The 144,179-nt window shown below is 42.1% G+C and overlaps 2 protein-coding genes and 1 pseudogene across 2 annotated transcripts; 1 reads left to right on the plus strand and 2 right to left on the minus strand.

The window, feature by feature from the left end:
• Positions 1-1,527: 1,527 nt before the first annotated feature.
• On the minus strand, positions 1,528-72,932 carry LOC148014781 (Transducin/WD40 repeat-like superfamily protein). Its single transcript, XM_087665441.1, has 14 exons — positions 72,610-72,932; positions 72,084-72,193; positions 71,939-71,968; positions 71,676-71,824; positions 43,239-43,430; positions 43,088-43,151; positions 42,880-42,984; positions 42,628-42,781; positions 42,437-42,526; positions 3,827-3,882; positions 3,644-3,734; positions 3,354-3,554; positions 3,132-3,271; positions 1,528-3,042 (listed from the first exon to the last, which is right to left on the minus strand). The coding sequence occupies exons 1-13, from the start codon at positions 72,689-72,691 to the stop codon at positions 3,135-3,137; spliced, it is 1,461 nt and encodes a 486-aa protein (XP_087521567.1). The 5' UTR covers positions 72,692-72,932; the 3' UTR covers positions 1,528-3,042; positions 3,132-3,134.
• Positions 19,674-20,198, minus strand: LOC148014782 (uncharacterized). Its single transcript, XM_087664995.1, has one exon. The coding sequence runs from the start codon at positions 20,181-20,183 to the stop codon at positions 19,674-19,676; it is 510 nt and encodes a 169-aa protein (XP_087521121.1). The 5' UTR covers positions 20,184-20,198.
• Positions 66,774-67,945, plus strand: LOC148014783 (uncharacterized; annotated as a pseudogene).
• Positions 72,933-144,179: the final 71,247 nt, after the last annotated feature.

Here is a 144,179-nt window from a genome sequence, read left to right on the forward strand (position 1 = left end):
AATGACATGTACTCACTGTTGCTTTGAAATCTATGCGTTAGCTATCAAAACTTTGACAAGTCTTGACTAGTCTCTAAACTTTGAATCCCAAAATGGTTGTCCTTCCTATTTCTGGTATCAAATGACACCTAAAATTTTGGGGAAATATATCAAATATAGCCAAAATATATAGTAAGGTATCAAAAGTACATAGGTTTATATAAATTCATTTTTTTTGTGAGTGAAAATTTACACATATATTATGGTGCTATATGTAGCATGCATAGCTAAGGCTATCCATGAAATATGAATCTTGCATATTATTTGGAATCTCAAAGTTCTTTATAATTTGTGCACACATATATATATGCATGAATGTGTCTACTGTTGCTTTGAAATCTATGCGTTAGCTATCAAAACTTTGACAAGTCTTGACTAGTGTCTAAACTTTGAATCCCAAAATGGTTGTCCTTCCTATTTCTGGTATCAAATGACACCGGTCATGCTACCCTCACATTTGCAAGTTTGGGTTGTAAGGTACCTCATGTGGCCACATGTTGGACCAATCATCATGCCCCATGGGTCATGCTACCCTCACATTTGCAAGTTTGGGTTGTAAGGCACCTCATGTGGCCACATGTTGGACCACAAGACCAACATGTGACTTATTGCTCTCAAACCTACCCTCACATGTTGGACCACAAGTCCACAAGACCAACATGTGACTTATTGCTCTCAAACCTACCCTCACATGTTGGACCACAAGTCCACAAGACCAACATGTGACTTATTGCTCTCAAACCTACCCTCCATGTTGGACCACAAGTCCACAAGACCAACATGTGACTTATTGCTCTCAAACCTACCCACTTGATCACTCAACACTTGAAGCACTCGAAATATTGCAAAAAGGGAGACAGAAGTAAGATGCAAAAAAAATCTACTCTATTCCACATGCAATTTTAAATATGTTGTACGCAACATACAATTTTGTCCATGGCCAAATATCATGAAAGTAGAGGTCAAACGAGATATTTGAATAGGTGAACTCTTAGTTTTGCCTCAATATCATGGTTGATCATATGATGGGCCAATTGATATGTGGACACTCACCTAGCAATGTCAAACACAACTCTACCACATATATTCATACATTCAAGTTCCAAATGTGTGCATTTCAAGGGTGACCCTTGTGTAAAGTGGTGGTCAAGAATAAAGCGCCTCCTAAATCCTACTAATAACGTCGATAGTCTCTCTTAGCAAATAAATTGATATCATCCTCTTAGACTACCAAACTTCACCAACTATGGCCAACTACAAGGTTGCAAATAGATGGTCGTACCATCAACAGAACTAAAGATGAGTATGGTAGTGTTAGACGGCAAGGGGAAGGCTTCGGTCAATGAAGAGATAAACATTGTTCTTTAAATAGGAGCAATGAGGGGCCATCATGAAATTTTTTACATGTGTTTCCTTATGCTCCGTAAATCAAAATACAAGTGAAGAGTGATTGTTAAGCATGATAAATGAGATGCTAGTGACAAGGCAACTTGGTGGCTACATGTATAAGGGTAAGTCAATATTTAACTTTACAAATCTTACATGGATGTTTGTACTTTATACATTCAAAGGTTGTGTCATGCACCCAATAATCAAGTCCACATAAAGAAAGAAAGCTGGCTCCACAATAATAGGTGGCTTTATGTCAACATAGTATACACATTTGAAACCTGAAAAGGTTCAACTTGAGATTCCATCAAAGTTATTATAAACCGTCTCTGCACGTAAACATATCTCAATGTCGCAGCATACGATATCAGAAGTATCACGTGACTAGGATGCCTTGTCCGAAGAAATTTCATTTCAATCCATGATCTTAATTCAGTCAAAAGTTTGGAGTTATCACCATAGCTAACAAAACCCATGCTAATATACACATCTGTAGTCTTCTTGAGCATTCCCATCAATCAATGTCAATCACCCCATCTTGAATGCTCTAAGTCTCCAGCTGAGCATCACCTAGACACACTAATGCCACACTACGGGAGGTAGCCAGGTTTAATGGAGGATGAGAAGGATCACAACTGGCCAAGATAGGCAAGCATTGTTACATGGCCCAAAGCCTGCAAAACCCTACCAATTCTTACCATCACACTGCATAATGCATGTTGTCTATCTATAGCCTTACACGATCTGTGTTGAGATTATACCCCATCCCGAAAGGGTACTTTTTTTGTTTGCAGATCAACAAGCACTGCCTGGTTCTCATCATGTTACAAAAAGAAGTACCTGCCCTTTAGTACCACAGAAGATTCTGGAGACCACAGTAATATACGTGTGAGTTGTTAATTGCCCACCTGTTTGCAAGGCTTCAAAGTTTGAGTGGAGTACTAAAGAGCTCCCAGAAAATCACACTTCCATTACTGTCAGATTTAAAATGCCATCCTCAGGATTAGATTTGTTCCCTTCGAGCTGAATAGTAAGTACTCAATATGGAGTACAGCCAACATAAAACCTGCAAATCTCAACCGCTTGCAGCACAAAAGGTTATGCTAGCAAACAGCCCAGGGGAGTGTCACATGTGTGTGTTGGCCCTGTCCAATCGACAGTTAACCCAAAAGCTGTGTACTGTGGTGTAGTGCACAGCCACACAAGCACAAATACTGGGAATACATACACTATCACATGATGTAGAACCATGGTAATACATACACTATCACATGATGTAGAACCATGGTAATGGTTTCAAAATCAACTCAAAATAGGATGGATGGTCACAAGGCTACATCAGCAAGTTGTCCAGCCAAAATAATTTGATTCCCCCCATTTCATGCTCGTGGAGAAAAGAAAAATGATCTTCAATTGTATGCTGAAAATGATATTGAGAATTTTGGAGTCAGCAGTATCTGTAATATGTCTCTTCCTTGTACTCTTTCATCAATACGTAATTTTGAGGACCATTGATCAAATTACAAAGTCTGCTCCACAACAGGCATAAATATGGGGCTAGCAAAGTTAGTGATCATGTACTGCCTTGCAGTTCAGCAGCTTTCACATGAAATCCTGCAACAGTTAATGCATTAGTCGCTTCTGTACTACCCAAAAAAAGACACAGCAAGTGATAAGAGTATACGAAGGTTGTCAAATATAACCTTCTAACCCTCAGAAGAGACCACAACTTTTTTCTTTTTCTTATGCTTGTGTATCTTCTCTTTTTCTTGTGCTTTCTTACAGACATCATCTCCAGATACTTGAGGATTGCACTCTCCATTAACTTCGAGGTCCCTTTTACCTGAAATTCAATCAGCATAACCAAAAAATAAGATCCCACACTCTTGTAGGATGAATTTTATAATGAAAAATGTCTAATAAACCTTTTTTCTTCCTTTTCCTCTCTTTCAACAGCTGGACATCTTTGCACTCTGCAGCATCAAGACTTTCTTCCTTCTCTTGCTTCTCAAAACTGCACTGAGCTTCCGCTAAAGCTTTAGCTCGTTTCTTTGACTTCTTACTCTTCCCCGACTTCGTATCTTGAAGGTTACATTCATCATCCTTCTCGGCAAGCTTAGCCTCACCTGAATATGTATAAAAATTTATTGAAAATGGTGTTTGCTATTGTAAGACACTTTAACAAAACTAATTATTTGGGACCTGCAATAGTTACCTTCTACATCCAAGGAACCTCTTACTGAAGGAGACACCGAAGGGTAATTTTCATCAAATACAACTGCAACCAACTGCTGCTTGAGAAACACCTGGAGAGAAGCAAAGAGAGATTAATATAAAGCCTACAAATAACCAAAACTTGAAAGTTACCGAGAGGTTTAAATACTGTGATAACTCTCACCCGAGTAAGCAACTGTCTCGTCTTGATATTGTATATCCTCAAATATCGATCCAAACCTGTTTGATTTAAACACCATTACAAGAAGAGCACTTCAACAACACACACGTCAAAACAAACCAACTTAATAAAAAGAAATGCCACTGTGTATGTGTGCATTATTTAGTGATCTTCTAAAAGAGCGTAAAGAGAATCAAAACAGAGACATTCAGCACAATCTTCAATAAACCAGTGTAAAGACTTGAACAGACAACTAACATGCAGCAGTTTCAGTTCCCCCTAAGCATCCTAGGTAGGAACACCCCTCTTGTTGAGGGTTCACTTGTGATTCTTGTGGCTTTGTAGTTGGTATGGCTAGACCCACCTTTGGTTGTTGCACTCTTTTACTCGGAACAAGAAGCTCAACATCAGCCTGTTGGAAATGGAGGAAGAGACAGAGAGTGAACATGCAAGTACTAGAATGATAGAATGGAAGTACAATAGGTCTTAATTAAGTTAGACCTATCCCTAACTCAACTAGAGTTAATTTAACTCTAGAGTCTAGTGTCATTACCTTTAAAGTCCTAGACACACTATCCTTTGACACTTAAAATAACTGTCTACACCACACAAGTACATCGGGCACTACCCATAATTGACCAATTCTAGCACCTGCCTGTAGTGCCAATGTGATCATGTACAAGGAGTGAATCAATCACGAAAAGGCAATAAGTTCAAGGATTTTCGAAATTCCTCAAACTTTTCACGTGATAGTACCTTGGTGAAAATATCTACAACATTCTCCTGTGTAGGGATATAGATCATGCTAATCTCCCTTACATGTGATCTCTCTCACACATAGTGATAATGTATCTCAATGTGTTTCGTACGAGTATGAAACACTGCATTCCATGCTACTGCAATAGCACTTTGACTATCAAAAAGAATAGGTGAAACCAACCTTCCTTCCTGGAAAGGGTGGTAATTCCCTAATCAAGCATTTTATTGTCATTTTATGGTCATATTTGGCATTTATTGCTGGCCGACCGGACTCGAGGTCAGTTCACCACCTCGAGGTCCCATGGAGAGAGAAGCCGGTGCAACAGGTCTATGACTAAAGTTACAAAATGAAATGTTCCAAAATACATAACCTCTAAACAGTTGGTTTTCATCTTTTCTAAGTAAATCCCAACTGCATAAGGACAGTACAGCATGACCAAAACAACATCCCTTTTAGGAAAGCATTTTCTATGCCCATAACTCAATGATTCATGTGCAGAATTGCAGTCTGCAGAACTCTGTATTTACTGTTTTTACTGTCCAACATATCCAAAACAACATCCTTTTTACCCTGGCATCATTCCAACAATAAAACAGTCCCACAAACAGTACTAAACCAGAGCTGAAAAACCTTGTTCCTGTCTGGCATGGTCATCACTTTCTTTAGTTCCTGCATTGGAGAAGCCAACAGCTACTCCTGAACCTGGACAGTGAAGCTCTTGGCTCAACAGAAGTGCAAAGAAAACACAAAACTATACCTTCAATGGAATCAGCCCATCATGCAGAGCATTTCTGTAACCGGCCTGTTCACTGGGAAGGGCGGTAGTGTACAACCAAAATATATATAAATGCTTTCACCCAATTCACAGTCGCCCACTTTACCTGAACTTAAAGACACTGAATCAAGAAGAAACACAGGAAGCTAGAATGCTCCTGTTGCCACACAGACACCCTGTTGGCCCCTAAGTTAGGCGCCCCTTGCAGTATTTCTTTATTTTTAAAAAGAGAGAAAGTACAATGGGCTGTCTTTCACCTATTCTGGGTGAAATTTAGCAGCATAACAGTACAATTACTGACCCAAAACAAGCTGACCAGGAGGGGAAACTCTGCCCCAATCTGAAACTTCTGGTTGGAGTGCAGAATTGACCATTTTCACCCTGCTCTAATTACTGGTTCAGACCTGTTCTGAAACCTGTTTTCAACTCATACTGGTCCCTGTACTGTTCAGCCCACTGTAATTACTGGTTCAGTCCTGTTCTGGAACCTGTTTTCAGCCCATATTGTTCCCTGCACTGTTCTGCATCATCTGTGCCAAGTGCCCCTTGATTATGACATCAATTGGGCTCTGAAATAACCTCTGAACAGTCCAGAATCTGTACTGATTTAGTGCTGTTTCAGACATCTGCTTAGTGAGATTACCACCCTCACCTATTCCTGCTTGTGGGCAGCAAACAACTGCTCCTGTTGCTGGAGAAAAAAAGGCTCTTGCCTCATGCAAAAACAGCATATTCCACACAGTTATACCTGAATCAGAAGAAAGGCCCTTGATTCTGCAGCATAACCATACTGTCAGGGAGAGAGAGAGAGAGAGAGAGTAGGAAGCAAGCTCAGCCCTCTGTGTATCATAGACAAGGTAGACCAGCTCTCAAGAGCTCTCCATCTGCAGCAATCCTTCTCCCCCTTTACAAAATGAGCCCCTTCCACCCAAAAACTGCACGCCAACCCCTTATTAAAGAGGTAAGTGCACCAATTTGTGCCAAGTGGCAGCACTGGAAGATATTTCCCGTTCCAGCCTTCCGGTCTAAAATTCCCCATGCTCGATGCAGAATTTGACCTCCGCACAGACCAGAGGATTGATCCTCGTGCAAAAATGAAGATAATGACGCGAACAGATTCTGGGGTCCAAAAATAGTAACTCCCTAAATTTTAGGAGTTGCTTCCATTGCATCCCACTAGTCTTCTGACCATCTTTGCAGACTATGGCTACATCCAAATTTACAATGTAGCTCAACTGAAAGTGAATTTCCACTGATGACCCCACATGGACTAATCTCTTGCAGATTTGTCCATCTTCACTTTGAACTAGTCTCTTCCAGGCCAATTCTTCAACACACTTGTCCATATACACTTTCACAAGTCTCTTCCAGGCTTGTCAATCTACAGTGCCATCAGCCTCTTCCAGACTTGTACTGGACCTTAACTATCCAGTCTTGACTCATTAGACATTCCTGTCCGTTTCACATACTGGCCATGCAACTCAGGCATTTAGATTTCAAGAGGGATCCTTCCAAAAAGGACGAAATAAAATATGTAATAAAGAAATCAACAAAAAGGTAATAGTTGTCACGGTCTTGTGATATACCTCCCTCTCGAAATCGCAAACGTCCTCGTTTGCATGAATGTCATACATGCTTCCAACTAACCCAGTGAACTTACACTTGGCAACACATGTACAACACATACATGCTATCAGTCAACATTGTGAACTAAACACACTGTTAACACATGTATGTTCTAACTGTGAAACATGGCAGACTATCATCATGTGACTCCACATCACTATTTCCAGATATAGTGGCCGGTACACCACAATGATATCCCCATAGTGGCAGATTCTCATTTGATGACTCCACATCACCCTGACTAGAGATCTAGTGGCTGGTACATCAAAATGATATCCCCACTGAGTCAATTCACAAAATACATGCCCGATCGAGTAACCATTGTTACAACATGTATTCAATTCAATAGAAGTAAAAACTGTATTCTTGCAAGCAATACTTACTTATTTAGCACTGAGAAAACCATATGGACACAATAAGTGTTAATCTGTACAAAATCTGTTTCTGTACATAATTTCTTTCTTGAGCAATTGTCACTTTGACAATCTATTTCAGCTTAGAGATACAAGGGGTCAAGGTAGATTGCAAGCGAAATGCTTCAAGGTAAAGTTCCAACACATTAGGTGACTCTGCAAGTTCACCTTCGTCCATCCTCTTAGCATCTATAGCTGGATAGTTCTTGAACTTAACCAAATACCTTCTAGCAACTTTGCCTTTCACTTTCCTTTCTTTGTGTAGCAATACCTATTCTGGAACAAGAATTTCATCAAGTTCCTCGACTTCAAGCTGTTCCTCATCTAGCATATCTTCTGGCACATCACCCACATAAGGTCTAAGAAGACTTACATGGAAAGCATTATGAATCTTCCAATTGTCAGGCAATTTCAGCCTATAGCTGACATCACTAATCTTCTCTATTACTTGAAAAGGCCCATAGTATCGCATACTAAGCTTAGTGAAAAGACTTTCCTTGCCCCCAATCACCAAGTGAAAATATCAATTCACAACGGTGATGATCAGCAGCTTTCTTTTGCTTTGCGTGAGTCCTTTCAAGGGCATGCTTAACTTTCTGATACATTTCCCCCATACTCGGCACATACTAATCTGCTTGAAAGATCTTATCCTTTGTATGCAAAATGGGAGGAACCTTTTTACCACCTTCAACAATTTCAAAAGGGGCTTTGCCTGTTGACGAATGCATGGTATTATTGTATGCATACTCGACCAAAGGCAAATACTGCTCCCACTTTGACTTGTGCTCTGACACATAGCACTTAAGCATATCCAAGACAGTAGAATTTGCCTCTTCTGACTGTTCATCAGTCTGTGGATGAAATGACGATGAGAACTTAAGCGTTGTGCCCATGTTCTCAAATATGCCTCTCCAAAATAGACTTGTCATCCGTGGATCACAGTCACAATAGACTGTGGCATACCATGATACTTGAAGACATTGCACATAAACAAACGTGCCATCTGATCTGGTTTTATCTTCTTCTTGACAGGAATGAAATGAGCCTGTTTGCTAAACCTGCAAATAATAGTCCATATCCCATCATTTCCTATCTGTGTCCTTGGAAGATCAAAGATAAAATCCATAGCTATGCTTTCCCATGGTTTGTCTGGAATAGGCAATGGCTGTAAAGCCCTGGTGCTTTTTGCCTATCAAACTTGACCTTCTGGCAAATCAAACACTGCCGCACAAAAGCATCCACGTCTCTTCTCAAAGTAGGCCAATAAAAGAATGTCTCTACTGCTTTGACTGTTGCATCAATACCACGATGCCCTGCATACGGTGTAGAATGACTCTCTGTCATAACTTTCTGTCTCAATGGCATAGTCACACATAGTCTACCATGCATCAACATGAAACCATCCTTGAGAAGATAATGCTCATGATGTTGTCCATTGACAAACTGATCAAAGATCCTTGCAAAATCTTCATCATCAATATACTGTTCCTTCATATCATCAAGCTCATGATGATAAGGAATTGACACAGCTGAAATTTGTGGCTTCCTTAACAAAGCATCAGCCACAACATTCTTTTTGCCTTCCACATGCATAATCTAAAAATGGAACATTGACAAAAAGTTTGCCCAACGCATATGCTTTTCTGACAGCTTAGTCTGAGTTAAGAAATAACGCAATGTCTAATGATCTGTCTGGACAACAAAATCAGCCCCAAGTAGGTAGTGTTTCCAATAAGAAAGCGCTTTCTCATAGACCTGCATAGTCTTCTATGGCCCTCGCAAGATTCTGCTTTCATAAGCCACTACCCGGCCATCTTGCATTAACACTGCACCAATGCTATTGCCGCAGGCATCACACTGGACAATAAATGACTTCCTAAGATCTGGCAGAATGATCACTGGACTAGAAGTCATCTTTTCTTTAAGAAGATTAAAAGCTGAAATCTCCTTCTGTGTCCACTGGAAAGAGACTCCTTTCTTCTGTAAAGCATGTAAAGGTGAAGCAATCTCTGCAAAATTGCGAATGAACCTCCTGTAGTAAGAACACAAACCCAAGAAGCTTCTAACATCATAGACAGTCTTCAAATCTGGCCATGTTCTAATTGCTTCAACTTTAGCAGGATCCATTCGGACACCATCCTTTGACACTATGTGCCCCAAGAACTGGATTTCTTCCAAGAAGAACTGGCTCTTCTTGCCATTGATAAGCAACCTATTATTGCAAAGCTCATCAAAGACTGCTTTCAAGTGTTCTCTATGCTCCTGTTTATTCTTTGAAAAGACAATCATGTCATCAAAGAATGTACCAACAAACTGCCTCTATGGACGAAAAATCCTATCCATCATTCGATTAAAAGTAGCAGGAGCATTAGTAAGTCCAAATGGCATTACCAAGAAAATTGACGCTCCTTCCAAACGGTCAAGGATGTCGTCAATTCTTGGAATGGGGAACCTGTTCTTGATGGTACTCTTGTTCAGCGCTCGATAATCTATGCACATGCGCCAAGAACCATCCTTCTTCTGCACTAAGAGCACTGGTGAGCAAAAGGGAGATGAACTTGGCTGAATCAGCCCTTTTTCCAACAGCTCATTCACCTGGCTCAATATCTCTTTCTGTTGGGCTGCACTAACCCTATACGGAGGTCTATTTGGTGGGCTACTGCCTGGCACCAAATCTATTGCATGATCCTCAGACCTCTCTCGTGGCAACTGTGATAGTAATGAGTCAAAAAAACAATCACTGAACTGAGACAAGAAAGCATATCTGTCTCTATCTAACATAGAAAAATTTCACTCATCATTATCCTTGACATCACGTGCAAAAATCAAGTACGCAGAAAGATGATTCTTTATTACAGATGTAATGGCAGAAGCCGATATAACAGGTACAGACTCTCCTTTAAGCTTCACATCAAGCACATGAGTCTTTCCCCTATGTTCCAAAGTCAGTGTCTTGTTAAAGGCATCCAACACACCATGCTTTCTGAACATCCATGGCATTCCCAACAAGACATAAGACTGTATATGAAGACGCAGCTTTCCAAGAATGGGTGTCACAGACTCTAAGTGGCCAGGACATGCCAACCCTGCCTCTGCTGTGTAGCCCATCTCATCTGCTCTAATGCCCAAAGTAGAAGCCAACTCTGGTGAGATAAAGTTTGCCTTAGCTCCAGGATCGAAGAAAATGAGTACATGTTGATCCCTAACTTTACCCCAAGCTCTACAAAACTCATTAGCATCCGAATGTGGCTTGCCCCCCAGCATATCTGGCACTAAACCCGTTGAAGGTTTGGGCTTCTTTCCTTTCCTGTCCTCTTTATCATCATCAGCTGGTCTCCTATTCTTGTCCGGACAGTTAGACGCAATATGACCAGTCTGCTCACAGATAAAGCACTTCCTCTCAGCCATTAAAGCCTTTCTCTCTTCAAGAGACTTGCGCACAAAAGATTTCTTCTGGTCCTTTGACTGCTGTCCAAAGGACTTGGCTGGTTTCTTCTTGAACTGCCAAGGTTTACCTGTGCTTTGAGAATTCTGATAAACATGTTTACCAAATGGCTTCTTTGCTGAAAATTTTTCAGATTTGTCCTGTTTAATGCTGCCCCCAAAACCACTTGACTGTCCCAACAATAATGCATTTCCTGTAGTGGCATTCTCAATTAACTGAGTCAAAGTGGTGACCTTTGTCTTTGTACAATAATTCCGGAGTTCCTTGGGCAGCCCGCAGCAATATTTCTCTATCTGCTCGGTCAATGGCACAACCTTGTAAGAAGTGACTGGAAGTAAAACCTCCCCAAACTTCTTGTTATAGTCTTCCGGATCCTTGTGTTTAGATGTATCCAAATTGTGCCAAGCTGACATAACATCAATCTCAAATTCATTGGTCAACCAAGCAGAAGTAAATACTTGCTTAAAGTAAGTCCAAGTGGCAGGAGCCTGTCCTTGCATCAACAGTGTACTCCACCACTGACTAGCATTGTCCTTAAGAAAAGTGGCAGCTTTCCGGACCTTAGAAGGCTCCGTAAAGTTCCCTCCTGCAAATGCGGCATCAAACTGCTGTAAGAAAGAGAGAGCCTTAGTCCTATCTTCAAATCCTCGAAAGATGTCAAACTACACGGCTGCACCACCTTCGTTGTATGGCTTTGGCTTCTCATGAGCCATCAAAGGATCCGTAGGATATGCCTGTAACATAGGAACACTAACAGGTGGCATAGGAGTTGCCGGACCACTGACTACATGGCTTGTAGGCACAATACTTGCTTGCTGATTTTGATAACCAACCATACCAAAAGTGCCCTGTGGCATGCCAAAACTGCCCTGAACACCCTGAAATCCAGGCTGCATGCCTATATTGCCATACATGGGGTTTGGCATAAAACCCTGTGTACCCCCAAACACTGTTCTTCGTACATAAATCTGGTTTCCAGACACATAACCAGCCATACTCTGAAATACAGATCCACCTCCAAAGTACCCAGGATGTACAGAGGTCGGTGGGAAAACCTGTGGTAAAGCCTGAAAACTGTTTCCCTGCCCATTTAAGCCAACATTTGGCTGCTGTAAAGTGGCGAGCTGAACTGGCAATGCCTGTGTAACTAGCGTTTCCGCCACCTGTTCCTGGACAGTCGGAACCAATCTTGGAGTCTCCATTGACTCCGCAAGCTGCCTTGGTGTTTCCACTGAATCTGCAGCATGCTTATCCCTATCCTGGACCTCTACTGGATCCGAAATCTTTGCAGATTGCCCAACTTGCTATAAAGGAAGGGAGGGCTGCAAAAATGCCAAAAACTTTGGATTCTGCATCACTTGAGTAAACATACTCACAGCAGCAACTAACTGAGTCTTGAAATTGTCTTCATCCATAGAAGAAGCCGTAAGAACTTGTGGCTCAACCATAACAGGAGGAGCAACAAACTGTGGAGGTCTAGAAGACTCTCCCACCTCATGAACAACAGGGATCTCCTGTGATGAAGATGCTTCCTCTCTGGTGTCTTCCTTTCTATTAGCCATAATGCACAATTCTATGTCTCGCACCCAAACAATCCCTGGCTCACTCTTTAGGGAAAAAATGTGATTCGGTCCCGGCAACGAAACCATGTAACCGGCCTGTTCACTAGGAAGGGCGGTAGTGTACAACCAAAATATATATAAATGCTTTCACCCAATTCACAGTCGCCCACTTTACCTAAACTTAAAGACACAGAATCAAGAAGAAATACAGGAAGCTAGAATGCTCCTGTTGCCACACAGACACCCTGTTGGCCCCTAAGTTAGGCGCCCCTTGCAGTATTTCTTTATTTTTAAAAAGAGAGACACTACAATGGGCTGTCTTTCACCTATTCTGGGTGAAATTTAGCAGCATAACAATACAATTACTGACCCAAAACAAGCTGACCAGGAGGGGAAACTCTGCCCCAATCTGAAACTTCTGGTTGGAATGCAGACTTGACCATTTTCAGCCTGCCCTAATTACTGGTTCAGACCTGTTCTGAAACCTGTTTTCAACTCATACTGGTCCCTGTACTGTTCAGCCCAGTGTAAATACTGGTTCAGTCCTGTTCTGGAACTTGTTTTCAGCCCATATTGTTCCCTGCACTGTTCTGCATCATCTGTGCCAAGTGCCCCTTGATTATGACATCAATTGGGCTCTGAAATAACCTCTGAACAGTCCAGAATCTGTACTGATTTACTGCTGTTTCAGACATCTGCTTAGTAAGATTACCACCCTCACCTATTCCTACTTGTGGGCAGCAAACAACTGCTCCTGTTCCTGGAGAAAAAAAGGCTCTTGCCTCATGCAAAAACAGCATATTCCACACAGCTATACCTGAATCAAAAGAAAGGCCCTTGATTCTGCAGCATAACCATACTGTCAAGGAGAGAGAGAGAGAGTAGGAAGCAAGCTCAGCCCTCTGTGCATCATAGACAAGGTAGACCAGCTCTCAAGAGCTCTCCATCTGCAGCAATCCTTCTCCCCCTTTACAAAATGAGCCCCTTCCACCCAAAAACTGCACGCCAGCCCCTTTTTAAAGAGGTAAGTGCACCAATTTGTGCCAAGTGGCAGCACTGGAAGATATTTCTTGTTCCAGCCTTCCAGTCTAAAATTCTCCATGCTCGGTGCAGAATTTGACCTCCGCACAGACCAGAGGATTGATCCTCGTGCAAAAACGAAGATAATGACGCGAACAGATTCTGGGGTCCAAAAATAGTAACTCCCTAAATTTTAGGAGTTGCTTCCATTGCATCCCACTAGTCTTCTGACCATCTTTGCAGACTATGGCTACATCCAAATTTACAATGTAGCTCAACTGAAAGTGAATTTCCACTGATGACCCCACATGGACTAATCTCTTGCAGATTTGTCCATCTTCACTTTGAACTAGTCTCTTCCAGGCCAGTTCTTCAACACACTTGTCCATATACACTTTCACAAGTCTCTTCCAGGCTTGTCAATCTACAGTGCCATCAGCCTCTTCCAGACTTGTACTGGACCTTAACTGTCCAGTCTTGACTCATTAGACATTCCTATCCGTTTCACATATTGGCCATGCAACTCAGGCGTTTAGATTTCAAGAGGGATCCTTCCAAAAAGAAAAACCAAATAAAATATGTAATAAAGAAATCAACAAAAAGGTAATAGTTGTCACAGTCTTGTGACAATTTCCTCTGAGAATAGAGAGAGAGTTGACCAGAGGGAGTAAGCTCTACCTCTGTACATGAGTCAGAGACGAAGAAGTACTCTCCATAGCTGATGAACTTGCAGCAATCTGCCCTCAGCTCCTCAAAACTTTATTCTCAGATCTTCCCCTCATGCCTATTACGTTATTTTTTTAAATGCTCTCTCTCTCTCTTTTGGGAATTTGTGCTACATGGCATACATGTAACAATTTTCCCATTTAAACCTTTCAGTCTAAAATTCTCCATGATGTGTGCAAAATTTGACCTCGGCACAAACCAGAGAATTATTGCACATGCAAAAACGAAGATAATGACATAAACACATTCTGGGGTCCAAAAATAGTAACCCCCTAAATTTTAGGGATCGTGAGCCTTGCATTCCTCAAGTTGTTCTAAGCAACTTTTATCATTGCAACCACATCAAAAAGTGTAATGTGGCTGAGTTACAATAACTTTTATTCCGTGAGCATTCTCACATGTGCATCTTCTGTCTTGGCCAAGCTCATTGTCCTACACCATCTCCAATAACTAAGCACATAGTCCCAAATCACTGGCATTCTATTCTTCAGTGCCCATTCAATATGGAACTGATCCTACGGCTCAAACAAACCATTACTCCAATTTGTCCCAATGGCTGCCTCTACTTGCCATGCAAAGATCCCGGCTTAATCCAAGAGAACTCTGGGGGTAAAAAGCACTAGCAACTAAAAAAAAGAAAAATAAAATATTTATATAAGTAAATAAGGAAAGCAACTGCAAAAAGTATCACCACCTAGTGACATACCCCCCTCTTGAAAGAACCAAGCAACCTCGATTGCATGCCACATATGCTAACGGATGGCACAAGATGATAACAAGATTCTCCATGTTATTAGTGCCATCGCATGTATCACTTGATAACAGATGGCATGGGGCGATTGTAGGAGTTTCCCCAATAGCATTTGTGCCATTGCAAGTTCAAGTCTCACATAGATGGAGGATCACATCATGTATCCAACTATGATTACTAGGAGTCTACATGTTTCCAGATGCAACACAAGGCGACAGCACGTATTCCCGAACTATTAGTGTCACAACATGTATAATCACTCAACTGAAGTGTAACAAATACAACTTCAAAGCACTGAGATTTCATTCAATGATACACATGTTAATGCTAAGTATAAACCATACATTGTGCAATATTCAATGAGATGCAGTATTCAACTGTAGAATAGAGAATGTACATTGCTTCAAAAAGCATTCTAAGTCACTGTAGATTCCGATAAGAAAGCTTCTCGGTAAAGCTGCAATAACTAAGGCGAATCTACCAATTCAACCTCTTCCAACCATTTGACATCCATTGGTGAATAGTTCTTGAACTTCACCAAAAATCTTCTTATAACTCTACCTTTCACTTTCCTATCCTTATGTTCTAGGATCTGCACAGGAGCTAGAATCTCATCTAATTCCTCTACTTCAAGCTGTTCCTCTTAAACCATATCTTTTGGCACTTCACCAATAAAAAGCCTCAATAGGCTCACATGGAAAGCATTATGAATTTTCCAATTCTCTGGCAATTTCAACCTATATGCCACGTCATTGATCTTCTCTGAGACCTGAAAAGGGCCATAGTAACACATACTGAGCTTTGGAAACAAACATTCCTTGCCCTTCTGTTTTCTCAAACGTGTCTATTAAAAACGCAATAAGACCTAAACATCCTTTTTGAACAAGAGTTCCCAACGATGACTATCAACAACTCTTTCATGTTTAGCTTGTGACTTTTCTAAGGCATACTTGACCTTCTTATATGCTTCTTCCCAATCTTTTACATAACGATCTGCTTCAAAAATGTTATCTTTTGTTTGCAAAATGGGAGACAATTTCTTTCCACCTTCCACAATCTCAAAAGATACTTGCCAGTAGATGAGTGCACTGTATTATTGTATGCATACTCAACCAATGGCAAGTAGTATTCCCAAGAAGTCTCATGATCTGAAACATAACACTTCAGTAGATCTAAAACAGTCGAAATTGCTTCTTCAGACTGTCCATCAGTTTGCGGATGGAAAGAAGATGAAAATTTCAGCATAGTGCCCATGTTTTCAAACAATGCTTTCCAAAACAAGCTAGTCATTCTTGGGTGGCATTCCATGGTACTTGCATAAATATCTTTACCATGTGTTCTGACTTAACCTTTTTCCTTACAGGAATGAAATGTGTTTGTTTGCTAAATCTGCAAATGATAGTCCAGATTCCATCATTCCCTGAAGAAGTTCTTGGAAGATCAAAAATGTAATCCATGGCAATACTTTCGCATGGCCTGTCTGTTTGCTGAATCTGCAAATGATAGTCCAGATTCCATCATTTTCTGAAGAAGTTCTTGGAAGATCAAAAATGAAATCCATGGCAATACTTTCCCATGGGTCTCTATCACTCACAATTGACCGTGGAATTCCATGGTACTTGAAGATATTATGCATAAATATCTTTACCATGTGTTCTGACTTAACCTTTTTCCTTACAAAAATGAAATGTGTCTGTTTGTTGAATCAGCAAATGATAGTCCAAATTCCATCATTCCCTGAAGAAGTTCTTGGAAGATCAAAAATGAAATCCATGGCAATACTTTCCCATGGCCTTTCTGGAATAGTCAGTGGTTGCAATAACCCTGGTGCCTTCTGTCCATCAAATTTGACCTTTTGGCATACAAGGCAAGATCTGAATATGCATCAACATTAGATCTCAAGGTTGGCCAATAGAAGAAAGTCTCTACCGCTTTGACTGTAGCATCAATACCACGATGTCCTGCATACAGTGGAGCATGACTTTCTAATAAAACTTTTGGCCTTAGCTGTTTTGTAACGCATAGTCTTCCATGCATCATGATAAAGCCTTCTTTGAACACATAATGATCGTCATGTTGGCCATTGATCAACTATTCATAGATTTCAAAGAAATCTTCGTCATCAACATACTGCTCTTTCATATCATCCAATTCATGGTGATAAGAAATTGAAACAGCTGAGACCTGTGGTTTGTGAGATAAAGCATCTGCAACTACATTCTTCTTGCCTTCCACATGCACTATCTGAAAATGAAACATAGATAGGAAATTTATCCAACGCATGTGTTTCTCTGACAATTTAGCCTGAGTGAGAAAGTATCTAAGTGTTTGATGATCCGTTTGCACTACAAAATCAGCACCAAGCAAATAGTGCTTCCAACTAGAGAGCGCATGGATCAAAGCCAATAACTCTTTCTCATAAATTTGGTAAGTCCTTTCAACGACAGAGAGTACTCTACTGTCGTATTTCACAACTTGCCCATTCTACATCAATACAGCACCAATGTTGTTTGCACATGTATCACACTGCACTATGAATGGCTTAGACAGATCTGGCAAAATAAGTATTGGATCTGTAGTCATTTTTCCCTTCAAACATCTAAATGCTAATTTCTTTTTGTCAGTCCATTGCCATTTGACATCCTTCTTTTCAAGCACATGTAAAAGACAAGCAATCTCTGCAAAGTGTCTTACAAATCTTCTATAGTAAGAGCATAGGCCAAGGAAACTACGGACATCATGAACGGTTTTCAAGTCTTGCCAGGAGACAATCGCTTCTATCTTCGTAGGATCCATCTTCACACCATCTTTAGAAACTATGTATCCAAGGAAGTGAATCTCTTCCAAAAATAATTCACTCTTTTTTCCATTAATGAGCAATCTGTTATGCTTAAGCTCATTACAAATTGTAACTAAATGTTTTCTATGCTCCTCTTCATTCTTTGAAAAGATAATCATATCATCAAAGAATGTGCCAACGAAACTTCGATAAGGGCGGAAAATTCTATCTATCATCCTGTTAAACGTAGCATGAGCATTGATCAATCCAAACGACATGAGTAAAATTTCATAGAGACCAAATGTCGTTCTAAAAGCACTCTTATGGATATCCTCTGGCCTGATTCTGATTTGATGGTACCCACTTTTCAAATATATCCTACTAAACATTCATACTCCCTATAATAATCGATCAAGAATGTCATCTATCCTCACAATCGGAAACCTATTCTTGATCATGTTCTTATTCAAGGCTCTATAGTCAGTACACATTCGCCAAGAGCCGTCCTTTTTCCAAACTAGTAACACAGGTGAGCAAAACGGAGAACCACTGGGATGAATTAGTCCCTTCTCTAAAAGCTCATTAACTTATGTCATAATCTCTTTCTGCTACGCTGCAATGACCCTGTACAGTGGCCTATTGGGCGGACTAGTCCCTGGAATAAGATCTATGGTATGATCTTCAGGCCTCTCAAGGGGTAACTCTCCTAGTAACGAATCTGAGAAACAGTCATTGAATTTATCCAAGAAAGACCTTCTACTTTCATCTAGTACAGACACATTACTGTCAACTTCATTAACTTGCTTTGCAAAAACCAAGTACGCAAAAATATGATTTTTCATTACAGAAGTAATTGCAGAAGCAGAAACAACTGGGACAAACTCTCCTTTAAGCTTCACATCTAACACGACTCTTGCCCCTATGTACAAGAGTAATCGTTCTATTGTAAGTATCCAAGATAGCATGCTTCCTGTGGCACCATGGAGTACCCAACAGAACATCATAACCCTCTAAAGGCATAATATGAAACTCCTCTGTGTCCACATAGCTCTGAATGTGCATACGACGTTTGCCAAGAATAGGGGTGATAGGTTTAGTATGTCATGGGCATACCAAATCAGCCTGTCCAATTGATCCCATTTCCTCGGGACATATACCCAGCTTAGCTGCCAATGCTGGTGAGATAAAGTTTGCACAAGCTCCAAGCTCAAAGAAAATAAGCATTGTGGAATCTCTGTGCATACGACGTTTGCCAAGAATAGGGGTGATAGGTTTAGTATGTCATGGGCATACCAAATCAGCCTGTCCAATTGATCCCATTTCCTCGGGACATATACCCAGCTTAGCTGCCAATGCTGGTGAGATAAAGTTTGCACAAGCTCCAAGCTCAAAGAAAATAAGCATTGTGGAATCTCTGATCTTTCCCCAAGCTTTGCACAATTCTGTAGCATCATCAACTGGTTAATCTCCCACCATATCAGGCACTAAGCCAATGCTGGGCTTCTTTTTACTTGGCATATCTTTATCCTCCGCATCTTTAGAAGATTGTGGACACTTAGAAGCACTATGGCCTTTTTGTTCACATATAAAGCATTTCCCAACCATCATTAATTAAAGCCTTTCTTTCTTCAAATGATTTGCTAAAAAGTGGCCTCTTCTGTCCTTTGCCCTGTTTAAAAGAAGTCTGAGATTGCTGTTGAAATCTTTTCTTCCAAAAAGACTTCTTTGTAAAGTTGCTCCTTTCTCGAAATTGCTTCTTCTTCTTGCTAGAATCCTGCTTAAACTGAGAATCCTTCTTTTCATTGCCTTTAAAGCTGTCAATTTTTTCTTTCAACAATGCATTTGCCACACCAGCATTTTCAATTAATTGTACCATATTTGTAACACTAGTCTTGGTACAATAATCCCTGATGGCTTCGAGCAAACCACAACAATACTTTTCAATTTGTTCTGACAAGGGCACTATCCTGTAAGAACTCAAGGGCAAAAATGCTCACCAAAATTTCTTATTGTACTCTTCTAAATCCGCACAATTTGCCGCGTCTAATTTATGCCATGTAGTCATGACATCTACTTCAAACGTGTTAGTTAACCATGAGGCTGCAAACAACTGTTTAAAATGGACCCAAGTGGCAGGTGTATATCCTTGCATTAACAATATGTTCCACCAGTACAAAGCATTACCCTTCAAAAAAGTTGCAGCCTTCCGCACCTTAGAAATCTCAGTAAAATTCCCTCCAATGTAAGCTGCATCAAACTGCTGTATAAATGTCAAAGCTTTCAGCTTATCTTGCATACCACTAAAGGTTTCAAACTTTAATGCCTGACCACCCTCTTTATAGTCTTTAGGTTTTACACTTTTTGGTGTCAAGTTGTCATAGACATGTGGCTGTAAAAAGGGGAGTCCGTTAAGCGCATTATCAGCATTCATTTCACCTGTCTTAGCTGCCATATGCCCACTAGGCTGAAAGAAAACAGCCACTGCATTTTGTACTCCATGCATCAAGTAAGGACTCTACAAAGTCTGATAACCGGGCTGTAGACCAATATTAGCATAAAGTGGGTTCACTGCCTCAGTAGGCATCATTCCTGGTGGCTCTCTAGGCAAGTAACCCTGATAACCTGTGGGTAATCCAGCCATTGCTTGAAAAACTGACCCACCACCAAAGTAACCACGATAAGTAGCAAACTGAGGAGGAATAGTCTGTTGTGCCACTTATGCATAATTGCCTTGACCATTCACTCCCTGATCCTGTGCTTGTGCTTCTTGTTGCACTCGATCTGTCTCCATGTTTGGTGTCTTTTCCACATGCTCACACGCACATTAGAGGTTTGCCTTTTTTAGCGCTCCATGGTATGATGTAATGACTTAGCCTAAGAATCGTCATTATGTGACTTCAAAATTTTTTGCATCCGAGTATTCTTTACAAGCTGTTGGAAAGAGCCAACCATACTGAGGAGTTGTGCCAAAAACAAGTCCTCTAGTTCTTCCTCCTCATCCTGTGGTTCAATGTCGGTTCTAAAAGGTACTGACACCTGTGCACCAATACTCTCTCTTCGGTGTATGAGCAGAATAAGAACTCTCTTCTTCATGAGGGAGTTTTCCTTTGCCTTTATCCATGTCTGCCATCTCTCTAGTCCTGTAATCTCTGTAAAACCTGTGTATGGCCTTTTCACCAAAAACTGTTAGAGCTTAAATTCTTACAGAAAAGAATTCCAATCCCGACAATGGAACCATGCAACCGGTCTATGACTCACATAAAGCGGTAGTTCCTTCAATCAACACCTGGTCTTTTCACACACACACGCATACAAACAGAGACTTCCAATCCCGACAATGGAACCATGCAACCGGTCTATGACTCACATAAAGCGGTAGTTCCTTCAATCAACACCTGGTCTTTTCACACACACACGCATACAAACAGAGACCTCACTCCCTTGCTCAACACCAGATTGGCCCCGAAGACCGGCGCTCCTCTCGGTATTTCATTATCAATTAAAAGATGGACAGTTACAAAAATGAAATGTTCCAAAATACATAACCTGTGAACAATTGGTTCTGTGATGAGCAGTTGGTTTTCATTTTTTCTGAGTAAATCCCAGCTGCATAAGGACAGTACAGCATGACCAAAACAACATCCCTTTTAGGAAAGCATTTTCCGTGACCATAACTCAATGATTCATATGCAGAATTGAAGTCTGCACAACTCTGTACTTATTGTTTTTACTGTCCAACATATCCAAAACAACATCCCTTTTACCCTGGTATCATTCCAACAGTAAAACAATCCCACAAACAGCACTTAATCAGAGCTGAAAAACCATGTTCCTATGTGGCATGGTCATCACTTTCTTTAGTTCCTACATTGGAGAAATCAACAGCTGCTCCTAAACCTAGACAATGAGGCTCTTGCCTCAGCAGAAGTATAAAGAAAACACAAATTTGTATCTTCGATGAAATTGGCTCATCATGCAGAGCATTTTCTCTAAGAATAGAGAGAGAGTTGACTAGAGGGAGCAAGCTCTACCTCCATACATGAGTCAAAGACGAAGAAGGACTCTCCATAGCTGATAAACTTACAGCAATTTGCCCTCAGCTCCTCAAAACTTCATTCTTAGATCTGCCCCTCATGCCTATTACGTTTTTTTTAATGCTCTCTCTCTCTCTCTCTTTTGGAAATTTGTGCCACATGGCATACATGTAACAATTTTTCCATTTAGACCTTCCAGTCTAAAATTCTCCACGATCGGTGCAAAATTTAACCTCGACACAGACCAAAGAATTAATCCTCGTGCAAAAATGAAGATAATGACGCGAACAGATTCTCGCATCTAAAAATAGTAACTCCCTAAATTTTAGGGATGGTGACCCCTACATTCCTCAAGTTGTTCTGAGCAAATTTTATCCTTGCAACCACACTAAAAAAGTGTAATGTGGCTCAGTTATGGTGACTTTTATTCCGTGAGCATTCTCACATGTGCATCTTCTGTCTTGGCCAGACTCATTATCCTGCACCATCTCCAATGGCTAAGCACACAGTCCCAAACCACTGGCATTCTATTCTTCAATGCCCATTCAATATGGAACCAGTCCTAAGGCTCAAACAAACCATTAGCCCAATTTTTCCCAATGACTGCCTCTTCTGGTCATGCAAAGATCCCGCTTTAATCCAAGAGAACTCTGAGGGTAAAAAGCAACAGTAACTAAAGAGAAGAAAAATAAAATCATTATATAAGTAAATAAGGAAAGCAACTGCAAAAAGGTATCACCATCTGGTGATAGCCGATACCAGTGCCCACGCCGCTAGTGACTCACTGCTGTATGTGACAACCTCGTGTCTGATATATGGATTCTATTTTCCGAGCATAAATCTGAGTTCTCATCTATATTGTGTTTCTTTCTTTCCCTTTCTCTTTTGTCTTGTATTTCAACAATTTATTATAGCTTATGTTTACGCTTCCATTGCTGCACTACTTCTGATATGGTATCAGAGCTCAGGATTTGTGCTCCTGCAATGTTTTCTTGCTGATTTCAGGACTGTTTTCACCCTTGTTGATCAGGTGACTACTGCTCCATACAAGCAACTTGTTTGACCTGCGTTTTCTACAGATTTGCCATCGCCTGTTGTCTACAACCCCTCTGTTGAATGCGTTTTCTGCAGATTTGTCATCACCTGCTGTCTACAGCCACTATATTGACTGCGTTTTCAATTTTCACACTACTGCGACAATTTTCCAGCCTATTTGTGGCAGTACTCAGCTTGCATTTTGGTATTTCTGACTCCTTCCAGGCTAGGCGACTATACTTTCAAACCATTTTTGCTGTTTTTTGCAGTTTTTGACTGATTTCTTGATTTTTTGCAACAACTCCTCAATCTCAAGCTGAATTTCAGCAAACATATCCTTTGGCACATCACCGCAAAAATGTCTCAACAAATTGACATGAAAAGCATTGTGTATCTGCCAATGTGGAGGTAATTTCAATTGATATGCCACATCGTTGATCTTTTCTAAAACTTGGAAGGGCCTGTGTATCTCATATTTAACTTTGGATACAATATCTCTCTTCCTTTCATCTTTTTCAGCCTTGCATTTTCAAGGCGCAACAATACATAGTCACCCTCTACAAACTCCATAGCATGTCTACAATGATCAATTGTCTTCTTTTGCTTTTCTTGTGATCTCTAAAGTGTATACTTTATTCCACATAATGATCCACCTCAAAGATCTTATCCTTAGTCTACAAGATAGGTGATACCTTCTTGCCACCCTCAACCACCTCAAAAGGAGCTTTGCTAGTTGAACTATGCATTGTATTATTATATGCAAACTCAACTAATGGCAAATAGTGCTACCACTGTGTCTTGTGGTCTGAAACATAGCACCTCAAAAGATCCAATATCATGGAATTGGCTTCCTTAAACTAACCATCTGTCTGCGGATGGAAGGATGATGAGAATTTCAGCATGGTACCCATATTCTCAAACAACCTCTTCCAAAATAAATTGGTCATCTAAGGGTCTCGATCACTAACAATTGACTCTGGCATACCATGGTACTTAAAGATGTGCTACAAAAATAATCAGACCATATGATCAACCTTTATTTTATTCGTCATCGGAATGAATGGACCTATTTGGTAAACCTGCAAATGTTCATATCCCATTATTCCCTGTAGGTGTCCTAGGAAGCTCCAAAATAAAATCCATTGCAATGCTCTGCCAAACTCTATCTAGAATAGGCAAGGGCTGCAACAAGTGTGATAAATAATGCTAACAGCTGAAATTTGTGGCTTACATAATTGTGCATCAGCCACCACATTCTTTTCACCATCAATATGTATAATCTAAAAATAAAACATAGAGAGAAAATTCGCCCATCTCATATGCTTCTCTAACAACTTTGTCTACGTCAAAAAGTACCTCAAAGTCTAATGATCTATTTGCACTGTAAAATAATGTTTTCATGTAGATAGTGTATGAATTACACCCAAGAGCTCTTTCTCATAGAACTTCAAATTCTTCTCTGCACCGTGGAGAATTTCGCTCTCATATGCCACAACACAGTCATTTTGCATAAGAGCAACCCCAGTGATATTACCACATGCATCACACTAAACAATGAATGACTTCCTTAAATCAAGCAACACAAGCACTGGATCTAAAGTTTTCTTTTCCTTTAATTTTTCAAATATTGAAATTTCCATTGTTGTCCATCTAAATGGCACATTCTTTTTCTGTAAAGCATGCGATGGAGATGCAATTTCAACAAACCCACATACATATTTCTTATAGTAAGAACATAAACCCAAGAAGTTGTGAATCTTATATACATTTCTCAAAGGTGGCCATGAACATATTGCCTCAACCTTTACAAGGTCCTGCGAATACCATCAGCCAATACAATATGCCTCGAAAAGTGGATTTCGTGCAAAAAGGAATTCACTTTTCTTGTCATTGATAACCAACCTATGCTTACACACTTCATTGAACACAATGTCCAAGTGTCTGTTATACTCTGCCTCATTCTTTTAATTGATAATCCTGTCATCAAAGAAAGTGCCCACAATCCATTTGGCTTGAAAATGCGATCCATCATCCAATTGAAAGTGACAGGAGTATTCATAAGCCCAAACTGTATGACAAAAAACTCATATAACCCAAAAGATGTTCTAAAAGCTATCTTAGGCACATCTTCTAGCCTAATGTATATCTAATGATATCAACATTTCAAACCTATATGGCTGAATATAATTGCCCCCTGCAATCTAGGCATAACATCATTAATCCAAGGGATCAAAAACCGATTCTTTAACATGATCTTATTCAAAGCACAATAGTCAATGCACATACGTTACAAGTCATCCTTTTTCTACACCAAAAGCACTGGAAAACAAAAATGAGACAAGCCGGCCCTTTTTTCAACAACTCATTCACCTGACTCATAATCTCCTCCTGCTAGGCTGCAATGACTCTGTAGGGTGGCTTATTAGGTGGGCTACTCCCAAGGATAAGATCTATGCCATGCCGTTCAAGTAATAGCTACCCTGGAAGTAACTGAGCGAAACAATCACCATACATTTCTAGAAATGACATGCGATCCTTCTCTAACTTAGAGATGTTCCCAACATTCTCACTATCATCTTTATCCTTAGTAAAAACCACGTACGCTGAAAGATTATTTTTCATTACTTTAGATGATGGGATCCTGTACCCAAAAGTGAGGGATCAGCAAAATATTCCCCTTACCCGTATCGGTGAAAATTCATCTTTTGATGAAATGGGAAAAAAACATATACAGCATGGACGGATTCCCCTTTTAACTTTACATCAAGTGTTAGTGTCTTTTCCTTATGCTAAATAGTAATCACTTTTGCATGAGAATAAATCACTCCATGCATACGGTGACACCATGCATTCCAAGCAATACATCACAACCCTCAAGTAGAGCAATGAAAAACTCTTTATTATTCACATATCCCTGTATATGCAACCGAAGCTTTCCAATGAGTGGTGTGATAGGCTCTACATGGCCTTTACATGCCATTCCAACTTTCCCCATGGGTCCCATCTCATTCTCTCTGATTCCGGGTAGTGGTTGGGGGGGGAAGGGGGTATGTGTGCGTGAATGTGTATGTGTGTGTGTTGCTCTACCGTGCATCAAAAGTTTGGACCGCCACTACAATGCATTCCCCTTCAAGAAAGTTGGCTGCCTTTTGAATCTTCAAGAACTCCATGAAGTTTCCCCCTAAATAGGCTACATCAAACTGCTGAATTAAAGTCAAAGCTTTCAGTATATCTTGTGCATCACTAAAGGCCTCAAACTTCCTGCTTTTTCACCCTCATCATAGTCCTTTGTTGCGCCTTTGGGTGTCAAGTTGTCATACACTGGTTGCTGCAAAAAGGGTGCATTTGCTTAATTTATTCACCAAATAGAGGATTCACATGACCAGCACTCGTTCCTTGAGCCCCATAAACATTCAAAAGTGCAAATGCATTACCAACATGCTACTTTGTGCCCCAGATATCAAGCGAATGCTGCGAGACATGGGGTTTTGCACATTTCCAACCATACCTGAATACATTGGGCCTTGCACACCATGCATTAGCCGCTGCATACCATAGGGATTTATGCCATACATTCCCGTATGCGATCCTTGTCCAACCATAGCATGAAAAATCGTGCTTCCACCAAAGCATCCTAGTTGCCCCAACATAGCATGCATGCCCGGCTGTCCAAAATCCATTGGATTGGGACTTCCATGATGGCCTTGCATTTGCATTCCTTGTCCCATAGGTACCAACTATTTGGCTTCGTTAGCATCTTTAAGAGCTTCAAGTGAAGGCTTTGGCATTACCTTCGGTGCACCTTGCTGTCCTGAAAATGTAGAAGATGACTTTTTCTTCTTGCCCTTGTTGTCCTTCTTCAGAGTATTCAAAAATTGTGTAAACTGAGGATCCTTTGTCAGTTCAGCAAAGAGATTTGTTGATGTCCTCATCGTTTAGTGATTTGGTCATCAAAATCCTCTTCAGTTTGCCGGTCATCAGCCTCATTATGCCTTGAAGGTCATGCATCTTACCCAACAACGATATTTTCAGCTTGTTGTCCACGGTCTAAGCCTTGTCCAAGATTAGGCATTGCATTTCCTTCTTCCTCATGTGAGTATCCATATTGAGAGGCATCATCACTGCTTGATTCCATCTCACCGTATGAAGATATATATTGCTGTAATTTCTCAACCAAGAGCAAAAATCAACACTAGCACAAAGATTTGGCTTACAATCAAGTGTCTCTAGCCCATCGACTCAAAGAATTGAGTGGTATCCCGACAATCGAACCATGGAACCAACCTTCCTTCTTGAAAAGAATAGTAATTCCTTGATCAAGCACTAAATTACAACAATCGGCAAATAAATTGGGCAATTTGCCATGGCTGGGTATCCAAAATCCCTAACAATACAACAAGTCGCACGTGTTGATTTCAATGTACGATGCCTTATCTTGTATGCATGGGTCTCGAGGTGACTGCTAAAACCTAATTTCAACAAAAATTTAGAGTTTACACTAAAGATCTCTCTATTGTCCACCAAATTCGGCTAAGATCTACTCCAAAATGGCTGAGAAATGCTGAGATCTCCTGAGAAGGGGTTGGAGAAGGTGAGAGAAAGCCAAGATGAGAGAGAATTCACGAGAAAACCCTAAAATCTGCCTGCTGTCTGCTTCAACCTACACTTAAGGCAGGCACCTACTACCAGGCACCTCCAAAATGTTGTCACCTAATCAGCAATGTTGTTGCTAGCCCCTAGAAGGTGTCTTTCTTCTCTCCCCTACCTGCTGAAACCTCCAAATGGCTGTCTTCTCTACAACAAATTGCTATTCTTCTGCACAATGCCAAACATTGAGTGTCGCCTTGGGATGCATATCCATAGCAACTAGCAACTCCATGGGACCTTCGGATGTGCATTGAACATGAGAATTAAAAAAGCCCCAAATTTTTCCCACCAATGTAGAAGAAATTATAAAATCTTGGCAATTTCGGTCAAGATTTACACATGAAAGCTTAAATCAAGCAAAAGCCCCAAATTTTCTTGAAGAAAATTCAAGAATTTTTAAAAAATTAAAATGTAAGTCCAAAACCCTCAAATTTCTTGGCACGGAGTGTGAGAAAGTGGAAATTTCTTTGAAATTGGGGATGAGACGAGTAAAATGAATGAGAATTTGCAAAATTTTTCGAAAACCCCCAAGTTCAAAAAATTAGAGTTTCTACGTATTTTTCCAAATTTGCAAAAAAAAGGAAAGCAAGAATGAGAAAATGGCAAGTAGGGCTGCGAATATCACGAGCCAAGCTAAGAGACGTTGTGTGTGCAAGGTTGCATACGAGACTACATGCACGCTGAAAAGAGCAACAGCAACTCCTCCAAAACAACAACTTCTTTCAAAATAGCAGCTCCTTCCTCTAAAACAACAAATCCTCTTCCTTTGTTGGCTAAGGGGACTTTACATGGGTGGCACTAGCCAAGAGGTGGAGAGACAAAACCCACATCTAGTTCTGATACCAACTATTGGAAACGGAGAAAGAAGAGTGTGAACAAAAGAACAAGAGTAGGCAGCAATTCCATACTCAAAAGATGCAAGTACTAAAATGATAGAATGAAAGTACAATAGGTCTTAAGTTAGACCTATCCCTAACTCAACTAGAGTTAATTTAAATCTAGAGTCTGGTATCAATACTTTTAAAGTCCTAGACACAATATACTTTTGACACTTTAACAATTTTCCACACCACACAAATTACATTGGGCACTACCCATAATTGACCAATTCTAACACAACTACTGTCACCATCCTTCTTCTTCCAAGAAGAGAATATTCCATTCATAACGCCTCTGAAATATCCCTATGATATAATTCAAAGTACAAAAGGCCTTGTGACAAATTGCTAACTACATCATAAATACATTGGTTGAGTGAACTATTAATGTAGTAGATTATGATGCCACACCATGTGGCACTAAGTGAAAGAAGGTGCCCAGTTCCATGTCTGCATCAAAGCATCTCCTCTTCTTGATTTGCTTAGTGTGGTGCCCTACACTCTCTCGTGTCTCTTATAAAGAGTTACAAAGTTTCAATTTATTTTGATTAAAATATTGATACTAATTTAGATGTGAGTAAACATTTGGATTTGATTCTATACGAATACACTAATGTCCCATCCAACTCAGATGGATGATCTTATAGATCAACTTTATGGAGCACCCTTTCACCAAGATCAAGATCTTAGGTCCGGATATTATCAAAGAATTATAGCTTCAAAGGATATTCCAAAAACTGTGTTTGATCCCAATGTGGACACTATCAATTTTTGGTCCTACCTTTTGGATTAACTAATGCTCCGACAACTTTTCAACAAACGATGAATGATTTGTTTCGTCTACATCTTGGAACTAGACAACTATTTTCCTAACATACTTATTTATAGCAAGAAATTGGAAAAGCATGCAAACCACTTCCATATCATCTTGTGTCTCTTAAGACAAGAACGATTATTTATAAAGCTATCCAAATACAAAAGTTTTTGCACAGATTTTTCATATCTCAAACATGTCGTCTCGATTGATGGCATTTACATTGACCTCCAAAAGGTTCAAGTAATACTCGATTGGCATATACAGAGCTAGTTACTATTCCATTGATGTTGCAAATAATCGATCCAAATAAACCTTTGGAGATTCATAGAAATGCAAGTCATTATGCTATAGGTGTTGTTCTTTGTCAAGACATCCAACCCATTGCATTTGAAAGTTGTAATGTCATAAACGCTTAGACACATTATACAACTTGAGAGAGCGAACTAATGGTGGTTATCGGGTTCATTATTTAAATTAACCATCATTTATTGAAATACATCTACAATCAGCCTAATCTCCATGGACATAAGGCAAGATGGGCAAAGCACATGCAAGACAATAACTTCGAGATCAATTACAAAAAGGGCGCAACCAATATGATTGCCAATGCCCTTAGTCGAATACACAAAGTTAATGCCTTGTCCTCCTCCAAAACTTCAATCGATTTCTTTCTCTCAAAGGGCATCGCCAAAATGATCCCCATTTTGAGGAGATCTAGCAATTAGTCCAAGATGGACCTATTAGTCCAAGAAGCTTTGGTAATCCGAATGCCTGAAAGCTGACTACTAAGAGAAAAATGATAGAAAAGTATTCTATTCATACTTGATTATTTTTTAAACAAGGCAAAGTGTGCACCCTAACGATATGGATATCCACAAGAAAATTTTGTACAAGTGTCCTGACGCGCTGAGCGCAGGACACCCTAGTGTACACCGGACCATAGCCTTAGTTACTCACTACTTTTATTGGCCTCGCAGAAAGATTTGGTCGAGTCTTAAGTCCATGAATGCCCGTAGCGTTAGCTTAATAAAGCTCAACGGCACAAAAAAGCAGAAATGCTATATCCTTTACAAATTCCCAACATGAAGTACAATAGCATTTCTATGGATTTTATAGTAGAATTATCCCATACAAATTGAGATCACGATATAATTTGGTTTATGATCAACCAAATCACAAGAATGGCTTGATTCATTCCCACAAAGACGTCAGTGAAAAGCCACGAGTTGGCTGGTCTTTTTGTTGAGTATCTTTATAAGGCATGCGAAGAGAGCGAGCTTTCTTGGTCTAAAGCTATCATCTATCTTCTCCAAAACTTTGTTAAGAAAGGTGCAAAGATGTCCTATTTGAGTTAATGTTGAGTGGCTACTAGCTCTCCTTTGATCCTAGTTATCTAAATCTTTCTCCTTGACTTTGTGGTTTAGCCAAAGAAAGCTACATCACAATCTATCAAGGAATGGGTCTCACCAAACTGGCCCTCCTAGATCCCATTGTAATCTCTATAGAGACCTCTTTTGGTACACACAATGTATCCCTCCATCAAGCAAGTACTCGAGTCCAATTCATTGTACCATATCGTATCACAATGTGTAGCTCCTCGAAAACTCTATTGGGACTCAAGAGCAACTCGTTAACTCTACTTAATCCAAGTCCTCTTTCAATAGTCGACCATCATTCTCCACCACAAACGATATAAGCCACACATTCACAAAAGAAGCTACCACTACTCTCCTAGCTAAAGAAAGTATCACGGTGTTCCACAAAAGGAACATCAACCCAATACTCCAAAAAGGCGCCAAATGTGTTGCTCTAAGGTGATATCAATCCCCACGACACCCAAGCTATCATCTCATAGTAGTCTTGTAAAGGGACCCAAGTGAAGTCATTGTTAGGTCTCCAATTTGACACTCTAGTGTTACATATGCAAAATTTGAACAAGTGAAATCCTCATTATTGTAGCAGAGTATGTCAACTCATGTGTGAGTCTGAGCATGTATTATGGTTGGGCACATTATGTAGTTATTTTAGGCATTTTTTGTGTAGCATTTTATGCTATTGTGGCATTTATTGCTGCCAATCAGCCAGCATTAAATGTTGGTCGACCTAACATATTTTATGTCATTATTCATGCCTATATATATTTTGGGCTCCTCCTCCTCAGTTCAGTTCACCACCTGGAGGTCCCATGGAGAGAGCAGCTAGTGCCACTGCCCACGCAGCCAGTGACTCACTCTTGTATGCGATAGTCTTGTGTCTCATATATGGATTCCATTTCCCGAGTATACATCTGAGTTCTCATCTGTATTGTGTTCTTTCTTTCCCTTTCTCTTTTGTCTTGTGTTTCAACAGTTTATTACAGCACATGTTTATGCTTCCATTGCTACTCCACTTCTGACATGGTATCAGATTTCAGGATTTGTGCTCTTGCTGTGTTTTCTTGCTAATTTCAAGACTGTTCTCACCCTTGCTAATCAAGTGATTGCTGCTCCATACAGGCGACTTGTTTTACTTGTGTTTTCTACAACTTTGCCATCACCTATTGTCTACTGCCCCTCTGTTACTACCTAGGTTTTCAGTTTTCAAGCTGCTGTGACAGTTTTTCAGCCTATTTGTGGCAGTACTCAGCTTGCATTTTGGTGTTCTTGACTCCTTCCTGGCTAGGCAACTATAGCTTTAGGCCGTTTTCGATGCTTTTGGCAATTTTTGACTGATTTGTTGATTTTTTGCAGCAGCTTTTGTCTTCCTTTGGCCAGATTTTGGGTTATACTATATGTGAACTCTTATTTTTTGCAATCTGCCCCTCTGCTCCCTGTGTTTTCAGTTTTCAGGCTGCTGCGACAGTTTTTCAGCCTATGTGTGGCAATACTCAGCTTGCGTTTTGGTGTTCTTAACTCCTTCCTAGGTGGGCGGTTGTACCTTTAGGCCATTTTCGCTGTTTTTGACAATTTTTGACTGATTTGTTGATTTTTTGCAACAGCTTTTGTCTTCATTTGGTTAGATTTTGGGTTATACTATATGTGATGTCACGAGGACGTGAAAATTTGATGCTTTGCTTATGTTTAACTGACATTTGATTAAAGGATTAATCAAATGTGCAATTAAAAGATGCACATGTGTTGCACATGTGAGGTGCAAGCTACTTTCTCACAGTTGAAGACCGAAGGACCCTATGAAAAAGATGGGTGTCAAAGGCAAAAGTTGTAACAAGTTACACTTGTTAGATTCTAGGTGAATTTTGGTGTTAGTTTGCCCCTAGGATCATTAATTGGCCATTAAGTGTCGGTGGTGACACTAGGGACTAGGCATTAATTAATAGATTAATACTTGTCCAAGGGTCAATTAATGCATGGGACCACTTTGGGTTGCAAATGGCCTAGCCAATTAATTTTTGGATGGGCAAGGTCAATTTTCTGAGTATGGATTAAGGGCTGAATTAATTTTCAGAATTAATTTAACCTTTCCCCCACTTGCGCGGGAAAGTTTTGCCAAGTGGCAGCTTTCTTAATCCATTTTCAGCAATTTCCAGCCATTTAATTAATTTTCAGAATTAATTTCTTAATCCATTTTCAGCAATTTCCAGCCATTTAATTAATTTTCAGAATTAATTAATTCTGAAAATTAATTAAATGGCTGGAAATTGCTGAAAATGGATTAAGAAAGCTGCCACTTGGCAAAACTTTCCCGCGCAAGTGGGGGAAAGGTTAATAGGGCTGAAGAGAGAGGGAAATCTCTTTGTTTCATTTGGGAGCTGTTGAAAAGAGAGGTTGGACTTTGTTTCATTTGGGAGCTGTTGAAAAGAGAGGTTGGACTGTTGCTGCCAACTTTTGGGGCCAATTCCCAGCCATTGGAGACCATTTTGGTGATGGAGATTGCATATTCTTGACCTTGGGAAGCTGACAATTGCTACTGATGCACTTTCTCTTGAAGATTACAGTCTCTGATGCTCCTATTGTTGTTGGTGCATCTGTTTGGGGCTGGTACAGCAGGGCAGCAACTGATTTTGATCAGTTCTTCGCGACAAATCTCAGAATTTTCTCTCTCTACAGCATTCTCTCTTCTCCTTCAGCCTATGCTCAGTCATTCTCAGCAATTCTCAGCCATTTGGAGGAGATTTCAGCCATTTTTGGTGGGCTGATCTGTAATTTCTGCAGTAAACCCTAATTTACAGCAGAAATTAGGATTTAGCAGTCGCCTTGGGATCCGTGCCAAAGATTGAAGGCTCAAGGGACTGAAATCAGCAGCTGATAATTGAAGATTATCAAGGGATTTCAAGAGCCAGCCCATCCCAAATTGATTTGGGGCAGCGTTTGGCTAGCCAAGGGTCAAATTGGAGAAGAAGTCCTGGGTGAATCAAGGGGCAACCGCCCCAAAAGGCTTGCTAGTCATTTATGATAGCAACAGCAATTGGTTAGTAGGAGGAGATTGAAGAATCTCAAGTTGTACTCCTTCCAATTGAATGAAAGCTAAAGAAATACCGCAAGGGGCGCCAATTTTGGGGCCAACAGGGTGTCTACTGTCCAAGAATGCTATGGTAAAGTGTGTATTCATTTTATGTGCATTTATTTATTGCTGTAATTAACTCTTAAATCAGGTTATTACCACCCATTCCAAGAAGGAAGGCTGGTTTCATGTGAACTCTTGTTTTTTGCAATCTGTGCTTGTGTTTTGGCTCTGTTCCCTCTCCAAATACCTTCTTTTCTCTACTCCTCTTCTAAATCCTCTCCAAATGGCTCCTCTATACACATCCACTGATGACAAGCTCCATGGACCTAATTATTACACGTGGAGTGCGGTGATGAAGGCCTGGTTTATACAGAAGCAATTATGGTACGTGGTTGGCGGAGCTATGGCACGCCCTCAACAATCTTCTCCTATTCCATCTAATTTTGATGAAGACAACCATGAGGAGGCCGTGCTTACATGGGATTCGGATGATCACGTGCTTACTCAGCCTTACTTCGGTGTATTTCCAAAGAAGTCCTACCAACGGTCACCTCCTACAGGACACCTTCAGACATATGGTCAAAGTTGCAGTTCATGCACGAGGCTCCTTCCACCATGAGGGCTGCTACTCTCTATGGCCAACTACAGCAACTAACGTTTAAAACCAAAGATACGATCCCATCATTCCTACTTTGAGTTACCCAAATCCAAGATAAGCTTCGCACTGTGTAGTCTACTCTATCACAGGCACAACTTGTTGGTACGGTACTCTACAAGCTTCCTCAAGAGTTTGATGGAGTGGCAAATGCTTTACGGGCACAAACATCTTTGACTCCTGTCAGTTTTCTTCATATGTCCTCGATGCTACTTGAGCATGAGGCGACTTTGTGACTACAAGGGCGGCTTCCGTCACATTATGCGGTTCCGATGAGACTCTTGCAGCCTCAAAGAGAGGTTCGAAAATGAAGAAGTCAAAAGCCCAATGTTACCACTGTGGCAAGAAGGGCCACTTGCGAAATGACTACAAAGAGTTAGCGGCTTCCAAGAAGAAAAAGAAGCAGAAGACGAAGCCGGATGCAAACTCTTCCGACGAGTCATCATGTGCCTCAGATTCTGACTCAAATCCTCTGGCCAGGGTAAAGTCCAAGGCACGAAAGGACTCCTCTTCTTCGGATCATGGGACAGGCTTGGTGGCCCCTTCCTCAGCTGCTTTCTAGTGGTGGTGATGAGGTTATCCCTCACAACTCTCTAATGCCAGAGAGGGAGTGTGAGAGGGTGGTGAGATGGGGTAGCTGTGTCTCATCTATATTTCTATACAGATGCACAAGATCCAAAGAGGGACATCCTTGACGCATCGACCGAAGTTTGGCAAGTACAAATCCTGAGGCTAAGATTGCCATCCAAGTTCATGATGGGCTGGTTCTTTGACAGAGAGCGGGTGGCTTTCGCCTGGAGCTCATATGAGGGGACACTTTGGCGGTCCGGCCAAAGGAGGGGAATGCATGGTCATTTATACGTTGCGGCATTGGTGACAGGCTGGTCACATGTGCTACATCAGTGGCATTGTTGATAGACATTGAGAGCTGTTATGATCTTCTCTATCTTCAAGAGCTGGTACAATTGACATCAACATCAAGTTCTCTCCGAGGCATCTTGGTGGTGGCTTGATCACCCACTACTTAGGTATCCATGGTTCTACTTGGTGGTTCTATGTTGTTTGGTTTCTGATTCATTCTCATTGTACCATTATATTGTATCAGATCACCCATGATCTAAGAGAGGGTATTGGCAGAGTATGTCAACTCATGTGTGAGTCTGAGAATGTATTATGGCTGGACACATTAGGTAGTTATTTCAAGCATTTTTATTGTGTAGCATTTTATGCTATTGTGGCATTATTGCTGCCAATCAATGGTGGCTGACTTGACATATTTTATGTCATTTTTCATGCCTATATATATTCTGGGCTCCTCCTCAGTTCAGTTCACCACCTGGAGGTCCCATGGAGAGAGGAGCCGGTGCCAGTGCCCTCGCAACCAGTGACTCACTATTGTATGTGATAGTCTCAAGTTTGAAGTGAGCAATACGCAGTGGCGATGGAATGTCCGGCGATGAATATGTCAGGTAGAGAGCAAAACGTGAGTAAGAGTAGCGAGTGAGAGTCAGAGATAGAGATGCACGATGTTCTTGGGTACAATTCTTGTGAGTACCTCTTAAGGTTTTAGATAGATATATATGAAAGTAGAAATGTGCTAAGGGTGTGTTCACATCTATGCACATATAAAAGGCACGATGGCCCTTTATTTCCAACAACCTCCCACCTAAAGGCAATGTGCCTTAAGAGGAGAAAAGAATCAGCTAAGTCTAGCTATGTACAAAGCTAAAATACATATATCTATCCAACTCCCATCATCTGTCAGCAATGAGCAAACCGCTCTGCTGGAAGACCCTTCGTGAGAAGATCTGTAGGATTATCATCTGTATACACTTTGACAAGCTCAATGCTCTTGCTGTCAAGTACATCTCTAATGAAGTGATACTTCACCTGTATCTACTTTATCTTTGCATGAAAGACAAGATTTCGTGCTAGCATGATAGCACTTCGACTATCACAATGGAGAACAGGTAACTATGTAATGCCAAGCTCTCGCACCAGACGTGAAAGCCATAAAACCTCCTTGCATGCCTTGATGGTAGCCACATACTCTGCCTCTGTAGTAGACAATGCAACACACTTTTGTAGCCTGGAGATCCAAGAGACTGCTCCTCTTGTGAAGGTAAACACATACCCAAAAGTGGACTTTCTACAATCCACATGACCAACATTCCCTGCATCCGTAAAGCCAATGACAGATGCCTTCTACTTTCCAAAGCAAATGCACAAATCCTTTGTGCCTTTGAGGTATCTCATAATACCTTTCACTGCTTCCCAATGCTTTTTACCACGGTTTTCCATGTATCTACTAACCACTCCCACTGCCAAGGCAATGTCAGGACGTGTAGCAACCATAGCATACATCGAACTGCCAACAGTTGAAGCATATGGTATCTTGGCCATTTCAGCCTTCTCATCATGAGATATAGGGCTGTCCTTTGCATTAAGTTTTACATATGGAGGCAATGGAATCCCAATTGTTTTTCCCCCTCTATATTGAAACGCTGCAAAACCTTGGAGATATACTCTTGCTGAGATAGATAGAGTAATCTTTTTAACCTATCTCTAAGTGTTCGCATGCCAAGAATGTGATTTGCATCACCAAGATCCTTCATGTCAAAGTTGCCATGAAGCTGCCATGAAGACTTTGCTTCAACGAGTCCAAGACATGATTATCCCTACCAACAATCACCATGTCATCAATATACAAAACCAAGATAATCAAGCTCCCATCTGCTGCTTTCTTAGTGTACAAGCAGTGATCCACTTGACTTCTATGAAAACCTTGAGATTGCATAAATGTATCAAACTTATGATACCATTCTCTTGATGCTTGTTTCAGCCCATACAAACTCCTTTTGAGTTTACATAAGATCTTCTCTTTCCCTTTTGCCACAAACCCTTCAGGCTGCTGTATATATATGTCTTCATGAAGATCACCATGTAAGAATGCAGTCTTTATATCCATCTATATGAGCTCCATATCTACAGCTACAACTAAGCCCAAAATGGTTCTCAATGTAGTCATCTTGACTACAGGAAAGAAGATCTCATCAAAGTCAACTCCATATTCCTGCTTATACCCCTTCGCAACCAATCTTGCTTTGTACTTTGGCGAGGAACCAAAAGTGAACTTCATCTTATAAACCCATTTGCATGGAAGGGTTTTCTGCCCTTTAGGAAACTGCACCAAGTCCCAAGTGTTATTTTTCTCAAGAGAGTCCATCTCTGACAACATGGCTTTATACCATTTCTTGCTGTCCTGTCTATCCATTGCTTCCTTGAAGCAAGACGGTTCACCACAATCTGTCAACATGACATAATCAACCACATTGTTGGCACCAAGAACGAATCTATCAAGTTGTCTAGTAGCCCTAGACGATCTCCTTACCCAATGATCATTGTTTGTTGGCTGCTGGACCTGCAAAATTCCATTTTCAGCTTGCTGTTCTGGCATTTCAGCCTGCAAATCAGCATTAACAGCTTGTTGTCCTAGCAGTTCCTGAACATCCAGTGGCTCATCATTATGGGCAATGGCTGGCTGATCATTTCCAATATTATTTTCTGCATTTGCAGGTTCATTTACAATAGGTATTTGCTGCTGTACAATGGGCACATTTTGCTGTCCAAAACATATTTCTTCCCAAAATACAACCCTACAGACCTCCTCAGTCTTTTTTGGCTATTTATGCATGAGATCTTCCCGTAAGATAATATCATTGCTATGTACTATTTTCCTTTTCTCGAGATCCCATAATCTATACCCCATTTCACCTTCATCACCATATCCTAGGAAAATATATTTACAGGACTTTGGCTCAAGTTTGTTGTGTTTTTCCTTACATATGTGCACAAATGCTTCGCAACCAAACACTTTCAAGTGTGCATACGAAGTTGGCTTGCCCCGACCACGCTTCTTGGGAAACTCCCCTCTCCCACAGACTTGTTCAGTGACTGATTAATCAAATGAACAGCTGTCATAACAGCCTCTGCCCAAAATCCATGGGGTAATGCAACATGAGACAGCATCGTACGGACCTTACCTTGTATGGTCCGATTCATACGCTCTGCAACTCCATTTTGGGTGGGATTATGAGGTGCAGTGAGCTCCCTCTTTATCCCTTTGCTATCACAAAATACCTAAAAGGCCTTGGACACATATTCCCCACCATTGTCAGAGCAAAGACACTTAAGTGTCTTCTCAGTCTGATTTTCAACCAATGCTAAGAATTTTTGAAACTTGTCAAGCACTTCGTCCTTGCTACGAATAGGGTAAACCCATACCTTCCGTGTAGCATCATCGATAAAGGTAACAAAGTATTTATTTCCCCCTAAAGATAACCCTGGCATCTCACATATATCAGAATATACTAACTCTAGAGGAGAAGACTTCAACGAAAGAGACTTCTTATGAGACGTCTGTGCATGTTTACCATCATAAATACAATGATCACAATGCTCAAAATTAGCATAACGAAGATAAGACAAGTAACCCAAACGAGAAAACACTTTCATTCCAATTTGACTCACGTGTCCCAACCAGCCATGCCACAAAGAAACACTTGGTTGCTCTGTCATGGCAACAACATGGTCTCGCACACTAGATACATGGAGAGGATATAAGATGTCAGTTTTACAACCTCTGGCAATCACTCCAGATCCCTTACAGATCTTCCATCTTCCATTTTCCATCACCAAAGGTGGTATGAAATTCATCGCCATCTAGCTACCCTGTGTGCTAATCAAGCTCTTCTTCAGCTGAGGTACATGTCATACATGCTGAAGTGTGAAAATAGAACCATGCTGAAACTGCAACTGCACACTATCAATACCTACAATGTCACATGCATAGTTGTCTCTAAGATGGACAACACCATGTCGACCCCCTATATAGTCAAAAAGCCACTCAGATAAGGGGTGACATGAAAGGAAGCACCTGGATCTAGAATCCAAGTGTGTATGTCATCATCCGTATCTGCAAGTAAAGCATGTGTACTAAAGTGTGAAGAGACAAAGAGTAAATCATTCCCACCATCGCTGTCATGAGTGCATGCCATCATCCATATTTGCAAGTAAAGCATGTGTACTAAAGTGTGAAGAGACAAAGAGTACGTCATTCCCACCGTCACTGTCATGAATTACTACATTCATGTCTTTAATTTTGACACTCCTCTTCTTAGCCCGACTCTCTTTCTTCTCTTCCTTGCTATCATCTATCTTCTTGCCCTTTCCTTTCTCTTTATTCTATTTCTAGCAATCACGTTTAAAGTGACCCTTATTGCCACAATGATGGCATTCAACATCCTTACCACGTGATTTATTGCGTCCCTTGCTATCAAATTTGCCTTTCTGCTGTGATCTACCCCTAGTATGCAAAGTACTGAAAGACTTACTGGATGCATTATTCTACCGATTCATTTCTTCCAAGAGTAGAGCACTCTCTACATTAGCATGCAAAATCATCGCAATAAGATTTTAAGTTAGCAATCCTGAATGTATCCCAACTCTCTGCAAGAGTGCAAAGCAAGAACGTAGCCTTAAATTCTTCATCAATCTTGAGCTCCAAGTCAACCAGCTGGCTGAAAATGAAGTTAAACTCACTCAAGTGAACAGACATTGCTGTACCCTCTTTCCTACGCAAATCCATAAGCTTTTTCAGCCAATAAACTTTGCTTGCGGCACTCTTCTGAGCATACAGTTCTTCCAGTCGAGTCCAAATAGTATAGGCAAAATCCAAACCTTCAATGTTAAACAACAAGGCATCAAAAATCGATGGCTCGATGGTTGAGCATGCAAGCTCATTTAACTCATCCCAATCTTCCTATTTCATATCTGCGGGCTTTGCCCCTTTGGTCTTAATCGGCCTTGCTTGTTTCTTCTGTAACAGGATATTATAGCATTGTTTTTGCCAAATTGCAAAGTTATGTGCTCCTTCAAGCTTCTTAATGTGCATGAGATGATTGCTGTCACTGTTCCCAGCCATGATTTTCAGCCCAAATGTGACCAACAAATTCAGCAAATGCAGGCCCAAATTGTCACACAAGTGACCAAGGTACAAACAAGTACCAACCAGCAATAAATAACCACGTAAAAGTAGAAATTTCAGATCTGCAAATAAATTTTCAGAAGGACTAAACCTTGTACTGCACTCCACAACTGATTACAGCTGTTCCAAGGACAAATACATCACATTACATGAGAAGTCCCAAATTTTAGCTGCAATTTCCGTTGTACATGCACCCACGGGCACAAAATTTGACATGCATGGTCAAAAGCCCCAAAATTTTTGTGGTCAAAGCATCAACCATACATCTACATTGTCTCTCACATGCATAGAATAGGCCAATTTTGCCAAAATAGAGCAATTTCAGCAAAACCCCCAAATTTTTCAAGTGCTAGATGTCCAAATTGCATGGAATTAAACCCGCATATACATAAAATGACCAAATGGCGCACAAATTTCGCCCAAACAGCAAAAGCCCCAAATTGCACGGGGTCCAATGTGCATCAATGTCGAGAAATTGGGTAAATTTCAGCCCAATTCTTGCATGTACATGAAAAGCCCCAAATGTCAGAGGCAAAATGTCACAAATTCCTGCAATTTCTAAGACAAATATCACTGCTGTGTCTTGCTCGCATCAAATGTGGACAAATCCCCAAATTTTTCACACAAATCTGCCCAAAATTCTGAATTATGCTTACACGCACGAACGCCCATTAGTGAGCAAAGGGCTTGCTTGCAAGGAAGCTTTGAAAATTAAAAATTTTGCAAAAGAAACGTGACGAATCTGCCCTATTTACAGCCGCCAGCCCATCACCTCCTCACATGACCTGCTTGTGACCTAGAAACGACGTTTTGACCTACGCCTGACTGCACAAGCGACATTTTGACGTTTTGACCTGCGCCTGACTGTACGAGTGACGTTTTGACCTGCTCGCGACCTTGAACTATCGCCTGACTGAAAACATGGAAGAACAATGACGAGATGACTTGCACGGACTCTGAGAAGCGCAAACACCTTAGCCGTAGCTCTAATACCACTTTGAAGTGAGCGATACACAGTGATGATGCAATGTCCGGCGATGAAAATGTGAGCAAGAGTAGCGAGTGAGAGTCAAAGATAGAGATGCACGATGTTCTTGGGTACAATTCTTGTGTGTAGCTCTTTAGGTTTTAGATAGATATATATGAAAGTACAAATATGCTAAGGGTGTGTTCACACTCGTGCACATATAAAAGGCACGATGGCCCTTTATTCCCAACAATCCCATGTCTAATATATGGATTCCATTTCCCGAGCATACATCTGAGTTCTCATCTGTATTGTGTTCTTTCTTTCCCTTTCTCTTTTGTCTTGCGTTTCAGTAGTTTATTACAGCATATGTTTACGCTTCCATTGCTGCTCCACTTCTAACACATTAGGTCTCCAATTTGGGGCTCTAGTGTCATGTACACAAAATTTAAATTATGTACGCCAATTGATGAAAACACCAAAATTTTCGTTGAAAATATCCATGGTTTTCATAAGCCTCAAAGTCGCCCTCATCCCATCTAGATATATTGCTATGTTATCCATAACTTCACCTCAAGGAGCTCATCGAACTCTATGATGACCAACATGATCCCTTTGATACCTGTACATTTGTCTATCACAAGAAGTTCATAGCCTTCGCTACAAATAGAAACAAGGAGGGTGCGCACAAGCATCCCTATCTTACTAAGCCTCCTTTAACCTATCAAAGCTACTCTTCAACAAAGATGGGCATGGATTGGTTGCTTTATTTGAACTTCAAAGGATGGACTTCTAGAGCAAAAGCTATGGCCATCATTGCTAACACAACCTATAAGTTCTATCGTTGGAAGTATTAGTGGTGACTAGTATTGTGAAAGGAGTTGATAGTGAAGAAAAAAGAAAATAATAAAGACATAAAATCACTTTCTATCAAAGAAATTGAATCATTTTCCTAGTAAAGGAAAGTTTGAGCAGTCTTTTTCACCATTCAAGATTCTTTTTGGAAGTGAGTGAGATCATTGTGGAGCCACAAGCAGTTGAAGTACAAAGATAGTGTCACGTGAAGATAATCGAGGATACACAAAAGGCTATACAAGCATAAACTATGAACATTCAACAACTATAATTCTAGATATTACTTACTGTGAGAGAAATGAAGGTATAAGTAGGGTGATGTTTTATGCAACAGTAATAAAAGACAGGTGGTATGACACCATCAAACCAATACACGCACCACATGAAGCAATGATATCCTGGGAAGAGTGCCTTGAGATGGACCGGATGCTTCCAGAGCATCTTCCCTTGAATGAGCCAAGCAGCTTTCCTGGGGAAAAAACAGAAAATTCCTTGAGAGATCTGATGATAGTTTCTTGTCAAAATATACTAGAAATTGTTTGAATTCTATTTGCAGTTTAAAATCCAAACCTGTTCGCATATCAAATGTAGCCATATCACCATTACCAGTCCCAACAAAAATGGTATAGTCATCTGTATCTGTTTCGACAACCTTAATTGGGGACTCCAAAAAGTCGACAGAAAGCACTGGCCTTCTTTGAGCAGATATATCGTATAACCGTATCTGTAAAGTATGAAGAAATTATATTAAATCCTAAAACAATCAAGATCATTCCAATGTAGAAAGAGGCTCTACAGAACTTCAATATTGCATAAACTTACCTGATGGTGACCTGTTCCAATAACTATCTTACGGTGGTCTTTTCCAAGAAATGCTGATGCTGTCACAAATGGGGGTGACATCAGTCCTAGACTGTCACGACGAGGCTGCAAGCTTTTGACAAAGCCACATTAAGCGCATGGATTTGTTAACAAAAGGGACTAGAGGCATGAGGTCAGCATCAACCATGTAAGTATGACAAGTGCATACCGCTTTTGCTTCCCAGATCTTGCTGCTCCTCTCAAGGTCCCACAAATTCAGATCAGCACCATCTCTTCAAAATATTAAAAACAGAAGACTATGTAAAGGTTGCTACACATGAGAAAGTTGAGATATTTAAGAGAAGACAGTGACCTCTTACCCTCCAAAAGCTGAATATCTTTCACTTCTATCAACCTTGAAGCATAAAATATTTCCTCCTTTGCATACAGTGAAAGTTTGTTGAACCTCAGCAAAGCCATCATCATGAGAGCCATCCAGCTCTGCTTCTTCCAAACATATCCTTTGTGAAGTTGCATAACCTTCTTCCGTGCATGTCAAAAGTGATCGTTTTCTAAGTAATAAAACATATCAATGTTAGGTCCACTGCAGCAGTTTCTATACAAGTTCAAAACACTTACACATAAAGACAAAACTTGAATACAGTATAGTAATATGTCCTCCCTCCTGCTTATTCTGATGGGATTCATGATCTTACGATACTTTTATTGTCTATGAGCTTACATACCATGGTATGAACGTTCTTGTGTACAACATGCATCATATGCAGATTAGATTGCTGGCAAAGGTTCAGCATAGTAAAGTAGAAGTTAGAACACCATGCACGACAACTGGTAGTTGCAATTTTTCAGTATCACAGGTTGCTTTTTGCAGCCTCCCAATCCGCACACACTATCCTTGCTAAGTGAAATCTTATGAGAAAAACTTCCAGTCATGTAATATATCTTCCAAGCATGTAGGCATCATATCCCTACAATTACACCTTAAGCAGTTTAACAACCTAAAGTTATCAGCTATTCCCAGCAAAGTGGTGTCACATTATGGCATAGGTGCCATCATCAACCCAAGCACGTTATCCACGACAGAAATCTGACAATCTGACTGACAAGGAAGAGGAGAGAGAGTGGAGACCAGAAACTGTGAACAGAAGATGAAGAGGATGACCACAACCAGAAAGAAGAAAGATTTTGATGGCATGATGATTCACACAAATAAGATGAGTCTATAAATAGCCTCAGTGCCTTGATCTGGCCAACCAGCATTTACTACTGGTTGGAATGCTGAAAAACAGCCCACTGCCAACAAAAAGTGCCACCTGCCATAAATGCTCCAGGCCTGATTGCCATAATATCCACCCTGCTCAGAAATGTGCAACCCAGCCAGTGAAGGGGGTGTACACCTGCTGAGAAAATGCCATGTGGCATAATGACAGCAGGATGGTAAGTGGGCAGGTCTGGACAGTCAATGGGCAGATCTAAAAGTACCAATGTCTCAATCTATTGTGCCTAGGGTGAATATGTTAGCAAATTAGTCAGTTCACATGTGAGTCTTGTCAGAAGTGGTGCAGCCATGGAAGCATAGACAAGTGCTGAAATAAAATGCTGAACACAAGACAAAAGAGAAAGGAAACAAAAGAACAAAAGAACAAAAGAACACTGCAAAGGAAGAGAACTCAGAGATGTACTCGGGAAATGGAATCCATATACCAAACACAAGAACGATGCATACAACAGTTAGTCACTAGCAATGTGGGCACCCGCATTGGCTCCTCTCTCCAATAGGAAGACCACCTGAAGAATGATGATAACTGCATGAGAGGAGGAGGAGCCGCTGAATAAATAGGCCCAAAATATGCCAAATATGGCAATTGGCCGGCTAGTAATAAATCCCTAAAGAATCAATAAAATGATCACTATAAAATGCCTAAATTACCCAGTAATATCAAGCATAGCCCAGACACACACATGAGCTGACTAGACTGCTAACACCCTCTCTCAGATCATGGGTGATCTAATACAATACAATGATACAAGGATAATCATATACAACAAAGAACCACCAAAGTAGAACCATGGTTACCCAAGTAGTGGGTGATCAAGCCACCACCAAGGTGCCTCGAAGAGAACCTGAGGTCAATATCGATCGTACCAACTCTTGAAAAATAGAGAAGAGTCATAATAGATCTATGTGTCTATCAACAATGTCTCGCACTAGCATACAAGACTATCCTGTCAAAAATGCCTTTGAACATATGTGACCATGGATTGCTCGCTTTGGCCAAGACCGCCAAAGTATCCCCTCATGTGAGCTCAAGACTAGGAGCCAATCCCGCTCTTTGTCAAAGAAATGACTCATCATGAACTTGGATGTCAATCCCAACTCCAAGATTTGAATCTACCAAACTTCAGTGGATGAGTCCAGCAGACAAAAAGTTAAAACTCAGACCTGGAATAGTGTAAAACAGCAATAGGAACAATGATCCTACAATCTGATACCATGTCAGAAGTGGATGCAATGATGGAAGTGTATGGAAAACTGTTGTAATAGACTGATGTTCACAAGAGACAAAGAAAAGAGAAAGAGAAGCACTGCAAAAGAAAAGAACACTGCACAAGGACCTCAAAAGCAAAGAGAAACTCAAGAAATGGAATCCATATACCAAGATATGAGACAGTACACAGAACCAATGTGAGTCACCGGCTGTGAAGGCACTGGCATCTGCTCCTTTCCCTCCACCAGAACCAATCAGGTGATGAATGATAATAATGTTGAGGAGAAGAGCAAGTGCCAATGCCTTCACAATCGGTGACTCATACTAGGTCTATATTGTCTCATATCTTGGTATATGGCTTCTAAGTTGCTTGTGCAGTGTTCTTTTCTTTTGCAATGTTTCTCTCTCTCTTTTCTTTGTCTCTTGTGTACAGCAGTTTTCCGCACGCTTCCATCACTGCATCCACTTCTGACATGGTATCAGATTGCAGGATCATTGTTCCTGTTACCGTTTTACACTGTTTCAGGTCTGAGTTCTGACTTTCCGTCTACTGATTGGACCTGTTCTGACTGCTGCAACTGATTTACAGCTTAGGCAACCATCTTCTGATCATTTTCAGCCTGTTTTCTCAACGTTTTGTACACTGCCATTTTCATTTTCATCTTTTAAAGCTTGGTTCAGGGCTGGGGACCTGTTACTGCCCCTTCCAAATCTGCGTTTTGGTGTCTACTGCCGGCATTTTACTGATCAGCACCTGCGTTTCAGCTGTTTGCTCTTGTGCAGGGCTGGGTGACAGTATTTTCAGGCTAGTTCTGGTTATTTTTGGTCTGTCTTCTCATTTGTGGTACATTGCTCAGCTTTAGAGAGGGTTCATGTGCATCCGGTTGTCATGTTCTCTTCTACACTCTGGCTTATCTATGTGCTTTCTTTACTCCTTGGAACTCATGCCAACCTTGTGAGTTTGTATTTATCTATGTGCTTTCTTTACTCCTTGGAACTCATGCCAACCTTGTGAGTTTTAAAGCTTGGTTCAGGGCTGGGGACCTGTTACTGCCCCTTCCAAATCTGCGTTTTGGTGTCTACTGCCGGCATTCTACTGATCAGCACCTGCGTTTCAGCCGTCTGCTCTTGTGCAGGGCTGGGTGACAGTATTTTCAGGCTAGTTCTGGTTATTTTTGGTCTGTCTTCTCATTTGTGGTACATTGCTCAGCTTTAGAGAGGGTTCATGTGCATCCGGTTGTCATGTTCTCTTCTACACTCTGGCTTATCTATGTGCTTTCTTTACTCCTTGGAACTCATGCCAACCTTGTGAGTTTGTATTTTTGGCATATTTTTCTCTTTGCAACTCCCTTCCCTTTCTTCATCTTCTTTGTATCTCCCTCATCATGCCTCCTCCGGCACTTCCTCTTGATGGTCAGCATGCAACTATTCTTTACTCATCTACAAGTGTTATGTTGGAGACTTGCTATATTCAGCTTCAGGTTTCTGTGAGGATGCTATCTCTTGGTACTTCAGAGGTTCGAGTTTCCGAGAGGAGTGCCATACATCAGAAACAAAAGTCTCAATGCTATTATTATGGCAAGAAGGGGATATCTCTGGAAGGACTACAAGACATTAGCAGCTTTACAACAGGAGCAAGTGCAGATGGTGATGACGGGTGACGCCTCTCGCGGCGCGTCTTCCTTTTCTCCAAAGTCCCAATTTAGGCTCCATCCATGTGGCCCTGACGATGGCTACGGGGGCAGCCCTTCCAAGCTGCTGGTACAGGTGATGGGGTCATCCCTCACAACTCTCCAATGCCAAAGAGGGAATGTGAGAGGGTGGTGAGATGGGGTAGGTGAACCTCATCTATACAGGTGCACAGGTTCCAAAGAGGGGTTTCCCCGACGCATCAACTAAAGTCTGGCAGGTTCAAATCCTGGAGCTGGGATTGCCATCCAGGTTCATGATGAGCTAGTTATTTGACTAAGAGCGGGATTGGCTCCTAGTCTGAGCTCACATGAGAGGACAGTTTGGCGGTCTGGCCAAAGGCGAGGAATCCATGGTTACATATGTTCAAAGGCATTTTTGACAGGTGGTTCTTGTATGCTACTACGAGACATTGTTGATAGATATTGAGAGCTGCTATGATTCTTCTCTATTTTCAAGTGCTCGTACAATCAACATCGACATCAGGTTCTCTTCGAGGCACCTTGGTGGTAGCTTACGCACCCACTACTTGGGTATCCATGGTTCTACTCTGGTGGTCCTTGTTGTATGTACTATGATGGGACATTATCACTGTATATTGTATTGTATCAAATCATCCATGATCTAAGAGAGGATGTTAGCAAATATGTCACTTCATGGCTGAGTCTCCACATCAATGGGCTAGGGCACCTAGATACTATCCTGATTATTTAGGCATTTTTCTTGGCATTTTATGATGGTCATTCTAGCATTTACTACTAGGTGACCTAACATGATTTATGGCATTATTTTTGTCTACTTATTTAGGCTTCTCCTCCAGATTATCATCATTCATCACCTAGCTAGTTTTGGTGGAGGGAGAGGTGGTGGAGCAATGGAAGCATAGACAAGTTCTGAAATAAACTACTAAACACAAGAAAGAAGGGAAAGGAAACAAAAGAACAAAAGAACACTGCAAAGGAAGAGAACTCAAAGATATGCTCAGGAAATGGAATCCATATACCAAACACGAGAATGATGCATACAATAGTGAGTCACTAGCTGTGTGAGCACCAGCACAGGCTCCTCTCTCCAACAAGAAGACCAACTGAAGAATGATGATGAGTAAATGAGAGGAGGAGCCACTAAATAAATAGGTTCAAAATATGCCAAATATGACAGCTGGTCGGCTAGCAATTAATGCTAGTCAGCCTGCAATAATGCATAAATAATCACTAAAATGACCACTATAAAATGCTTAAAATACCCAGTAATGTCAAGTATAGCCCAAACTCACACATGAGCTGTCTAGACTGATAACATCCTCTCTCAAATATGGGTGATCTGATACAATACAATGATACAATGATAAGCATATACAACAAAGAACCACCAAAATAGAACCATGGTTATCTAAGTAGTGGGTGATCGAGCCACCACCAAGGTGCCTCGGAGAGAACCTAAGGTCAATGTCGAGCGTACCAGCTCCTCAAAATAGAGAAGAGTCATAAGAGATCTCAGTGTCTGTCAACGATGTCTCGCAATAGCATACAAGACCATCCTGTCCAAAATGCATCCAAACATATGTGACCATGGATTCCCCGCCTTTGGCCAAGACTACCAAAGTGTCCCCTCATGTGAGCTTGGACTAGGAGCCAATTCCGCTCGCTATCAAATAAACAACCCATCATGAACCTAAATGTCAATCCCAACTCACACAATTTGAATTGCCAAACTTTGGTCGATGCGTCAAAAATGTCCCTCTGGAACCTATGTACTTGTATACTTGTATAAATGAGGCGTGATTGCCTCCTCTCACCACCCTCTTGCATCAGAGAGTTGTGAGGAATGACCGCATCACCTGGACTAGAAAGCAACACAGGAAGGAGCAATCAAGCCCTTCCCACAGTCTGAACAAGTGGATTCGTTCCGCGTTGTGGACTTCTCCTTGGCCGAAGAATCAAAGTCGAAGTCTAAGGAAGAGGATAACCCGTGAGAGGAGTTTGCATCCCGCTTCTTCTTCTTCTCCTTCTTATTCCCTGAGGTTGCTAACTCCTTGCAGTCCTTCTGCAAGTGACCATTTTTACCACAATAATAACATTGGGCCTTCGACTTCTTCCTGTCACCCCTCTCTGAAGTCGTAAAGGCCTCGTTGGAACCGCCATAAATGAGATGAGAGTCTCCCCTGTAAACGCACAGATATCTCATGCTAAAGCAGCATCGAGAACATGTGTAAAGCTCACAGGTGTAAAGGATGTCTGCGCCCTCAAAGCATTAGCCACTCCATCAAACTCTAGGGGGAGCTTGTAGAGTACCGTGCCCACTAGATGTGCCTCCAGAAGGGCAGACTGCATGTGTCCAAGCTAGTCATGTAGAGTAACACGGAGCAAAAATGACTACATGGTATTCTTGGACTCGAACTTCATCTATTGAAGCTGTCCATAAAGGGTCACAACACACATGGGGGAAGGTGCCTCGTACAACATCCTAGACAGCATGTTAGCAAATTAGTCAATTCACATGTGAGTCCACGTGTGTACTAGTGGGCTGAGCACAATATTTTCCTGTCATGATTTGGCATGTGTTTTAGGCACCAAATTTATTGGCATTTATTGATGACCAACTAACCTGGTTATTTTGTTATTTTCTAGGCTGGCCGACTTGTTCATGGTTATAGCCTATGTATAGATTGGGGCTTTCTCCTCAGTTGTCTTAATGCATACACCTACAACAAGTCCTATTGGAGAGAGAAAGCTAGTGCCAGTGCCTACAAAACCACCAACTCACTGTTGTATCTAATTGTCTCATGTCTTGGTATATGGATTCCATTTCCGGAGCATTCTTCTGAGTTTTCTTTTGCAAAGTTCTCTTTCCTTTTCAATCTCTTTCTTCCTTCTTGTGTTGTGCAATCTATTGTAGCAGTTCTCTTTTGCAATGTTCTTGTGTTTTCTTGGCTTTTGTCTTGTGTTCAGCAATCTATTTCAACAATCTTTCAACTTCTGACATGGTATCAGATTTCAAGATCTACACTTCTGCTGCTATTTTCTGCTGATTACAAGTCTTCCCTCACTCTTATCTGCTGATTGCTGGTCTCCTGTCTTTTGTTGACTGGGTGACTTGCTGCTGCTCCAAATTGGCTTGTTTTCAGCCATTTACTACCTACGTTTTGTCTCCAACAATCTGTGTTTGCATTTCCTACATTATGTTATTGTGGTACTGCTGCATTTAATGCCTGTTTTGTCTACATTTTGACTCCTACAAGCTCGGCAACTATATTTTCAAATTCTATTGGCTGTAATTTTCAACTTTTGGCTGTATTTGATCAAATTTTGTCCTTTTGCAACAGTTATTTTGTCATCAGCTTGTCTTACTGTCATGAGGATATGTATTTTTGAAACCTCACTTAAGGACATGTATTTTTGAAACCTCACTTAACATGTGGATTAATTTTTAATCACATGGTTAAGTAAATGTTGCATATGTGAGGTGTTACTGGGGTTAGAGTAAATTTACGAGCCCAAGACCCAAGGAAATCACGGGATGTCAAAGGCAAAAGTTGCTATAAGTTATGCCACACGTATACTTGGTGGTATCTGGTGCTAGTTGTCGGCCTAGGTCACTCATTTGGTCATAAGAAAAGTGGTGTTTAATGGTACCTAACACCAATCTGATGGTCAAAGATGGCGCACAGACACTCGGGAATGGAAGTTGCCTAGCCAATTTAATTATTGACCAAATCAAATTATTTTTTCAAGGCACCGAAATAATTATTAGATTAATTTTCAATAATTAAAGACTGAAATTTAATATATAATTATGAATAATGCTTAAAAAACCATTAAGGAAGGCTACCACTTGTCAAAAATGCCCATGCAAGACTGAAAAACGTCTTTAGAAGCTGGAGAGAGGCATTTTTAGTGTATTTAACCTGTAAGAGAGAGGGAGAAGATGTTGTTGGTCTGATTTGCAGCCATTGAAGAACCTTCTGAGGCAGCCATGGGCAAGAGAAGACCAATCAACAACAGGTGACAGCATCTGCAGGTTGTTGAGACAAGGCAATAGTAGTAAATGATTGATTTTCTTCACTTCTTTGCATCTACAAGCTATTCAGACAGGGCAGCAACAATAAATGACAGATTTTCTTCAATTTTTCGCGAAGAAATTTTGAATTTTCTCTCTCCTCATTCTCTCTCATCTCCTAGCCTTTCTATGGCCTTGCTCTAAAGATTGCAGCATTGAGATCACCAAAGGCTGAGAAATTTTAGATTTATCTATTGTAAACCCTAATCTACAGCAGAAATTAGGGTTTTGCAGCAGCCTCAAGAAGCGTGCTAAAAATTGGAAGCTCCAAGACTTGGATTCAACAGGGCTAAAGCTGTTTTTAGCCTATTCAAGTGGAGAGACCAGCAAATCATTGAATTTGGGGCATTTTCCATCTCTATCAAAGCGAGTGAAGACCAATTGATTGCCCGAATTAAAGGGCAAATCAAATTCAAGACTTGCTGGTCATTTTTAACAGCAAGGGGAGTTGGAATACCGAAAGAGATTAGAAGAATCCCATTGTACATAAACTTATTCTTCAATTAAGTTAAATAAATACCGAAAGGGGCACCAGTTTTGGGACCAATAGGGTGTCCAATGTCCAAGATTATATGGTAAAGCGTACTTTTCAGTTTTGTGAATTTGTTAATTGCTGTAAATAGTGCTTAATCATGTTATTTACCACCCCATCCGAGGAGGAAGGCTGATTACACTTACACTATATGTAAACTCCCATCGATACAGTCTATGTTGTGCTTTGGTTGTACTCTCTCTCTCTCCTCCTCTTCTTTCCTTTATTTTATCTTTTTATCCTCTCCAGATGGCTCCTCCTTGTTGTTCTACTGATGACAAACTACACGGCCCTAATTACTTTACATGGAGTGCTGTTATGAAAAGCATGGTTTTAGCAAAAGCAATTATGGTACATTGTTTCTAGAGCTTTTGAGCATCGTGAGCATCCCACTCCTCTTCCAACTAATTTCGACAAGGACAACTATGAAAAAGCTATGCTTACATGGGATGACGATAATGCCCATTGTCAAGATAATCTACGCGTATGCCGAGAAGACACCAAGTCTCTGGCTATGGGAGTGAATAAGAGTAGTAATGGATGGATAGATGTATATGATATTAAGCAAGGAGTAACGGTAGTAAGAGATTAATAGAGATTACATAGAATATTACATGTTTATGAATAAGAGATGCTGGTAATATTATCTATGGCAGCCATTTCAAGGTCAAAAGCAATCATTGTGTACTGAAATACTTCCTTTCACAACCAAATTTGTCTCCCAAGCAACGAAGATAGTTAGCTACTCTTCAAGGATATGACTTTGAGATATCTTATATGGCTGGAAAGACAATGTGGTGGCAGATGCCTTATCAAGAATGTGGGCGTGTTCTATCTCTACCATTTCAATCATGCATAAGGATTGGATAGAGACCAACGACAGATGAAACAACACACATGCAAGAGATCAAAGGCTCAAAGCATCCTTGATTGAGAAAACCTATTTACAATGAGTCTCCCCTTCACCGTATCCTGTTTCACCCTGTTATACCCAAAAACTCGCACCAAACACTAGCTTCTACTTTGTTGCTCTGACAACAAATTTCATGGTTCCCTTAGCTCCAATAGAAAGGTACACCCCAAGATATCTATTCAGAATTCTCTCGAATCACTCCTTCTCCCTTCTCACCATCCGGAGTGTTATTTGTTGCCAAAAAACTGCGTGCGCGACACGAACTCGGGAGCCCTTCTTTCTTCATGAGATCTCCCAAAACTGGCTAAAAAGCAACTTGCTTTATGCATAACACCCTATTCTAGAAGTTTTCTACACCTTTTTAGGATATTTACAAGAAATAATGTCCAAAATATCAAAAATAGGCTAAAATTTTCCAAAAATCTCATCATTTTGAACCACCCTTACTATGGATACTAACACTAATGACTAATGGGACATTGACTTTTCTAGATTAATAAGAAAGCCGGATGATCATGCACTCGAGGGTTTTTCACACTATGTCGACGTAGCGGCACGACACCGTGCATATTCTACTCTCCTTCACTGTAGCTCTAAAGAAGTTCTTCCGACAATCACCTCTTGTAGGACCTCTTTTGCAATATGGGTGAAGCTTCAGATGTACGAGACTCCTTTGACTATGCATGTAGTTACCCTTTATGGTCTACTCCACAAATAAAGTTTGAGCCAAAGGATAATTTCAATCATTCTTACTTCGTGTTACATAGGTACAAAACCAAATCCACCCTTCTAGAGACTCATCTTGTAGGGACCACCCTCCAGAGTTTGATGGAGTGACCAATGCTTTGCACGCCCACTCATCATCGACACCAATGAGACATGCAAAAGTCCTCAATGCTACTTGAGCATGAGGCGTCTCTGTGGTTACAAGGGAGGCTTCCATCTCAATATGGTGACTCTGATGAGGCATTTGTAGCTTCAGAGAGGGGTGACAAAAAGCTGAAGTAGAAGACCAAGTGTTTATCACTGTGGTAAGAAGGGACATTTGTGCAAGGATTGCAAACAATTAGCAGCTTGAGGAAAAAGGAGAAGAAGCAACAACAAGATACAAACTCCACCGAGTCATCTGCCTCCTCTAACTCTATCTCGGTTCCTTGGGCCAAGGATTGTTTTCTTGAGATCATGGGAAGGGCTTGGCCACCCCTACTTCTTCTGCTTTCTAATGCAGGGAATGCAGTCATCCCTCACAACTCTCCAATGCAAGGGAGAAAGTGTGAGAGGGTAGTGAGGTGGGGCCGGCTAGCCTCATCTATCCAACTATACAGGTCCACAAGTTCCAGAGAGCTCATGTGTGAGTATGGAAGGTATCAAGCATTACTAGACATTTTAGGTGTTTTTTAGTGTTCATCATGGTGCTTATTTTGGCATTTAATGCTCGCCAACCTAATGCCATTTTTGGAATTCTTTTGTCCTATATATTCAAGCTCCCTCCTCCACACACAATCATTCATCACTTGCAAATCTAGTGCATGCCCTATGGAGAGAAGGAGCCGGTGCCAATACCCATGCAGCCAATGACTCGCGATTGTATGTGACTGTTTCATGTTTGGTATATGGATTCCATTTCTCGAACACATCTCTAAGTTCTCTTTTGCAATATTATTGTGTTTTCTCTTCTCTCTCTCTTTTGTCTTGTGTTTGGCAATCTATTTCAGCATTCTTTCAAGCTTCCATTGTTGCATCCACTTTTGACAGCTATAACCCTCTACAGTCAACTCTAGCACATGAAGTTCTAGTCAAAAGATACTATTCAATCTTTTCTACTTCCTGTTACACAAGTGTAGAATCAGCTTCGACACATGCAATCTGTCCTTCCAAAGGCTCATCTCATGGGGACTGTGCTCTATAAACTTCCTCTGGAGTTTAATGGAGTAGCCAATGCTCTACATACCCGAACATCGTCGACACAGATGAGCTTTGCACATATGTCCTCTATACTACTTGAGCATGAGGCACCTTTGAGGTTACAAGGGAGGTTTCCATCTTAGTATGATGGCCATGCGGCAGCCTTTGCAACTTCAAAGATGGGTGACCAAAAGGAGAAGATAAAGGCCCAATGTTATCACTATGGAAAGAAGAGTCACCTATGTAAGGATTGCAAGAAGTTAGCGGCATCATGGAAGAAGGAGAAAAAGAAGAAGCAAGAAGATATGGACATATCCAATGACTCGTCATCCTCCTAACTTTTAATCCTTCGGCCAAAGCCAAGGCCAAGGCACGAAAGCACTCATCTGTTGCTGAGAAAGAGAAGGGCAAGACTATCCCTCCCTCTACTACTTTCTAGTACTGGTGATGCAATCATCCCTCATGACTCTCCAATGCTAGAGAAGGAATGCAAGAGGCCGGCGAGGTGGGGCAATTGAGCCTCATCTATAGAGTTATTAAGGTGCAAAGGACCCAAAGAGAGGCTTCCCTTCCACATCATCTGAAGTTTGGTAAGCTTTGGAATCCTAGAGCTAAGATTAACATCCAAGATCATGATTGATTGTTTCTTAGCAAAGAGCAAGATTGATTCCATGTTATCCTCTACACCACATGTCTACCCCTACCACAATGCTGCCTATGAGCCAATTGCTTGCTCAATAATGCCATCCTCTACATCATCATCTTCTATAACACCACCACCTTGTCGAACAACTTTCAACTGCACACATCATTCCATTGAGAGCCCTTTGCACAAAATGACATCCTCCATTGGCATATCGAACTTCTCAAGCATTGGCTTCTTGATCTCCAAGTCCAAAATCCAGCTATAAATGGAAGGTAATATCCACCAAAGTGTTAGAGATCATCCCTTGGACACAGGCATTTTCCTCTTTCAGGTAGTGTGTGGAGCAGTTCAGGGTCAATTTGACCGCCACATCAGCAGCAGTGTGTGCCACATCATCATTTCTGCCAGGTCAGCAGTCACACGTGTGGTGGCAGATGCTGTCACAAATGCCATGTGGCAGCATCTGCCACATGGCAGAGGACTGTGCAATCAAACAGTTTTTGGCATTTTTTATGCAGTCCTCTCATTCATTCACAAACACTCTCAGCAGTTCGTGGAGATCAGATCATGATCAGGCCTGGCTGTCCTCGAGGTGTGCGCATGTGGTGACATCATCGAGGAGGAGATACGCAAACATACGCACTGCTCCCATGTACAGATCTGCATTCCTTTGTATTCAGCATACTTCCTACAGCAGACCTTGTTCTACTGTCTCTTTCTCTCTCTCTCTTCTCTCTATGTTCACTCTCTCTCTCTGTCTTGGTCCCACGCTTCCACATCACTGCACTCTGACATGGTATCAAAGCGGTGAAGACGGATTGATTGAGCGACGAACCTACCTGAAGAGGAGATTTCAGCGCGACACAAGGCTGTGTTTCTAGCATTCTAGGGCGAGCGGGAGGGCTGCGCATCGGAACAAGGCTGAAGCGAGCGTGGGCGCATGGGAAAGGAGTCTAGATGGTGAATTTGCTGCTGTTTGTTGCTGTTTGAAGAGAAGGAAGGCTGCGTTTTCGGCCTTCAATTGCAGATTTTACCTTTTCATTGCCTCTAGCCGCTAAAGAAGGTTCGGGAAGCGGAGGAAAGAGCCCTAGCAAGCTGCGTCTTCACAATCAGAGGGGGCTACTTTTACGTTTATGCAAGCATTGCAGATGAAAATGTCTGCAGAGACCACCTTGGAGTTCCAGGCGATCATGGACCGGCTCCTCCATCAGATCAAAAGCTCGATGGTGAAAATTACCGCATCTGGTGCGTGATGATGTTGGCCATCCTGGAGTCTTACAATTTGGCGAAGCTCATGACAAAGGAGATCGAACAGCCCTTGGTGACACATGAGTCTAAACTCTCTTCAAATGCTCATGTGGAGTTGACCAAGGCCCAATCTCACTGGGACAAACTAAATGCCAAGTTTCGTTCTTTTTTTTTTCTATCTTGTACTACAGCCGTGATAGCTCACATCGAGCACTTGACGATGGCTCGAGAGATATGGCTGGAGCTCGACCAAATGTACAACCAGATGACCCTAATGAAAAGGGTTTCTTTGGAGGAGCAGATGCGGACCCTATCCATGAACAAGTCTTCTTCGCTGCGGGAGCACATCAACAAGCTGAGACAGATCAAATGCAGATTCATAATGTGGGGAAGCTGATTTTCTTCAAAGACATGGCGATCACTTTATTCCGCTCTTATTGCTTCAGAGTAGGAGTCGACTCTTCCCTGGGCAGAGTTAGTTCCTATGGTCTTTGACCAAGAGGAACAGTTGAAGGGACAGAATGCTTCCAAATCAGAGGCATTGACAGGTCAAGCCTCTCAGAAGAAGGGGAAGGACTAAAAGGAGGAGGAGGAGGACAATAAACCCGAGAGTGGATCGTTGATAGCAGTGCCTCACAACACACGACTCCTTCTACCGTTGGTGTTGCCTGTTTGCAACCTTCCCGTGGGCAAATTCTCATAGGAGATAGCTCTTCAATGTCCATTACTACACGGGGTGAGATGCAATTGATTCCAGATAGACGTGGTGGTACCCATACTTCCGAGGTGTTGCATGTTCCAAGTTTAGGGTATCATTTACTTTCGGTACATAAGATTTGTTCTCTAGACTCTTGGCCCTTTGGTGGAGTTTGACAGTGATATTATTCGAATCCTTGATCGTGGTACCCATACTTCCGAGGTGTTGCATGTTCCAGGTTTAGGGTATCATTTACTTTCGGTACATAAGATTTGTTCTCTAGACTCTTGGCCCTTTGGTGGAGTCTGACAGTGATATTGTTCGAATCCTTGATCGTGGATCGAGGAAGGTTCTCTCTTCAAGGTATGAGGAGAATGGCATTTACAAATTGAAGTCTTCTACAGCTCTTTCTTCTCTTCTTCTTACCTCTTAGACACAGTCCGAGCTGTGGCATACTCGGTTTGGCCAACTGAACTATGAGTATCTTCGAAAGGCGTCGCGAGGATCACTTGTTCGAGGTTTGCCTGACATAGTGGTGAGCCAACAACCATGTGTCTCCTACATTCGTGGAAAACAGCATAGGGATGCGATTCCCAACAAAGCTTCGAGACGGTCTACTTCACCTATGGAGCTTGTATCTACGGATCTTTGTGGCCCGATGAGAAATGGAGCTTGTATTTCATGTTGATCGTAGATGCCTATAGTAGGATGACATGGGCCTACCTTTTGACGTTGAAGTCGGAGGCTTTCTCCCACTTCAAGGATTGGCTTCTCTTCGAGGAGAACCAATCTGGCCGAAGACTAAAGATCTTGCGATCAGACAAGGGTGGTGAATTTATTTCTAATGAGCTTGCTCGTTTTTGTGCAGATAGGGGCATTCACCACAGCAGTTGGCTAACACCAACACTCCTCAAGAAAATGGCATCCTTGCACACAAGAACCACAGTGTGATCGAGATGGCACGCACCATGATGGAGCATCGAGACAGACACCTCAATTTCTGTGGGCTGAGGCTGTGACTACGGCAGTCCACATCCTAAATCGATCCCCCACTTCGGCCATTGACAAAATGACACCTTTTAAGGCTTGCTTTGGAACTAAGCCTGATGTTTCTTATTTCAAGGTTTTTGGGTGTGACGCATATGTGCACATCCCCCAAACTCAGCGAGAGAAATTCAAAGCGGCTTCCCGACGACAAGTATTAGTTGGCTACAGCTCCTAATCCCGTCGGAGGCTTTCTCCCACTTCAAGGATTGGCTTCTCTTCGAGGAGAACCAATCTGGCCGAAGACTAAAGATCTTGCGATCAGACAAGGGTGGTGAATTTATTTCTAATGAGCTTGCTCGTTTTTGTGCAGATAGGGGCATTCACCACAGCAGTTGGCTAACACCAACACTCCTCAAGAAAATGGCATCCTTGCACACAAGAACCACAGTGTGATCGAGATGGCACGCACCATGATGGAGCATCGAGACAGACACCTCAATTTCTGTGGGCTGAGGCTGTGACTACGGCAGTCCACATCCTAAATCGATCCCCCACTTCGGCCATTGACAGAATGACACCTTTTAAGGCTTGCTTTGGAACTAAGCCTGATGTTTCTTATTTCAAGGTTTTTGGGTATGACGCATATGTGCACATCCCCCAAACTCAGCGAGACAAATTCAAAGCGGCTTCCCGACGACAAGTATTAGTTGGCTACAGCTCCTAATCCCAAGGATATCGCCTGTATGATCTCGTGAACTGGGATGTCTACACGAGCCAAGATGTGCGGTTTGTGGAAGGTCCGGGCACAACAGGGGGTGGGGAGCACCCCGCACTTGGAGATCTAGGGGGGAGTTGGGCTCTCGAGACAGTTCCTTTGGAGCTAGAGCCTCTTGATGAAGATTCTACCTCAGATACAGAGTCTTCTCTTCCATCGGCCACCCGAGCCGAGATGTGCGGTTCGTGGAAGGTCCAGGCACAACAGGGGGTGAGGAGCACCCCGTACTTGGAGATCTAGAGGAGAGTTGGGCTCCCGAGACAGTTCCTTTCGAGCTAGAGCCTCTTGATGAAGATTCTGCCTCGGATACAAAGTCTTCTCTTCCATCGGCCACCCTAGTGGAGCTTCCGCTAGTGGATGTACCCGAGTCTTCAGCAGATAAAGAGCGACAAGGAGAGGTCCGGCCTCCTCCTCGTTGGGCCCGTGACACACTCCGAGATTCAGGGATCGAGGGGGTCCCTGAGGAGTGGAAACCGCAGGATGGACCGCGGAAGTCACAGAGACACCAGGAACATTCTATGGAGGAGTGGAAACCGCAGGATGGACCGCGGAAGTCACAGAGACACCAGGAACATTCTATGGAGCTTCTTTGCTCTAACTATAGTTTGATGACCCGTGTTATGCAAGATCAAGAGCCCACCTCCGTGAAGGAGGCTTTGCAATCTAACCATTGGCAAAAAGCTATGGAAGCCAAGTTGGAGCCTATTGAGAGGAATGACACTTGGTACTTCGTGCCTCGTCCCTCACAAAAAGGTGATTGGCGTCAAGTGGGTCTTCAAGACCAAGTACCTTAGAGATGGTTCTTTGGACAAGCACAAGGCCCGCCTTGTTGCTAAAGGTTCTGCTCAGTGCCCAGGCATTGACTTCCATGATACTTTTGCCCCCACTGCTCGAATGGCGACTATTTGAGTTGTTATTGCCTTGGCTGGCCATGGGAGATGGCATGTCTACCAATTGGATGTGAAGTCGGCCTTCCTCAATGGTGACTTGAAGGAGGAGATCTATGTGGAGCAACCTCCTAGCTTTGGATCCTCGGATGGGAAAGTATACAGGTTGTTGAAGGCCTTGTATGGCCTAAAGCAGCCTCCACGTGCATGGAACGAGAAGATTAACTCGTTCCTTCAATAAAAGTTGGGATATCGGCGCTCCCAAGCCGATCCACAACTTTATGTACACACTTTCGAGGCTGGTCGTGTGTTGTTTGTATTGTATATTGATGATTTGATTCTTACAAGTGACCATGCACAGAAGGTCAAGAGACAAAGACTGCTTTACATCAAACATTCGAGATGATGGACCTGGGGCTTCTTCATTTCTTCTTGGGTCACGAGATTTATCAGTCTCAGAGGAGGATTTTCATCTCTCAGCAAAGATACCTTCAGAAGCTCTTGGTGACTTTTGAGATGGAGACTTGTCGGACCATTTCCACTCCTATGGATCCAAACTGGAAGGCCACTTCACACTTAGATTCTCCCTTGACAAATACTTCCCGCTATCGTCAACTGATTGGATCATTGATTTGGCTCCTCAACACTCGTGTTGACCTTTGTTTTGCTGTAGGTCTCTTGGCAGGGTTCATGAGTGAACCAAAACAGGTGCATTGGCAGGCTACCCTAAGGATTCTTCAGTATTTGAGGGGAACCTCTAACTTAGGGATTTCTTATCCAGCAAGTATAGGTGCTTCAGATCTTGTTCTCTTGTAGGTTGGAGCGACTCGGATTGGGCTGGCGGTGTGGACCACCGACGGTCTACTACAGGCTATTGTTTTACCTTGGGTGTAGGTGTTATCTCATGGAGTAGTAAGAAGCAGCCCATAGTAGCCCTTTCTTCTACTGAGGTGGAGTATCGAGCCACGTCTTCCACCACATGTGAGGTTGTGTGGCTTCGAAGATTGTTGGAGGAGCTTGGCTGCCCCCAGACTCGTCCTACTCTTTTGCGATGCGACAACAAGAGTTGCATTGCCTTGGTACCACTTCATCAGGGAGAAGCTTTTGGATGTGATCATTGATGTGGAGTACTACTAGAAGAAGGATAATCTTGCAGATTTGTTTATGAAGGCGCAGCGCTTCCCCACGCTCTTCTTCAGAGACATGCCAAATCCCTCAACCTTATGCCTCGTCCAAGATCTGAGAGGGGGTGTTAGAGATCATCCCCTGGACACAGGCATTTTCCTCTTTCAAGCAGTGTGTGGAGCAGTTCAGGGTCAGTTTGAGTGCCACGTCAGCAACAGTGTGCCACATCATCATTTTTGCCAAATCAACAGTCACACATATGGTGGGAGATGCTGTCACAAATGCCACATGGCAAAGGACTGTGCAATAGGGGACAGAGAACTGTGCAGTCGGACAGTTTTTGGTATTTTTTATGCAGTCAGTTGCATTTAATGCAACCGACTTAATGCTGGACATTGTTCTTTTTTAGACTATATATAGCCAATCTTTTGGCACACCCTCATTCATTCACAAGCGCTCTCAGCAGTTCGTGGAGATCAAATCGTGATCAGGCCTTGCTGTCCTTGAGGCGTGCGCATGTGGTGACATCATCGAGGAGAAGATACGCAGACATACGCAATGCTCCCATGTACAGATCTGCATTCCTTTGTATTCAGCATACTTCCTACAACAGATCTCCTTGTTCTACTATCTCTCTCTCCGAGCAGCATTGACAAGGTGACAGACTACCACACAAGGAAAGGCATGGAGGCCCTCCGAGATGTATGCAAGGCGCATGACCAAGACATTAGCAACATCAAGGAAACCATGGCAGCAATGTGCGCGGAAACTGCACACCAAATCAAGGAGGAAATAAGCACGAAAGTGCAAGAATGGAAGAACGAAATCTACGCCGAGATCACATCACACTTCACCTCCTGGAAGGTGGACATTGAAACGTCCCTCCAGGAGAGAAACAGGGTGATCGAAGAACTGAGGCACGAGCTCGATGAATATAGAAACCAGTTGGACCTACTCAAGAAGGAGGAAGGAGAAATCACCAAAACAACGCCCACCAAGGTACAATCCGAGATCAACGAGCCAAAGACACAAGTAACAAAGGAGCTCAACACGTGGGCGAATATAGTGAAACAAGCACAAGCCGAAGTGGCCGAGAACTCCAAATGGATTGAGGTAGCCAAGAAGTCGCCAACAAAGAAGGAGGAGTTTGTGAATGCAGCACTGGAGGAGGAGAAAAGGAGAAAGCTTAGAGCGCTCCACATCCGGGTGGTCGGATGGAAGGAAGGGAATAGCCCCCTGGCAGATGCCCAACAGATATGTGGAAAGCTGGGAGTAGAGGACCCTCAAATAGTGGAGAATGCATGGCATGTAGGGAAAGACCTCACCAAGGGAAGGCCTCTTATCCTCAAATTTGCCAACTTAGAATCCAGAGGAGCCTTCCTCTCTAAAAGGACAGCTCTAAAAGGGGAAAAAGTCTACCTGGAGGATGACCTCACACCCGCACAGGTGGCACACCGTAAAGAATGCATGCCACAGATCCTGGAGGCTCGCAAAGCGGGAAAATGGGCAGTATACAGAGATGGTCGGGTCATCATCACAGATAAGCGCCAATGACGGGGTGCGGCCTATGAGACCCACCTGAGTTTTGCAGTGTGGAACTGCAACGGAGCTATGAAGACAGATGCAAGATTATTCCAGGAGACCTATCACTGGCAAGGACATCGTCCTCTACACAGAAACCCACCAAAGCCCAGGCACCTACTTACCAGAAGTGAGGGGATATAGATGGGAGACGGCATGCCGCCCTAGAGCCCGAACAAAAGGAGGGACCCGAGGGTCCGGAGGGGTGGCTGTGTTGTACAGGGAGGAGCTACAACCCATGGTGCAAGTCATGCGGAAAGATGAGGAAGCCCGGTTCATGTGGATTCGGATACACACAGATCGCCCCCGAGACATACATGGCGGTGTGCTATTTCCCACCAGCACACTCCCCATACGCACCACAGAAGGGCGAGTCATCATACCTACCACTGCACGAAGATATCATGCACTACTCCAGCTTGGGGGATGTCATGTTGGCTGGAGACTTCAACGCACGCACAGCACAAAGGCAGACCCCCTTCTTCGAGAGCGAAGACCACATGTACAAAGAGATTGCACCGGAGGAGATAGGACTCAACCGGGCGTCACAGGACACAGCTGAGTGCACCGAATATGGCGAACACCTACTGGCGTTAGGGGGGGCACACGGACTGGCCATCCTCAACGGCCTCGAGAGATGGCCCGGGTCTGATGCCCTCACATGCTTCCCACACAAGCATGCGGCCAACTGCATCGAACGGGGGGCACATGGAGCACCCACACAGAAACTGGGAGCAAGCACAGTGGACTATATCCTCGGCCCTCTATCACTTATCCCCGACGTCCAGTCCTTTAAAATATCACCTCGCCCACTCGCAGTGGCTGCCGACCATGCATACCTGCAATTTGACATAACCTACAGGTATGACCTAACCCCCCCCAGCAAACAACCCCCCAAAATTCTGTGAGAGTGCGCAACGGAAGAGGAAATACGAACACGGAGGGAGAGAGAGAGAGAAAGCAGAAAATAAGGAAGAGAAATCTGCACTGACTGAAATGAATGCTGAATACACTGAAATGGACTGATCAGTCCCTGCACGCAGCCCACAGCTTCAGTGAGGGCACCTGATCAGGCTGATAACGATGGCAGCACCACCACGGGGGGGAGGGAGTGTCGGAATCTGCAAGAAGACAACTGACCAAGTGGGGAGGGGGGCTGCCAATATATAGGCAACGGACAAACCCTAACCCTAACCCTAAAATGGGCGCAAACCCTAAAATGGGCGCAAACCCTAAAAGTGCCCTAAAATGGCCGCCCCACAACAGTGACCAAAAAGGTGGCCGGGCAGCCAGTGGCTGCCCACTAAAAGAGGCCAAAAAGAAATACACAACCTAAGACAGCCAGTCAAGAGTGACTAGCCTCCCCCATCATAACACATGACAGACACGTCAGAGCTCCTAATGTCCTCGTCTGACTCAGACTGAGGCTCACAGGCAGGAGATGACAAGGCATGACAAGCATGACTGCTAACACCCCCTCTCAGATCCTGGATGTGGCTGAAGGCCGAAGAAGAAATGGATCCGGGGATGGCAAGAGGAATGCCAATGTCGATGAAGTCCGTCGATGTAGACTGCCGCTGAAGGAGCTCCTCACGATCCTGGAAAGCCCCCTCTAAAACACTAGGGGCCAGGGAATCCACAGCCGCATCACCCAGATCGTCCCCCTCTAAAAGGGATGGGGGGTACGAGGGAACCACCGGAGGAGAAGGTGGGGGATGGGAAGAAACCTGTGGAATAGAAGGTGCACTAGCGGGAACGGGTGTAGCAATAGACTGCCTCGGAGGACCCTGCATCAAAGAAGGGGAATGGAGCCTGTAAAGCCCGCTCTCCTGCCAACCTGTAGCTAAGACAGCTCCTGTAAGAGAATCCTCAATAACAACGGCATGCTCGGTGAAGATCACTCGTGTGCCAAGCCTCGTAAGACCATAAACTGAGAGGAGGGGAAGGCCCAAATCCGGAACATGCAGGGCCTGTGAAAAGGAGCTCGAAGGTCGGTCTGTAAACAAAGGCAATGTGCCAACACCACTAATAGGCACCGATAAAATGTCACCAACAGTGACTGAACCCTCTGATGGACGGAGATCCTGTAACAAATCACCTCGGGGAGTCATATGACTCGAAGCACCACTGTCCACTAACCAAGGCTGCGCAGAAGACACTGCAGCCACGGAAGAAGGATCCTCCTCCAAAGCATGGATATGAAGGAACACTGACTCATGGGTAACAGTTGGTGTAGAGGTAGAAGAAGGCTCCGATGTAGATCCACCCTTCGCTCCCGGATGAAGGTGAGGGTACTTCTTCCAACATGTCTCCTCGGGATGTGTCCCTTTCCCACAGTGTGGGCACTTCGGTCTCTATGAATCTGTGTCAGAGCCTGAAGAACTGTCCTTCTTCTTAGCCTTTGACTTCGTCTTCTTCTTCTTCTGTCCTCCCGAACCTGCAACAAAGGCTCTAGTGGAGTCGGATCCACTAGCACTGACCTCTCTGAGTCGCTCGTCATGCTCCAAGACAAGCGGGGATAGCTCCTCCCATAGAAGCTTCTCACGGGTCCTCGATGTAAGAAGGCTGGTGTAGAAGACATCAAACCGAGGCGATGGCAGCTGAGTCAAGAGAATCATAGCCATGTCTTCAGAAGATATCGTCCGACCGAGGGATGCAAGCTCATCCCTCATATCCTGTAATCTGTTGATGTGGTCCTTCATGGAAGGACTATCATCAATAGCGAGCATCCGCAACTTCTTTTCAAGAGATATCCGGTGGGCAAACGTCTTTTGTTGATAGAGAGACGCGAGCTTTCTCCACACGTCCGCTGCAGTCTTCAACCTGTGAACATGAACAAGGACAGAATCCTGCAAACTCAGAAAGAGGAAAGATCGGGCTCTAGAATTGAGCCAATCCCATAAGGCTGCACGATCCATGGATGTCCCATCTGCGGGATCCACCTGAGGCCGGGGAATAGGAACAGAAACAAGCTCCCAAAGATCGAAGGAGTCCAAGATACACTCCACCTTGCAGGACCATAGAGAAAAGTTGGAGCCATCCAACCGGTCCTCTTTGGGCAGCTGAGGAAGTACGGGTACCTGTACAGGGGGTACCAAAGGCTGCATCTTCGGCTCACTGGAAGAGGCTCGCCGAGATACATGAATAGAAGGGGGACGGGAAAGAGGAATAGACTCCAGACGACGGTCCTCGTGATAGAAATCACGCCTCCGTTCAGATGAGTGTCGAGACAAAAGCTCATCATCTGAGTCATCAAAGCCCGTAAACTAATGAGAAGACATCTTCCAATCTGCAAAATACCAAACACCAAAGAAAACTGTGCCGATGCCGAAGAATGACCCCCAGAAGGGTCACCAACCACCAGAAGAACCACCAAACTCCAGGAAATCAGGTCGCCTATCACAGGAGGTGAAAACGCAGCTGTGTAGGGCACAAAATCCGGAGGGAAAGTTGCCAGGCACCAAAACGCAGCCAAGAAAAGAAGCGCCAGCTGGAGATGAGCCACCAGGAGGGAATACGACCACCTTGGATGCAAAACGCAGCCTGTAGTGGAGTCGCCCAGCTGAAGAGAAGGCCGCCCAGCTGAAAACGCAAGGAGACAGGGCTGGTTGATGACGTGGCAGCCTCTGGAAGGGGCTGATGCAGCAAACGCAAATATTCAGACCACCTATGCAGCAAACGCAAATATTCAGACCACCTGGAGGGGCCGCCTGGCTATTGGAGAGAAGGGGGGCAGCAACAGATAATAGGTGTGGTCTCTCTCCAGTCGATGAAGACCTCCGTGCTCTCAGTTTGGCGATGATACCATGTGAGAGTGCGCAACGGAAGAGGAAATACGAACACGGAGGGAGAGAGAGAGAGAAAGCAGAAAATAAGGAAGAGAAATCTGCACTGACTGAAATGAATGCTGAATACACTGAAATGGACTGATCAGTCCCTGCACGCAGCCCACAGCGTCAGTGAGGACACCAGATCAGGCTGATGATGATGGCAGCACCACCACGGGGGAGGAGTGTCGGAATCTGCAAGAAGACAACTGACCAAGTGGGGAGGGGGGCTGCCAATATATAGGCAACGGACAAACCCTAACCCTAACCCTAAAATGGGCGCAAACCCTAAAATGGGCACAAACCCTAAAAGTGCCCTAAAATGGGCGCCCCACAACAGTGACCAAAAAGGTGGCCGGGCAGCCAGTGGCTGCCCACTAAAAGAGGCCAAAAAGAAATACACAACCTAAGACAGCCAGTCAAGAGTGACTAGCCTCCCCCATCATTACACATGACAGACATGTCAGAGCTCCTAATGTCCTCGTCTGACTCAGACTGAGGCTCACAAGCAGGAGATGACAAGGCATGACAAACATGACTGCTAACAGATTCCCCAAGTACCACTTTACCAGGCTAACTGCGAGCGCATACTCCGACCATCTCTATTGGAGCCTGCAAGAAATGAACCCCCACGCACCCCTGGAGGAGGTCACAGCACAGTTGACGGGCACACTACACACCTCAGCTGCCGAATACTTCCCCCACACATCCCCCTCTCCCCACCCCACCCCTCCGAACAAGAATGTCCCACAGAATAGCTGGTACGACGCAGAGTGCAGGGAAACCCGGCTCCGTCTTCAACAGGACGAAGCAGGGGAGTATACACGCATAAACAGGCACGCTTGATCTTCCGTCGCCTAGTGCGACAGAAGAAACGAGCCTACCTCTCCAAAGTGGAACACGAATTCTACCAGCTATTCTTAGGACAGGACAGCAAAGAGGCATGGAAGGCGTTTCAGGAACCCCGAGCCCAGACGCCCATCACCTCCCCGGACACTTGGCACGCATATGCAACCTCACTATACCAAGTACCCAAGCAGCCCCAGCTACCCCGGCCCCCAAGGAGCAGACCCAGATCATCCACATTCTTCAGCATGGGGCGGATTCGGGACGCCATTGACAGACTCCAAAATGGCCGTGCCCAAGACCACGAAGGTTTGGTAGCAGAGCATTTGACCCATGCTAGAGACATACTGGCACCTCTCCTAGCACACATGTTCAACAGAGCCCTATGCGAAGGCTTCCCAGCCAGTTGGTCAGCCAACACCATAATACCTATCCTGAAGGCCGGAGACCCCATGGTTCCCACGAACTACCGAACAGTCATGGTTGGCCATGTACTAGCCAAGCTCTATGGATCCATACTGGACCACGAGCTGAGCAAGTGGGCAGAGCAACACCAACATCGAGCAGCAGGACAAGCAGGGTTTAGGAGGGGGTTCTGCACCCTTGACCATATCCTCACACTGAGAGCCATCATAGAGGAGGGCAGAGCACATGGAAGACGGGTGTACTGCTGCTTCGTGGACTTCCGCAAGGCCTTTGACACAGTCCCACGAGCGAGGCTCATGCAAAGACTACAGGAGCTGGAGGTACCAACCGAAATACGATGGGGGATACTGGCACTAAACGAATCGGTAACGGGCCGAGTTCGGGCACCGGGAGGGCTGTCAAAGGAGATCACCAGCACCATCGGAGTCAAGTAGGGATGCCCACTCTCGCCCACCCTATTTGGCCTCTACATTGATGAGATCTCAGAGTACATAGATAGATTGGGCGAGGAGGGATCGAGCCTGGGAGGGACACTGATACCTATCTTACTATATGCGGACGACATAGTCCTCATCTCCAACACACCCGAAGCGCTGCAACGCCAACTGGACGCACTACAGGCCTTCTGCCAAGACAAAGACCTAACTGTGAACCTGGGGAAAACCAAGGTCATGGTGTTCAACACGTCAACCCAATGGCTCCGACGGTCGGTACCCCCCTTCACATATGGTGGAGAAACCATGGACGTGGTCCAAAGATACGTCTATCTGGGGATTACATTCTCTGGACCGAGATTTACCCTGAGAAAAGCCGCGGAAGATAGACTAACCCGAGGCTATGTAGCCCTCGAGTCAATGGAGAACCAATGTGCCCGCATACAGTTCCAGGAACCCCGGACAAAGCTCTGGCTTTTTGACACCTTGGTCACACCAGCCCTCCTGTACGGGGCTCCCATATGGGGGTCCAATCTCTACCACACGCGGAGGGCCCCACAGGATCAGCCACTGCCTAAGGAGGAGGCCACCTATGAGGGATGGGACCAGATGGAGAGACCCCTAATACTTATGATCTCACGGATGATCCGAAGCAAGCCCTCCGTACCACACGAGATCATCCGCGCAAAGCTGGGGGCACCGCCCCTCGTGGCTGAGGCCCTCTTCCAGACCGTAACCTTGCGCCGAATATGGGACCTGCCCCGGCACCGGTACCCCAGACTCGCCCTGAAGTCATCCAAACAGCTAGCAACACAAGGGGACACTGAGTGCTGGTATGCCCGAACAGAGACCTGGCTACGGCTCCATGGCCTGCACATGGACCACCTCCCCCCACTACAATACAGCCTAGACTGCCCACACCTGGAGCTCAGCCGAGAGGAGGTAAATCGCATCACCAGAATGGATATCATCCAGACAGACACCGCCAGGATATGGGTGACCCCCACATCGGAACTAGGAACCAAGAAGGCTTTCTACCAAGAACACTTCCTGCATATCTCCCCGGACGGCTTCATCACCCGCCCAAGCTACATGGACACACACCTGTCTCACAGGGTCAGAAGTGCCATCGGACAGATCTGCACGTCCTCACACCAACTACGGGTCGAAACGGACAGATGCAGGGCCAACCCCCTTCCCCCAGAAGACCGAATCTGTCAGCTCTGCCATCTCGAGCCAAAGACAGAGGAACACTATATCTGTAGATGCCCAGTGTACTACGAAATCCGGGGACGCTTCCACTGCCTATTCAGCGAAGGATTCGGACCACTCTCCAAGGTGATGGAATTCAAAGACCAGAGATGCCTGGGGTTCTTTCTATTGGAAATACGACGCCACAGAGACCACCTCCTACGAACCACGGAGCAAAGACAAGGAGCCACTAACCAACGCACACTCAACAGACTTCTACCAAATACCAGCTACCCTCCCCACCACCGAGGCCCCACCAGCCCAACCGGCCTCCCGGCCCCCGAGGACCACCTTAGAAATAGCCACAGCGAGAGGTAAAGCCCGGTGACCACGCCCCGCCGGCCCCCGTCCCCGCAGAAGACACTGGTCGAAGATACAAGGGATACTACGCCGCCATTGGAGGGCCCTGCCCCGCCGCTTTAGCCTCTCCATGCTGGACCGACCCATGCGGGACATCTTAGGATGAACACCCTAGGAGCAGTTCCACACCGCACTGGGAGTATCTCTAGATTGTATCTAGTCCAAATATCATTTTTGTACCTACTCAATTTAGTTCAACATAGCATAAATGTTAGCTTCACTGGGACTTTTGAAATCTCCCAGACATTTGTATGCAACATTTTGGTCTCATAGGCCAACTTGGCCTGTTGTAGACATTAATATAACTTTCTTTCTTTCTTTCTTTCTCCTCTCTGTGTTCACTCTCTCTCTCAGTCTTGGTCCCACGCTTCCGCACCACTGCACTCTGACACAAAGAACCCAAAGTTGTTGGAGGCGCAATAAGTATATTACATATGGCACCTTATTCCACCTACTCTCAAGTAAAACAATGGTTGATTCCCATATGCTTCATTTTGTTTGACAATATTAGATTGTTAGCAAGTGCAATGGCACACAATAGGAGCCTCGCATCAAAAATAAAGCTTTGCCATCAAACCCCTCGCCCTATAGTCCCATCATATAAGGCTTGGTATCCAGCCCTGGCTAAAGATACAACAACTATCTCTCACTTTCAACATGACTAAGAAATGGGAAACTAAGTTAGTTATTTCCCTTTTGCAAGTGTGAAGGCCAATTTTACAACATGATGTGCTCATTTGATGTTGCATGAGGGAACCTAGAGGGCATGCTTATGTTCCAAAGGAGGAATCTAGGTGTCACAGCAAGCTATCCATGGAACTTGTGTGGCTACAAGAGGTGCATTGTAGATAGCTTGACTATTTCAAGTTCAAACAAGGATTGTGGCATTGGACTTCTTCTTCGAGGGGCTTTCTTACTGACATGCATCTAGCCTCAATCGCACTAGAATATCCATGGTTCATCTTGGGTGTTCTTGTTCCTTGCTTCTTCAACTATGCTCAAAGAGGGGGTATTAAGAGTGGTCATATCACAAGCTTACAAGTACCCAAACCCTTTTCATGGGCAGCCCTTTCTTGAGCATTGCATAACCTACTTCTCATAGGTTGTTCTTCCTTTTTGCCTATAAAAGGAGGTATGTGGCTAAATTTTTACTCTCATGCTTGTTGCTTCCTGGTGTGGAGAGGAGCTTATGGAGTGGGTGAAGTAGCTCTCGACCATTGTAATCTTTACTTATATGGTAGATTTCTATAATATATTCTCATTTACAATTCCTAAATTCTCTCTATCATTATTCCATTGTCATTTATTGCTCATTTTACCAATCTAAGCGCAAAAAAAAAACTCATATATGAAACGGCAATTGGCTTTATATAGGAGATTTAAAACAAGAAACAAAAATAGATTGAGAATGTAACAACTTTCACCTAAGCTTGCACGTCAAGAAAGTGAACCATTCAATTTTATAAATGAGATTAATAATCTTTGCATTGGCACCATAGAAAGTTAGCTTTTGGCAAGAATCTCAAAATCGGCTAAATTATACAAAGCCATGCTTATCAGTATCTTATGCTATTAAAAGCCAAAAGTGTGTTCATCACAATTCGCTTGCATGCCAAGTCTTTCTTGTGGAAACACTCAATCACGAAACAAAAACTTTGGTACCTCCTGCTGTTGACAAGTTTAAAGATACTAATGTTGCCGGCATGTTGAGTACTTACACAAATGCTTAGAGATGCAAATATATCCTAAAGCAGGCTCCAACACATGGACCAAATTATGATGACCACAAGTTTATTCAACAGCTTGTTTAAAGTTCATGGCCGCATGTATAGAGTCTGAAAGCAAAGGCCTTATCTGGCCAGGAGCATCTCCTGGCAATCAGACTGCAGTTACTAAACTGGACCAGCAAAGTAAGATTGGTAAACACTGCATACTGCATTGTCCAACAACAATCAATGTGCAAAAAACACAATATAATAAAAATCTACTTTCTGAGAAGCACTTTATAAAGACTGCAAAAACTTCCATCTACAAAGTACATAGAGAGTGGGACTGTTGCAGGATGTTTTTAATCTTAAGAACTCTAACAAAAGAATTTGATAGAAAGCCTGTCACGTACCCAGTAAAATCTCCTCTAGATAAATGGACACCGACTAGGGACACAGTTTGTTTGGAGCTTCTTGATAGAGTGGCAAGCTTGTTTGCTGTAGGTTCCAAGAGATTGATCTCTGCAAGGTATTTTCCAGAGGAGGGATCAAGAATCTCTACCTGGCCGTGCCAATGTCAATAGCATTACAATGTAAGATCTCAAATGAAGTTAATGTGTGGCCAATAAGGCACTTGTATATGCAATAAATACTTCCAACAAAGACAAAAACCCACAGTTTGATTCTTTCTTGCAACTGCAAGTACCTGTCATGGATATACAGAGAATAGTCAGTAGCATAACAGAAAACTCCTGTGTTTTATAAGATCAGCAGGAAGCATAGAAATCTCAATAAGCAGCTATTGAGAGTGAGATACATGCCACATTTTCATCCACAGAAAGAGAGACGCCCACAACACTCCTCTGGGGGTCTGGTTCCCCCCATCTTGCTACAACCTGGAGCTGGCCACTGTCTGCTGGATTTTCCAACACTATAACCCAATAGCAAACAGCAAAGATGTATAAATTGTATTGCAATGGATCTCTGTGCATATGCGCAAGCATGCACGTGCATTCATGTGAGCTAATGAACAGTGATTAAACCCCCCCCCCCCCAAAAAAAAGAAAAAACAAAACAAAACTGCACCAATCTTTTTCTGTCAGTCATGCCACTGAAGGATTGAATAGACATCAAATATGTACTTTTTTCACGAGTGTTTTTGAATGTAAGATTGCCTTCCATTTTGTTGGTCTTCTCCGGATACTTCTAAAACATTCATTGTGATGCTGGTCCCAATGATAGGAACATACGCTGTACACTAGATTTAGATATATCAGGTGCGCACATGCGTGCTTGTGTGTGTGTGTGTGTGTGTGAGAGAGAGAGAGAGAGAGAGAAGCGAGATACCTTTGATGAGGCCAAGGTTGTCGAATGTTAAGGCTCGAAGAGGAGGGCAACCGGGAGGGGTGACTGTGTCTGTTCGAGGCATCTCTTTTTGCTGCTGCCTGCGCCAGTAGTCTACGCAACACTGCTGTTTTTCTTCAGCTTTTTCTTATTCCATTGTTTTTTGTCGTCAGTGAAGTCGTTTCGTCAAGCACCATCTCCATTGAATTTTGAAGGGCGTCACAATAAAAGCAACGGATTGATCAAGCCTTTATATAGCTCAGGAGCAAAACGCTTCCAGCATGTCCGTTGTTAACCAATTCAAGGGGTATTCATGAAGGCCGTGTTTAGGGCTTGCTATGAAGGCAGCTATGTGCGCTATTGAAGAAAAATAAGGGATTTCACTTTTGACTTTGGACCCAGTGCACTCTAGTCCAAGTGGGCTAGATGCACCTTTCAAAAAAGGTGTCATGGGATTACACACCAACCAGTTATACCAAACAGTCTATTTCTTTTTTTCACATTCGTATACATCATAATAAAAGTTCAGTTTGAGCCTAGGCGGTCTCTACACCATACAAGTTTTTCCTCGTGCAACAACTCTTTGAGTGTCTAGGATTGCAACATATCAGCATAGGCTCCTACATGTGGAAATTGACTAGATGGTTATGAAACCTGCCTTATGTGCTCATCTTATTCAAGATATATTGGGTTCCCTCCTTAAAAAACATATTTGTAGAGTAAAACAATTGTGTTTAGATCATAATCGCAACAAATTGTTGCATTCGTTGAGCAAACGTGGGTGACAATCAGTCACTCCACAACTTAATGCATGCACTTTTTTCCAAACCTCGACCAAAATATTAATGAATACCTTTTACAACAAAATGCCTAGTTAGTTTCATAACAAGGATAGCCTGACTAGGTCTTCCTCTTCTAGATTGCCAAGCATACATGACATACTCCAAAATCACCACGCTTTGGTAACTATTTTACCCTGTTTGACTTCCTCCCTAACCTTGTGAAAGATGAGTTTTTTCCTAACCTTCCATATTTCCCTAAGCACCAATATTCTTACGGTGTGAAATGCCAAGAGCTTCCTTTTGTTCCTTATGTTAGTTTCTCCAAAAATGCATACTTGAAAACTCCTCCCATCCTCGACTACAAATCTCACCCATCATAGACAAGATGGCTTGTTGTTTCCTCCACACCACAAGCACATTTGCCATCAGAGAGATCCCCCTATTGCCTACTTTACTTGCCATGAAAATTATAGGTCACCATGCTAGCTTGAATGGCCTAGAAAGTCCCCATCTTACCATTCCTTCCTCCATTATTAGTACTCTATCATAATCCTTATCCAGTGCTAAATTTCACAAATTCCTTTCCTAGCCAGTCTACAAGCCCTTATGCTCAATGTTACTACTAGTGGAGGTTCTACTGCCCATGACTAGTAAACATTTTCCCCTAAGCCAAATTCCAAATTGGTCACACCACCTCCAACCTTAAGAAGAAGTCTCCTACATGAGGATAGGAGATCAAGAATAAGCCCTTTTTCCTTGATTGCAACCTATCAAGTGATCATCTCCTCACATCATTTAGCCCCTATTTCTTGCAAACCTTATCGTTTTTTTATTTTCAACATTTCCACTTGGCATCACTACCCATACTTTTTTATTCCAACGGCACTTCACCAACTTAGTTCTCAACACATCAACTTCCGTGTGTACCTTCATTAATTGCAAGCCTCCACTTGTCCTTTCCTTTTTAAGATAGTCCATGTTGATCACGGATAAATACATTGTCTTCCCTTGCTTATTCTAGAGAAAATCATGCAGCAAAGGGTCCCAAGCATTCCATAAGGTCTGCATCTAGCACATGACAAGTAAGTAGAACCTCGTCATTAGGTAGATGAATCTTTTTATGCTAATATTAATTTGTTTCATGTGTAGTGACCATGCCATTGAATTCCACGCATAGGCAAATATTCCTTTTGAGCTTATCCTTCACCCAATTTGCTTTGGTAGCTTCATTTATTCCTATCCCCCTAAAATTTCCTTAGATCAAGTGTCCAAACCCTATCCTCTAGGATAGACCCACTCATATTACTTCCAATGACACAAGAGAACATGCCAATTAAATGCAAGATGTAACGTGTCCGCTTGTCCACTTCCGGGGGAGGGTCTAGAAGGCTCCGCCTGGCACTCGCAGGGAATGACACAGGGTTTGCGATCTAGGTCTTCCCGAGTCTGCCCCGAGCAGAAGTGTCCAGCCATTCCCACTTGGGATTGACCTGAGGTCAGGGTTCCTTTCCTATCAGCAAAGTCTCTAGGAAGGAGCTAGCGTTGAGCTCCAGTTGTACCACCTTTCGTAGGGACAACAAAGACAAAGCGGTTTCAAGCTACACTTGGTTCATGGAGAATGGGAAACGAGAGGGATGCGAAGCTCAACCTCTCTGCCGTACGGCATAGCCCCATTCCTTTCCCCTAAAACAGAATAAACCGGAAATTCTACATCTACTGACACTAGGTCTTCATTGTCTTATTATCTCATCATTTGAGAAAAGTTCCCAGCTAACCGGGACCACCCTTCCATAGGATGGGCCTAAATCACGTCCATCGCACTTTCCTTGGTTTGCTTTAGTTATCTAATTACCTAACACATTACGTTTTGACATGCAAAATCAGCTTCCTTTATTAAACAAATTAATCACGAGTTCCTTCACGTAACTTAGGCACTGACACAAAAAACAATGTCAAGCAAGTTCCTTTTTCTCAAGTATATGTTCTTTATTTATCATAATTCCGAATTACATCCAATACCATGCCCGAAGGCCATCCCAGCAATCTACAGGATCGCTGCTCCAAGTTCTGCCCGTAGACTTAGTACACGGTCCCCAAGATCCCATCTCAAGTCATGTCGGCCTCTTGTGCGGGATCCGGAAGCAAGGGATTTACAGCTAGAGCCTCCCCTGGCACCCAAGCGTCCTCCCGCTCCACGCAGTACCCACAGAGAGACCTCTTGCGGCGAGTAAGGTCCATATACCCAGCGCGGCTAACAACCCCCTTGGATAGGCAGACAGTCGAAGGTAACTGTTCCTGCCTCTCCCTCCAGGCTTTCAACCTCTACCGTTTCGCACATGCTACTTAGTTCTTAAAGTAAACAAAACCCTATACACGACATCAATCTTTTCATCCCTTCCACGAGAAATAGTTCCTAAATTAATTTTTAACGCTTAGAACATGAGCTTGATTCGTGTGTGCTGCGTTCGTCGTTCCACTCACCCCTCCAACATTGCCAGTGGCTTGGACGCCTACACTTCCCGCGACTTTCTTCTTGGGAGCCATTTGCCTCGTGGAGATTGGGTAGTTTGGACCTTGACGGGTTTTGGGTTGACAGGTTTGGTAGAAAAAACCGCTGGATGGGGGTCCTTCGCCGAGAGGGTGGTTTGGGGTGTGGCTCCTTGCAGTTACCAACTCTCACTTCTTTCTTTCTCTCTCTTCTTCTTCTTTTCACTTAATCTCCCTCTCTTCTTCTCCACTTATTCTCCTACTCTCTCTCTCTCTCTCTCTCTCTCTCTCTCTCTCTCTCTCTCTCTCTCTCTCTCTCTCTCTCTCTCTCTCTCTTCTTTTCTCCTGCTCCTTCCCTCTCTTTCTCTTTCTCTTCTCTTCTTTTCTCCTTCTACACTTCTTCTTCTTCCTCCTCTACTACTTCTTTCCTCTCTCTCCCTCTACCTTTTCTTCTTCTTCTTCTACCTCTCTCCCTCTGCTTCCTCTTCCTCCACCTCTCTCCTCCTCCTTCTCTTGGGCTCCAATAGAGACAACTTAGGGTTTGATCCTAGTGAATTTCCAAAAAAAAAAATACATTAGTTATTAGAGCAGTATGATCAAAAGATAAGGGTAGCACATGGGGGGAGATCAACACTGGAAATAATGATTGAACTAGAGAAGGAGAGAAGTCTAGGAAAAGATCTACTATAGTAAGTCACTAAGTTCTCGCAAGCTCAAAGAATTGACAAGGCAAAGGAGAGAGATTAGTTGTCGCAATCCTAGCAGGGTAGAATTTGTGCCCAATACTAGAACCTAAATGAAAATCCTAATAATCACAAATTTTTTTGAAAAGTACAAGGCATGAGACCACCCTTACAACTTCGTTAAGTAGTTTTAGAAGGTCTATGAGGCCAACAAACTTACATGATACTAGCCAACATGTACAAGCTTTTGAGTTGTGCTTGGAAGAAAAAGGATGTACTTGATTCGCTAGTCCTAACGATGTTAAGCACAATTGACTTTGACATGCTCGATTCTCCAAAGCAAGATACGCAAACAATTTGATTGTCAAATTTTGGGGAAATATATCAAATATAGCCAAAATATATAGTAAGGTATCAAAAGTACATAGGTTTATATAAATTCATTTTTTTGGTGAGTGAAAATTTACACATATATTATGGTGCTATCATGTAGCATGCATAGCTAAGGCTATCCATGAAATATGAATCTTGCATATTATTTGGAATCTCAAAGTTCTTTATAATTTGTGCACACATATATATATGCATGTATGTGACTATGTTCGTGCCTATGTATATGTGTGAGTGTTGTAAACTAGAATTATTAACACTAGCACAAAATGTGTAGTTTTGACTCCCTAAAAAAGTGTTTAAAGCATCATGGAATTTTTATTTAAGTCCAATATTAAACATCAAATTGTAAAGCCTATTGATTGCCAATTGGGAAAATAGTGTAGTTTGACGGCTTGTGAGAATTCTTGAGCACTTTAGTGGCTTGTAGCCATTAACTCAAAGCTTTGAGAGCTATGAAATTAGTAAAAGGTGTCCAAGGTGTCACTTTTAAAGTCCAATATTAGGCATCAATTTCTTTATTGAATTCCAATATTAGGCAACAAATTTTGAAGGTTGCTGCTTTGCTGATCGGACAAATAATTTAGTAGTACAAGGGCTTGTGAAAAATCTTGAGCATCGTGGTAGCTCGTAGCAACAAACTCAAAGCTTTGAGAAATATGTAGTTAGGAAAACAAGGTGATGTAATCACAAGGCTCTTCCTTTTCACATGCGCAACTAGTGATGGCTTTTTTTGATCTTTTTGGTCATTTTTTCTTATTTTTTTCTTTTTCAAATTCAAAGTTGAAATTTTATAGAGTAAAAAAAACGAGTTCCTAGATTAAAAAAAACAAAAAAAAAACACTAACAACACTATAATAATAAACACAAATATAAAGGTGAACCAGTGTGGATGTCTATCGTCGATGCCTTTCTAAACATAAAGGGCGATTCTTGCTCATGATTGTACAATCAACATAGAGAAGGAAAAAGTAGAAAGGAAGAAATGAGGAAGAAAACAGGGAGGAAGGAGAAAAGAAAACACTAGGTGCCACCGGATGTTGCCACCTTATGAGTGTGGGTCTATGCATTGTTTGGTATGGCATTAGTGCTCCCACCCTCATAATGGAGCACCACAAATCCATAAACCCACAAGAGTAGGGGAGTATATAGAGGAGAGATGGAGGAGACTGGGGAAGAAGAGAGAGGAGAAGAAAGGGAGATTCCTCAAACACGAGTGTTTCCTCGAAGCATTTAAGGTTAATACATCAAAACAACTGCATTCACTTTCCCATATATGGGCATGCTGCTATATTTTGAACCCCCTTGCCCCACTTCTTGCTCAGTAGACCCCTTCCTAGCAATGAAGTCAATGCTTGTCGAATTTGAAAATCTCCTCAAAGGAGACTAACAAGATCCTTGGAACAACAATCTTCAATTTGTGAGCAATAGGTATATCGACCCAAATTTTAATGAATTTGAGATGGATCCCTTCCATGAGTGCATCCCAAACATATTGTACTTGAGATGAGACTAGTGAGCATAATGATTCTCCATGTCTACCCCTTGAAATTATACCCTTGTTTTTTTCATAAACAACTAGAGAAAACTCCATTCAAAATGAAAGTAGTAATAACAATTAATTCAAATGAACTTTTGAGGCAGCTAGAAGTTTTTTATGCAAGCAAAAGATTGCAAACTAAAGCAAGTTGCACTCTAGGAACCGATTTGGAAAAAAGGATCAATGTTATAACAATAGAAGAAGGATTGAATAGCAAAAGTGTGTGTAATGTAGGAATATAACAAAAAAGAAAACAAAAGGGGAAAATGCTGGCAATGGACTGCTTTATATAGTTAATTAGATTATTCTCATTAGTCGCCAATAAAGTATGTTATTAATAGTTATTTAGTTAATTAGTTAATCAATCAATGAATTAACTAGATTAGTTATTCATCATTGATTTTTTTATTAGTATTGTAAAGACAATTAATTAATTATATTAGTTTAGTTAAATTAATTTAATTAGTTAATTAGATTAGTTAGATATTGTTAGTGAATGGTGCTTTGAAGCATAAAGCATGATATAAGCCTTTACATCATAGGATCAAAAGAAGAAGCCTTTGATAATTCCATACTTCTTACACTTGCCACTTTGTGATTGAGAGATTGTGTGGTACCTAGTGACTTGGAAGTCGTGGAGAGCTTATGTATTGACTTGTCATATAGAGAGCTTGTGTACTAACTTATGGCTAGAGAGAGTTAGGCTAAACCATTAGTAGCCTTAAGTATGATATAATCAATGTGTGTGTTTTTATAGTTTAGTCAATTATTTTCTTATTTTATTATTATAGTACAAGAAATTATATCCAAACTAATAGTGATAACAAATATTAGTTATATATTTACCCTAACTAACTTAATTACTATATAATTAATGTAAAATTACAATTAGTTATAATTAATACAATTATTAGTTTAGTTTACTTGATAGAAATCACTATTTTTTTTATTTAGAATCAATGTAGTTGCCTCATTTCATTTTTTTGTCATGATCATAAGCTTCATTAGAGCAAAAGTAACAGTAATCTTCATAAGGTTCAAATCTTCTTTCGAAATTCTGTTCTTTACAATAGTCTATATTTGTGATATTGAATACTAAAGAAAAGCACATATCTTCTCGAAAGACAGGAAATGGCATCTTCTTTACAATTATAGTCTATATTTGTGATATTGAATACTAAAGAAAAGCACATATCTTCTCGAAAGACAAGGAAATGGCATCTTCTTCCATTATTTTAAAATAATGATGAGACTTCCAAAATCCTAAGCAACACTAAGTTGCTTTTAGCACAAATGGATAGTTTATTGAGGTAGCAAAGTGTCTCTCTCCTCTTCTCTCTCTACTTGATGGCATAGAAATGAGGACAAAGCAAAACTCTTAGCTTATGTATTTTTAATGACATTGATATATGCCCTGATATACATACTATTTTTTTTTGGGAAATTGTGTTGGAATATAAATTGCAAAAAGCATCGCTATTCTATCAAGTTGTTTGCAATACTTATATCATAGATTATACCGATGGTTATATCATTGCTTATACCATGTTATCAGATTTTTCAAAAGTGCATTAGAAATATCATCAATATGTTCCTTATCGCTTGTTTTGCATTAGTACTATAGTTAAAGAATGTATTACTTATATTTGAGGATAGAGATATCAACTAAACTTGGTAAAACATTCTAAATCAAGTAGTTTTTTAAGATATAGAGATTAATATGTGAAACTATATTTAAACATAGAATGGTGCATGTATCATAAGTAAACCTACCTTCTTATGCTAAAAAAATACACAAAAGCGATGAGATCCATGTAGATGACAAATCACAGATCCTCATTATGATCTTCTATGAAAAGGAAAAGTATAGCTTCCAAAAAAAACATCATTACAACCGTACATAGAAAGCTAGTACAATATTTACGAATTGGAGCTACCTTAGGCAATGGAACCTATAAACGTCATCGAGATACTAACAATATGTGCTACTTGTGAAGTAATCACAATGCAACATCATACCATTGTCTCACAAAAGAGTGTGTCCATTTTAGTGTCTAGAACAACAAGTACAATAGTAAAATGCTAGACTACAGATCAATTCTTGATGTTTCTTTTATTAACTTGACTACATACTTATCATTAGTTCATGTGATTTTAATTACTTACTAAAAAGTAATATACTTGATGGAGTGATGAAACATGGGCAATGAATAGTTATTTTATATTTTGTCACATTGACAATTTTTCAAAATGCCATGATGAATGATATATTATTTATCCTTACATTAATAACTTTGCATGGTAGGATTTTAAGGTGGTGGTTGCATAGCTAAAAATATATGAATTCTAAATAGGGTGAGGGGATTAACTAAGAGCCAAGGCATGCCTAATTAAATTTCACTTGCACAAGTTTGAGGCAAGTTTACATAGTCAAGTTTAATAGCGCATGGCTAGTTTATTTGAACACTCTTAACTTTGTGTCGTAACTTTAGAGAGTTTATAGAGTACCTCTTAAAATGGTGGTACTCCATGAACTTGAAGAAGTCCAAATACTTCATAGTCATTGCTTGGTGGAAATCATGGTCCCTCTCTCCTCTAAATGGCTCACACTCACCTCAAACACCCTCCCTCTCCTTGTTGGCATAAGAAGGATCCTTGCAAAGTCAATTTGTGGGTGTTTTCGGTGCTTTTGCTCTCCCTTTTAGTTGTTTACATCCATCGACTTAGATGTGGTGTCTAAAGATAAAGTGTCTAAAGATAACTTTGAAATCTATACAATAGCCATGATGGTTGACTCCAATGGAGTGACAATGTAAGTTTTTTTTTGAGAAAACATTAAGTACATATGTGTTATTTCTTCTTGTAAGTATTATCTATAACACGTGGAAGTTTATGGTTTATTAGAGACACAAGTCAGTTTTCTTAGTTGTAGAGTTCTTCTATGGAGATCTTGGGGGGTTCACTATTTGTAGATCCTCTATATCATGTGCATCAAGGCCTATTTAAAAATATCCTTATATGTGAATTTCTTTGAAATAAAACACATCCCTTTTCTATTCATCCCTTTTATGTGACAACCTTTTGTATGTTAAAAAGTGTAGAAATAGTATTTTAAGAATCCCTTCTTTTGAATCCACTTGATATGCTTACATATTTGTGAGTGACCACCCCCTGGAGATGAGCATTTTCTTTCTTGCTTCGAAAGGTCGTAGACATGGTGGAAGTTTTTTGTTTGCAATGAGTTTTGCTTTCAAATCTTCCATGAATGTCTATGCTTTATCTAAGATCCTCAATATAATCATTCATCTTAGGCTTTTCCTTTGTGATCTCTTCCTCTTGTTTGACATGCATACACAGATCCATTTTGAATGTAATGAGTGGGTGGTCATTCATAGCATTTTCAAAAAGGGTTTTATTTCTATTGATCCATGTATTCCATAAATAAAGTCCTCGAATCTAGTTTTAAATGGAAGGAAGAATTCCATAGATTTTCCCTAGTAATAGTTCTTTCCAGTTGAAGGTTGTTGAGTGTACTTTCTGAAATATTACCTATAAGTAAAACATAATATTATGTTAGCTTTATAGTTGATGAAAATATGAGAAAGTATTTTTCTTTCTCTTTTGCACCTCACACATAACCCATTCCCTAGTCTCATTTTCATTGGTTCGTAGGGTTTTTGGTTTATTAGCAATTGCAGACAAGATATTTTCCCTTGAATTGATGTGTTCATGAGATTCTGTATCCTATACTCCCATTGTTTGGTGGTCCATTCTAGATGCCATATTTTGTTCAATTTTTAAATAATTTGGGTGTTCTTGACTTCAAGGAGGGGAACAAGGAGGGTTTTGTCTAGGCCCCAACATAGTAGCAAAAACTTCTATGATTAAAATTCAGATACAAGCTAGTTGCACGTTTAAGATGCTGGTTCCATTTTGAGGTTTTGTCATTGAATAAGTTTTTTTTTTTTACAAAGAGGAGAGACTAGGAAAAGATCTAGTACTTCCTTGTCATTTGCATCGGCCTTGACTTATTCAAAATCTTTGGTTATTTTTGGCTTGTCTTAGAAAGTCATAGCATTGAATGTGTATGCCATTTTCTCTTGTTAACCTCAGCACAAGAAGAAAGCGGAAAAAGTGGAAAAGCACAAGTCAGGACCTAAAAGAGGTGGCCCAGAAGGGAATCAAACACAACAGAAGAAGCAGGAAGGGAAACGATCGAAAGCGTAAGGGTGGCCTTAAAATCTAAGTCAAAGGAAAAAGCCCATTTTTAAATGCAAGACACCCCTAAAAGTTTTTGTAAAAGAGCGCCAGGCTCCCTCCTGTGCAAAATGTAAAGGTAGATGGGGGGTAAGAGAAGGAAGCTAGGAGGACAATGGGAAAAAGGGCCTAGGCCATGTAACTTAAATACCTAGTTTGACGCTATACTCACCGTCCAAGTTCTTGCACACCAATGCTTTTTGGGAAAGCACCGAAAGGCATGCAATCTTACCGGCCCTAGCTCTAGGAGACACCACGAGAAAGGGAATTGTGGATACATGAGTAGGAGTTAGTGTGCTAAACCATGCGGTACTCTAGGACTGGGGTAACCCACTTGTTGACAGTGCTAGGTTCAATGTCACCCTAGCCAATGGAATGAAAGTGTGGCCATTTGGAGTATTGAAGAACTGGCCATTGAATATCACAGGGATCCAATTCTCTATTGACTTCATAGCCATGAAGGGAGTGGACTATGACATCCTATTAGGTTGGCCTTGGATGATGCGCAATGCACGGGTCATAGAAGACTGGGGAAATGGTTTGATCTTCTTAGAAAATCGAACAGAGGCAGTAAGAGTAGAGATGGACACATGGAAGACCACACAATTCAACCTAGATGCCATCTCCACCATGGTGAAGGGTGATGCGCAAATTAGGAAATCTTATGAGCCACTGACCAAGTATATCCCTTGTCTTGAGGATGAGCGAGATTGGATGCATGTGCTAGCCACGATTGATATACCATTCTTGGATGATGAGGAGTACAAGCAAGCCGCTAAAGCAATTGGTAAGCTTAGTGACACACCCTCAGTACCAGTCTGCATGATGGCTAGGAGCTCACATAGACAACCTAACCCTGTCAATGTACGAGTGGTGGCCAATATCACAGAGATTGAAGATGAAGATGAGGAAGCCATAGCTCTTGCTTACCTACGCATGATTGTCGCTGCTAAGCAAACACATGCCATTGATGCATTGATTGATGAGGGTGTTGACTTTAATATCTTGACTCATGATCATTGGACTCAAATTGGCAAACCACAATTACAGGCCATTGACACCAAACTCATCCCATTTGGGGGTCGATCATATGCACTTCTGGGAAATTGCAAGGTTGTAGTCTCTATTGAGTCTGAAAGTATACAAATGATCTTTTATGTGTTGCCGAACGTAAAGGATGCAAGTATGGAATCGCTGTAGGACATATGTTTAAAAAGCAGACACTCTGTAACGTCAACTACAACTCACAGCATATTCACCTTGCTCTGGCAATGTACGAATAATCACTGCTTTTAGTAAGGGCAACACAGCTCCATCCAAGCTTGCAAGGCCACCAATAGAGAAACCCACCACCAAGACTAAGGAGGGGGGTCTTGACTTATCACAACTCGCCAAACCTCAAAGCCAAGGCCCATGCACTACAGTTCAAATGGATGCTTAAACATCAAGGGCCACCACTCAAAAGTGCACAATCACGACCTCATAAGGCTAGGAACTTGAATTCAAAATCTAGGAGGTAGAGAAGAAACTATAGGCATCGATGAACTATCAAGCAACGATGGGTCCCAAAGATCTTATTACAGACGCAAGGTTATTACAAGGGTAATGCTTGGATAGGGGTACATAAAGCCAAGATGGCCAAGGGTACTACTCAAATGTCGGTCTTTACCTTAACCACACCAAGCCACGTGATAAAGAACACTCGAGTGCCACAAACGACTTAGGCAACAAGATTCGTAGAACCTCAAATGCATAAGTCGACAGAGACTCAACAAGTCTATCGACCAAAGCCATATTGTGCCACTCATACATTGCCTCAAGGCAATCCTACTAGTGCCCCTATGATCTCACTAGTGTCTAATAGTGCAACATCCCTGACTCTGACCAATCCCATCACACAAGGAACCCAACCGCACTCTCAAGAACAACCAGAGTCTCAGCCATTAGTTGCCAAATTATCTAGTTCAGTCAAGCCTTACCCAGCAGGTCTTAAACCATCCTACGAATGATGATCGATCCTTACACTATCTAAAAACCTAGTTGAGAACATAGGAGACGACATGGTCACTTGCATAAAGCGCTTGGATTATACTTTCACTCTACTTGCTAAAAGCTATGAGTGCTTAGACCTAGGTCTACTTGACCCATCCTTAGTGTTTGATATCAGCTCCATGCCATGCACTTGGGAGGAATATGAATTCGTGACAGTAAAAACTCCCACAGTCATAGAGGAATTGATCGCCAATGCCGAGATATCTCAAGACCAAGCCCTCAAACAACGGCGGCTGATCACCTCCTATAGCAAGAGCAGAGTTACTGCCACAAGCTGAAGAACTCCGCAAGCTGGCCGATAATGACTCATCTTTCTTGAGGAAGTGGTATGCTCTCAGAATCTAGTGGGAATGAGAAGGCAGCCGAATTATGACTAATGTTGAGCAGCGATGTGTCATTAAGACCTTAGAGTATGATTCCACTTACGTAGCTCCTACCTCTTTTAGGGTATTGGCCATTAGTTGCAATCGATCACTAGAAGATCATGTCATGAGCCACCTATACTTAGACCGAATTCTGACTGAGGAAGAGTTACACATTGCTAGCAGGATCGACTCCGGTGACTTCCTCATAGATGTTCTAACCTATATCACTCAAGTAGGCATCCGTCCTTCCGACATGGACCGCCATGCTAATGTCGAGTACAATTCGAACTTGTATGATTGGCTCATGCAGAAGTGAAACACCTCAAGCCAGTTTTGAATGCCCTTGACCCCTCAAACCTTAATGCCAGGAAGGATTCTGGGGCAAGGTGGAATCAAACATGTGAACATGTACCCACTATGGCAGGTCAAGACAAAAGCAACAAACTTCCATTCTCCAAGGAGGAGCAAGCAAAATATAGCCCCTCATTGGAGACGAGGGCTTATAATCAACTCAAATTCAGGTATATCCTGAATCTAAGAAGACATAGTTGTGGAGGAACCAGCCATCCAACAACTGGTGAAGTAATGCAGGCTACAGAAGTATATAAAAAAGATGGGCAAGCCATCAATTATGAGAAGTGCACCGAGTTCTTTTGGACCTTCAATCGAAACTAGGGCATTGCCATGGTGCATCTAGAAAAGGAGGCCCGCCAAGTAGACATCAAGCTGAGCCCTAAGCTACTATAGAAAGCACTAGGCTTACCAAACAAAGTGGAAAAAAGGCCAAAACGAGATGTGTACGACATGCTGAGGATGGACAAAGTGATGGTCCACACCAATGATGGGATCAGCCTAGCCGACATCCCCGAGCTCGAGGTTCAAATCTAGGTCAAAATGGTGCACACTCTGTTCTCCAGTCAATAGTATAATACATTAATGAACCGAATCAACATACCAATGCTCGAGAGCATTAATGCATGGTTCTTCGATGGAGTAAACCTCAATGGCTTTGTGAGGAAGACAATAGAGACATCAGAAAAAGCATTAGCTATCGGTGGAAGACCCATGGGGGGAGAGTCCTTGGCCTCCAAAGCCAGGGAATTGTCATCCTCAAAGGCCTCTACCATTGGATTTGGAGGAATATTGACAACCATCATAAGAGAAACACTAGGGAAAACACAAGGTGACGAGGTAGTCAGGGTAGGTCCTCTCCGTGCCAAGGATAGGAGCAGTCCAGCAAAAGGACCATGAGTGAGGACAAAGGAGATCAAGAAGCACAATTTGGCAAAGGGAGGGCTAAGAAGTCAAAGAAGGAGACTTCGCTGAAGAAGGCCCAAGGAGAGAGGGGGAAGAAGGAGAAAATCGACCTACATAGAGCACAAAGTGAGTCCAAAAGCACGAAAGAACGATGAAAGAAAGAAGAAAGAAGACAATGGTAGCCTCTTAGTTTAGAGAGAACTTGTCAAGTGGCCATCAATCAAAGAGAGATCAAGGAGCTCAAAGCGAAGATCAAGGCTAAAAGAGGAGAAGACGAGAGATGGCAAGCGAAACTTGTAGCGGAAACACAAAGCCTCATGAGCCTACAACACAATTTTGATGAGATGGTGGCACTGTACAAAAATTTGCAAAAAGAAAATGAAAAAATATGAGATACCACAAAGTAGCTACCAGTAGTAGAAGAAGGGAGAAGCCGACGTCACCTAAAGCATATAGGAAATTTGGAACAAAGGTTGGACTTGGAGCTTGAAGAACAACGGCACTAGAAAAGAGAGATCAACGAACATTAGAAATGGCTAAGGGCGTTAGCCTGTAGGAACAATGAAAGCCTGCAAGAAACGAGGAAAAAAGTAGATAAATGGGTAAATAGAAGCCAAAAAAGAGTGAGTGCCTTAGCGCGCCGACTAACCCATAGGTGGCCTTGGAAGCCCAACAATGCGCCTTCCTTTGCACTCTCTTGGAGGCCACACAATTTGAGGAAGAGGAGGCCATTGAGTCCTTAAAGAAAAAGCTAGAGATCACCCATAGGACTCTAAGGCATGGGCTACACATCAAACACACATTGCAGGGTCCACAGAAGCAGAGCCACCACATCATAGGATAGAAGAAAGGCAATGGCTGACCAAAGACACAGAACCAAGTTTTGAAAAGGGGCAACAAGCATCGACTCCTTAGAGGGAGGTTTTTACGACAAGGATGCCCCCACCACTCTTGCTGACCTCTAATGGTGGCCAATATATCTATTTTATGGCTGGATCAATGTGTTAAAAAAACAAAAGCATGAAGGTCACAGTCACGACATCTAGGGGTTCTCAAGTTAGGTGCATTTTGTGGCTTCGATCGGTCGGCTCCGTCCCTAATTCCCTATCCCCATTTTAATTCCCAACACTACACTTAGGGCATATCAAGGGTAGGACATACCGAGGGAGGTCACACTCTCCTATGGTTAGAGACCTGTCTCCATAAGCCATGCACCGCACTTCCAATGATACACAAATTGGGTTCTCAAGTGTGGGACCCCACCCAGGCTTGCATGTACCCAACTCCCAATTCCACTAGCACAAGCACAATGCACCACATGGAAAGGTAGACACACCCCCAGGTAGTGCAGCATCTTTTCTTTTTAGGTACAAACAAAGGCTGCAACCCACCAACTTCGGAGGTTCCATCATCCATGCAATACATTCTTGGCCCCCACCACCTCAACCGGTTAATCAACCTCTCCCCAAAACCAATCCCCACGAGGCCCCTTCCTCATCAACTCACACGACTGCTCTTTTAATCCCTGAATCTTTATCAACTCAATACTGCTAGTGTCATGGCACTTGCACCTTTCTAGGAGGGGGTAATATTACACGATATGTCACCATGCAGTCCACACGACACAAAGGAAAACGAAGGAAGCCCTCGCCAAAAAGTGAATGAAGAAGCTCATTCTGTTCAAGCAGGCACAGTGGAGGAGAAGGTATTCTCTAAACAAATGTGGGGAAGCTCCAACTGCTTTGGCGAGGTCCTCTCAAGGATGAGGGCAATCCTGTCAAGGATGAAGGATTCTCTCTCAAGGACAATGTTGCAACCTCAGAGGGTGAGAGGGAGATTCCTTTAACACCATCTTCAATTTCAAGCGATGGATCCACTCAAGGTCAGTGTCAAGGAGGGACCCACCCCAACTATATCTTCAATTTCAAGGGCCAGTCCATCCAACACCATCCCCCACAAGGGTTCGTATACCAATTGAAAAAAGCCATCTAGCTACACCCATCCCACCTTCCAACTACTACCCATCACTGCCATGGGACTGGCACTAGGCTAGGAGGGGGGTAATGTTAACCTCAGCACAAGAAGAAAGCAGAAAAAGTGGAAAAGCACAAGTCGGGACCTAAAAGAGGTGGCCAGACAGGAATCAGACACAAAAAAATAAGCAGGAACGGAAACGGCTGAAAGCGCAAGGGCAGCCTCAAAAGCTAAGTCAAAGGAAAAAGCACATTTTTAAATGAAAGGCTCCCCTAAAATTTTTTGTAAAAGAGCACCAGGCTCCCTCCTGTGCAAATTGTAAAGGTAGATGGGCGGTAGGAAGGAAGCTAGGAAGATAGGAGGACAATGGGAAAAAGGGCCTAGGCCATGTAAAAAGGGGATGACCACCCAAGAAGGATTTAGGATTTTGTATATAAAGTTAAAAAGTGAATGAAGAGCTTATTCTTTGGTGTGTGGCAAAGTGGACTCTTCTTCTACTCTCCTTCTCTTCTCTTACTTGCTTGTGAGTACTTGAGGGAGGGAGTGTGAGTGAGTGAGAGAGTGAGTGCATGAGGGTGAGGGATCTTGGAGGTGAAGCCCTCCACCATCTTCTCTCTTCTTCTTCTCTTCTCTTATCTCGTCTCACACATGGCTATGGAGAATGGAGCTTGGAGGAAGAGGCTTGAGGATGCTTGAGCTTGTAGCATGAATCATGGAGCTATTGGAGTCCTTGAGAGAGGAAGCAACTCAATTGGGCATCAATGTAAGCTCACTACAATCGTAGAGAGGGATAGAGCGTCGGCTATGTGAGAGATAGCCATTAGTGCTCACTTGAAACGTTTGAACAATTAGCGATTCATGGGTCTTGGTGGTCGACTCGCCTCTACAATTCTTAATGTAGTGCATAGTCTAAAAACTATGAACTTTGAATTATTGGTCTTGCTCTTTAAGAGTAGAACCATAGTATTTAGTTGCATGCACAGGATTAAGAAGGAAATGACTTTCTAGAGGATAAGGATTGTGTGTGTACGTGACATAGTTTTTATTTTTGAAGTTTGTTGATTGCTAATTGAGAGCTAGATTTTGGGACCCGTTTTTGAAGTGAAAAAGGGGCCTAGAAGATGTAAAATACCAATTTTTCATGCAAAATGAAAAGGTTGTAGATCGATGAGCTGGAGTTTTCCTAGATGGAGTTTGATGTCAAAACCCAACGTAAGTCTCGGTTTGTCGATATCGGAGTCTGTTTGACCCCCCATTTAATCCTCACAAGGTTTCGTGTTATAAAGCAACTATGTGATCTAAGAGTCGAAAAGTGCATAGCAGAGGCTAGCTTTATAAATTTCAATGCTATGAAGCCAATTGTCCAATCCCTTTGCAAATCAGAGTTCGTTTGGGACTCCGTTCGGGGAAAAACCACTTATGACAAGTGTGAACAAGAAATGATGAATCATTTTTTAGGTTTTAAGATTAATAAGCTTAACTAAGAATGAGAATCCAAAAGTCATGAAACGTGGGGGGTGGGGGGAGGGCATCTTTTTTTCAGCACTCCCAAATTTGCTATTTTTAATCATTTTTCAGGTAGTTGGGATCAGAAGGAAGCAAGAAGGCAACAAGACATCAAATTTCTTCGCTCCCCATCGTAAGAAACTGATTGAAAAATGATCGAGTAAATCAAGAGATCCGATTTTAGTGTTTCTCTCTCCCTCTCTCCTCTTGTTATGTGTTTCCATGGATTAATGTATGAGAGAAGGGATGGGTTGAGATGAAAGATTTTGATCGTGAGATGATGCTGAAGAATAAAGAACTGTAGATCGAGGTTGGAAAGATTGTCATCGGCTAATGGGAAGCATCATCGGCCCTCCAATTACGAGATACATACATCATAAGGCACAGTTTTATGATTAAGTCATAGATTTCATTGTTTTAAAATCAATTTTGGTTGGAAATGGTTGCATTTGGTTGCCAATGCTTTGATTTATCAGCAATGTTAAAGAAATCAAGAAAAATCAGTAATCTAATACTTTTATACTAAACAGGCAAAACCCGTAACATTGCGGTTTAAGGAAAATTATGCAGTTTTGGGTTTTTGTTGTGCGTATAGTGTTTGTATAGGTTGAAATCTGATAGGAAAATCATTCTTAGTAAGATTAATCAGTCCAAATGAGAAAATGAGAAAATATCAATATTTATCACTAAATAAAAATATAAAAATAAAAAAAGGAAATTTTTTGTATCCGAAAAATAAAAAAAATAAGAGTTGTGTGTGAATGTATGGTAAGACTAAGACATGAGATTTAGCCTCATTTTAGTCCTATCTCTATGTTAAAGTGGGTTTTATTACTTTCTTGAAGGAAAATACATAAAAATCACTCTCTAAACCTACCACCGAATGCACAATCTAAAGCGATAGGGAGAAATTTGCCAGTGTCGTCGCAAAAAGCATCATTATTGGCGATGCCATAGAACAGTCGGTATTAGCATTGTTATCACCGTCGCTATTTGCATCGGTATCAGCGACGCTGATACCGATGCAAATAGCGATGCTGATAACGATGCTAATAATAATGCTAATACCAATGCGTGCAGTAAATTTGTGACGCTAATAACGACAATAACAGTGAGTTTTTTTTTGTGGTAGGGATGTGTTTTATTATTTGGGCCATACAAAATAGTTTCATAAATGTGTACAATGTCCGTGTAAATAAATACAAAGTGTACTTAAATCATAATACTGATACATGAAATAAATACACGATCGCATAATGAAAGCGACTGATACAATCATGGCAAGATATCACTACTACATAGAAAATGTCTACATAGATCACGTGACCCAAAAAGAAGGGTGTGTGAGCTCCAGGGATCCAAGGGCGAGCTATAGATCATCGCCATCCGAAACCTCGTCCCGCCGCAAAGGAGCATTGAACAGACTTTGTAAAAAAAGAAACAAACTACACATCAGTCCACTACACAATAATGCATTCTAATTAAATATGGTAACTACAGACAAGAAAGATGAGTGACTTACAAGGCTGCTGCATCCATACAATCGGTCGATCAATGTAGTGAGACCGTGCCTCTCTGCATATCGAGTCTCATGGTCGGATCGCGATTTGTAATGGAGTGCTGCAAAGAAAACAAAATACAATTGTTAGAGACACGATTGTCAATACAAAGGATATTGCAAAAAAATAAGCAAGCAAAACAAAAGAAAAACTTACAAAGTCCTCCAGATATGTCCTGTGGCGGCCACTCCCAAGATGATGGACCACTCCGGCCTCTAGTCGTGCTCTAGCTACCTCACATTGTTGTCTCCAACATCCTGGAGAATTTGTAGCCTCCTCCTTGAGTCGGCGCTAGTCGTCCAGCCACTCAGGCTTTGCAGCCCTACTCTTGAGTGCCTTGCGTGCATGTGTTCGTCTGTGTGACATATATACACGCATGCACTCCATCATTCAGCCTGTATAAAATCTATCTACTGCGGCTGGTACCGGAAACTCCTCATGTAAGGATGCTACTACGTAGTCCTTGCTCCTCTCCGGTACGTTTTTCCAACGATCCAAGATCTTGTGCCGAAAAACTTGTTGGCACAACTCTCTCATGCGAGCTATCACCCTCCTCCCCTCATCATTCATGATGATGGCTCCTGACCTATCATCTACAAGGTAGGCATACCCCTCTAGGGTATGCCTAAGATGGGTCCTCTCCCACCTACGACCATGCTCCTGGGCATATCCAAGAGACCCCTGTACATCTGATGTACTGCCTGGGGTAGTATCTATCGGAGTAGCACCCATAGGGGTGCCACCTGCAAACAACTGAGCAACAGAGTGAGTGGAGTAGACGTCTCCACAGGTGTGACAAATCCCGAAGGTGACAACTCTCCAACAGAATGATGAGATGTAGACACCGCGTTTGTGTCTCCACAACAACCACCTGAGCCACGCTCTTTGGAACCACCATGAGAGTGAGGAGTAGCACATGTGTCCCAAGCTGACTGCGGGCTCACTGCGTCTGTGTCTCCACAACAACCACCTGAGCCACGCTCTCTGGAACCACCGCGAGAGCAAGGAGTAGCACTTATGTTCCGAGCCGATTGCAGGCTCACTGCATCCGGATCTTTGTAGCATCCCCCTGAAGCACTCCCTCCGTCTGGCCTAAGTCTGGAGCATCGACCTCGTTTACTCGAAACTGAAGCATTGGATTACGCCGAAGCAGATCTAATAGAGCGGCCTAACAATGCCCGAGACAGCTTCTAGTCTGCCACGTTTCTGAATCTCGCCATCTGATCTGGAGACATGCGCGTGAAGATCTCCTACAGCTTCTCATCGCTTATCCCTCGACTTATCCTGATGATCTAAGTATTCACAAATGTCACCTGCATAGACAAAAAAAGATATTAGCGTAATCAATTTAAATCATACAAAGCACGGTAATATAAATCTTAAAAAAATGATCTTACTTAAAATGCATATCTTATGTACCCTTATAAGTGATTCGCCAATGAACTGAGTAGGTGGATGCTCCAAGTATGAAGTATCCTATGGTTCCATGTCAATCTCCTGACACAACTCGGCATACACTAGAAGGTCGATAGATATGTCACCACAAAAGGATGAGTCCACCTTGTTCTCAAAGAATTCTTGGACTCCTGTATTTCCATCATTGTTACCCGATGCTGGCTCCTCTACATGCTCCAAGCTTTCGATGGCCTTTACCCCTTGCAATATCGACCCCTCTATTTGCATATCGTCCTCATCTATGCTTGAAACATCGCTTTGATCATATACTCTCGCAGGGGAGCTGAAGGTATAACATACCACCATCGAGGTTATCGGGGGTTTGGATAGAAGATTACCTGTTCACAATCACGTACAAGAGAGATTTAACTATTGTGACATGTACCATGTCGTAATACAATTAAAAAACAAATGAGTACATGCACCTATTCACAAGGATCGGCAACACAAAGGTGTCGTGCAAATCCGTCCATTTTTTTTTCGGAATCTATTTCGAGAAGTCTAGATGGAACTCGTCGAACTGTTGCTCTAGCTCCTTCAAGTACCACTTTGAATCACTGCACATCGAATAGTATCATGGAGAAGCTAGGTAATCCACCGTAACAATACTTTGCAAGTTTCCAAAATACTCCATCTCATCTATAGTCATGTTTGGATCCATTGCTCGTTGTCGGCTCTCTTGCTCAAACCTTGCCATGATACCACAGTCTGTTGTGGAGCACATTTTGTCAATATGCTCCACGCGGAAATGTTGTCTGCGCGACCACACTGCACTATATATTTTGTATTGTACATTAAAACACTCAATTAGTTGTTGCATATAAAATATAGATATGACAAACCCTAAACATGTCATCACCTTTGAACTACATCTCCTTGAGAATTCCCACTCCTCAGTTGAGACCTCCGCCCCTTCGCAAGACGCTGCAGTAAAAGCTTCATGCAACCATCACGTTGACATAAACCGCGGCATCTCCTCCATACCCTCGGGATATCGAATTGGTCGATGGCGCATACTATGTCGAAATTCAGATCGTGCTTCCTCTCAATCTTGCCTAGCTTGCTGGTACCTAGCGAGCCACGTCTCCATAGAGGCATGGTGCAACATACAAAAGCGATTCACTTTCTGCTCCATTGTAGCATCCATTATTTTTGCTACCCCATTTCCAACCACCACATCTCCGGTCAGTCTATCATCATCCTTCAGCAACCATAGCATATTGTTGTCTGGATCCACCGTTGGTAGCCATTGTGAAATATGCACTAGTGCCTCAGACACCAACCAACCTTCAGCCATGCTATCTTCTGGCCGAGCTCGTTGTCACACAAAGCCTTTCAGGGTTTTCACGAAGTGCTCCAAGAAGAAAATCCATCACGTATGGATAGGTCCATCAATCTCTACTTCATCTACAAGATGCACAAGAAGGTGGATTTGTATCGTGAGCATGCTGGTAGGCAGCAAAGAGACAGACCGTTTCCACTGCTCCCTGCCTCGCGGATTTAATAGAGAATGTCTTAATCTCCTTCTTGAGATCCATTGCACTAAAGTCGATAACTTGTAAATTGCCCCGCGTATTTTTGAAGTAAGACATCCTGCCATCGTGATCATTAGTACAAACTGCCACAAATGAGAAAGCATTATGAACAATGACTACACTCTAAATAGCAAAATACGAAGGCCACTTACAATCCATTCGTAGTACAAACTTGAAATATCTTATGCCAATGATGGGATTTTAGCCCTTATAATTGGTCGTCTTTAGAAAATGCAGACATGAGAGAATGCATCATACCCATCGGAGTGTGGATAGAATTGACTATTTGCTTCACAATGCGCTCTTCTTTAGTTGACAAAACCCAAGGAGCGCAAGGTAGCTGCAAGAGACTAGCAACACTCGACTGCGGCCAAAGCGCCTCCATCTTGCCTACCTCCTTCAAATCCACTCATGCCCCTATAGTGTCTTTCTTTCCTGTGATGTGGTCCCATAACAAGCTGTCCACGTTCTTGAAAATATGCATGGGATCCAACAAGTGGTTGATTTGTAAGTGGGTCCAATATGGCAACTCGTAGAACCATCAGATTTCTTTTGGATGTGACTCCATGTGGTCCATTTTCAACTCGTACCAGCTTTGGGCATTCATACGTGTTGGAGGTCATCCAAGAAAACCTTCCCTGAGTTCATGACCCTCTGGCAAGAAAGCGGTGTGTCGTTGATATACCATCTTCTTCATGGTTCGTGACCTTCGGGAGTCTAGCTATGGCTCGCACAATGGACATGCATGATAACCTGAGGTAACCAGACACACCTCTATCTAGTAAATATAAACTTGAATGAGCTATGGTAGATATTACCAATGAGAACATAAGCCTACTTACCTGAGCACTCTCCGAATCCCGGAAGTCATGCATCGTCCACATGAGAATGGCTCGAATATTGGCGGACTGTCGACCATCGCGCTTGCTCATATCTTGCACGGTGACCCCCTCCCCCCACAAAATCTTAAGCTCATCGACTAATGGACGAAGATACACGTCCATATTTTTGACTTTGTAGCGGTCGGGAATGAGTAAGCTAAGGATAAGATGTCCTTTCTTTGTAGAAAGCCATGGAGGGATATTGTAGTTGACAAGGACTATAGGCCACACACTGTAAGAAGTTGAGCACAGACCAAATGGATTCATGCCATCCATTGCAAGACCGAGCCGAAGATTCCTTGGCTCTCAGGAAAAGCCTGGGAAGGTAGAGTCAATGTGGCTCCATGTGCGTGAATTTGCTGATATTTGTTGAATTCCATATGTGGACCTATTCTGCGCATGCCACGTTGTCAAGCTCACCATGCTGAACATATGAAACATGTGGTTTATGCAGGGAATAAGTGAAAAGTATCTAAGAAATTTTTGAGAGATGGTTTGACCTTGCAAGTCCTGTCGATACCTGTGAGAATCACACTTTGGACATGTCTCCATAGTCTCGTATTCTCCTTGAAACAATATGCAATTGTTGATATATGCATGGATGTTATTGTAGTCCATGCCAAGCTTTCATAAAACATATTGTGCATCATCACGAGACTCAGGTATGGTATTTGCAAGTGGTAATATATGATACTTCAGTAATCTGAAAAAATCATAAAACACCTTGAATAAGAATAAATATTTTTAATGATAGTGCTGAAAAAAATCAACGGAGCGTACATACAAGGTACCTGATCAACTCAGTCACACTCTCATCACTCCACCCGTATTTTGCTTGCATACTTAGGAGTGCAAGTAGTATCTTCAGGCGAGATACTCGGCACCCATCATATAATGGTATGGATGCTTCCTCTCTAAGTGGATCAGAAGTCTCGACATCCATGGGAATCAATGCATTGATCATTGCTTGCATCTCAGGCTCCAAGATTGTAGGTAAGTCTCGAAGGCTGTCTGTCTCCTCTAGTATTGACGGTATAGATTGGGTAGTACCTTCCAAGTGGTGGATTGGCTCAGGCACTCCATCCATCGCACGCCCATGAACTCTTCTAATTAGCCGCAAAGGGTGCACTCCTTGGGATGAGACGTCACCTCCCTGGATAGAAAATTTGCCAGCCACACCCAATCTTTTTGTATATGGTATTCAATTAGCTTGTGAGTACAATGCATGATTGATATTAACTTTTCTTACCCTTTGCTCAAAATCCAAGATCGCTTGATCAATGATCTCAGATTGAAACTTGCCGAAGCATCGTACGTGTTCTTTAGACAATCGACGTTTTCGTCTAATTGCCAGCTTACATTGAGAGAAAGGACATGGGACACATTGATTAAGATACGCCTCACGATCTTGAACATCACCACCTTCATCGTTTCCATTTTTTCTACATTACGACAAACAATTTATTTTTATTATCATTCTTTTTTTCTTTCTTAAATTGTTTTAGAAGGGATTTCTTCTCTTGTAACTCAACAAAAATTAACGTATGTAAAGTCTCCACCAACCCACCCATAAATGAACGTATGTCGGTGGAGTGTTTCCCGTCTAAATTGTTTCAGAAGGGATTTCTTCTCTTGTAACTCAACAAAAAGTAATGTATGTAAAGTCTCCACCAACCCACCCATAAATGAACGTATGTCGGTGGAGTGTTTCCCGTCTCGTGGTATTGTACCAGACCTCACTAGATCTCGCCACCATTTTCTCTTTGTTTTTTATCTATTCATTATCTCCTCTCCTTCCATCTTTCTCTCTTTTTCTCTTTCTTTATTATGCTGTATGTTTATTCCCTCTCTCTCGTACCTTCTTCCTTTTTCTCTTCCTCACCCTCCTTCATTTCCTTTAACAAAACATATATCTCTCTCTTCTACAACAATAACAACAACAACAATAGCAACAGGAACAACAGCAACAGCAACAGCAACAGCAACTACTACTACTACTACCACTACTACTACTACTACCGCTACTACTACTACTACAACTACAACAAGCAAGAAAAGAAGAAAAAACTACTACTACTACCACAACAACAACAACAAAAAAAACTATTACTACAATAAAAACAAAAACAACAACAAACAAGAAAACCACCACTACTACCACAATCACGACTACGATGACTACGACTACGTCTATGACTACGACTATGACGATGACTACGACTATGACTACGACTAGGTCTACCACTACCACTATAATAAACAAGAAAAGAAGAAAACACAATAACAACAACAACAACAACAACAACAACAATAACAACAACAACAACAACTACTACTACAATAACAATAAACAAGAAAAGAAGAAAAAACTACTACTACTACTACTACTACTACTACTACTACAACAACAAAAAACAAGAAAAGAAAAAAAACTACTACTACAACAACAACAATAAACAAGAAAACTACTATTACTACTACTAGTACTAGTACTACAATCACTACTACGATGACTACGACCACCACAACAACTCTCTCTCTCTACTACTACCACTACAATAAACAAGAATAGAAGAAAAATCAACAACAACAACAACAACAATAATAACAAAAAAGAAAAGAAAAAGAAACTACTACTAACACAACAACAACAACAACAAACAAGAAAACTAAACAACAATAAACAAGAAAAGAAACAAAACTACGACAACAACAACAACAACAACAACAAACAAGAAAACCACTACCACCACTACTACTACTACAACCACGACTACAACTACCACAACAATAAACCACTACCACTACAATAAATAAGAAAAGAAGAAAAAACAATAACAATAAACAAGAAAAGAAGAAAAAACTACAATAATAACTACTACTACAATAACAACAAATAAGAGAAGAAGAAAAAACAACAACAACAACAATAACAAATAAGAAAACTAAATAACAATAAATAAGAAAAGAAAAGAAAAAAACTCCTACTACAACAACAACAAATAAGAAAACTACTATTACTACTATTAGTACTACTACTACAATCACGACTACGACGACTACGACCACGACTACGACTACCACAACAACAATAAACTAGAAGAGAATAAATTAAACAACAACTACTACTATCACTACGACTACCACTACTACTACTACAACTACCACAACAATAACAAACGAGAAAATAAGAAATTAAAAAAGAACTACCACTACCATTGTCACTACCACTGCCACTACCACTACTACTACTACGATAACCACAAAAACAACAAAAAAGAAAATAAGAAAGTAATCTCCAACTACCACTACTACTACCGTTACCGCTCTACCACTACCACTACCACTACTACAATTACCACAAAACAACAAACAATAAAAAAAAAAGAAACAAAACAACAAAAACAATAACAACAACCTCTCCCTCCTTCTCTCTCTCCTTCCCTCTCCCTCTCCCTCTCTTTCTCTCTTTCCCGATTATGTTTAACGTTTTCTCCCCCTCTCTCTCGTTCCTTCTTTCCTTTTCTCTCTTCCTCTCCCTCTCTCAATACACATGAATTTTAACAAAATCAAGTAAAAGAAAAAGAGAAAACACAAAAACAAAGCAAGAAGGAACAATGCACTCACCGTAAAGGCTCGAGGATGGATTCGGCGGCTTCTCTTCGCCCTTCGTACATTTCCTTCTTTTCTTCGTGAACGGAAGCGGTGGTGGTGAGAAGCATTCCTTCTCCCTCTTTCTCTCTTTCCTCTCTCTCTCTCTCTCTCTCCCTCTCAAATGTAAGATGGAGTTCGCTCTCCCTTTCACTCTCTCTTTCGTGTACTCACGCAAAATAACGCGCTCGAGTTTTGGCCCACTTTTTTTTCGTCTGAGCACCGTTGCTATTAGTGTCGCTATTTGCGTCCCTATTATGTCGCACATGCGACGCTAATATTGACGCCGCTATTTTACGTCGGAAAGTGCCGTTGCTATACCTCCATATCCTTGTAGTCACACACACACACACACACACACACACACACACACACACACACACACACACACACACAGAGAGAGAGAGAGAGAGAGAGAGAGAGAGAGAGAGAGAGAGAGAGAGAGAGAGAGAGAGAGAGAGAGAGAGAGAGAGAGAGAGAGAGAGAGGCATGGTTTTTAAGGTTTTGTAAAAGTATCGAGATTTGTTGTTTTAAAGAGAGAGAGATATATATGTATGATGTGATAATTGTTTTTTATTTTTTGCAAGTTATTTTGGTAAAGTGATTGAAGAAGAATAAAATTGTGTAATCAAAAAAGAAGAAAATATAAATTTTATCTTATTACTTTTTATCCATTTAATTTATATTTATACTTCATTATATATCATTAAGAATTATGTGATTTAAATATGAAAACTTTAATTTTAGTGTATGAACTTTTTTTACAATTTTGCATCAAGGAAAACAAGCTTAAAAAGGATAAATTATTGAATTTTACGTCTTAAAAAATAATTACATTAGTTCTTTTAAGATTTTAAATGTTTAATCATAGTGGCTAGATTTATAAATTATTTTATATATTTAGATTAAAATATATACTTTTAATGAGTGATTTAATATGTGAATTAGGAGAAATTTTTAAATATTATTTTTTAACTATTTTTATTTGATTTTAAAGTTTAAAATAGTGCTTATGTCTTTCAATTTAGATTTTTAAATTATAGTTTGATTCTAAATGTTAAAAATATATATTGATTAATGTATTTTGTACTAGCTTTTATTTGATGTTTTAGTTTTTGTATTTTTATTTGAAATATGTGAGTCTAACATAAAATTTAATATGTGAGATCATATAAATTTTTTAATTTAGAATCATTGCATTGATTTATTATTATATTTTAAATAAATTAAATTTAAGAGAATGATTAACTCAAAAATATTTATTGAATACAATAATTAAAAGCCATGCTTTTGTGTGGAATTTATATTTTGATGTTCAATCATTGGAAAAAGTGATATATTAATTTTCTTTTGGTGTTCAGCTTCATTATATAAATTTGATATATACTTTTCGATATTGTGCAATAAATTTGTGGTGAGTATCATTGATCTATATCACATTATTTAATTATTAAATCATGTAATTGTTAAAACTTAAGTACACGTAATCAAATGAACATAAACTTAATTGTACGTCAATAAATATAATTATTACTTACTTTGTGTTTTTTACTTTGAACTAAAGAAGAGGTTATAAAATTGTACTACTTGTTGCAATATTTTGATTTGAAATGTTTTGTTAATTTAAAAACAACTTCTGTATTTGATTTTTTGTATTATATTTTTAATATAAGATTTTAAAAAATGATCAATGGTAATATAGCTATTAACTTTACATGTTTGTGTTACTTTTTTGAATTGGTTATTAATGATATGAAGTAATACTTTTACTTTTTTTCTAATATGTTTGATTTTAGATCATTATATAAAAATAAATAAATAAATAAATAAATAAATAATATATAGAGAGAGAGGGCTTCGAATTCCACCTTCTACAAGATGTGTTGGACTTCTCAAATTTCGCTCAATTCTTGTGCTTGTGCTCTTGTAAGAACACAATGCCCTTGCTGAGGGAATCACCCTAACATAAATGCTGCCCATCCAAAGCACCTTAATCCCAATAACTTCCATTACAGTCCTACACTCATGTAGCCTCCAAGCCTCATGCCTAAATCATGAATGCCACATGCGCACAAGATTGGCAGGATCACCAAAGTGTTATGGCCTTTCAGAAACAACACAAACAATAAGAATTAGCCCTGAATAGCTTACCACCCTCCGGAGCCTCATGTGGCTATAACCTAAGGCAAATGGAGCAAGGTGGAAGAGCTTCTTACCTGTTGCTTGCTTTCTTGCTTTCATGCTCCAATGCCTTTACCTTAGTCTTCAATCGAACTCCGCACAGCTGTGGGATGGTTTTGATACCATGAAAACAAACAAGAGGGAAGAGAGCTAAAGAATCACAAGCACACACACACAAAGGTAATGAAGACTCAAGCACACAAAGAGATAGGGCTAGAATCTTCTTCTTCTTCTTCTTCTTCTTCTTCTTCGACACAAAGAGAACTAATTCTTCAACATGATAAAAGACTAATATGAAAGCACCACAGTGTATGCATACATGGTCACTAAGTGTGAATCTGCTAAGGAAAGAATGGCACAATGAATGTGCCATAACTAAGGCAGGACTACGTGGGTATAGTCCAACTGTAGAATCACTAGCATATCCTCTTGTCGATCACCTAAACATGCTAGTGAATAATATGCTTTTTGTCGTTGTTTGTTGGTTCAAGAATCTCGACAATCAAAGTTATGAATGTTTAGGGGAGATTCTTGTTGTTAAAGTCTCTAATTGTAATGAAACTTGGTAAGCAATAATAACTTTTTTTTTTGGTGATTTTTGGTATCTAAGGTCATTTTGGCCTTTGTTTTGGACCCTATGAGTGGTCCCAACAATAGTTGTTGGGTATATTGTAGTTTCAGTTGTGTTAGCCATTTATAGGTGCATAGATCATAGATTTTAAATTTGTATGATTTCATGTGTTTTTTGGGTTGCAGACATAGAAGGAATCTATGTATAGATTGCAGATTGTGGTTATTGTTGTGCAGTTAGGAAAAAAAGATTGAGTGTTTAGCTGTGGTACACATGGTATCAGCTTGCTTGCAGATTGTAGTTTTTTGCAAGGTTGTTTGTTTTATCAAAATGTTTGACAACTTCAACTAGATTATCGATGAGAAGCTTGATAATAGCAATTATATTGCGTGAAAGTTTAGGACAAAAAAATTCTTGAAGGGTAAAGGTGTTTGGAATTACACTAAAGGAGACATGGGAGTAGCACCCGAAGTTTCTACATGAAATGCTATTGCAAAACAAGTAAAGGTTAGGAAAGATCGGGAGTAGATACATAGTAAAGTCATGTATTGATTATATGTTAGTATTAGACATAGCATGATGGGATATTTCTAGGAATTTGAAACCCCCCCTATTGCATGGAAGAATCTAGCAAGACCGTTCGAAGTAAACACAAAGGCTAGAAAGCTGTAGCTCAATTCAAAGTTGGAACTAATTGAAAAGTGGGAACCTTTCCATTAATGATTCTGCCTTGAAAATCAAGAGTATTATGGAAGCTCTTGGATCTATCAATGTGGTAGTTGATGATGTTGTTGTTGTACGTGCATACTTAGATGGACTTGGAGATGAATACAAGACCTTCAAGTCATCTATGAATATAAGGAACGATATCCTTGATTTTGTAGACTTGAGTTCTATGTTGATACTTGAGGAGAAGAACCTTGGCTTAAATTATTCTTCTTCTCAAAGAAAGAACACATCTAAACATGTGTTTTACTCTACTATAGTAGAGGTAGAGGTTGTGCTAGAGGCCAAGATGGTTGTCGTGGTCATGGTCAAAGTTATGATGCATTGCAAAATAGAGGAGGATAGTCCTGAGAAAGGGAGAGTCAAAAAGATAGAGGTCGGGTGCAGAGGCCAAGGTGGTGTTCGTTGTCAAAGTAATGATGCATTGCAAAATAGAAGAGGATAGTCCTGAGGAAGGAAGAGTCAAAGAGGCCAAGTTATAGATTCTAATAGGCAACGTAATGCTGGTGATAGCAAGGAGTACTGGCATTGTGGTTAGAAATGCCACATTTTTGAAAACTGCTTCAAAAAGAAGGTTGAAATTAAAAATGGGAAAAAGCAGCAATGCAATTATACATCTAGTAGTAGAAACAATCATGTGACAGAAGTGAATAGTTGTTTGTTATGCAATGCTTTATGAATACTATGACTGCTGATGGTTCATCAAAGAATGATGTATAGTATGTAGACTCAGGTGCCTCTAACCACATGACTTCTCACAGAGAGTGGTTTAGAGAGATGTGTAGTCCAGAGTCTCCAGGTTATGTGGAGATAGGAATGATATAGCTTACCCCATTACTCATGTTGAAAATGTTCCTTTGAGTATGCATGATGGTAAAACTAAGTACTTGGTTGATGTGTCACATGTACCGATTATTACAAAAAAATTGGTTTTTGTTAGTCAGATGATGGTAAAACAAGAATTGTAGGTTCAGTTTACATCTAATGGTTGTTATGTAGAAGATCCAAAAAATGATTGCAAGTAGATTGCAAAAGGAAACATGTTGGCAGATTGTTTACTCTTGATGTAAGTCTGTTTGAAATATATGCTGCCATATTTATACAAGGTTTAGGTGTTGTGGTTGATATTGAAATTTAGCATAAGAGAATTGGTCATGTGAATATGTAACAGCTAAAATACATGTAGTCAAAAAAGATTGTGGATGGTTTGCCTAAGTTTAGAGTTGATGGGATGCATAAAGTATGTGAAGCATGTTAATTTAGAAAGCAAGTAAGGCATGCGTTTCCACATGAAAATTATGTATGAAAAAAGGCACTTAAATTGATACATTCTAATGTGTGGGATCCTACAAAGACTGCAACTTTGAGTGGTTGCAAGTATTATATTTCCTTCATTGATGATTATAGTTGCAAAGTATGGGTTTACTTTATGCTTAAGAAAAGTGAGGTATTTGCTCACTTTAAAAGATTTAAGGCTTTGGTTGAGAAGGAGTTAGGGTTGTATATTAAATACCTAAGGTTGGATAGAGGGGGATAACATATCTCCAATGAGTTTTCTAAAATTTTGCAAAAAAATGGTATACAAAGATAGTATATACGTAGATATACTCCATAGTAAAATGGAGTTACTGAGTGGAAAAACAAGCATATAGTAGAGGTGGCTTGTGTATCGATGTCAAAAAGAAAATTTACTCCTAAGTAGCGTAGGTTGATAGCTACCTTGTAGAATTATGATTTTGACATCACTCATATGAGGGGTAGAGATAATATAGTAGCTGATTCTCTTTCTCGTATGTGGGCTTGCAAAGTTTCAGCAATGACTGAGTTGCATAGTGATTGGATTGAAGAACTACAGGAGACTTATCTTTTGGATGAAGAGCTCAGCCATATTTTTCAGAAATTACAGCAAGGTCTCATGGAAGATAACTTGCATTATCAGCATAAAAATAGCCTTATTTGGTTAAATGGCAAGATTGTCATTCCTTCTACCTCTTCTTTTACACGAAATATTTCAAATGACCACCAAGAAAGAAACACATGAGTTTGGTAGGAAAATTTATAATAGAGTATAATCTACTGTAAGAATCAAGAAATACAAGAGAAGAGGAGAGAACAATGTTTCAAATGACAATGGACAAAGAAACATACATGATTTTTCCAGGAAAATGTGATAGTAGAATGTTTAACCATTCAAAAAGAAAGAATAGTGGTCAAAAAGCAAACTTTGACCTAAGTTAAGTACCTTAGATAATTAATGGCTAACCTCTCTTAAAGGAGCCATACACTCTCTCATAACTCATATCTGAATGGTTAATTTTAGAGGGTCTATTCTACTAAAACCTCAACTAATTGATAATTAATCATATTCTTATAAGGCTATTGGTTGCACTCTATGAGCTCAACATTGGGACCATTTGAGAATCCTTATTATTTCAATGGATTTGATACATGAAGCTATACTTATATCTCACCTAGCCTACTCACACATTCACATAAATCTAACAACTCATTGCACAATAATACACATAGTTATCAATACAGACCATGTTGGCACACCTTGCATTGGCAAGCTACTACATGCCCGCAATACATGCATGTACTCACTTGTTTGTCTCCTTGCTTTCACTGACATCCACATGTTTGAGAAGAGTGGATGCCACAAAAAAGAGGAGATGGAGAAGAGCTTCATGTTGTGCATGCGCACGCGGGCGCTCGCACGCACACACACACGCACACACACACACACACACACACACACACACACACACACACACAAAGAGAGAGAGAGAGAGAGAGAGAGAGAGAGAGAGAGAGAGAGAGAGAGAGAGAGAGAGAGAGAGAGAGAGAGAGAGAGAGAGAGAGAGAGAGAGAGAGAGAGAGAGAGAGAGAGAGAGAGAGAGAGAGAGAGAGAGAGAGAGAGAGAGAGAGAGAGAGAGTTATATTAACGTCTTCTAAAGACCAAAACTGGCCTATGAGACAAACTGTGATACAACTGATGAGGTCCAGCTATCCAAAATAAAAGTGCTGAATGAAAAGCTAAAAATTGGAAATTGAAAATATGGTGCTGTGAGTGTGATAAGTGTCGTGTATGTATATGTGCGTATGTAGCTCTGGTACTCCAGATAATGGCTACAAAGGGGGAACAAATGTCGGCTGTGATAGGGGAACAACTGTCGGCTGTGATAAAGTGGTGCGATATGTATATGTAACAGCTGCAGGGAGATATACTATCCTGGGATGTAGTAGCAGTCGTTGAAGTTGCTAATAGCAGGTGATCCCTCCTGGATGCAAGATGTGGTACATCGGCGGTGGAGAAAGAGCAAACTGGAGATCTGAGATCCAATGTGTCGGGTGTCGTCGGATCTCAGTCTGCTGTCGATGTAGATCAAGAATCCTCCGGATCTCCTGTCGGTGTGGCTGTGGGGTCTGAAACCCACGGATCCTCGTGCGGCATCGGGTACGCTGGTCCTCAGCCTGCTGTAGTGTGAGCCCGGAGGTCTGGCTGGAGGCTGGTACAGTAGCTCTCACTCTGTCTGTATGAAAGAACTGTGTAATAGTCGTCTGGGTGGGCCCCTCTTTGACTGGGACCCGTTGTGTGCTCTGCTCTCTGATGTGCCATGCCTCTCCCAGAAAACGGCCAAATGATCTATGATCCATATCAGTCATACATCCCTGAAGTGAGCTGCTCAATGTGTATCTAGATCTCAACTCTGAGTATGCCGGGCATCTGAGAACAAAATGCTCCTCACTCTCCACCTCTGATCTGCAAAGGGGGCATATCCTCTCCTCCCGTGGGATGCCACTGGCTCTGCCACTCTCAATCATAAGCTGATGTGATGATACCCTGAGCTGTCCAATAAGAACTCTCAATCGATGTGGCATATTTATATACAGAGGACATGGGTCAGCCCTGCACAGCCACCACTGCCATCGAAGATGGCACATTATTATACACAATTCTTGAGCATATCAGAGTAGGGATTCATAGAGATTCCGAGATATATGCACACACACAGAGAGAGAGAGAGAGAGAGAGAGAGAGAGAGAGAGAGAGAGAGAGAGAGAGAGAGAGAGAGAGAGAGAGAGAGAGAGAGAGAGAGAGAGAGAGAGAGAGAGAGAGAGAGAGAGAGAGAGAGAGAGAGAGAGAGAGAATACCACATATATACTTTCTCAAGCACTTAACTCACCATAAAGGGATGGAAATGGAAAGAAGAGAATAGATGAAGGTTCATAATCTAGATGTCTCTCACTCGACACACTCCCTCGCCCCCTCTCTATTAACCATAGAATTGGTAGAAGAAGGGAAAGGAAGAAGAATACCTATATGCCCATATAATTTTGAAAACAAATTATTGTTATGAGATCTAGACTCCCTTTTATGCAACTTGTATCCATGATTAAAAGACACCAAAATGCTAGACATGTGCAGCATTATTTGTAATTAACTAGCCCAAGTGCATAGAAGAGGAATGGCAAATCATATGGCCAAGAAAGAGGGTGGATGTCCAAGGGGGATAGGTAAAACCTAGCCCAAAAAAAGTGTATTTAAAGGATGAGATTGAATAGAACAATCAATTCATGTGTGCCTTCTTGTTCTTGCCTTTTGGATTTTTGTCATTGCAAGAGAGAATGAGAGAGAGGGTGAGATTGAGAGTAAGAGAGGGAGAGTGTGAGCATGAGGAACCAAGTGGTGAAGCCTCCTTCCTTCTATCTAGTACTCTCTCATGTCTATGCCCATGCTCATCTCTTGCATGTAAAAGGCCATAAAGGTTTGAGAACCAAGGGAGTGCATCATGGATTGTGTAGTTTTCAATGTGCATCTTTCGTGCTTGAAGGAAGGTTGTGCATACTCACTACAAATGAATCGTTGCATTCATGACCTGAAGAGACTAGATGAGAGATAGTCATCAAGTTTCATGATTGAAGCTCCATGTCAGTCATGCATTGAGAATTGCGGAATAGGAGGGTGCCAACTCCAAGATGTGCATGTAAATAGTTAGAACTATCATCATATGGTGTTATGTTTTTAAAAAACTTGATTATAATGAATACATTACATAACGTTTATTCTGGTTGAGAATGAAGTTTGAGAAAGTATAAGAAAAGCATAACAATTAAGAAAATATGCTCTTGTATTGATGCACATAAGTCATGGAAGTAATCCTAGAAAGATGTGTGTGTAATTCGTGCAATAGAAATTAAGTGAGTTGAGTATACACTTCATTATTTGAAAGCTTTTCTTGAATGGTACACACCCTTGGATGTCTTGGGTACGATCAGGAAATGCACGAGGGATAAAAGGGAAAAGAGAGGGAGCTCCCCATGTGTGAAAAAGGGATAGACTTGCTTAAGATAAAAAGCAAAGCAAAAGAAAGAGAAAGGAAATAGGAAATAGTAGGAGGGGCATATGTGCAATCTTTCCCACCTTCATTTTTTTGGGCCATCTTCTTCCCCAACCAATAGCATGATCACGAGCTTTTCTTCATTGAAGGGAGCTACAAGCTCAACCCCCGAGACCTATGGACCACTTATTGGTCAAGCATTTCAAGCCGAGCGGCCATGGCTACCTCTCACATAGCCGATGCGTCCTCCCTACCTATGGGGTGTAGTGAGCTTACCTTGATGCCCGATCGAGTACCCTCCTCTCCCATGCATGCCGGTAGCTCCATGATCCTTGAGGAAAGCTCAAGCAACCTCAATCCCTCTCCAACAAGCTCCATCCTCCATAGCCGTGCAAGACAAAAGAAGAGTAGAGAAGAGAAGAAGACGAAGAGAGGAGATGGGGAGATTCTTCTCCTTGATTCCTCACTCTCACACACTCACTCCCTCACTCCCTCACACTCACTCACTTCCTCTCTCAAGCACAAGCAAGAAGGAAATAAGAAGAGAAGAAGATTTTTGCCACACACAAGAATGAGCTTCTCATTCACTTTTCAAGTTTATATACATGCCCTACTTCCCATGGGCGGTCATCCTCAATTTTTACATGGTCGGCCATGGCCTAGGCCCTTTTTCTCAAAATTTTCACTTCCTAGCTAGTCCTACCGCCCTTCTAAGTTTACAATTTGCACAGGAGGGAGCTTGGCGCTCTTTTACAAGGATTTGAGAGCGCCTTTGCATTTAAAGGTGCACTTTCTTGTTTTTAACTCCTCCAAACTTCGACGGCTGTGCCTTGGACTTTTGGTGATTGTTCCCATGATTTTGGATTTTTTTCGGACTTATTATTCTTCTGGGCGCCTTCTCCATACCTACCCTACACCTCTTCCTACTTCTCAGATTTTTCCATTTTCTCGCTTTTTTCCTGTCTGGTGTTGCAGTAAACATTACCCCCTCCTAGCGGAGTGCTAGTCCCATGGCACTGATGGGCGGTAGCTTGGAAGGTGGTAGGGTTGGTGGCCGGGTGGCCTTTTGAGTTTGTATACATGCCCTTGTCGAGGATGGTGTTGGAGGGATTCATCCTTGAAATTGAAAATGGTGTTGAATTGGGTCCCTCCAGAAAGGTGTCTTGATAAAGATCTGCCCTTAAATTGAAAATGGGGTTGGGGCAGATCCATTGGTTGATGTGCTTTCTCCTTGATATGACTCGATCTTAACTTGCAAGGCAAAGTCGTGCACTTCCTAAGGGGTGTGTCTGCCTCTCCATGGTGCGTGGCAGTGCACTTGGCGGTGGAACTGGGAGTTGGGTCGAGCCCACGGTGTTGTCCCACACTTGAGGACCCAATTCGTGCATCGTCATGGGTGCGGTGCAGAGCTTAGGGTTACAAGTCTGGTACTTCTGCCCTTGATGTGCCCTAAGCATGAGGTGGGGAAGGGGCTAGGTGGAAACCCTAGGTGCAGTGAATGTGGCACTCTAGATGTTTCATGTGGAGCTTAAACCTTTACTTTTCTCTTTCTTGCATCTTTTTGTCCTCTAGTGCCCTCTTTCTTTTCATTCCTGGTACTAGCCTATTTTCTTTTTCGTTTTCCTCTTTCTTTCTCTCTCTCTCTTTTTCGTTTTCCCCTTTTTTTTCTTGGATGACTTATTGATCATGGTTGCGATTGAAATACAAAAAGAGTTCTTATGCTGTATTCCTATCATCCTCAGATGGTCCACGAGGTGGCCTCAGGCACTTAGTAAAAAATGCATGACTTTGCAGATATTCTTTGATGCTAGCTCTTACCTTCAGAGGTGTTGATGACAAAAAAGGATGGTTACACCTCATGAAGTGGGTATCGCTCATGTTTTCAAGGATTTGCGTGCAGAAAGAGGGGAGTAAGGTCACCCTCATCATGAGCCTTGACTATCAATGACTAAATTGATATAAAAAAAGAGCGGGGGAAGGTGGGCTTCCTTAGCTGCAGGCTTTTGCTTAAGCAAGAACTTAATGAGCCTAAGGTAATTACAGGTTACTATAAATGCCAGGTCTGGACATGAGGAGAAATCCTAGAGGAAGCGGTTGATGGATGGAAGGATATCCTCCAATCTAAAAACCAAGCATTCCTTGGGAGTCCATGCATTGACATTGTAGATTGTTGGAAAGTCAAGGGGCCCATGCAGGTTTCTGTCATGGTCGACTCCATGTCTGCGGGGGTAAGGCATGTAGATGGGGTCATTCCACTCTTCAGGCAATGAGCTGTAGAAAGCAGTCCAAGCATCAAAGTTGGTATCCCAAATCCTCCTCCTCCACTTTGGTTGCGCCTCGTAGCCTTGGACGGTCTTGGAAACTCGGTTCACCTTGTCCTTCCAATAATCTGCTGGTTCTTGCCTCCATCCTCTTGGACTCTTCTTGTGATCTTTTCAACTCAGCTTTCGCTTCCTTGCTTAACTTTTCCTTCTTCTGTTTTTGGATCTTGGTAGTCTTTGCCTTTCCTTGTGCCCTAGCTTTAGCTTGAGTGGATGGTGCTTCACGCTCTTCTTTGTCACTAATGGTGCGTTCACTGGATCTGCCTTCCTCATGATGTAGTGGCTGGGAGGGTGCTACTATCTCTTCAATTCCTCCTGCTTCCTTGGTGGCCTCGTGAATAATGATTGTCACTACACCACTGTATTTGATGGTAGAAGCCTTGGCAGAGGACTTCTTGCGGGCTGATCTCACTGTAGAGGCTAGGGACTCTCCTCCAGCTATACTACTGCACCCGTAGCAAGGGCCTTTGCTGCTATCTTGATGGTCTTTATAACGAATCCATTCCAATCCACTTCCTCAGGGGACCTTGCCGCTATGCTTTCCAACATTAGGACACTAATCCTGTTCATCAAAGCATTGTATCTTTGTCCTGAGAAGAGGGTGTGGACCATCTTTGCTTGCATCTTTACTTCCGGGTTTGGGATATTTGCCCAACTTACTCCATCCAATGTGCTCACCTCACTCCTGTTCATCCCTAGCATGGCATATACGTCTCTTCTATGATGCTTCACTGCCTTGGGGGCCAAGTCAAGGGCCTTCTCCACCACTTCAGTGTTATGCGGTACCTCCACCTGGTGGGCAACATCCCCTCTTCTTACTGTCACTGTGCCACAATTCCTATGAGCATAAAAAATCCTCAGGAACTCTATGCAAGCACTGTAATCTACTGATTGTCCCACTTTCTCCACATACTTCCGGAGAGCACACTTTTCCACCACAATTGCTTTACTGCTGGCTCCTCTAGGATGGCTTTGTCCATGTTTAGAGTGTGCTTGAAGGTGAACTGATTAAATCCTCGTGTCTCCACACTTTTCATGTACTTGGCTTGTTCTTCTTCTGTGAACGGAAGCTTACCGCCTTTTTCCTGTCGTGCCATTGTGGGTACATGCCATGTTGCATGCAACAATATCCATAATTAGTATTGATGGGGTAGGCAAGATTGAATTATGGCATTATGAAAGAATTGAACAATTAGAAAAGCTGCACAAGAACGTGAAATTGGAGAAATAACAAACTGTAGACTTGGTCAATGTAAGGATGGGCCAATAAATGGTCGTCAAGCAGTTTATTACGCAGGATGGTCATAACCCTAAATGAAGTAGGAGCTACGTACGTGGGGTCATATTTCACAGCCTTGATTGCATGTCTCTGCTCGGCATTCATCATAATTTGGCAATCTTTTTGCTCCCATTGGAGGAGCAAGGCATACCATTGCTGTAAGAATGAAGAGGTAGAGTTTGCAAGACTCAGGAGCTCTTCAAGCTCTTGGATTGGTGCGGAGCCATCATGCTTTCGGTATGAGGTTAGCATCCTGTCGATGATTGCTTGCTCCTTTGAGACTTCATCGCTAGTGATAAGCTCAGCTGCAACCTTGGGGAATTTGATGGTCATGAGCTCGTACTCTTTCCAGGTGCATGGTAAAGCACGGACTTCAGAAGCAAGTAGCTCATCAAGAAGGCAGGTCTAGCCACTCATAACTTCGGGCAAAGGTCGTGAATGTGCTGTCCAGCATTTTAATGCAAGTAACCAAGTCATCACCTGAATTGGCAGCAAGGTCCTTGGCCATAGCAAGAAATGAGCGTCGCTCATATGAAGACCTAAGACTTGCTGGTGGCTACCGGTGGAACAGAACTAGTTGGATGCATTAGCGATGATGTTCCACTAGATTGCTCCTTGGGATGAGCATCCGCTTGGAAGGTTAGTTGTGTGTCCTGTGAGTTGGAAGATGTGCAACCTTCATTGTGAGCTTCTTTGAGCATGTAAGAGTCGGTCACATTAGATGATTGTAGAACATCTGGCTATTGTGAAAGTTGATGGGTTTATGAGATCTCGAGAGACATAGTGGGTTCAGGCTACACGAGACTGATTAGTCGAGTCTCTAGAGACTTTGCTTTGGCAGTAGTAGTGGCTGATTTAGAGCTAGCAGGTTGCGGCTTTGACTGATAGATGGGCTTAGGTTTTGGGGCTTCGGCCTTTGTGGTTGTCATAGATTTGACAGCTTGGGTCTTAGGTATGGTTGGTTGTTTAGTAAACACGTTGCTTGAAGCAGATGTGGCCACAAGTTGTGTAAGGGATTTGTTCTTAAGGACTGATGTCTTGGGCACCCAGATCTAGCTGTTTCCCTCGTAAAATCCTTGAGTATGTAATAGGGTTATGGGGACCCATCGCAACTTAAGGGTGGGTTTACGACTTTGGCCTCTAGGCTGCTTTCTAGGCTTTGCATGAAAGTTCCTAGGTCTGTGGGGTCGCATTTGCTTATTGTGGTAAGGCTTGCCTTGATGTTTAGGTACCCATTGAAATATAGGTTGCTTAACCTTAGGAGTGGGTTTGGTGGGGTGGTGTTTTGTGGGCTGAGTGGGGTGTGACACATCACAACCCCCCTCCTTAGCCTTGGGCATGGTCTTCTCTATTGGAGGAGTGGTGGTCTTGGAGGGACCTGCACTGCCCTTGCTGAAAGTTGTCACGATGCGCACATTTCCTATGGCGAGGTAGATATGCTGCAGGTCGTAATCGACATAACAATGGGTTTGTTTTTGAAAGTGCGCCCTAGTAGCGATGCCTTGCCTACCTCCTTCGTGTTGGGCAACACATAGAAGATGATTGGCAAACTTTCAGACTCAATAGAGACAACGACCTTGCACTTCCCAAGGAGTGCATAGGATTCACCCCCAAATAGGCTAAGTTTAGCGTCAATTGGTTGCAATTGAGGTTGACCAATGAGGGTCCAATGAGCTTAGGTTAGGATATTGACGTTAGCTCCCTCATCGATCAAAGCATCGAAAGAATGTGTCTTCTGGGCTGTGGTCATGATTCATAAATAAGCTGGAGCAACAGCTTCCTCCATCCTCTATCTCGGTGATGGTTGCGATACAGACATTGATAGGGGCCTCTATCATAGGGGGCTCATGTAAAGGATGTGTGGGAGGGTAGTACTTCTTCATGCGATTGCCATTGAAAAAGCCTATGCCCTCGCCTTCCAGTGTTTCAAGTTTGACATTGCCCGTCCTTACTGATGGCACGCACTATAAAGGGTCATAACCGTCGAAACTTCATTTTCTGCTTACGACCCTTCACAGAGTACAACAACACAAGGTCGCCCTGGTCAAAATCACGTTGTTTGACATGCTTGTCAAACCACATCTTTCTTTGCACCTTTTCACAAATTAGAGCGTGGGTGGCGATGAGTCTAGTTTTAATGAGGCGTTCCAACTTGATAAGACGGTTAGTCCAAGCCTCTTTCCCTTCCCAATGCTCCTGCACTGCTATCCTCAAGCTCGGGATAAAAAAATCTAAAGGCAGGATAGCCTTGGTTCCGTATGTCAGCCTGAAGGGCGTTTGTCCCACAGCCATTTTATAGGCGGTTTGATAGGCCCATAAAGTTTCCATGAGCTTGTTATCCCAGTCGCTACGAGAAGTGGAAACCACCTTTGTGAGCATGTTGACCAGGATCTTATTCGTTGATTCTACCTAGCCATTAGCTTGGGGATAGTATGGTGAAGAGTTCTTATGGATGATCAAGAAGGTTGAGAGCAGGTGGGCAATCACCTCATTGATGAAGTGGGTGCCCTCGTCGCTCACTATATCAATAGGGCAACCAAATCTTGAGATGACCTGCTCCCATAAGAACTTTGCTGTGGTCTTTGCGTCGTTCTTCCTTGTGGCTCTTGGTTCAGCCCATTTTGCCAAATAATCAGTTGCCATGATAATATATCGAGCCTATGAATACTGGGCCATAGGACTAATGGGCTCGATGAAGTCAATGCCCCATTTCTCGAAGGGTTGTTGTGCTATTACATGGGTCAATTCCATTTTGTCCTTCCATGTGGGGACCCTGGTCCTTTGGCACTCATCATAGTGCTTGACAAATCTAGCTGCATCACAGAATAGCGTGGGCTACCACAGTTGAGACTGCAACATCTTGCAGGGTGTTGTGTCTCCATTGAAATGCCCCCTAGCGATTCCGGTGTGTCACTCTCTCAACGTGTCATGCATCTCATGTTCGCACACACACCTGCGTAGCAACCCATCTTTCTAGTTGATGCACACTTGGATCTTTCCATTTTTCTTCATAACGATCACTATTGGTGATACCCAGTCCGTGTGCTCTATTTCATAGATGAACCCTACGCTAATGAGTTTATCAATCTCCTCTTTTATTGCATGGGCATGCTTTGGATTCATGGGATAAGGGGGTTGTTTTATAGAGACAATGTAGGGACCATAGGGATGTTGTGGATCATTCATGCAGAGACCAGGAAAACACATCCACGTACTCTCGTAGGAGAGAAACAAGGCTAGCCTCCTCATCCATGAATACAAGTCGAGGCTTCTCACCTTCCCCTGCTAGGTTGACTTCCTTGACCTTGGCGGGTCCTTCAATAGGTTCGTTGGTCTGGCCATGCCTCTTTGCTCCTAGCAAGACCACCACTCTATCACCCTTCTTGAACTTAGGGAATCGTTTGGGTAGGTCCTGTGGTTTCTTCTATCGTTGTGCATCTGACTCTTTTGTTCATTTCTTTTTTTCCTCCTTTAGCCGATTGCGCCATAGGTGGACTAGCAAGTCCCCCTTGGTGTGTTTAGTTTTGGATGGCATGAGTATTTCAGGGTCGCTCTCCATACTGACTTCAACTCACAGCCCTCACTGGAGGAAGGAGTCTCCCTGGGTGGTCGTAGTTCAGTAGGTGCGTCTGTCCTAAACACAGGTACCACTAGTGGTTGGGCAATTCCAGCTTACTCATAATCCACTGCCCCTATGCATTCCAACCAAGAGCGATCGCAATCCAATCTCATAACTCCTCTCTTGATCTCATATGCATTCCTTTCTCGGGGCCTCGAGTGCTATTATTTGCTCTATCACTCTTCCATCAGTATCGTACTACACGGTATTCATTTCCTCCTTTCTCTCCTCACTGATGGAGGAACAATCCTCATATTCATTGTCAGAACCATCACTCCCTGACTACTCGTCGTCCTCTGGGTCCTCCTTTCTAGCCTCTTTCTCATCGGTGACTATAGCCCAATTGTATAGCAAGTTTAGGTCGTGAACTTTGGTCCACTTCCACTTGTGCTCACCCAGGAGGTCCCTGAGGGGCAAGAGATTAGCAAAAGGATTTCCCTCCAATCTGCTTGTCAAATACTCTAGGGTCTCCTAGAGTTCTAGCTTATTGTTTGGGACATGGAAAGTGACAAGTTTGGGCCAACCACATGCACTCCTTGCCATCGTACAGAGTGGTACTGAGTGTTCCTCATCTAGCATGCACATGGCTTGTGCGGCTTTCTTATACTCCTCCTCATCATCTGAGAATGGAAAATCGATGGTTGCAAGGACATGCATCCGATCTCGCTCATCCTTAGGGCAGGGGATATACTTGGTCAGCGGCCCATACGATGTGGTTGGTTGTGTGTCACCCCTCAATGTGGTTGAGATGGCATCTAGATCAACAAGGGTTGTCTTCCAAGTATCCATATTCACCCTTATTTCTTCCTTCCGATTCCCTAAGAGGATTAGACCGTTGCCCTAGTCCTCGATGACTCGTGCATTCCTCATCCAAGGTCGGCCTAGTAGTCCACTCCCTTCATAACAATGAAGTGTATAGAGGATTGGACACCTGCAATCTTCACTGACCAATTCTTTAAAACTCCGAATGGCCTTACCTTCATTCCATTTGCTAGTGTAACATTGAACCTAGCAGTCTCGATGGGAGGGTTTCCCCAGGCCTGCAAGACTGTGTGGCTCAAGACACTAACCCCTGTGCCCGTGTCTATGATCCCTTTCCGCATCATGTCTCCTAGGGCCAGGATAGGTAGCACAGCGTGCATCTCGGTGCCCTCCCAAAAAGCATTTACATGCATAGATTTAGGCACTAAGTGCAGTGTCAAGCTCAGTATCTGTGTGACTGCATCATGCTCATGTAGGTCAATAGCAATTTGATCAGTTGGTTCCTCTGCCTAGTGCTTCAGTTCTAGCTAAAGCGTCGAATGCTGCCTAAGTAGGTTTCCTAGGCTCAGGGTTACTAGGGTGGTTACTAATGTCATGAGGAGGTTACTCATCATTTGTCTCTCCTCCATTCCCACACCTCTAGACCATTGGCCTTGGGTGTTTTACTAGCCCATGGCTCCTAAGCTTCTCCTGGGTGGTGTTGCCCGTGGCATAGGTGCATCTCTTGACCTTGGTCGAGAGGGTGAGACTGGGGTGCTTACACTACAGAAGTCCTCAGTTCCATCTTCTATGATGGCCTTAGCATCCTTCAGGTTCTCTTGGGCTTCCTTTACCCACTCCTTGACCTTTTCAATCGCTTCTAGTTGGCGCTTTGGGTGAGGGTACTCCCCTACCTTAGCACTCCCTTTTTATGCTATTTTTGAAGTGGTGGTTTCAGTCTCAGCATCAGTTACCTTATTGCCACTCACTAGCGTCGTCTCTCCATCAGTTTTGAGAGTGATCTCAGTGCCGGTTTTCTTCTTTCTCTACCTACGACTCTTCTTCCCTATTGAGACATCGTCTAGGTTGCTAGGCCCAAGCAGTGATATGCCGGCCTGTCGCGTTTGTGCACGTGTCATGACATGTAGCGGGATGGGTGTATCCTCACTGTCAAATGTCTCAATGCCAAATAGCCCCAAAGGTACTGATGGTACATTGCTTGAGCTCAAGGATAGCTTTTGTCTAGCGCATTCCCTGAAGAGATGGGTGATGCCACACTGGCACACTTGAGATCAGCTCTCTCCCTATTAGCCTGCTCTTTTTTTGGGCATCGTGTCAATATGTGACCAGGGTGACCACAAATCCAGCACGTGACTAGGTCTTGGGTTGGCCCTGAAAAACCTTTGCTTCTTTCCCTTCCTAATGCCATCACCGGCACTAGTCGATAGTCCATGAGGACCGGATTACCATCTTCATCATAAGAGATGTAAGGGTTCACATATGACTCCTCATCTCATTGGGCTCTTCCACGTAGTGGATGGGAGAGTCCCTCGGTGGATGTGTCACGAATGGTCCAGGCGGTTTGGATATGCCCGTGGGATTGATCTGTAATCTAGGAATGGCCGGTTTTGCATCATTAGGTGCTGGAAGGGCCAATGGGGCTCCTTTTTCGAAGAAGTTAGGTGGCCTATTCCCGTAGTATGGTGAGGTGTACTGTTGTGAGTAAGGAAACCTTCTTGGAAATCGACAATGCATTGCGTCGTGGCCAAACCTTCCACAATTTGCACAAGGCTTGGATCTTGGATCTTGGCACTTAGTAGGGACGTGGTTGCCTCCACAGTGCACACACTGGACATGCGGTCTAGTAGGTCTCTTTACCAACTCTTGCAACCATGCTAGCTCCATCCTGACTTTGGCTAGCTCTTGGTCTTGTGCCGTGCTCTTACTCTTATCCTGCATGTCAGGGTCTGATCTCTCGCTATAGGTTGTGGCTTTCTCTGTGGTCCTTTGGCTAGAGCCATCTTGATTCGAGCTTCTAGCGCTTCTCTCCCTAAGCTGGTCATCTACCCTTATTGCCTCATCGAAAAGCCTAGCGAGCACATCTCTCTGCAAGCTCGAGTTGCTTGCCAATGCCTTGTAAAGTTCCTCGCTGTGGATTTTGTTTAAAAAAATGGTAGAGATTGTTCTCTCATTTGGTCGTTTGTTGGTAGGGATTCTCTTAAACAAGCTACGTACATGAGTGACATAGTCTCTAATGTCCTCTTTGTCCTTATGACTGACATTCATCAGTTGGACTATGAGGTTGTCCGAATACCTTGTCTTTGAGAATCTCTTGATGAAGAGATCCTTTAGGAGATTGAAGTTCATTCACTCTGCTACGTCTAGGCTGTTGTACCATGTTCTTCCCTTATCACCCAAGCAAAGCCCAAAAGCCTACGAGCGTTGGGCGAGGTCTGTGAGACCATTGGCTTTGCAAACCTGCTCAAATTGCTCCACGAAGCTATAGGGGTCATTGTTGGGCTGGTACTTGTCCAATTGCTTGGCCACTGCAAGGATCTTATTGTGGCTCCTTGCCCCCTGTGTGACTTCTAAGCCTGTGAGCAAAGAGGTGGCTAGTGCAGTTGCACTCTGTTCTATAGCTGTGTTGTTTATGAGCTGCTTGGTGATGACCTTGCTCAGCGTCAGGTCTGCCTCTAGCTCCCTCTCCCTCTCTGCATTCGATCTTGTCGTGGCCTTACCAGCTAAGGCTAGAATGCATCGTGTCTCATGTACCTCTAAGTCTTGCCACAATTTCCTCGTCCTTTCCTCATAGCTATATGCCGTGATGCTATCATATGCTGCAATTCGATTGAGAACTCGCCCAAGTCCAACTGGTCATCCTCTTGGTCCGCATCTGCTCCTAACATTGTTACAGCCTCTGGCTCCACCAGGTTGTTGATTAGTCCAATCAGCTCAGCGTCAGGTCTGCCTCTAGCTCCCTCTCCCTCTCTGCATTCGATCCTGTCGTGGCCTTACTAGCTAAGGCTTGAATGCATTGTGTCTCATGTACCTCTAAGTCTTGCCACAATTTCCTTGTCCTTTTCTCGCAGTTATATGCCGTGATGCTATCATATACTGCAATTCGATTGAGAACTCGCCCAAGTCCAGCTGGTCATCCTCTTAGTCCGCATCTACTCCTAACATTGTTACAGCCTCTGGCTCCACCAGGTTGTCGATTAGTCCAATCAGCTCGGGTAGCGACTTGCCCTCAATCCTATCATCTTCGAACTCTTCGAGGTCTTCAGGGTCCTATTCACGGGGCTCTGTGATGAAATCAACGTGGGGTGCAAATGCAAAATGAACAATGTAGTTCCCGCTTTCCCCCCTTTTATTCGTAGCCTAATATGGCTCTAAGCTCATTTCCTGGCTGTCCTCTCGTATTGTCTAGGGCCTATGATACACACTCTACACTCCGTCAAGGACGGATTGGAATCTGAGGGTCAGTTTTAGCTCTAAGTCTTGCCTGTTCTATGGCCTGCTTACTAGAGGTTAACTCTAGGCTACCTAGGTGTGGCTTCTCCAATTTCTGACTTCTGAGAGTCGGGTCAGGTACTCAAGGATATTTGGGGATATGTTTGAAGTTGGCTTGGCCTGAGGAGGTGGCTCACTTTTATCAGTTTAAAATGTTTTGCCCTGGCGGTCCGATTCCCAGAATCGGATCGTCCGATTCTAGATGGTCCGACTGTCCAAATCAGACTGTCCGATCGAACCAGGTGGTTTTGGTCCGACTGGTTGGGTGGGTCTGAGTCTGAAAATGGGTCCTACTGCCACGTGTCAGGGTCTGACTGGCAGAGTCGGACGGTCCAATCGTGTAGTTGGTCCAATCGGACCAGGTGGTCCGACTCTTAGGTGGTGCGTCCGAGTCGGACAGTCCAACTGGTAGAGTTGAGCGGTCCAAGTGTCTGATTTTGGGACTTGGACACCTACAGCTTGGTTTGACTGCGTTGCCGCGGTGCAGTTGTGAGGTCGTGAGCAACGAATGCTACGCGTGGGGCTCCTGGCACAAGCTCCAAATCTCCAGATCAACCAAGCACAACTCAGAGAAGGTCAAGGAATACCTGGAATGGTTGGGCAACAAAAAAATGACCGGATCAAAACCCTTCTATACTTGCACTCACATACTCTCTCTCAAGCTCTCTCTCTCTCTCAATGTCTGACTACAAAATGAGGCCTCCCTTGACCTTTTGAGCCTGTTATTGCCCTGCTTAAGTCTCCTTCAACCTTATGGTTGCCCCTCTTGCACCCATCTACTCAAGATTCAGATTTTATGGCCCTTTCTCCCAGTTTTTAGCCTATTATGAATAGCAGAAAACCCTTATGTTTTCCCCATTTCCTGGGTCCTAATCCTATCCAAACGCAACAAAAATCAAAAACAGTGGCTGAGGTTGATTTATCTACTTGCCTACTCAACAACAAACCAAAATACTTACTTATTCTGAAGATCAAAGCACCTAAATCTCCTATCTATCTTAAGCACCGGTTCGGGCTGGAAACCCTACCCCTATGCTCGATTCGAAGCGTGCGGCGCTCAAGGCTTGATTTCGTCGATCCCGTCAATGGAACCAAAATGAAGGGAGCTACAAGCTCAACCCCCGAGACCTACGGACCGCTTATTGGTCAAGCTTTTCAAGCCGAGTAGCCATGGCTACCTCTCACATAGCCGATGCGCCCTCCCTATCTATGGGATGTAGTGAGCTTACCTTGATGCCTGATCGAGTACCGTCCTCTCCCATGCACGCTGGTAGCTCCACGGTCCCTGAGGCAAGCTTAAGCAACCTCAATCCCTCTCCAACAAGCTCCATCCTCCATAGCCGCGCGAGACAAAAGAAGAGTAAAGAAGCGAAGAAGATGAAGAGAGGAGATGGGGAGCTTCTTCTCCTCAATCCCTCACTCTCACACACTTACTCCCTCACTCCCTCACACTCACTCATTTCCTCTCAAGCACAAACGAGAAGGCAAGAAGAAGAGAAGAAGAAGAAGAAGAAGCTTTTTGCCACACACAAGAATGAGCTTCTCATTCACTTTTCAAGTTTATATACATGCCCTACTTCCCATGGGTGGTCATCCTCAATTTTTACATGGCTGGCCATGGCCTAGGCCCTTTTTCTCCATTCTTTCACTTCCTAGCTAGTCCTATTGCCCTTTTAAGTTTACAATTTGCACAGGAGGGAACTTGGTGCTCTTTTACAAGGATTTGAGAGCACCTTTGCATTTAAAGGTGCACTTTCATGCTTTTAACTCCTCCAAACTTCGGCGGCTGTGCCTTGGACTTTTGGCGTTTGTTCCCATGGTTTTGGATTTTTTTCGGACTTGTTATTCTTCTGGGTGCCTTCTCCATGCCTACCCTACACCTTTTCCAGCTTCTCAGATTTTTCTATTTTCTCACTTTTTTCCTGTTGTTGGTGTTGCAGTAAACATTCATTCCCATCATTCGTCATGATCAACTCATTCATCATCATCCCCTGCTAAAGCACAAGTGCCTATTGTTGTGGCCTCATCATCAACATTATCATCTTTGTCATCAACACATCTACATCATCACCATCATCTCTTGGAGAGTAAGCACCTGTTACAGTAATCGTCACCATCTTTATTATCCTTGAACTATAGACAAATGCCATGCAACAAGAACCATTAGCTTAGGACATCACCATCATCATCTTGATGCACTCCAGCAACCATCCTATGTTGCATTAGGAAGCCAATTTATCATCTTCTTTGTCATCATTTGTGTCAGTAGGCAACTACAACAATCATTGTCATAATCATCATCTTCATAATCTCTATGCATCATCACCAAGATCTCCTATGTTAGCAATAGTAATCGACATGTTCATAGGTAGCATCATCATCATGACAAGTGGGCTCTCCAACAAGAAACTTGTTTTTAGGATGGCACCATCAACACATAGAATTGGACAACAACAAACATAGCAACAAAATATCATTAGAAACATAAACATCACCATAATCTTCATTGTCATAATCACCGTCATTATCAACTTCACCCTTTGACTCCATCTTTGGTTGTGATATAAACATAGCTTTGGGGATCAAGAGTAGCCAAGGACCATCAAAGGAAAACAAAGGATTGCCTTTGTTGAAGGAAGAGTCACCACCACTGAAGGGGAAGAGAAACCAAGAAGCATGGCCACACAACATCAAGAAAGGGAGAAGGTATTTATCTCATCACTTGTTGGATGGTTGAATGAATTCATTACATTGCATGTGGATGATTGATGGGAAAACAAAGGGGCAAGGACTCCCTTAAGTCACCACAATACACACTCACCATATGGAAAGGGAGGATGCATACTCATGCATGTGAGAGAGAGGGGGCCATGCTATTGATCTGTGCACTAAGTGGTGCATTTAAGGGGCTACTTAATTCACTAAATTGGAAAGGATTGAATGCACATGGTTGATCTCTTTCTAATTATGATACTTAAGGAGATAGGAAGGGGTCATATATTAGCTAGTGTGTTTACGATCCATATGGAAATTTCGATCAATGTGTAATTCTTCTTTTTTGACTAGCTTGATATGCATTGAAACATCACCATAGTGTAGTAGTCATAGTGCACTGGTGCATCAAACACATCATTGAATCCCACATGCATCGGTATGCATCCTTGCATGGCAGTATGTATACATGTGCATTAATCCTTTGTGCACTTATACATCCACCCTACTCAGAAGGGAGGATGGGAATAGGTAACAGGGAAGGAACAAGGTGCTTGTCATTGCCTTGCCACACATCAGTGCACATGTGCACTAGGTTCTCCATATAGTGCACTCCATAGTGCAGGTACACACTATACACCATGCATACACCACACCCTTGCTTGCTAGCATTGTGCACACCCACCTTGCACGTGCACGCATGCACACACACACACACACACACACACACACACACACACACTCTCTCTCTCTCTCTCTCTCTCTCTCTCTCTCTCTCTCTCTCTCTCTCTCTCTCTCTCTCTCTCTCTCTCTCTCTTACATTCACACCTCAACAAGATTTCATAGTGCACAATGCCTAAGCTACCTTTGCTACCTTGCATCCACCATACTAGGAAGGGGGATCAAAGAGAAGTCAAGAAAAAGATAGTGCTCAACATCATGCTTGTTGGTCGAGCTATGCACACACTTGCACTCTTGTTTGACCAACACCCTTTGATTCACATACACCAATGAACACTCATGCTTAAAAACTTTTGTAAAGATGTTGATATTATGAAACCACATAAATTTCTTGACATTGTCCTATACACTAGAACATGTTGCATCCCTACACCATTGCATACTAGAGACTCACTTTACACCATAAGCACCATAAAAAATAACACTAGGGCACATATTGTATTAGAGTGCACCCATGCAAACATGCACTAGTGGCCAAACACATATAGTGCACAATGTCATGATAGATATAACCACACCATGAGTCCTTATAGAAGTCTTCTTATCTCAAGATCTTGGACTCTTTTCTTGTTGGCAAGGAGGGAGTTCACAAAGTGTTTAGTTAGAAGAAGTGTCATGCACACGTGCATTGCATCATACCCTAGTGCTCTATACTTCCAAACTATAGTGCACAAACCCATCCACATCATCTAGGGGTACTTTTACAGTACACCAAGGCACCAACCCTTAGCACACTGTCATAGTCCACAATTGTGTGCTAAGCATACTTCTCCCTAGAACAATCACCGTACAATTTTAGTGCTACATGAGTACACATACATCATAGGTGCACCCAAGCACATAGCAACACTCCACAGCATTATGCATACTAGCATGCACACACCCTACACATGCACTTCACACTAACATATTGCATTATCCACCCCCCCTCGCAAACCAATCTAGTCCAATCATAGGGCATAACTCTTTGTATAGGATTCTCACACCAATCCAATGACACACATGCACTAATGCACCAAGTGCACAAATGTGCACTTAAGCACTAGGGACTCCTTTGCACTAGGACACTGCACCGCCCACATCCTACACTAAGTGCATGCATGTGCACTAGTGCACACAAGTCCCATCTTTATGTTGCCAATCCATAGAATCCTTCTTATAAGCAATAGGTGCACTTAATCTCAATAGTGCACAACCTAGTGCACCTAGCACATTCTGCTATAACTCAATAACCACCTGAGACATTGCTACACTCATTGCAACAAGACTCACATATTACACTTGGGCATTGGAGGATTCTTTTACATTATAGACCCACAAATGCACAAGCACACATGCACCAATGCAACTTGTGTTCCTGTGCACTCTACTGTGCACACACCTTGAACATGGCCCACCAACATCACCACATTTAGTCATAGCCTTGCACTTAGCTGCACTCTTGCATTCATAAGCCCCTTTGTACTCAACCATAACACAGTATGCCCTACTACTATGGGCACATGTACTATTTCCTTTATTACTACAAATAGTGAAGTTAAAAAGCTTTCAAATGTGTTGTATGTTCCGTAGGAGAAATCTATTATTAGTTTTGCTACCATAATGGTTCTTGCTCATGAAGTGAGATTCAACAAGATGACATGTGCAAAAATTCTTGACAATGCAGGTCCAGAGGAACAACCTATATGAGTTTGAAGACTTTTGCAAGAGCAAAGGAATCAAGCATCAAGTGAAAATGCCTTATACACCTAAACAAAACAGTGTTATGGAATGCAAGAATCACACCATTGTGGAGATGGCTAGGTGCATGCTAAAAGTCAAGGGATTACAAAACCATTTTTGAGCCAAAGCTATGCACATTTCAAAACTTTTGGATGTGAATGCTATGCACATGTTCTTGATGAGAAAAGAAACAAGTTAAAACCAAAAATAAAAAAATGTATCTTCTTAGGTTGTAGTGATGAGCAAAAGGCTTACAAATTGTATGACCAAGAGGCAAAGAAGATCATAGCGAGCCGTGATGTGGTGTTCAAGGAGCAGCCGCATACAGTGGAGGAGGAGAAGGCAAGTTCCTCCACTTTATCATCAAGAAAAGAAGTAGTTCACTATGAACCTGTCCCAGGAGCTACCCCTATCCTTAAGGAGGAGGAAGAATCATCTTCAGATGATGAAGAGAAAATTTGCCAACCTGACATCACACCACCAGAAATCCATTGTTGTGATGGGTGAAGCAACTCTATAACCAAAATAATCATATGCCCACATCTATTGAGGAGAAGGTAGATGGATCAAGGAGGTCTCAGAGAATAGAGGAGCAAACAAGGCCTTCTTCTCAAATAGTCAATATAGCCTTAATGACTTAGATTAAGAAAGAAGTAAAGTAGCTAGCTGACTTGGAAGAAGCACTTGCAGATCTAGCATGAAGGGCAGGTATGCAAGTTGAGTATGACAGCATAATGAAGAATGACACTTGAAAGCTAGTGGATCGGCCACCAAAGAGAAATATTATTGGCACCAAGTGGGTTTGTAAGGTCAAGTACAAGGCTGATGGAACCTTAGAAAAGTACAAAGCCAGATTGCTTGGACAGGGATTTTCATTGGTCGAAGGGTTTGGTTTTCAAGGTTCATTTGCTCCAATTGCTAGAATGACCCCTATTTGCACAATACTTGTAGTGGTTGTCCACAGTAATTGACTAGTTTACTAAATGGATGTTAAATCAGTGTTCTCGAATGGTAACCTCAAGGAGAAGGTGTGTGTACTTCAGCCACTAGGGTTTGAGGCCCCCATTCTTAGAACAAATTGTGTAAGCTGAAGAAGGCATTATATGGGCTGAAACAAGCCCCTAGAGCATGGTACCAACAAATGCATAAGTTCTTTTTGAGCTTAAACTTCAAAAGATGTGCCTCAGATTCTAACTTATATGTCTACAAGGATAGTGAAAAGTTTGTAGTTATGGTCCTATATGTGGATGAACTTCTTATTACAGGTGACTATGAAGATAAACTTGAAAGGCATATTGAGCTCCGAGTTTGAAATGACAGACTTGGACTTGTTGCACTATTGCTTAGGGATTGAAGTCTAGTAAGAACCAATAAATATCTTCATCTCTCAGAAGAAGTATACATGGGAGATCTTGAAAGCATCTAATATGATTAAGTGCAAGGAGATAGCTATACCTATGGAGGTCAATGCAAAGTTATCAGTTGAGGATACATTGTCCCTAGCAGACATTGGGAGGTACACGAGTTTGGTTAGCAGCTTGATCTACTTGTGTAACACTAGGCTAGATATTAGTTTTTTTGTTGGAGTTTTGAGCAGGTTCTCAAAACAAACCTTGTGAGAGTCATTATAAGGCTGGGATGCGAGTGTTCAGATACTTGAAGGGAACTCTTGATTATTGTATCATATATAGTTTTGATATTTCTCTTGTGGGGTACTATGAATCAGATTGGGCAGGAGACAATGATTCCAAAAAGTTAGTTTTTAGTTATTATTTTCTTTAAGTTCAGGAATTTTTTCTTGGATCAATAAGAAGTAACCAACAATGGCATTGTCTTCTATCGAAAGAGAGTACAAAACGCAACCCGTTTTGCTACACGTGAAGTAGCATGGCTAAGGAGGATCTTATGGCATATGGGAGTGTAGGATAAAGACCGGAGTGCTAAGGTGTGACAGTAAGAGTTGCATTGCCATTGCCAAGAATCCAGTGTTTCATGTATGCACAAAACATATAGAGATCCGGTATCACTATGTGCATGATTTGATCGATGATGGGATAATGGAGCTGCTCTATTGTCCAATAGAGGAGAGTGGAGAAGATATCTTCACCAAAGTACTCGGCATTGGGCAAAGGATTTAGTTCATCTTCAGAGACTCAGCATTGGGCAAAGGAGTTAGTTCACTTGTAGGGGTGGACGTTGAGGGGGGATGTTAGATATGCTCAATGCCTTACCATCATAAGGTGCCACTAATGATGCATGATGCTCAAAGTTGTAAGGCCCCCATTATGAGGAGAAGCCATGTGTGAGACTGGACATTGATGGGTCCTAACTTGTATGTTGGATGAGGTCTATGTGACCGGATGGCCAAAAGGTGACCATTGTAGGTCTAGCCTTTGGGTTATACAGAGTAGTTAAAGCTAGTAGCAACTTGAGGCACATCGCATTGAGTTGTGAGGTAAGGAAGTTATCAAGGACCCCTATTTTGGGTCCGAGGGCCGCAAAAGTAGCCCTTGGCTAGGGGGTAGGGAATATTCCCTAGAATATTCCTTGGCCAACTAGTGGAGGTCCACATGGAAGGTCAATAGACACATGTGCATATGGAAGATCAACAAACACATGTGCATATGGAAGGTCAACAGACACATGTGCACATGGAAGGTCAACAGACACAGGTGCATATGGAAGGTCATCCATCATGACTCCCTTCACAGGCTATAAAAGGTAGACCCCTTCGAAGCTTTCATCATCATAATCCATCCTTTCACCCAATTAGAGTTACTCCAGCTAGCCTTAAGCTCTTCATCTATCTTCTATCTAGATCACCATCTAAGCTTCACATTGGAAGCACATGGGTGGATAGAGCCGTCTTTGTATCGGCTTGTTTAGAGATAAATACATGTTTAATTCTCCTCTTATCTATTGTCTACTCTCTTTCTCTATCTCTTACTCAAATTCTATTCGATGTGCTATGTAATTTTCACAGGTACTAGGTGAGGAGTGGAGAAGTGAAAACTCAAAGATAGTTATGTAACAAAAGAGCCCTAAGTAAAGATACATGTGAACTAGTGTTTTAAAATGATCTAGCAAGGTTTAACAATTAAAGGGAGGAGAAGGGTAGAGTAGATATTTCTTCTATTGATGCTATCATGATGGGGCCTTAACTCCCAAGCTATTCACCATTTGCCACTTTAGGGCAGTGTAGAGTGGACAATCAAGAGAGTGGACCAAGCAAGAGCACCACAAGTGATTAGAGCACTGGGTGATTAGGAGCACCAATTGGTTGGGAGTGCTAGACTCTAGATTTCAATTCTAATTCTAGATTCTAATTTCAATTGCTCATTCGTTAGGTGTAAGTTGGTCGGTAGCATCTGGTGGTCGGGAGTCTCGAGTGGTCAAAAGTGCTTAGTGTCAAATTTTGGATTTTGATTTCAAATTTTGATTTTGAATAGGATTTAGAATTTGGTTGATCATCATTTGATATGGATCATCGTCTAGATTACCTAGAATCTTTGGATCATCATCCCATCTAGATCATTGCTTGGACTACCTAGAAGCTCTGGATCAAGGCCCTAGCTTCTAGCCACACCCGAGTGGGAGGTAGCTCCTTCTTGCTTTGACACATGCATTTTCTATAGTATAAACTATGTGACATTTTGAGGCCATCATGCAAGGTAAAGGAGGGAGATTTTCTCGGCTATTGAGAGCCCATAGTATGATTAAGGCTCCCTTCCACAAAGCTCATAATAGGTCCGAGGATTCAAGAGGGCACAAGTGAGCCTACCTCCAAAAGGGCTTTGTGGATAGAGTGGAACTAGTTGCAATCGCCCTCAAATGGCACCTGGCAATAGCAACAATGAGAAAGGAGACAATAGTAGTGAGCATCGCCATGCTGTTGTGACAAGGTGCCAGGGACAATGCCATAGACTCCATCTTCAAAGGTTGAAGGAACATTGTACATGGTTGCCAAAGTGTTTAGAGGTGAGAGAAGGGTTTACCCTCCCCCACCCCCAAACATGAAAATATAGAAAGAGAGACTCAGGTGAGAGAAAGAGAACATGAAGAGACTAAAAAAAAAAGATAATTCATGTATATTCTTAGGGACATGAGACCTTGGTGCACTAGTGACCCTAGTGCAACTATGCATCATTACACACATAGGCTTATCACACATCCACTACAAGTAAAAGTAACACACTTTAGCATCCACCTCCTTGCACCTAGGCACACATGTAGAGGTTTATATACTTAAAGTGTCCCATTTACACCTATATAGTGATAGTGCACATTGGCACACTAGTGCATAAGTGCATTAGTGCACTCAGTACCACAACATCTAGTGCATGTAGTCATGGGTGCAACACATGAGTGTGCTTGTACATTGATGTTTTTTGCACTAAGATCTTGTGTGCACATACCTCTTGCATACTGACTAGAGGAAAATGACATGGATCCTAGTGGAAGAAAGAAGTTCATTGGGCACTAAGGACAAAATGGGACTTGCTAAGTGGACTCAACACCCCATCCTAGCATCACAAAAATAACTCACTACTATTGCATCCTCTTTGGTCCTCCCTAGGATCCACATAGTGATCATACCATGTGCATGTAAGCACACATATATAGGTGCACATAAAAATTCAACAACCATCCTCATGCATTCATAGTGCACACAGACTCACACATGCTTAAGAGTCTTAGGGTCTAAGCCCCCTAGTCATAGTCATCGTATCATAGTCTAAACCCACACATACCTAATCTACTCCTAGTGCACCACCTTGCACTAAAATTCACTCAGACAAGCTCAAGCACTTGAACATGGCACACATTCCTTAGGGCTTTACACATGCACATTATGCATGCATAAACCCCCTGCTAGTGTAGGTGAACACCAAAGAAAACAACTAAGCTCTAGTGCACCACCTTGCACTAAAAATTAACTCAGACAAGCTCAAGCACTTGAACATGGCACACATTCCTTAGGGCTTTACACATGCACATTATGCATGCATAAACCCCCTGCTAGTGTAGGTGAACACCAAAGAAAACAACCAAGCTCTAGAAAAACAAGTCATACAAGAATAGGGAAATGGTATAATGGCTACAGTAACTATCCACTAAATATCATTAGTGAATGTTCTTTGAAATCATGTTGCTTGGAACAAAGTGTGTTTGCCTAATATTCAATCAATGCAGGAAACCTAGAAATAAGACACAAACTAGCAACTAGAGTGGTACCGAGGACTTGTTGTAATCCATGTCATAGGTATATACACTTGCACAATGGACAAGATCTTCCAATGCCTCTATCTAGTAGAGACAGGAGTCCTAATAGAATGGCAGACCTTGAAAACACCCCTATCCATGACCTTATCAAAGAAGGCATCTAGTTTATCCACCAAGAAAAGAAGGAAACCATGGAGATGACTCTAGCTGAAGGCTTGGATGATGCTTCAATTTCAAGCTTTAGTTGATAGCTTCCAATATGCTACCAATTTTGATGCCTCCTCTTTGACTCTTAATGCTATGGACAAATACTCTTAACAATTGCTAGACCTTAACAACAACACTAGACACTAGCTTGCAACCATGTGACCTAAGATTGAAGGCATCCATATAATGCTACTAATATAGGAGCAATGGGCTCATCATAGATTTCTTTCTTGAATCTCGTGCAATGACACCTGTTTGACTACTTAGACATGTTACAAGTAGGGACCCACATTGCAAAAACCATTCTAACTAGAATGGAAAATACATCAAGTACCAAATTCCAAGCAAAAATTCCCTTAGAAGTGAAATAGCTAGATAAGTATAGCATTAGGGATGACCCTTATAGCTTTATCAAGCAATTTGAGCAAGTCTATAAGGCTAATAATCTTCTTGATGACAACATGCAAGTGCAAGTCTTCGGCCTTTGCTTAGGAGAAAAGGGTCAAACTTGGTTCACCAATCTTGATGTTGTTGAGAAGACCTTCTCCACATTACTCAAGGAGTTAAATGCTTTGTTGATGCCAGATATGGGGATAATCTCATTGTTTGGCTCATGAACAGTGATCAACAGCTTTGCTATTTTAAAACTATTTTAAAGTAAAAAATATGCTTAAAATGACCAAAACATCACAAGTAAATCACAAAAAATAAAGCATCACAAAATGGTATGAATAGGGGGGGACTAGTGATGCCCTATTTTTGTGATTTATTTGTGATTTTTTGAACATTTTTCAAGCCTATTTTAGGCCTTAAAATAGTTTAAAAATAGCAAACAAGCTCAAAATTTTTTATTTTTTAAAATTTTTTTAGAGTCAAAGATATTTATTAAAAAATATTTTTTGATAAATATAAGGTCTCACTAAAAATAAATATCATAGCATTATCACATAGTTGTGATCATTACTCTAAAGTTGAAAAATCCTTAAAAAATAAAAATTTTTAGATATAGTTGAAGAAAACTTGACAAAAAATGGGATTGTTCATGTGGCACGATTACGTGGGTTGATGGTACCACCAATTTCCCTAATCATGTCGTATAGGCAAGTCCAACTTTTTATGATTTTTTATCATTTTTACACTTGTTAAAGGCTTGAAATATTCTAAAATTAGCAAGTGAGATAAAAAATTATGAAAATATTGTTAATTTATTTTTCAAAGTATCTTAAGCATAATAAGGCTTGGAAATTTTTAGCCATTCCTTTGCTATTTTTTCTACTTATCATTACATAATTTGGATCTAGAAGAGACTATATTTTTGAATAGATAATACATTAGTTTTACTATATAAAATCTATATTCTTTAGGAGCTTTAAAAATATATAAGATGTGTTGAATTGTCAAGAAGTGAGCTGTGGAGAGAGAAAGAGGAGAGAGAAGACTGTAGAAGAGAGAGAAGAAGAAGCGCAGAAGTGAGAGAAAGAGAGTGATGAGGAGAGAGAAAGACTAGAATAGGAGAGAGAAATACTAGGAAGAAGAAGAGAGATGGTTGGAAGCCATGAAAGGACAAGAGAAGCTAGAGAGAGATGAAGGACAAAGATGTATTATTGTGTAAAAAAATTGATTACCTCTACATGTGTCCCTTGCCCTTTTTTATATGCCCCTAATTTAACTCTTTACATTACATCCCCACTGGGATGTTTTTGTCCTCAAAAACAAAATAGGACTCATTACAAATTGCCAAGTGGTGGAAAGGGACAAAGTACTTTGCATGAACTAAAATAAATTGGCCTAATCTTCAAGGATTTATGAAATAAGTACAACTAAAGGGCTAAGAGTCAAGTACAAAGCATTGATAACCATTGGGAAATATGAAAATGAAATCTTGGGCCAAAATGTTGCCATTAAGAGCTCCTCCCAGATGGAGACCTTGTGTTGTCCAATGTAGACCTTGTTGTATTAAAACTATAATAATTTTGGATTGGCTAATCCAAATCGGACATACTATAGCTCCAGATGAAGCTCTCTTTAAGTACTTTCAGCCTATATGACTCACACATCTCTATCATTAATTCAACATTAAATTTGGTCCAAAACGGAGATTTGTTCTATAGTGAAACAAGGCCCACTAGTTAGCATGATATTTGTCTCAAAACTCTTGAAGGTAAGGACATCATTCCCAAAGTAATGCTGGTCCATGCAGAGAGTTAAGTCCATCCCTTGACCTCTCGGGTCAAAAGAAAAGGTAATATCCCATCTATGCATCATGATAACCAAATCAGAGATATCATCACTCATGAAATAATATGCATGTACGAATGAATCCACCAAAGCATAAGCAAGTGAATCAAATAGAAGCCCATGGTCATGGTCTTAGGCATCTGAATCAAATAGAAGCCCATGGTTATGGTCTTACTTATCAGAAATTTCATAGGTTGCAACTATAAACCCTTTATCTTCATCTTGATCATCATCAAATAGAAGCCCATGGTTATGGTCTTCCTTATCAGAAATTTCATAGGTTGCAACTATAAACCCTTTATCTTCATCTTGATCATCATCAAAATTGTCTTCAGCATGACTGTATATATCTTCTTCACTTGAATATTCAAGTACAACAAATATCATTGCATCCTTTGCTCTGCACTTATCTTTGTGATTGAAATATATTGGTTCAACACATTTATAGCATAGCCCTTGAGCATGCAACTCTCTGATCTGATCACTGGTTGATTGTCGAGCTTTACGAGTTGTACATCCAATGTTGCCCATATCATCACTACATAGATCAACAATAGAATAATCATACTATTGTCCATGGTACTCATGAGAAGCATATGGCTAAGAAGTACATGAATACTACTCATAGTCATATTGTTGTTCATATAGATATTGGTATCCATGAGAGAGTGATTGGCTATATTCATTGCTATATATATTTAGCAATGATTGCAATAAGTCTTGTTGAATTACTGCATCAGCCATGGCAATCGATACAACCAACATATACTTTTCATGTACATGCACTAAACCCTCTTGCAAAACAACATTACCATAAAGATTGATGAGAGCTTCCAAAATGCATGGTTGTACCAACAGATCCATATGAGATGCCAAATGTTTGACGAGTGCTTATTCTATCTAGATAGTATCTATCATTTCAAATGACATGTTGCATCAAACTCCATAAGTGGATATGCCAACACATCAATCATGTCAAGTATGTGAGCAATTGACTTGTTGAATTCCAATGCTCTTATGATGCTCATAATATTGCTACTAGATGCCACTTGCCTCCTATAAGACACTTCAAAGTGAAGATTGCCTTGTGGTACATGATAGGGATCAAAACCATGTGAGTAATACTCTTGTTGAAGCATCTCCTACATCATAATCCACTGCATCTTATTGTTTGTTCAGAACTCAAAAAATTAACTATGCCATCTAAGGAGATGACTAGCCCTTCCAAAATCAAAAGGCTGATAGCAATTATTCCCCAATTGTTGCAAGGTCAACTCCAAAATATGCAAGCTCAAATGGTCATTTTGTAGTAACATTGAAAACACGAGATGCAACTACCAGTCTATCCTTTTCTTTATTGAGAAACTTTGTCTTTAGTTGAGATCAGCAACAAGGCCTTGGCTAAGGAAATCTCTCTGTCTTGTTTCCTAAATGCAACATGATCACAAAACTGTAATCTAGCCTGCTTGAACACAAGCTCTTTATGAGAAAAATTGGAAGCAAAAGTGATGCCTTGACCAATTTAAGAGATCTGCCCTCAAACCAAAAGGTTTTGGATAGCATGCCTTCAAAGAGCAGAATTCATATGTTTCCAAAACCCATTCACAGCATCAAAGGTAACTCATGTACATTGCTCATGTTGATACTGTGGTTTCAGCAACCAAAGCATCTGTAGTTGAATATGATCAATGCTCCTGATTCATAACTCCAACAGGGCAAGCATTCTCGAAGCTTTAAAGCACAAATTTGACCATATGAAATGTTGTAGGAATTCCTTTAGATGACAGTAATCTAGTCAACAATTATTCCAGCTGTTGAGCTATATCAAATTTCTTGCTCTTGTTTGTCTTCAGTTTCAACATCAGCATCAATGAATGGCTTGAATGGACTGTCTAATTTCTAATCTATCAATTCTGAACTTTTAAAGCATCCTTTACAAGAGGATCCCATTGCCGCTTTTAAAATGCAATGCCAATAACCTAAAAGGGAGAGTGCATGAATGGTAGATGAGTATTCAAGATCAGGAAAAAATAGATTCTTCTCTTTAGATAGGGTATCCAAAATTAGTAACTTCTATGGGCCTTTCATCAATGTTGAGTATTGGATTGGATTGGATTGTTGGGTGAATTCTACATCTTCGCAATTAAACTTCTCACAATTCTATCATGACGATTTATTTCAAAGAGCTGGAGTCTCTACTGAAATGGCTATGGTTGCTATACCATCCTTTGTCTCCACTGCAACATCCTTTGTCTCCACTGCAACAGTTTGCCAAGGAGGCCTTTGTTTCAAGAAAGTTTTTATGGCCTTTACTCAGTGTGGCAGATCATTTCCAGGAAGAGTCTTGCTGACAACATTACTCAAAGGAGCAGAGTTTTTTGCACAAATAACCACCCTAATACCCCAAAAAGTAAGTCAATTGCAATATGGCACCAAAGTTTTGTGGATCAGTTACTTCATCTAAGGCAACCCAGACAGGAACCTTGTTGCTATCCCCTTCTTGACTGAATTTCTGAACTCCCTCAAAGGCATGCTGTTTGATGTGGATATGATCTACCGGATAGTCCATGATTTTGAAGCTTCACCCCTGGTGCTAGCTATGGGTCTTTCATCCAAGGTAAAAGTTTCTAGACTTGTGGATGCATGCCTTAATGAAGTGGCAACTGATCCCAAGCTATCTCTACATTGCTTTCAGACCCTTGTTAAGGCACTCCCCCAGCTTGCGAGATTGAATGATGACAATCAGTGCTGCAAGTGGTGTTGATGGGTTGCACACAACAGAGGCAGCTCTCAAAGAAAGAGATCCCAGGGAAGAGGCAGGGAATGCTGCAACACTGGGTGGTGAGAAGATGCCTTTGTATAACGGAGCAATAGACCTAAATCTGATAACTGCAAGTGGGGCTACATCGGCTCAGCAGGGCATAACTGATATTCCATGTACCGAGCCTGCGAATGATAGCTTGTAGCTAACAGAACAGCCGCAGAAGGAAGTGAAATGGGAGGTCCAGTGGTGGCTTCATATGAATCTTTTGGGCTTGGATTCAAAGGCCAATGCATGGATCAAGGTGGAAGTATCGTTGACATCACTTGTTATTACATCAAATGAGACGACATAATCTTGGCAACATTAATGAGCTGAGATTTTACATGATTCTCGCAGCACTTTGAGCAGAAACCAAAACACATTAAAATGAATGGAGTTTGTGCATGATACCAGCAACCTTCCTTCACAAGGAACTATAACCTCTCTGTGTATCAAATGGTGATTCTGTGTGAGTTTGGCAGCATTAATTCAGGCACCGACCAAGAAACCTTGAATCAAATGAAGTTTGGGCAATGATACTGGCATTCTATCACAGGAAATTGTAATCTCCCTGCATCAAATGGCATCTAGGAAATCTTGTATCAAACGACGTTTCTGCAATGATACTGACATCCCTTTGCCAACAGGGTCAGTACTTATTCTCAATGGAAATGGAGTAGATGTTGCCAAACATGTAGTTCCTGTTGTTCTTGAGTAGTTCTTCAGCTTTCCTCCTTGTGTTCTCCTTCTTCTTCTTCTTCTTCTATATTTCTCCACTAATGTTCATCAGCAATGGCTTTCATAGTCGTACTCTGTCTTGCAGATCAGGAGCCTCCAAGGCAGTCGATTCGGTCCCCATTGTTGCGATGCTCTCCTGATTAGTGTGTATAATGACATTCACATTGGAATTTGAGGAAGGACTTGTCAAGACAAGAGTGGTTGATGTCTCCCCAAGTTCTGAGACTGTCCTTGATTTGATCTTATTTTACTTGGAATGGGGCCAGATGGACACGTTGCTTCCTTGTTTCTAGGTCATCCACTAACATACGAGAAGGAAAAGTGGATAGCTTTCATCACATACTCGCCAAAACCCCCACCTGAAATAATTACTTTTACTTTCCCTATCACATCAATTCTACTACCAATGTTGCAATGGAACTGACTAGAGACTGGAAGAATCAAGAGAGAGTGCCTGAGGAAAACTCAGCAAAGCTATATCTGTACAACATAGTGCTCAACACCAAGTCACTACCTAATCTTCTTCACTCCATTGAAGACTTCAACACCAAATCTATCTGTTGTTGGAGGTGTAAAATATTACACGGCGCAGCGAATAGAATCTGAGAAAGAGATAGAGAGTACACAACAGATAAGAGGAGAATCAGTAAAATTCTTTAACTCCAAACAACTGATACAAAGATGGCTCTGTCCACCCGTGCGCTTCCACTGTGTGAAGCTTAGATGGCGATCTAGACAGAAGATAGGTGAAGAGCTTAAGGCTAGCTGGAACAACAACTCTGACTGGGTGAAAGATGAGTGTAAGATGGCTGCGAAGGGGTTTAGCTTTTATAGCCCGCGAAGGTCGTTAGGTCGGCCTGCTGACCGACCTACCATATGAGCCTCCACTAGTCGGCCAGGGAATATTCCAGGGAATATTCCCTTTACCATCGGGCCGGGGGCGCTGCCCCCGGACCCCCGCCAGGGGGGCCGCTGGCCCCCCTGGGACCCCCCAGCCAGGGGCCGCTTCCGCGGCCCCCGGACCCCACAATAGGGGCCCCTTTTAACTCCCTTACCACGCAACTCAATGCAATGTGCCTCGAGTTGCTACCAGCTTAACCACTCCGTCTAACCCAAAGATTAGACCCACAACAGTCACCTTTTTGCCATCCGGTCACATAGACCTCATCTGATATACAAGTCAGGACTCAACCAATGTCCGGGCTCACATTTGGCTTCTCCTCATAATGGGGGCCTTACAACTTTGAGCACCATGGATCATTGGTAGCACCTAATGAGGGTGGGGCATTGATCATATCTAACACCCCCCCTCAATGTCCACCCATAGGTGAACTATCTCCTCGGCCCAATGCCGAGTCTCTGAAGATGAACTTGAAGCAGATCCTTCGTAAGTGCTTTGGTGAAGATATCTGCTCCATTCTCCTCTGTTGGACAGTAGACCAATTCCACTATCCCATCCTCCATCAAATCACGCACATAGTGATACTGGATCTCTATATGTTTGGTGCGTGCATGAAACACTGGATTTTTGGCAATGGCGATGCAACTCTGATTGTCACATCTCAGCACAGTTGGTTCTTCATCCTGCACTCCCATATGCCATAGAATCCTTCTCAACCATACGGCCTCACATGCAGCAAAACAAGCTGTCTTGTACTCTGCTTCGGTAGAAGACAATGCCACTGTTGGTTGCTTCTTACTAATCCAAGAGAAAATTCCTGAACCCAAAGAGAAACAATAACCAGAAACTGACTTCCTGGAATCAATGTCTCCTGCCCAATCTGAGTCACAGTTCCCCACAAGAGAAGTTCCGAAACTGTATGTGATACCATAGTCAAGAGTTTTCTTCAAGTATCTGAGCACCCGCATCCCAGCCTTCCAATGACTCTCATGAGGTTTGTTTGAGAACCTGCTCAAAACACCAACAGCAAAACTGATATCTGGTCTGGTGTTACACAAGTAGATTAGACTGCCGACCAACCTCCTATACCTCCCAATGTCTGCTAGTGCTGATGTATCCTCAACGGATAACTTTACATTCACCTCCATAGGTGTAGCTATCTCCTTGCACTCGGTCATGCCAAATGCCTTCAAGATCTCCCATGTATACTTCTTCTGAGAGATGAAGATCTTTCCTGGCTCTTGCCAGACTTCAATCCCCAAACAATAGTGCAGCAAGCCCAAGTCTGTCATTTCAAACTCAAAACTCAAAGCCTTTCGAGTTTGGTTGATCATATCTTCATAGTCACCTGTAATAAGAAGGTCGTCCACATATAGGACAATCACTACAGACTTTTTACCATCTCTGTAAACATACAAGTTAGCATCTGAGGCACATCTTTTGAAGTTTAGGTTTAAAAAGAACCTATCTATCCGTTGGTACCATGCTCTAGGGGCTTGTTTCAGCCCATACAATGCCTTCTTCAGTTTACACACTTTGTTCTCAGAATGGGGGGCCTCAAACCCTGGTGGCTGAGCCACGTACACCTCCTCCTTGAGGTCACCATTTAAGAACGCTGACTTAACATCCATTTGGTACACTGGCCACTTCTTGTGAGCAGCCACTGCAAGTACCGTGCGAATAGTGGTCATTCTGGCAGTTGGGGCAAATGACTCTTGAAAATCAAACCCTTCAACTTGTGAAAATCCTTGGGCAACCAGTCTAGCTTTGTACTTTTCTAAGGTACCATCAGCCTTGTACTTTACCTTCCAGATCCACTTGGTGCCAATAATCTTCCGCTTTGCTGGCCGATCCACTAGCTCCCAAGTGTCATTCTTCATTATGCTGTCATACTCCGCCTGCATAGCAGCCTTCCATGATGGATCTGCAAGTGCTTCTTCTAAGTCAGTTGGCTCCTTTACTTCTCTCATAATCTCAACCATCAAGGCCATGTTGACTATGTGAGCAGAAGCCCTCCTTTGCTCCTCTATTCTCTGAGACCTCCTTGGTCCGTCTGCCTTCTCCTCAACAGATGCAGGCATAGGATTATTGTGGTCATAGAGCTGCTTCACCCAGCGCGGCAATGGCTTTTCCGGTGGGGTGATGTCAGGTTGGTGAACTTTTTCCTCATCATCTGAAGATGATGCTTCCTCCTCCTTAAGGATAGGGATAGCTCTCGGGACAGGTTCATAGTGGACTACTTCTTCGCTTGATGATAAAGTGGAAGACCTTGCCTTCTCCTCCTCCACTGTATGCGGCTCCTCCTTGAACACCACATCACGGCTCGCGATGATCTTCTTTGCCTCTTGGTCATATAACTTGTAAGCCTTCTGCTCATCACTATAACCCAAGAAGATACATTTTCTGCTTTTTGGTTGTAACTTGTTTCTCTTCTCATCTGGAACATGTGCATAACATTCACATCCAAAAATTCTGAAATGTGAAACAGATGGTTTCTTACCAGTGTAAGCCTCATGAGGTGTTTTTCCCTTGAGAGCCTTTGTGTAGCTCCGATTTAGAATGTAGACTGCAGTATTAACAGCTTCAGCCCAAAAATGGTTAGGCAATCCCTTGCCCTTTAGCATGCATCTTGCCATCTCCACAATGGTACGATTCCTGCGTTCCACAACACCATTCTGCTGAGGTGTGTGAGGCGTCGTCAATTGACGCTTGATCCCTTTGCTCTTGCAAAAGCCTTCAAACTCCTTTGAGTTGAACTCACCACCACCATCTGTTCTAAATTTCTTCACACTTTTCCCTGTTTCATTCTCAACAAGTATTAGCCATTCTTTAAACTTACCAAAAGCTTGAGCCTTATCACGAAGGAAGTACACCCACATCTTCCTACTGTAGTCATCGACAATCAACATAAAATAAGAAGATCCCCCCAAGGCCTGTGTAGGCATCTTACCACACAAGTCAGCATGCACCAACTCTAGAGGAGCATGTGCTCTATTCTTGCTTTCTTGTGGAAATGCCTTTCTCTGTTGCTTGCCCATCATACAAGCTTCACATGGTTCCTTCAATTCAGTTATTGTAGGTAGGTGAGCAACCATACCTTGCTTTTGCATCTCCTTCAATACTGCAAATCCGATGTGTCCAAACCTTTCATGCCAAAGCTTACTTGTGCCCACTCCAGCGGTGGCTGTAAGAGCACTTAGCTCATACAGGTTGTTCCTTCTTTCTCCTTTGCCAACAATTGTGCCAGCACTATCAATAATTTCTGCACCTGTCTTCTTGAACCTCACTTCATGACCAAGATCAGTTATGGCAGCAACTGATAAGAGATTTCTCCTGATTTCGGGAACATACAACACATTTGAAAGCTTTTTGACTTCACCATTTGCAGCAACAAAAGAAATAGTACCTGTGCCCGCAGCAGGGCATTTAGCATCATTTCCAACCGTCACAGTGATGGATTCTTGTAGAGGCTGCATAGAACTGTATAGACCTTTCTTGTTGGTCATGTGACGGGAGGCCCCACTATCCAACACCCAAGAGTCAGTGGTAGATTCTTCTTGCGCCGAGGAGCACACTTCCTCAATGGTCGCCATGAATAATTCCAACTCTGCTTCAGCCGTATTGGCTGTCTCTTTCCCTTTAGTTTTAAGGGTACCATTCTTTTCATCTGCCTTCTTGACACGACAATCTGCAATTGCATGTCCTTTCTTCTTACAGTAGAAGCACTCTCCTTGAAACTTCTTCTTGCCGCCCTTTTTCTTTTTGTCACCATCATTTTTGGTGGAGGAAACACCTTTGCCTTTTGCATTGGCAGAGAATGCAGCATCTCCATTGTTGCTTCCTTCTCGGGCTTTCAGCCTCAACTCCTCCTCCATTAATAATGCACAAAACTCCTCAAAAGTCAAAGCTTGAGGTCTCACCTGAGTATTAAGGGCAGTTACTAGTCCATCAAACTTTTGTGGACAAATCCGAAGACACCTCCGAGCTAGCTCTTCGCTAGTCTTTTGTATCCCAGCGCCAGCCATCTGGTCGCGCAGATTCTTAATCCGAGTGATGAATGCTTCAACCGTCTCTCCTTCAGCAAACTTCTCCGCTGCTAGTTGATTCTCCAAGTTTTGAATCCTTGTTTGGTTTCGTGTTTCATACTGACTCCTTAGTACATTCCAAGCCTCTGACGCTTTGGTTGTATGCTGAATCAGAGTCAAAACACTGTCAGAACAGCTTGTAACTAAGGCACACAATGCATCTGCATTCCTTCGTTTCCAAGCTCGTAGAAGATCTGCATTCGGAGGAATCATCACACTAGGATTTGATGGGTCGGGGGTAGGCTGTGGTTCTGCGTCAGTCCCCAGCACAGTCTCCAGAAGCTCATAAGAATCAAGGATAGTTGTAATTTTGAACTTCCACAAGGTGTAGTTTGTACCATCTAACTTGCCTTCGCTGAAGGTTGGTGGACGAATCCTCAGTGTTTGAATAGCCGGTACAGCAGCACCACCTCCTGCACCGCTTCCTGATGCGCCAGAACTGCTTCCCGGAGTCGACATCGTTTCTCTTTGCTGTTGAAGCCTTTGCCTCTTGCACGCTCTCCGATCTCTAGAGCCCCCTGGGCTCTGATACCATGTAAAATATTACACGGCGCAGCGAATAGAATCTGAGAAAGAGATAGAGAGTACACAACAGATAAGAGGAGAATCAGTAAAATTCTTTAACTCCAAACAACTGATACAAAGATGGCTCTGTCCACCCGTGCGCTTCCACTGTGTGAAGCTTAGATGGCGATCTAGACAGAAGATAGGTGAAGAGCTTAAGGCTAGCTGGAACAACAACTCTGACTGGGTGAAAGATGAGTGTAAGATGGCTGCGAAGGGGTTTAGCTTTTATAGCCCGCGAAGGTCGTTAGGTCGGCCTGCTGACCGACCTACCATATGAGCCTCCACTAGTCGGCCAGGGAATATTCCAGGGAATATTCCCTTTACCATCGGGCCGGGGGCGCTGCCCCCGGACCCCCGCCAGGGGGGCCGCTGGCCCCCCTGGGACCCCCCAGCCAGGGGCCGCTTCCGCGGCCCCCGGACCCCACAATAGGGGCCCCTTTTAACTCCCTTACCACGCAACTCAATGCAATGTGCCTCGAGTTGCTACCAGCTTAACCACTCCGTCTAACCCAAAGATTAGACCCACAACAGTCACCTTTTTGCCATCCGGTCACATAGACCTCATCTGATATACAAGTCAGGACTCAACCAATGTCCGGGCTCACATTTGGCTTCTCCTCATAATGGGGGCCTTACAACTTTGAGCACCATGGATCATTGGTAGCACCTAATGAGGGTGGGGCATTGATCATATCTAACAGGAGGAGCAATAGTTACTATAGGATTGTCATGATCTAAAACTGGTGTATATGTACATGCCTTCAACAACTTATCCACAACTGCCCTTCTGAAAGTGGAGGAAGAGCTGTCCAAGATCTTCTTCCATTTTTGCCTCCAACTTCAGAAGAAATCTTTAATGTTGCCTGTCTTTAGGGTTTCAAGAAGAGCAAAATACTTGTGAGGAGAGGCTTCCCTTGATGAAGAGTGGTAGAAATGAAGAATAGAGCTTCAAGAAATGATGTAAGAGCTTCCTTATGATGGTCTTCAACAACACCTGGTTGTTTTCGCGTGCTCAAAATAGCACAAACTGCATTAGCTTTGTTGAATGCATCTTCTTGGCAATGGACTCCATCCACCACTAAAATGGTATACAACATGTAGCTCCTAATGCTTAGAGGCTCTCTATGCCATTTATTCTTGAAGATCAGATGGACTCATGGACTAGAGTGGAGATAATGGGGGGCTGAAGGTTCCATGGAGTCTTAGAAATGAAGAAGAAAAAGCCATTTCCTAAAAAGTAAGCATAGTTTATTTCCTTCTAAGCCCGGTTAACTCCCATTTGACTTAGTTACCTCAAAATTGCATGAGAATTTGATGACGACCTACTATTTCAGACTTTCACCACCATATTTGACCTTGAAGATCTCCAGATATAGTCTCCTGCTAACTATAGATGACTTGCAAACCTCTACTAGTTACTGTCTATGTCAAGTATCTATAGTACTTGTCTAAAATTGGTTTTTATGGTGAACAATTCGATTAGAATAGAAGGAAAAATGAATCAAAGATCAATGCTCTGATAACACTTGTCATTAAGAAGTGAACTAGAGAGAGAGAAAGGAGAGAGAAGACTGTGGAAGAGAGAGAAGAAGAATTGCAAAAGTGAGAGAAAGAGAGTGATGAGGAGAGAGAAAGACTAGGAAGAAGAAGAGACATAGCTGGAAGCCATGAAAGGAGAAGAGAAGCTAGAGAGAGATGAAGGACAAAGATAGCTGGAACCCCATTGATTTATCAAAAGTTTATATTGCTATGTATAAAAAGCTACTAATAATTTATTTATCTAAATCCATTGAGTACTTATAAAAATTTCATGTTATTTCATGTATATGACTTTGTATAACATCATATAATACTCTTTAAACCATTTTCAAAAACTAAATAAGATCATTAATGCTATAGAGTAAAGGAGATTTATAATCACACTGATTATTTTGATAGATATTTTTGTGATTTAAGATAAAATAATTTTTTATAACATATATTTTATGTAGTTTTAATGAACACATAATGCATATGCCATGGAAGAATTATAAAAAATATAAGTAAATATATGATAATGATTCAAACTTTGATAGTTTTATACCTCAAGAATATGCACAGACACAAGTAAATATGCAATAATACTTTAAACATTGATAGCTTTTATACCACACACGAACATGTGTAGACACATACACATATATTGTGCATACATACTTATATTGTAATTTACATGAGTAATTAATAAGCAATTTGTGTATACAACTTGCAAGCAATAAGCATACTATTAAAGAAAATGTTTAAACTAATTTTAAATAAATACTAATGAACTAGTTTTACACAATTATGAACGATATAGTCCAAATGGCATCAAACAACAACCATACTATAAACTAATATTGCATAAGTTAGGATGTTACCCTATTAAAAAAAGTTCACACATGTTTAATTTTTGTTGTCTAACCTGATGCTTCACATTTAGAATACTTACAATCCATGAGAGAATCAAATACCCAAGCTATAAAGCACTCTATGATTGACCCAATGTTTGTTTAAAAATAGGAACCAAGACGAGTAGACAATCAAGGATTACCTCTTGCTCTCCTAATCTTGTTTGCACATGCTTTGGTTTCTTGTTTTTAAGTATCCCTATGTCAAGAATGGAACTTGATTCATCAAAATATTCTTAGAACCATCCGCTTAATGCATGAGATATTCTTGAGGTTTTGTCCCATAAGTGTGTTCTTTACCCAAGTGTAACATGCAGCCTATCGGCTATCCCAATATGTTTTAGCAGTCCATCAAGACCCATGGAATGTTCCGAGGTTTGTCGCCTAGGGTTTCTCAAGTTTTCCTTGCAAAGGAACATTCATAGGCAAACCCACTAGGATTGACCTGAAATATGGGTTCCTAGGGGTCAAGGTCTCTTGACAAAATTCTAGCATTGGTGGTTCCTGGACATCCTAATTTACACAAAGATACCCAAACCGAAG

This window comes from Lygodium microphyllum, chromosome 24, assembly GCF_053477565.2.
Source record: "Lygodium microphyllum isolate KBCC chromosome 24, Lygodium_microphyllum_v1.1.10, whole genome shotgun sequence".
NCBI classification, from domain to species: Eukaryota; Viridiplantae; Streptophyta; class Polypodiopsida; order Schizaeales; family Lygodiaceae; genus Lygodium; species Lygodium microphyllum.

Excerpts from the sequence above, each read along its gene's own strand:
- LOC148014782 (XM_087664995.1), bottom strand. The coding sequence starts at position 20,183 with ATGCATGGAGTACAAAATGCAGTGGCTGTTTTCTTTCAGCCTAGTGGG.
- LOC148014781 (XM_087665441.1), bottom strand. The coding sequence starts at position 72,691 with ATGCCTCGAACAGACACAGTCACCCCTCCCGGTTGCCCTCCTCTTCGA. Across the intron at positions 43,431-71,675 it reads TCTAGAGGAGATTTTACTGG|AAAACGATCACTTTTGACAT; the intron begins GTACGTGACAGG and ends TTTATTACTTAG. Across the intron at positions 3,272-3,353 it reads GAGGAAAAGGAAGAAAAAAG|GTAAAAGGGACCTCGAAGTT; the intron begins GTTTATTAGACA and ends ATTGAATTTCAG.